Source organism: Ylistrum balloti, unplaced genomic scaffold (assembly GCF_031769215.1).
Source record: "Ylistrum balloti isolate Yb309-2 unplaced genomic scaffold, AGI_CSIRO_Ybal_v1 Utg370612, whole genome shotgun sequence".
NCBI lineage: Eukaryota > Metazoa > Mollusca > Bivalvia > Pectinida > Pectinidae > Ylistrum > Ylistrum balloti.
In genome coordinates, this window is record NW_026782376.1 from 113,490 (window position 1) to 257,668 (window position 144,179).

The 144,179-nt window shown below is 36.0% G+C and overlaps 5 protein-coding genes across 5 annotated transcripts; 3 read left to right on the forward strand and 2 right to left on the reverse strand.

Moving 5' to 3' along the window:
• Window positions 1-25,370: 25,370 nt before the first annotated feature.
• On the forward strand, window positions 25,371-98,100 carry LOC132557018 (uncharacterized). The gene is made up of 6 exons (XM_060221481.1): window positions 25,371-25,835; window positions 33,069-33,244; window positions 92,425-92,642; window positions 93,599-93,739; window positions 97,187-97,444; window positions 97,780-98,100. Exons 1-6 carry the CDS (start codon window positions 25,371-25,373, stop codon window positions 97,926-97,928), a joined length of 1,407 nt encoding a protein of 468 aa, XP_060077464.1. The 3' UTR covers window positions 97,929-98,100.
• Window positions 98,101-101,378: 3,278 nt separating this feature from the next.
• LOC132556983 (coiled-coil domain-containing protein 25-like) lies at window positions 101,379-114,910 on the reverse strand. Its single transcript, XM_060221448.1, has 9 exons — window positions 114,842-114,910; window positions 111,044-111,091; window positions 110,782-110,821; window positions 108,365-108,416; window positions 106,488-106,563; window positions 106,072-106,175; window positions 105,572-105,774; window positions 104,645-104,690; window positions 101,379-104,227 (listed from the first exon to the last, which is right to left on the reverse strand). The coding sequence occupies exons 1-9, from the start codon at window positions 114,864-114,866 to the stop codon at window positions 104,195-104,197; spliced, it is 627 nt and encodes a 208-aa protein (XP_060077431.1). The 5' UTR covers window positions 114,867-114,910; the 3' UTR covers window positions 101,379-104,194.
• Window positions 114,911-118,845: 3,935 nt separating this feature from the next.
• LOC132556945 (proteoglycan 4-like) lies at window positions 118,846-126,259 on the reverse strand. Its single transcript, XM_060221410.1, has 7 exons — window positions 124,996-126,259; window positions 124,474-124,620; window positions 122,039-122,137; window positions 121,281-121,346; window positions 120,349-120,393; window positions 119,773-119,825; window positions 118,846-119,256 (listed from the first exon to the last, which is right to left on the reverse strand). Exons 1-7 carry the CDS (start codon window positions 126,257-126,259, stop codon window positions 118,846-118,848), a joined length of 2,085 nt encoding a protein of 694 aa, XP_060077393.1.
• A 3,080-nt stretch (window positions 126,260-129,339) lies between these two features.
• LOC132556946 (uncharacterized) lies at window positions 129,340-130,623 on the forward strand. Its single transcript, XM_060221411.1, has one exon. It carries the CDS (start codon window positions 129,354-129,356, stop codon window positions 130,500-130,502), a length of 1,149 nt encoding a protein of 382 aa, XP_060077394.1. The 5' UTR covers window positions 129,340-129,353; the 3' UTR covers window positions 130,503-130,623.
• Window positions 130,624-134,438: 3,815 nt separating this feature from the next.
• On the forward strand, window positions 134,439-135,631 carry LOC132557013 (uncharacterized). The gene has a single exon (XM_060221478.1). The coding sequence runs from the start codon at window positions 134,453-134,455 to the stop codon at window positions 135,599-135,601; it is 1,149 nt and encodes a 382-aa protein (XP_060077461.1). The 5' UTR covers window positions 134,439-134,452; the 3' UTR covers window positions 135,602-135,631.
• The last annotated feature ends 8,548 nt before the right edge of the window (window positions 135,632-144,179 follow it).

Consider the following 144,179-nt stretch of genomic DNA (forward strand, 5'->3'; position numbering starts at 1 on the left):
ATGAGGTTAGGGGGTTGGTGGGGGAGACGAGGTGTGCATCATGTGGGAAAGGTGTTTGTTTTATGAGGTTTGAGGGTTGGGGGGGAGACAGGGTGTGTTTCATGTGGGAAAGGTGTGTTTGTTTTATTAGGTTGGAGGGATTGGGGGGTTAGGGGGAGGGGAGAGACGAGGTGTGTTTCATGTGGGAAAGGTGTGTTTGTTTTATGAGGTTGGAGGATTGGGGGTTGGGAGGAGACGAGGTGTGTATCATGTGGGGAAGGTGTTTGTTTTATTAGGTTGGAGGGATGGGGGGAGGGGAGAGACAAGGTGTGTATCATGTGGGAAAGGTGTGTTTGTTTTATTAGGTTGGAGGGTTGGGAGTTGGTTGGAGAGGAGGGTTGCATCGATCTGAAAGATTTGATATGAGCAGTAGGGAGAGCATATATTAGGGTTGAGTGTAATAAATGGTGTAGGATTTGATAGGTGAGTACAGAAAATTTGATCTCTTGAGAAAATTTTTGTTGGTTCGAGTTAATGGTTTAATAGAATGTGTATGCACAGTATTGATTAATGGAATAAAATGTTTTGCTGAGCTTATTTATTAATTAGATTCTGAAGTAAAGTTGTTTTTGTTAAGAGTTATTATCGCAATAAAATGGAAAAGTTATCATGACTAAGTAAAATCTAGTGCATAAAAAAAACGAGATGATGATAGTCACAGGTAAAACTTAGATGAAAAGTAATTCATCTAAACAATGATGCATGTGAGCTAATGTATTTAAAGCCATTAAATACCTAGACTTGGAATAATAACACTGTTATTTGGGATCATTGAAGTGATGCCTGTTTCTCTAGGACAGGGGTTATGTTTGTAACATAAGGGAAACTGATGTTTATCTCAGGTTACTACAGATGTATACAGATATTGTATTATAGATATTTTAATGTGTGGGGTGGGGTATACAAAAAAGCAATATTCCTGGTAATGTATGTTGGTGATTATGTTACACACCCAGGCCTGAACATTTCTCCTGTTGTTTTTCACACTTTTACTGAAAGGAAACTAATTGCCATGTAGAATTCTGTTTTACTTCATGGCTTTCCTTGTGATCACATTGATAAAAATAAAACACTACATTTGTTTTGTAAAAGAATCTTGCTTTCAATTCCAAGCAATGACTGTAGCAAAATAGTGTAAAGGTTGCAAGTTTTGATAGTTGACATTTTCATGTGTTAACCAAATAAGGAAATTAGGGAACATGTCACTAATTTCTTGAAATATTTCATTTTTGAAGATATTTTTCCCTCAGTTCCATTCATTCTATCCTGGATAATTGCAAAACAGAACTCCCGTTGAATAAGATGATGTTAACAGGAACAACGTGAAGTTCAGTTATTTGAAATAGATTGTATCTAGGTGACTGATGTATCATATAAATAGCTTTTCTTTTCCATAAGTTAATCAACCAAGTCAAAAGTGGTCAGTATTCCTGTACATACTGTTGAATATAGACTCTAACTTTGTGCTGTTAGTGACCCTGGTTCAATAAGTATTACCTGGTTACTGTTGGGGTGCTTGTTAGGAATGTATTTTTCCCTGCTCACTTGACTTTGTTACACATAAATGTAAACATTGACCCACACAATAGTTCTCTGAACTTGATGACTTCCATTGGCCAGACTACTTTATAGTTTAGAGTGCCCATAGAAAGCCCTAAAGTCATGGTTTGAATTCTGATGCTGGTTCAATGTTTCATTCATTGCGAAGCAGCATTGACTGGATCTACCATTACAGTAGGTCTGAAGACAAAACTGATATAATTTAGCAGATTCACTAGTAAGGTCTTTTTCCAAATCTGCTTACCAGGTACAATACAGAAATATCGTTGTGTTATTCTAACATCATGTAACTTGACCTTCTGACATATCCTTGAGGTAGGTCTAGTGATCTTTTTAAACTGGACCTTCAAACTGCAAAACAAGACTGGTTTGTGTCATAAACTCTTATCCTACTTGATGAAGTTGTAAATGGTCATGACCTGAAAATTACTGAATCAGATTATAATTGTTCTTTAAAATGCTGACTTTTTAAATATTTTTAGTAGCTATTGCGAATTCTGTATAATATGATAACATTTTAGTCTACCATTTCAGAACGGCTAAATGTCATGAGTTGTGCAACTACCTCAATTGAAATTTGACCTTTTTCATCACTCCTAATTGAAAGTCCTGACCTTTGCCATCACCCTTATTACAATCATGATTAGTGTCACTACCTGATTGAAAGTCATGACCATTGTCCTTGTTTAAAAGACATGACCTTTATCACTATTCATGATTGAAAGCAATAGCCTTTGCCACATCCCTTGGTTGAACGTCAAATATCCTTTATCGTTAACCCTGATTGAAAGTCCTGGCATTTGCCACTAACCGTTGTTTTACAGTCATGACATGATTAAAACTGATTGAAAGTCACATTGTTTAAGACTTACTCAGATGGAATGTAAAAGGATTTAAAACTATCCATATGTTGGATCCTGTTCACCATTTCAACTCAAATGCTGTTTATTCAAGATTCTCTTGTTACTTAGATGTGATAAAGTTGATCCTTTCTTTCGAAAACTTAATACAAAATATAAATACCACTGGTAAGTATGCAATCTCTTAAAGTCCATAATCTTAATGTCCAAATTTCTGTTTCAGACTGTTTGGTGACCTCTGAAGGTCAGCAGGTCAAGAGTGCATCCATGCAGAGCAAAGACACAGTGGAGGAGAAGATGTGTAACATCAACCAGTAAGTCTTTTAACTTTTAACCTTTCAGTTCTTATTGTCATAAAATATTTTCAGAATCAGCAAATCATGGAGGAGGACTTAATGATGGTTTGAGATGAAACAACTGTTAGTGATGCTTCAAGATGAACACAACAGTGCAACTACAGTATCATGGTTCTGCTATTACATAACACTGTGGTTTCAAAGATATTGTGTTTATTTCAGTTTCTCATGACTTTCTAATTTTGATTTTTTTTTTTCCAGAAACTTTTTCTTAGCTTCAATGAAAACATGTCTGAAACACATTTTGCTTTGCAGTGTCCTTGTTTTCAAACATGAACTGCTTTGAATAAACTGATGTCACCAGGGTCATAAAATTATCAGTGACATCTGAAAAAAGATTGTTCACATTAAATAAGTGTTGAGTCTCCAGATGGTAACATGTTCTATGTCACATTGTCATTATAATCCCAAAAGAAATGTCCTTTCATTGACGTTTAACTGACCTAAGATAACTCTAAACTCCAAAACTTTCAAAATTTCATTCAGATATATGCATGAAATGTTAATGATCGGGCTCATTTATCTGTTTTTTTTTTCAGGAAGTTTTTCATATTTTGAATATTGAGAACATGTACAGAATTTATAGAGCTTTTCTGAGAAAATGTTATATAATTCTGAAGAGTGAAGATTAGGAAAGTCTGTGTAGCTTTGGATAAATATGTACGTATAAATTTTGTGTTAACTCAGTACTGGTCAATAGTAATACTGAGGTAAGTGTGATTTTGTCCTCAGGTTATTGTCTGTACAAATTTAAACATAAGAATATGGATATTTTAGATTTTAATCTGAGTCTGTAATGGATTTACAAGCTTTTTGTACCATCTAGGGGACCAGTCTGGTCATTGGTCCTAAATTGTTTTGGTAAACAGGATGAAATGCTAATGAAGCCAATGATGTGGTCACTGGACCTTTAGTTGATTGTCAATACATGTCCCATACATGTAATAAATAGGAAGAGATTGAATGTCAATACGTATGTAATAAACAGACAGCGACTAGGTGGTGTCTTTATGGTAGTAAATAGATGATGTCTGAAATAGTGTATGTTCAGTTTGTACTAATGGATAAACAACATTTTATCATTGTGCATCAGTTCTTCTTACATAATTTGTTGCTCATATTTAAAGTAACTGAGAAGATTATCATGTGTTATATAGAAACTTACTCAAGTATACTTGTAACTGTCACTATTTACATGGAGATCTGTTGAGACCAGTTTCTTTTCAGGTAGTAATGTTTAAATAATCAATTCAGCATAGAAAATGTTAAATTTTACAGGTCCAAGAAACCATTAAGGCTCGCTAAGCAATAAATAATGATAAAAACCTGAGGTTTATAACTCTGTTCAGATATTGGAGGTATTATAAGAAGATTAACGTTTCGCAATGAAGTTTCTCATCAATGAGGGATTTGGGTCAGCCGATCAACATTTGTCCAATACTTGCTGTGGTACCAACAATCTTTTTTTGGTATCTGGTACATATCTATGTGTTAATGGAGACCATAGAGTTTACATGTGACAGGATGGTTAGATTATACTTGAATTGCAAGCACTTTGAAGCAGTTTGAACCTCATAGTATTCAATTCTTCTGGGTTAGGGGTACTAAAGAAGTCGTCAATCATATCCTTTATGTGGGACAAACCAGGCAACTGATTGTAAAGTTTACATTTTGTTTTGAATTTTATGTTTCTTTCGTGTTTGGATTACACTACTGGGTGTTTCAGATAAATCCTGAATGATCAGTAAATAAAGTGCCAATGTAGGCTGATAGTTTGAGGGGAGTTGCTGAAGGCACCTATTGCTCATTATCAGTAGTGTTAAGTTTGTACACCTATGTGGTGTTGACACTTATGGGACATGTGAAGTGGTCCCTGCCTGTAGGTGTGGGCGCAATGGGTGCTGACTTCAATAGTCTCTGTGTAAATACACTATAGATCTGGTCTCTTGTTGAAATTCATAACAAAAAAATTTTTTTTAATAAATTCTTTCCCAATGGAAAGTATTCTCCCCACTTACCTCAAGTGGTCAGATAATATTTGTGTTCAGAATGTTTTATCAGGGAATTGTCTTCTAATGTAACATGATATGTTCCAATGTTTTTTGTGAGGAACAGTTGACAGTGACGCTGGATATATATGTTGTACTGTCTATTGACAATTGGATTAAATATGCTGATTGATAATAACAAGTATCATATGTGTGGTGGCTAGTCTGTATTTTCCTTGAGTCTTCCGTTATTGAGTATATAGTGATTATTATTTGGGAAGTTATGATGGACGACTCTTTGTTCATATGAAAGATGAAGATACAAGGCCAGATCTGTTATTCTGTGGCAACCATGGTTTACTTTTTGCCAAGATCCTTGAAACAATGAAGGGGATTACTAGTCAATACTAGCTCCACTTATAGCACTTTACTATAACCACTGACAAAACAAATGTTTTCTTGTAATTACATGCCAATTAGTTTTTGTATTTTAAAGTTTGTTCTGGGTAGTTACAACACTTAACTATTTAATCTGTTATAATTTGTAGCTTAGGGTAGAACACTAGAGAATATCAGGTTACCTGTGAGCTGGATTTTAGTCAGCTGCATATCCACTTAAAAATGACAGAAAAGGCTATCAAGTGACAGGAATGACTGGAAACATATTTATTGTGATTCCAAGTGTTAAAGGCTTTATTGATTCATAAATCCGTTCTTTTATTCCTGGAAACTATATATCGACTGCTGCATGAAATACTGGAAGTAATGAGTTTATTGCGGACAGCAGCAGATACAGACTGCCTACTAAATATGTTTAGTAGTTAATACTGATGGATTCTGTAGTGAGGATTATTCATGAAATAGATTTTTTCATTTATTGTAATTCAGATTATTAAAATTCCAAGACAACTGTAGTGGTATGTACAATTGCTAATGTTTTTTATGATTTTCTGCCATGGTGAATTGTAATACATACAGGTGTTCGGTTAATTTGTGATTGAAGGTTCCATTGATAGACCTGTATCTTCAAGCTTGAAGTACCCTATCAAGTTTTGAATGACTAAGCATTCTCAGCATTCTGTGTAGAAATGCAGCAGGAATGCAACAAATATATAAACCACGTATATTTGAAGAAGCTGATCATGTAATCTCTATTTACATGATGGGGAGTATCTACGATGCATGAGATGCTTATCCTTTCAGAATACCCAGACCTAAAAATCGGTGTAGTTTTTCGAAAGTTTCCATGTTAATCTTTCCTTTTTTCATACTTTTCCCTTGTTCAGTCGATTAATGAAATATGATTTTGTTTACGTTGGCATTCTTTAGTTGTGTTTGTTCATATAACACATCAGACAATGAAAAAGAAATGATATTCTACAATGATAAATTAAAACTTTTTAATGTGAAGAATTTTCTTCAGTAGGTTTTGATAAGCACCATGTTGTATCTATTTTTCACAATTTAGTTTTACAGTGCAACTGATTTCCATGATTTATTTTTCCCTCAGAGATAGTAAGATTAAGGTTGATACTAATTTATTCGCATTCATTGCAAGTGAATCACTTCCAATATGTACTTAAAATCTATACAGTGATTCAATATCAATCCATAAGTCTTCAAAGATTTGAGGCTGTTTGATGTAACTTCATTTTGTATTCAGATGATACTGCAAAACATTTAGATAAAGACTAGAGTTATTCTTGTAATCTTGTTAAATATTTTATACTTGGTTAAAATATCAATTTTCATAATGATTAAAAAAATTAAATAATTTGGATTACAGCAGAATTTTCTGAAATCCCAAGCCACAAACCCCTTCAGAAAACTAGAGGTTAAAATATGTTGTATCTTGTCTCCACTACTAAGAACTTTAGTGAATGTTTGTGGATTGGTCTGGTCAGTGAAGTAGAATTTCACTAATTGTTACTGTACCACAAACACCCTTTTGTGCCATGGCCTTTGAGTGCTACACAAAAGAGTCAATTATGTTTGTAAACTTATAGTCATTGATCAGTCAATAGATTAAACTTGATTTCAATGTAAGTGTGCTGAACTGTAGTCAAGTTGTACTAAATTCTATTTTGGTGTAAAGCATTTCTTTCCCAAACAGATTTACCCAATTACATTAATGCTTGTAATGGTCAACTTGATGTCTTTCTGACAGAGCATGAGTTAGCGATATTTATTTTCACTCTTTATTCAGGTCACATTAATCATGTTAATTGTTAAATCATGACATTATGTTGCGATAGGACTAATAGAACAGTTACTGAAAATTGTACACACATTTAAAATTCTATTATCTACTTTTCTATTTCTTTAGTTATTGAAGAATTATTAAAGTGATCTATAACTTTTAAATATTGTAACTTAACAATAGGAACTTTTGTCTCTACATAATATCATGACACACATAATTTCTGTCACTTAAAGGATAACCAGCAACCACTAAAGCACTATATCACAGGAATTAATGAGAATTTTCCTTTAACATCTTAACAGATATTATAATGTATTTTGATGTTAATGTTTTGCTCTGTCATTACATGTATGAAACTATTATGACTAGATAGAGTTCATGTTGTTCCTAGAGCACAACATAATCACAGAAGTTCAAAACATCAAATATTCAGCCCTTGCCTGGGCAGTGTACTGTTTCATTAATAAAGAATTCATATAAATTGGTTTGGCTATGTACATAGTTGTATTAAAAATCATTAAATGAAGCACCTGTTTTTCAGTATCACATTAACACTGTGTTCAATTTATAGCAAGCTGATGTAATGAGATATACAACAATAGTTCACGACATTGAAGTTCTCCAAAGGGTCGCTACATTGAAGCATTTAACACACAGAAGCCAGTTGGAGTTTCTGTATGACAAATGGTGTTACATGATACGGAAGACCCCAAGTATATGCTTTGTATTGCCAAACTGTTGTATCAGGTCCTCTGTGTACTCATGTTTGATTTAAGACATGAATGATATTTTAAAATCATTTAAATAACAGTGTAAAGAATTCACGAAGGTCAGGTGCTAAAGAATTTTAAATGTTTATACTTAAAAGATGAATATGTGAGTTGAACATATCAAAGCTGAAGTAGGTAAAACCATAACTAAGGTAAAAATAACAAGGCCATTGTAGTTAATATTTGATAACTGTTGCCTGTCCATAACTTTGTAGTAATTTTGTAGATGCTTGCACTTTAGGGAGTCAAGTTTGAGCTTCAGATCACCTCTGGAAACAAGGAAATATTTTTTTGTTGTTAATTGTCTGATGGCATTGTATTTCCCTAAAAGAGATTTTCTCCACCAGTAAAAACATTATGGCTTTAATATGAAGGTATAAAAGGTTTATGTTTTTAGTTTACAATGTGCATTATGTTAACCAAATTTATTATTTTTATCATGGAGGCCATAAGATAAGAGAGAAAATGTGGTCCAACACTTCCAATGCTCAATTGTATGTTGTTCAGTGAGGTAGCATGCAGTTACTACAAAATGTTCCGCTACAAAATGCCACTGGGTGTTAGGGAGTACCAGGATGATAAACACAGCAAAATGGAGAAATATATTCAGTATGCTGCAGTGATTGGAGTGATATTAGGTGGTTTACAATTTTAACTTACAGTTTCTTTCTTAACCATTACATTTTGATATTTAACTGATGATGAAAAATGCAATGGATTTGATTCAATGATTATTATAAAAGTTTGGTAACACTTTCAAACAGCTCTGTGTTTTTCAAGTGAAGAGAATCGTAGAAAAAATTGAGCTGGCCTAATCAAACAGGTCACACCTGCAGTACCACTGTTACACCTGTACAACCTTTTGTGGGCAGCACGTAATGACATTTTTAAAGTGATCATGTTCTCTTAAATTAAAACACACGAGAGACTACTTTATGTATCCAGTGACTGTTTGTTAGATTTTAAGAAGTCAGTCACCAACTCATAAAGACACCTCCCTCATTACTTAGAAACTGTAGCAGCTCATTGGGTTTAATAATAATCATTAAACTGTAATTCATTTATGTTGGTGACATGGAAGGGACACTTGAGACTTTTAACTCGTTAGTTGTTCCTTGCATTTTGAAAATAAATCTGTCGTCTTTATTAAAGGATTGGTTAGTTGATTTGATCAGAGATTCTTAAAGTATTTTTATAGTATGAGCTGAAAAGAAAAGATGCCTGTCAGTGTAAACAGGACACTTTGGCAGATGCCCTGGGCAGTGTTTTCATTGTTACTTGAATGAGAATATTGATGCTAAAGAACAGGAAAGTAAGGTGAGCATGTCAGTTGACTCCAAGTAATGAGATATGTATGTTTAATATTGGTAATTGGCATATATGAGATATAAGGACCCCTAGAAATTGTTATATATGAACATCAATATTTTAACCTGGATTATTTTCTGTTTTAAGGATAACATATAGCAGTTGTAACATTGCAACTCATGTATCTATAACAACAAAGATTGCAAATGTTTAACAAATAATGTCTAATATTTCCCTAGTCTGATGTCCTGCTGGAGTTGGTAACTAGTGGTAAGTCTGTAGGAGTTATGACTTAGTATCTAGTGGTAAGTCTTTAGGAGTTATGACTTGGTATCTGGTGGTATGTCTGTAGGAGTTATGACTTGGTATCTGGTGGTAAGTCTGTAGGAATTAAGACTTGGTAGCTAGTGGTAAGTCTGTAGGAGTTATGACTTGGTATCTGGTGGTAAGTCTGTAGGAGTTATGACTAAGTATCTAGTGGTAAGTCTTTAGGAGTTATGACTTGGTAACTAGTGGTAAGTCTGTAGGAGTTATGACTTGGTATCTGGTGGTAAGTCTGTAGGAGTTATGACTTGGTATCTAGTGGTAAGTCTGTAGGAGTTATGACTTAGTATCTAGTGGTAAGTCTGTAGGAGTTATGACTTGGTATCTGGTGGTAAGTCTGTAGGAGTTATGACTTAGTATCTAGTGGTAAGTCTTGGTATCTGGTGGTAAGTCTGTAGGAATTAAGACTTGGTATCTGGTGGTAAGTCTGTAGGAGTTATGACTTGGTATCTGGTGGTAAGTCTGTAGGAGTTATGACTTAGTATCTAGTGGTATCTAGTGGTAAGTCTGTAGGAGTTATGACTTAGTATCTAGTGGTAAGTCTGTAGGAGTTATGACTAAGTATCTGGTGGTAAGTCTGTAGGAATTAAGACTTGGTATCTGGTGGTAAGTCTGTAGGAGTTATGACTTGGTATCTGGTGGTAAGTCTGTAGGAGTTATGACTAAGTATCTAGTGGTAAGTCTGTAGGAGTTATGATTTGGTATCTAGTGGTAAGTCTGAAGGAGTTATGACTTGGTATCTGGTGGTAAGTCTGTAGGAGTTATGACTTGGTATCTGGTGGTAAGTGTGTAGGAGTTATGACTTAGTATCTAGTGGTAAGTCTGTAGGAGTTATGACTTGGTATCAAGTGGTAAGTCTGTAGGAGTTATGAGTTGGTATCTGGTGGTAAGTCTGTAGGAGTTATGACTTGGTATCTGGTGGTAAGACTGTAGGAGTTATGACTTAGTATCTAGTGGTAAGTCTGTAGGAGTTATGACTTAATGACTTAGTTTCTAGTTGTAAGTGTGTAGGAGTTATGGACCTTTGGTTTGTGACAGAACTGCTCACTTAGAAGCCTATTGAAGGGAATAGCTGCTAACAGAGATATACTTCCTTTGATAATAATGTTTCCATACTCTGTGTAGGTACTGTTAGTACTGTATATTCTGTGTGATAAATAAGTTATTGTTTACTTATCAATTCTATAATCATAACTTACTAACACATGCTTTTTCACATTAACAAAAATTTAGTAATACAATGTAGATGCATTGGGCAAAAAGAATGAAAATCCCGAAAGTTTGCCAAACTTTTAATTGTCCAAGGTAGATGTTCAAGTGATGAAAAATGGGATATGTCATCAGCTTTTCAGAAATATGTTGAATGTCCTGTCTATTTGAAGGAAACTAATGTATTAAAGAAGATAATGGTAATTGTGTTCCTGTTGTCATCATTAAAATGATAACCCTGGAGACTTAGAAGTTAAGATTGTGTCTGAAAGGCTTCAGTTTGATGTGTTTTTCTTAATCTTCATGATTGTTATCTCTGTCTTCCACCTTTAAACAAATTATATTTCCAATATTTTTCCAAATGTACAAAAACCCTACCAAAGTTCTGAATGGTGATAACAATATCTGTCTATTCTACAAAAGGTATTAATACTGGTTAAAGTCTTAATTAGGTTCTTCAGTCCTAGAAATCCTTTGAAAAAAAATTACATATAAAATAATAAAACTGCTGTGATCATGAGGTTGCATTTGAATGGTGTGAAAATAAAGACTTGATCAACCCTTGAGACACATTAATGATGTCCAATCTACAAACATTGATAATAAAGTCTGAATTTTCATTCATTTAAAGTTTAAAACACTGACTTTGAGAACTGAGGATCAATTTCATAAATGAGAAAAATTTACAAATTTAACTTAAAAAAGCCTGTTTTTTAATGAGACCCAGGAATGTTGTTTACCAGAATTTATTAAAAGTTGTTTCCCTTTGACTGAGTCATGAATTCTGTTTGGGGCAGCACAAAAAGTGTCTGAAACCTGTATATTAAGATAATTCAAACCTGTTGGAACCTACTGTTGTTTTTGTGGAATTGCAGTTAAATTGTGTAACATTGGAAACTTTAACAAAATAAAATGCAATACATGTCAAAGCAGGAGAGAATGAAAAAAAAACTTTTATGAAATTGTTTTGGAATATAAGGCCAGCTTGTGGTATTTACTCTATGGTATAGTAATATATATATGTTGTAGCTGTAGAATGAAGAATACTTTAGGTTCAGGGTTAGAAAGGTGTATCTGTAACCAGCATTTATATGTGTTTATGTCCAGAGTTGCCAAAATGTATAATTTTTTTCCACATCAGCAACAACAACAAAAACTACAAACTATATTGTAACACAGGTGACCAGAAATAAATTAAGGGAGGCAACTCATGTTTACTTACTGATTAAAAAGAATTGTGAGCTGCTGAATAGATATAGCTGTTAAACAATAGGATTGTTATATTTGAACTAGAAATGCCAGCCTATATCTGATACATAAAATGTATATAAGTAGAGTATTATATGTGGTTACATGACTTTTCTTATGACAAGGTGGGGGAGATGAGATCTGTTGGTCTTGGATCACTTAAGGGGAAAATTCAAGGTATTTTAATCTTAAAACATGGTAGCTGTGTACCTTAAGTCAGTGTTGTAGGATAATTTTTTTGGCATGCATTTTAAAATCTTCTGTTGGTCAAAGTTCTAAAACAAGAATCTTGCTTTTGGTGCAGGAAAAAATATTTCCCATCAATGTATGGCCAAATTTGCTATTTGAATTATCGGATTTGGGATATGGTCAAGGCAGTCTTCATTAAAATTAAGGATGTTGGGCAGAAATGTAAGACATTGGGTCAGAATACTGAAAGCTTTAATCATCTTTAGATTTAGTTAAGAAGTCTGACTAATGGTCCAGTAAATGCTGAATAAGCAAAGATTGTTTCAGAGACATTATTCTGGTGTATCACATAGTATCTGGTGTGTGTCTTTTGTGCTTTTTATGATGTCTTACTTGATTGTGACGCCACTTCATGATAAAGTGAACACAAGTGGTACAAGATATGAGTGAGTTAAGGTCCAGTCTGGATTATAGTGAAATACACCATCAACTTAAACTGTATGTCATTAAAGTCTTATTCTACAAAATATTCTATATAAATCACATGTTGCCATGCACTTTATAAAATCATAACTTTTTGTATGAACTTTTGGTATTTGAAAAGATAACTAGCTATGAAAGAGAAAGAACTACAGAATTCAAACATAGGATATGTACACTGCAGTGGTGTGTTTGCTCTTTGTAGTAAATATAGACTTCTAGGTGTTAAAGTTATAGCATCAAAAGGATTGAAAATAATCATGTTTTCTTTTTATCAAATATTCATAAAGTCATAGAAATGTTAATGGTGCTTGGTTACATCCATTCTGGTCATGTTCCTACACATATGTCTTATTTCCACCAATTAAAAAGATTTATGTGTTTTCTGATAAAACATGTTTACAAAATTATAATCTGGCAACACATCAACAATTTCAGAATGACCAAAGGTCAAAATTTATCATTGCATGAAATGAAAGCAAGTAAAGAGAAATCACTGTTGTGAGACTTAATGTCTTGTGTATTGAAATACCGTTTATATAAACATGTTTATTAGATATGAAAGACTTGTTGAGAGCTTTAATTTGTCAACATTTACTTCCATTCTAAGATAGGGAATTATTCTCAAATTGTATGCCTTTCATAATTGTACATCAAACATGGACCATGGTTTGGAGTAGAAAAGTTCTTCATGTTAGAAAACTTAAAGCACCTGCTCTAATTACAGGTAGACCTCTACTTGTCATTACTACATCAATATCATAAATACTGGACAAATAAGTTCCATACTTAAAGGAGGTGTGTCACTGGTTCCTTCCAATATTGACTATTCTGATATAGAAAGGCTGAGAGTGTTGAACGTAAACTGTAGATGAAATTTAAGCGGATTTATTGTTAGAATTTAAGAACTGAAAGTTTTATTGTGTTAACAAATCAAATGATGTTGTTGACATTTGTTACAGCTGTTCATTGTACATGTCTTCACCATAAAATACTGTCTGCATGTTTTATTTACATAATTACACCACAGCTTCTTTAAAGAAGTCATATACGCTCATAAATTTTGCAATATAACATTATGTGTTATACTCCCTATTTATGATGTGTCATGCTTTATTGTAGAATAAATGTTACATATTTGTTTTCCTTGACATGTCTTATGTTGAGGAGTCTACTATTACAAAGGTGTTTATCTCTTTATATCAATGTTGTAAAAATGAAATAGTACAATGAAAGTTTTATAATTTGCTTCAAAATTTGTATTTAATGTTAATTAAAGAATAAATTTACAAATCCAATACCTTTTCCTGTGAAGTTTCAGTATACACTTAAATCTATGGATAAGACATAATTGTATTTATCCAGCTATTGCTATTTCATTGTCCTGCAATAAGCCCACTTTCATCAGTAATTTGTCAGTCCCTGGGCATGTTGTAGGGTAGATATGGTAAAAGAGCTAATCAATAGGGCCCACTGTTTAATAACAGGGATAAATTTGATTGAGCTGATATAAGATAATACAGTGTTGAAGTATGAGGTCATATATACATGATTATATTTAATCAACAGACAGAAAATTATTAGTTTGTTATATATGAGTGTCTTACTCTGATACATCATGGACAATGGAGTTATGATATAGTTGATAGTTTCATTATGTATCTATAGACCACACAGGGGTGAGACAAAACCCCCAAAAAGCAGGAAACAAATGTCGAGTGTGAGACAAAATATTCACGGGTTCATAGCTCTATGAATTAAATTCATAGGACATTGCACAGAAAAGGTAACTTTTATTTGATTACATAATAGCAATACTCAAAGTTCTCTGTCACATTATAAATAAGTTTAAACTCTTATGTTTAGATGAATATTCTTATAAATATATAAAATAACCGAACACATTCTGTGTCCAAATCTAATTGATGAGTATGTAAGGCAGATTTCACATTTGTCATATGTCTATTTCTTCATGAGACATTCACTTAAATGATCGGCATCAAGTCAAGGACAGGTCACATGTGAGGATCAAAGTAGATCTAGAGGTGGTATTCTTCTCTTTTACAGTTTTCTCTCTGATTTTTAATGTGTTAAGACATGTTCTTTTTCATTACTGTTTTGACTTTCTCCTGTTTCTAATCTCCAGTCATACCCCTGTGCAGCAGAAACATGAGACATGAATTGTTTTATATAGGGCATCTCAGTTGGCTGAAGTTTGAAGATTTGAATTCTGGTGTGACTGTACAATTTTGCCTTTTGTATTATTTGATGTACAGCTGAATATACTTACAGAAAGTGTCAAAATAGTCTTTTGGCCTATACGGTCAATGATTTCTTTGAAAAGCAGATAAAAGAGTAACTGGATTGAGTCCATCAGCAGAAAGAAGAAACAGTCACAAAGTTGATAGATATTGGCTCTACAAATGAAGGTTTGGGAAATCTAAAGTAAACCCTTGGATCTGAATGTATGTGTCCAACACATGGAGGTTATTTTTTACCATGTTAGGTTGTGATGAGCATTATCACAAAACACAGACATTTTCATAATCAGTTATTTACCTGAAAATATTTTACTGTATAAGATCAAGAACAGCAGGACCAAAGAAAAAGCTGAGAAATATTGGCAAATACTTCTGTGTTGAATTTTGAGACAGTGAAATGTCCCAGGTAACACATATTTGTCACTTTCTGGGGAGATACTGAACAACTAGAAATTAAAATATTGCAGGGTCAAGGGTTTTGTATGTAAGTTTGCTATTAGAGCAGGGAAGAAGACAAGTGTGGTATAGAACTCTGGGTTTATTGATAGGATGGGAATGTTCATAGGTCTTTGTATTGAAGGACTGGGAATGTTCCGAGACCTCAATTCAACAGAAGAATTCCCTGATGGGAAATGTGTGATATGTGCAATAACTAAGGTGTAGGTATTGCTATGATAAATAGCTATGTTGTAACAACTAAACTGACATTCAGCAGAATGTCTGACAAAGTCCAAAGGCTTTCATGCATGTTTACCTCCAATGTTTGCCTCCCAGTGCTGAGATATGGCTTTTTACCTGTCCGGTATTGTTTGTATGATATTCATGATTTAGTGTAGAAGACGTAACAACAAGGGCTTGAGAACTGCCGTTATTAATGTACAGATAAGTGGGATAAGTTATTCTGGGAGAAGACAGCATGTATGTACAGTTGTTAGAGATGACAAACAGACATTTTGAAGATTTGTATGGGGCGACACACATAGGTCAAAACTTGGGGTCAAGATAACAATCAATAGCACCATGTCATAAATAAATTGTGTGTTTTGCCTAAAATGTTAGATGACAGGGTTTTCTACTTAGATTGTTGGACTTAGGCAAGACAAGCAAAAACTAACAGAGCTAATAAGAGAAAATCCCAAGGAAAGAGTTGGTTATCAGCGAGGCAAAGGACAATCAGACTCCCTGAGTAGTGGCGTGGCCAGCCCTGTGTGTCAAGACTTATGTTTGGCTGGACATGGTCATTGATGTAAGTGCTGTAGAAAAGTTTACTCTTATATACAAATATATATATATAAATATACACCTACAAAACAAATCCTGATGCTGATCTGCTGATGACACCATGACTTTATTTAAGAGACACTGCTCATAACATATCATACGTAGAACAAATACAGTAAGGTTTGATACAAAAAGACCGCCTTTTGAGATTTACAGAGTATTAATTGTTTTTACTTACACATACACTAATTTCTATTTTCAGATATGGTTTATAGTACACTTTCTAAAATAAACAGGGTTATACTGAAAAATGATAGTAGCTAGAAAAAGTTTGGTATCGGAACACTTCAGAATGAATATACAGGTGAAATAGTGCAATGATCTATAGCAAGTAGGGTCCTGTCTGTGTGATTAGAGCAGCTGTACTTTCCTATGGCCTACCCTCTTGATCTAAATGGAGACTTATAGGGCTCTTTAATTGGTAAATCACAAAGGGGTTAGATTTGAAAGATTTAAACTTTTATTATGAGAATAATCTATGTTGGTCATTGATAGAAATTCTATATCCCGGTAGAGAAATGGGGATTCAAAACTTTTAAAATTTGTGATTATTGTCAACAGAGGCCATTGTAGTGTAGTCTTGTTGTGTTACAATCTCTAAAGCCATGTTAGGGTTGTAAGTCAACAGAGGCCATTTTAGTGTAGTCTTGTTGTGTTACAATCTCTAAAGCCATGTTAGGGTTGTAAGTCAACAGAGGCCATTTTAGTGTAGTCTTGTTGTGTTACAATCTCTAAAGCCATGTTAGGGTTGTAAGTCAACAGAGGCCATTTTAGTGTAGTCTTGTTGTGTTACAATCTCTAAAGCCATGTTAGGGTTGTAAGTCAACAGAGGCCATTTTAGTGTAGTCTTGTTGTGTTACAATCTCTAAAGCCATGTTAGGGTTGTAAGTCAACAGAGGCCATTTTAGTGTAGTCTTGTTGTGTTACAATCTCTAAAGCCATGTTAGGATTGTAAGTCAACAGAGGCCATTTTAGTGTAGTCTTGTTGTGTTACAATCTCTAAAGCCATGTTAGGATTGTAAGTCAACAGAGGCCATTTTAGTGTAGTCTTGTTGTGTTACAATCTCTAAAGCCATGTTAGGATTGTAAGTCAACAGAGGCCATTTTAGTGTAGTCTTGTTGTGTTACAATCTCTAAAGCCATGTTAGGATTGTAAGTCAACAGAGGCCATTTTAGTGTAGTCTTGTTGTGTTACAATCTCTAAAGCCATGTTAGGGTTGTAAGTCAACAGAGGCCATTTTAGTGTAGTCTTGTTGTGTTACAATCTCTAAAGCCATGTTAGGGTTGTAAGTCAACAGAGAAATTTTTTTCCACAAGGATTTGACCCCTCAGAAACTCTGCTTTATCAAACCCTCAACTACACTACAGGTATAGTTGCAAAATCCTGTTGTTTGAATTTTATGTAATTTGTCCTTTAGATAGAGAAACCAATCTTAAGGTAGCTTTCCATTTGATTGATAACTTTGTGAAGGTTGTTAAAGTTTGTTTTTATTTCAATGTACTATGTTACAATCAGACAACCCTATACTTGGCTGTAGTATATATCTTAATGCTTGTATAAAACCAATAGAAAATATAAATGTAAATAAAATGAGTATTGATTTCACTTAATGTTGTTAAATGAGGTCTGTGTCCAAGGTTTTCTGTTAGAGTTTGTTGGTCTGTTTACTGTTAATTAAACTATTGAGTGGAAGGTATAGAATACTACAGGATTTTCTTACTACCTAGAACCTTTAATCTGAAAACCAAACTTGGTTGACTCTAAATCAGCATTTCTACACCTGGATACACTTCCATTACCAGTTATTGGAACCCAGTAGGCTTCAGTTCAATATAAAATACAAGTATTGAGTTTTCAATCTATCAAAATAAATAGCTGAAAAGGACCTCTTACATGTTAAAAAGTACTACAATGGACTCCCTTGGTTTGGATTTTTTATGCCTGTCCATTCCATCTCCTGATACCCAATCTCCAATAGACCCCTCACCTTTCACAGTTAACTCAGTGTGTTTAAAATTCAATTGACTGGATGAATAATACCCGACTTCTAACTTTATAGAGTGAAGGGAATTAAATCTAGAAGTAAAGCTATCTGTAACCTATTGGCTACCTATCAGAAGGTATAGCTAACTACTTATATAAGTTATTGATTCATCAAAGGGTTTGTGTCACCTGTGTGTAGGTGGAGAGTACTATACCTCGTATCACCTGTATTCAGTTAGGAATGGTCTGGTCAGCCCTCATGATAGAGAAGGTAAGATATTTGTGCTTGTAATGACTACAATCATCAAACTTAAGAGTATGGGTTCACCTGTAATTATATTGTATATGTCATTTAAAAAAAAAAACCAAAGGTATTAGGAACCAGGTTAGTGAGACAATAATTGTAAAAGGGAAAATGTCCCAGAATACAAGTCATGAAATTAAGGACATGTAGGAGAGCACTGGTCAAAAGACTAGTATTTGGGGAACTAGGAGTTCAGTATCAATAAATAGGCTTTATACATGGTGCATGATCAGTTTATAGGGATTGGCATGAATCGAACCAGTAACAGAACAAAAAGGAGACTGAAGGTAGAGGATATCACTGGTGAAAGAGAACATGACCAGTAGCTGAAAAAGGGCCAATAGTATGAAACTCTCACTTGATTCATTGGTAGGGAACAAAATAGGGGCCAGTGATAGCAGATGTTGAAGGGCCAGTAGTATGGAACTGTCTAATGATATGATAAGAAAGGGCCAGTAGTATGGAACTGTCTAATGATAGGATAAGAAAGGGCCAGTAGTATGGAACTGCCTAATGATAGGATAAGAAAGGGCCAGTAGTATGGAACTGTCTAATGATAGGATAAGAAAGGGCCAGTGCTGAGGGATAACATTAGTTGCGAGAACAGGGTCAGTAGCTGGTGATCAGGAAAGGGCCAGTAGTATGGAACTGTCTAGTGATATGATAAGAAAGGGCCAGTGCTGTTGATAGCATTAGTTGTGAGAACAGGGTCAGTAGCTGGTGATCAGGAAAGGGCCAGTAGTATGGAACTGTCTAGTGATATGATGAGAAAGGGCCAGTAGTATGGAACTGTCTAGTGATAGGATAAGAAAGGGCCAGTAGTATGGAACTGTCTAGTGATATGATAAGAAAGGGCCAGTGCTGTTGATAGTATTAGTTGTGAGAACAGGGTCAGTTGCTGGTGATCAGGAAAGGGCCAGTAGTATGGAACTGTCTAATGATATGATAAGAAAGGGCCAGTAGTATGGAACTGTCTAGTGATATGATAAGAAAGGGCCAGTGCTGAGGGATAACATTAGTTGTGAGGACAGGGTCATTGGCTGGTGATCAGGAAAGGGCCATTAGTATGAAACTCACCAGTGGTAGATAGCATGGCTGTTAAAAGTGGGAGAGGGGTTTATAGTAGGATTTTAATAAGTAATGTAGAAGATGACATCATGAAAATGTGTAGACCATAATGTTACTAGATTAGTGCTAGATATGATTATGTTACCGAGTTTGACTGATTTTATTTACATACATAACTATTCATTGTAGTATTCTGTAGATTTATCTGTCTGATCTGTTGTCGTTGTAGTTCATTTGGAGTTTTGGTTACACCTTTTCTTGTATCAGTTTGATAGGAAACAAATGTTAGATACCCACCTTTTGGTACATGCTTGGAAAATAATGACAGAAAATTTGCAATTTCTAAAACAATTAGAGGACATTAGAATTTCTTCTGGTCAATTGATATTCTGTAGGCACTGGACAGGTCCTAAACAAATATGTCTGTTTGTATAGAAATATAAAATAACATCAATAATAGGCCGGACATGTAGTGCATTGGTTAAGAATCAATAAGTATATGGACCATTAATGGGGATGTTTGTTGTATCGTTGGGTATATTTACCTGTGTACCCTTTAAATAGTTACTTCCTTTGTCCTTGGGGAGGGACATTGATTTTGTTGGGTGACTCAGGATGTTTAGCGGAGGAGTCTGCATCGATATATCTATAAAACTCTGATTTTTTAGTTTTTCACATTGTAAATTCCAACGTGCAACATTATAATAGAAAACTTCCTATTGTCACATTAATTATAACTGACATTTCACGGGAAATGTCAATTAAACAGAAACCATTATTAGTGTGTGTGAGTGTGTGATCAGTTTCTGACAATTTTAAAAGAGCATGGGAAGTGCATGGTATGTTTCCACAGGCTTGGCCACAGATCAACAGTTTGTTTTGCTGGCTTCTAGGTAGGACTATAACATCAACTACCCTTAATTTCTAGTGTCATTAAACACAAAGATTGTGTGAAAATTACTTACTTAAAATAGCAGATAAATCTGTTGTAAGGGGATTTAAATTTGAGTTAACATGTCAAGGAATGATTTGAAGTTATTAAATATTTTCTATTTTTAGAAAAACATTAAACTGATTTGTGAAAACATTTTTTCACAATTGAATGTCTTTTCCAGTGCTAATTCAGGTAACTGATTACCATAAATTACCACTCCATTTTCAACAAGAATTATAGTTTGTCAGTCAAATATGTTTTTGATTAAATCTCAGGTCCGAAATTTTGATATATCAAATCTTTTGTGTACGTTTTTGTAAATATTTTCTACTTTATTGAAGGAATACGATGCAGGCATGACATAATGGAGGAGGCTTGAGCGTAATCCCTTGTTGATTAATGGGGATGTTGGGTGAGTGGTGTTCCACTTTGCCACTATGCTGTATAGGTACCAATGTAAGATTGGATTAATAAATATCCTACAAAGACAGCTGACGTAATGTACTGCAGCACAAACATATTGATAAGAGGAAAAGTGTTTCTCTAAAAGGAATTGTGTGAACTCAGGGTGAACTACTGGATAGATTTCCAAACAGAATACCAAGTGATTGAAGTCTCATTTTTGTGGTCCTAGATCATGTGGGAGGCATATGTTTGAGGTTTGTTTAGAGTATATGTACTGAAGCAAAGTGCAAATGAGCTACTGTTGAGGATACACATAGGGTCAAAGTGACCAGATTGTCACCTTGGCCAGTGGTACTGAGAAGGTGAGGTGTCTCTAAGGTATAGTGGATAAGTTTTAACACAAGGTCAGAATGAGTGTGCCCCTACACACTGCCAGCTTAATGGGACCTCCAGCTATGGATTCCCCTCCCAACTCTGCTCCGTCAGAGGAAAGTGTGTACCAAGGCAAAGATGGGATGCTTCTCAAACTGCCTACCAGCAGCAACCTCCTCAGTCGTCTTTATGCCAACAATGGTGTTCGCATTAGGATGCATGTCGGACGAAAGAATAAGCCGCCAAAAATACCTACAGTACGAGACCTGATAGATCAGTTCTCTAAAAAGCATGAACGACTTCTTCTCCAAGAGATTGAAGAGAAAAAGGTCAGGTAAGGTGACAAATTGTTATTTCAGATGATGGAAGGAATACTCAATTGAGAAGTAGATAGATGTTGAGAGTAAAAGGATTGAGGGAAAACAGTATTAATTAAGCGGCTAGCAACTGTTCTGCCAACAGTGACTTTTCAAATCTTAGCAATGCATCTCAATACGATATATGATTCTTTGTGAAAGGAATTTGGATACTGATATGGTTTGAGTACATGCATCTGTTTATAAGTCTAACCTAGTAGACTGATCTAAGAATCAATTTAATGCTATGGTTTGGTAGAAATCATAATTATTGAACCTAAGACCGTTTTTTACTTGTACCAAAGTCTATCTACAGAACATTACCTCCCTATAGAGGCTAGGACATTTTGTGTAAGGTTTAGCAGTACATTCACTGAGTGAACCAGAATTACAGCAAGATATTTGATTACATAACAGCACGATGCAAAGTGTTTTCATTGAAAGGAATGTGCTAAGGTCTTTGTGTCAGACAATTAAAAAAAATAGCTGTCAATATTTACTGAAACAGGAGATCCTACACAATTAAGTCTGTCTGGTGACAAGGAGTGACTTTATGAACCAAACGATTGTAGGACAGCAATATCACCTGATTATCTGTGTAACTGATACTAATCAAATTATGTCAGCAATGTACATAATACATGTACCTGGTAACTGTTGATATGTCTGCAAATCTTACGATAAATTGAGAAAAAAATTCATGTTAAAAATGATAATGAACTACCTCTCTGTACTGTTTGTGATTTGTTTATTTACTCCATGGTTGCTGAACAGTTGATTATTAAATAGCACATGTTTATGGTATTGTTATGGTATTTTTTTGTCCTTCAGTAAGTCATGGGGCTAACACTCAACACCCAAAGCCCATGGGTTGGCCAATGCTTAAGGGTGGGCTTATTACAGAATAGTGATATGACATTGGTTTCCATCCACTAGATAATGAGTTCAGATTGCTTGTTATGGACATAAAGGTTTTATTGGTGATATACAGATAAAAACGTCTTCATGAGAAATAGCTCAGGTTTTAAAGTGAACAATTTCAATGCTTATAAAACAGATACTGGAACTGGAATGAATTTAAATACAAAATCCATCTATATGCTGCAGAACTGTCACTCTCTTTTAAACCGTTTTTTCGTATCTCGAAGTGGGAGAGAGATCATGATAGTCTTCAAAATCTTGAAATAATGCCTTATTTGAATTTTAAGCTGTACTGTGCAATGCAGTAATATAAGTAATTAAGCAAAATAAAAACTTAACAATTTTTAGGGACAATGATCAGGAATTTACCTAAGATTAGCGAGGATTTAAAAAACGTATAGAATGCAGATTTTTTGACTCCATGCACTTCATGTTGTTGTATGGTATGTGTATAATTTGAAACTGGGGCAATATACCTGGACAAAACCATTAATTCCTTGCTTGAAAGCTTTCATGATAGTATTTTTACTTTTATGGAGAAAGATTGAAAGGCATGATATATAGCTCTAACATTTCTTTAAAATAACAACTTAGAAGTGAAAGTCTAAACAGCAATCTTGGAAGATTTCCAGTTTTTGCCTGATGACTTAAATTCTGAGATATTAATTTTCACACCCGATGGGTAACAATTTTTTTACTTTTGATATGCGTCTATTTGTACAACTGGTAAATATGGCAGTTTTTTTGACAGGTAAATATTGGAAACTCGCTTGATGTCTTCATACCTTTAATTTATCTATTAATTTTATAAGAGATGATAAATAATGTGGGTCTTTCATGTCTTATTTTTCAATCTTTAATCACTGTGACAGTTTTCTAGTAATGGTTGGACCTGACAGATGAAATGCCAGGCCTGTAAATGTATATCTCACCAGGGTGTTTCGTAGATTTACAGGAGCTTAGACATCAATCACCTAACAATCCTATGCTATACTGAAATGCATATTAAATCCTATTTCTGTATGGTTATTGACAGTTCTTCCCTAGTTTCACAATTAGTCAAGTAGGATTTCATGTAGAATCCAGACCACTGTACAACCTTACAACATTTAGCAATTTAATTTCAATGATTTAAAAAGAATGATGAGTGTAATTTACTCTAGGTGTTAGGAATCTATATACCTGGAGGAAAGCATTACAATTTCTGACATATCTTGTGTAATCTTAAATTTGCTGTTAAATTGTGCTCTATATGTTGCAGTATGAGCAGTCTTAATGCACATCAGCGGAAGCAAAAGTCTTACTAGTGCCATACATTAAGACGCCTGTGCTCTGTGTCTTTCGTTTTTCTGTTCATCAATACATGTTTTCAGTACTTTGCTGCAAATATTGCAGTAGATTTCTTTGAATACAAAGTCCAGATTGAGTGTAGTTTAAGTATTAGGATGTTTAGCATGACAAAAAGTCCTATTTGACCTCAGATAATACTGTAGGATCCACCCATAGTATCTCTAGGTCATATACCAATTGACTTCACCCATTATAAAGGTTTTGAACAAACCTCAACTGCATAAGAAATGACAGAGTTTTCGTAATACTCTAACAACAGAAGGAAATATAGTGAGTGTGAATATTGCAGATAATATATCCCAATATAGGATGAAATATACATAACAAAAGGTTTTAAAAGTTAGTGAAACCTTCGAAAGCAAATATTGAAAAGTTTATGAAAAGTTTAAATTTACATTTGTAATGGAAACAAAGTTGTGATTCTTTTGAACATTTAGTAAAAATTTGCACATGTATTGTAGAAAATATGCCTTTCCATGTCAGTCTTGATGATGTATACTGATTGATCACTATATAAAGATAATACAATAAGATTATTAATGAAAATCTGGAGAACACTATTTATCAAAACAACACTGGGAAAAGTGAACTTATTATTATGAATATTTCACCTGAAATTACAGATTTTAGAGGCTGAGATAGAAGAACATAGAGAGATTCTGACACTAAGTCATTTTGCTTGATTTACCTGACTTGTACTTAGAATTTCAGGAAAAGTGTATTTTTCCTGTTTTTGTGCCAGTATTATCACATACACAATTCTAGTTGTAACATAAAATACTTGTACATGTGTTTGTCTGAACCACAGGATGATATGACTTTGGTTCCGTGTGAAGTTTTACAAGTCTATGTGAATGGCCTAGTGGGAGTGTAACCCACGTTGATCTGTACTGTGTATATAAAAATCCAATTAAGCCTGATTAGTTTCATAGTATGGTTTAATTAAGTATGTGAGATTGTAGGTTTTAATACAGCGTTGACTTGACATGTCGTTGACTTTACCTTTGTAACAGAAACATTAGCGTCTGACATGAGTTTTGATGAATTGTTCAAAACACAATACAATACAAATGTCTGCATGTAAAGGGGACATCCTGTGGTGGACATTCCGAAACATAAGCTGTGGCTGTTTGTCTTCTGCATTAATGTTCGCTTTATGGGTATATAGTTACAAGGTAAAAGGATTTAATCCTAATCTTCTTGATATACAGTCATCAACAATGTAAATATGATCCAATATGAAGAGAATATCTATGGCTGTCACATGAAGGCATTGAAGTGACAAAATTGGCACCATATCTGGGAGATGTTTATCACTGTGCACTTAGGTTCGTGGCTGGCAGTTCACCACAATCATTCTGTGATATTGCCATGTAAAGAAAACCTGGGAAATATCTGGTTTATCATTAGGATGGTTATTACCTACCTGCAGATTGAAACAGTGATGAAATACACTAATTAATTCTGGTGTAGAACAAATATGCTTTAGCCTTTTAACATGAGTACAAAAGGAATTGGAGCTGTGGAGTTGCCTCTGAGGTATCTGGAATGGCACCTAGTTCAGAAGTTGCTGTAAAGTAGATATAATATTTGTTTCATTATGGTGAAGGTTTCAAGAGCAGATGCAAGAGTCAAGAATGGAGGCCATAGTAATTCAGGAGATTTGAAGCTACCTCGACTGGTCCTCCGAGAGACCAAAGTCAAGCGCCGTCTGCTCCATCCTGTGCCAGATTCAGTAAAATTGGCCCAGCTCCGTCAGTACCTGCGCCAGACACCTGCGCAGCCTGCAGAGGGAGCTGGGCCAGATGCTGTGGCAGACATTACCTCTAGGGTGAGGCTGCTACACCTCCCCGATATTGTACCAGTTGACACATTCCATATTGAAAAGATGTCAACAGCCTTTGCTGTGTGTGAGGCTAACAATGTGATTGTGAGAGCAGAGGAGCAAGCCACTGCAAAGAATGGGTTGGGATTCCACAAACCAGATCTTCTCTGTACTTGCAATATGTGTGAGTCATTCAATATGAAGGCACCTAAACTTCTCTACCGCAAACAACTAGAAAAGGTAATTATGGTCCAAACTATTACTAAATAAGTTAAAACTTCTTGTCTTTATCATGCTGACTACAATACGATATGTGTTCTACGATGTAAGAGAGTCTAAGTATCCTGTACTTACTGGAATCAATTCAGAGCTGGAAAGTTTTCTTTCACAAATTGTTACCTTTGTTAAAAGTAAAGCCCTAAATTAAGGTTAGAATTAGGGGAGGTTTCAGTGTTTATGATTTTTTTTTAAGTAAATGTTAATGAGAGAATTTAATATTTTGACAAAGATCATGGGTTGATAGTGCATCACACCTTATAGTGGCAGTGTTATATATGAAGCATTGACATGAAGTACCAGGGTAGGTTACAGAAACTAAATTCTTTATTGGCAAATAAGAAAAGCTTTTTAATGTTCTTTTACAATTAGTTCATATTTTGATCATGTTTAACTTGAAACAGAAATTAGGATGACAAAATATATCCATTTCACAGTGAAACAGTGGAACAGTGGAACCATAAGGGGGATAACTCTTGCTGTACACAAATTCAATTAAATGTACCTAATAACATTTTAGATTTTAACCTGTACTGAGATTGGTAATCCCTAAAAAAATGTTTATCTTTATAAATAGTCTTACATTTGATTACAAGGTCAGATACAAAATTGTTTTAATATTCTGTAGCTACTGGCACAACTCCCATTGGAGACAATCACTTTGATCTATAGAAGAATTCTAACTGTTGAATGAAACTATCATAATGTTTGTCTTTCTGTATAGTGCTATAGTATCCTACAAAAGATAGTCCTTATCCAATAGGTTCATATATATTTATGCATGTGAAATGTGGCCTATCAACAGAAAAATGGCTTATATCTGGTGATCTTAGGAGCTGTTCTAAAGAGTCTGGTGGGACTGTTAGGTCTATACTGCCACATTGGTAATCAGGATATCATTTAAATAGTTCAATAATAACAGGTCCTCACACTCGGACAAATGTGTTCATCGATATGGTAAACAAGACAATAGCCTATCTGTTACTCGTACGTGGGCCACATATTGTTATACACAAGTCAACGTACATACAAGAACACCAATTTTCTGTTGGATCTTTTTGACTGCTCGAGTTGACAGCACACATGATACCATCTCTTTTGTCTCACCTAACTAAAAATACTCGGTTTCTAAACATGCTTTACTAGCTTGTTTGACACCATTTGGATAGGACATGGTGACCAACATGTATTGCCAACGTAAGTAACTATTTTACCAGAATCTGTTTGAAATCTGTGTTATCACTGCAGGTACTATGTTGATAAATTGTGATAGAGTAGTAATTAAGCATTGACATAGAATATCAATTTGGGTGTATCACATTGCAATTTTGTAAACATAGGTGTCAAGAGTCTAGACTGTTTCAAGATAGGTTCTGTTCAAATTGTCGCCACACACTATACACTGTCAGCCAGTCATGTTGCCACATTAAACTTATTAGAGCTGGAATTCAAAGCTGTGAAAAGATTGAAATATTAATTTGGCTAGAGGTAATGCTGCACTGTTGGGCAGCTAACCATAAATGGGTGTTAGTGTGTTATGAAATGTGTGGCTCCAACAGCAGTGCAGGCATTTGTTTCCATGCACTGTAGGGGTATCCTTGTGGTGGGGCCATGGACAGCCCCCAGCAGGAGGACCTCCTCCACAAGGTTGGTACAGGATCCAGGGAGGTCAGACAATAGGGATAGTCCTGTAGTTTGTATTGCAGCAGTTTTGCACATAGAGAGCTATGTATACGGCTACATATAACCATATTCATATAGGGATTAGTACAGAAATATAAACCTGTTATCGTACAGGTTGAAATGAATGCAGGATTAGTTTTAATGTTGTAGGTCTCATTTAGAATGTGAATTAAACCAAGGTAGGATACAAGTAACATATTTCATTTTCTTCATGGTAGTTAGCAGTTTTTGATGTGGATCCTTTGTAAATTGATGTTTGATCAGTATGTAAGGTTTAAACTTTCCTTTGCTGATTTTGTATGGGTTTCTGTATGATTAAGTTCTAGATTGTTATCACCTGACATATTCTAGATGTATTGACCTGTCTGAAAAATCTCTTTAGCTGTCCAGTCTGTTACTTTCCAACTGTCTGCGAATCACACTGGGATATGTGGTTATAAGCTATTGTCTCTGTACACTTTGTGGACATTTAGTAGATGCTCCGAATCAGGTCTACACATCACAACATGACAGACATTGGTATGTATCAGAATTGTACCCTTTTCAAAGCATTCAGAGATAGAAGATAGGATACTGGGTAGGTCTAAACTTCATACATTTTAAAGCTGTTGGTATTTACTGTATTTGAAGTCCATGAATAATGATATACATGTTTAATCATGATAAGGTAATTTAGACGACAAAGTTTGCACCAGGTGTTCAAATAATCCTTTTGAGCCTGTTATCTTAAATCAATGCAAAATAGAACTTTAATTCAGTAAATAACCTGTTTCGAGAATTATCAGTTTTTGATACATTTAATCTTGACAAATTTATTGAAAAAATGACTTTTTGAAAAACAATCAGATATAGACAATAAGCATAAATAGAATTTATGAGTCCCTAGGTTTGTTGGTTACATTTAGAAAATAGCGCTACTTATAGTATGGTTATGAGGTAAGGATCAGCATCTAGGTTCAATTTAGTGCAGGTTGAATTCTGTGTCCATTTCATTTAGAAGTATGTTTATCATGTTATCAAAAGCCTTTACTTGTTAAGCTGTACAGATTTCCCCCCCCCCCCCCCCTTTATTATATATATAGAACTTCTGCATGATACTGCACTGTATGTAATATTTTGCCAATATAGTATGACAAAGTATCAACCTATAATTTTAACCAAAACAAAAAGCAGACACATCTAAAATCATTTTATTTAAAAAAAATGTAACTGTTAAAACCACAACTTCCCCTGATTCTAACAACAATTTGGGAAGAAATCATTGTAGATTTTGACCCTTGAATTTTTTTTGATTTCTTTGCTTGTGCAACGTAAGACCACAGACTGGCATTGATCTATGTTAGAGTAACTATAGTCACAATATACACTTAATAGTAATTATAATGTGTTCATTAGAATTCTGACTTATTTTAAGTATCAATATTATAGCCATGCAAATTTATACTTTGTTCAAAATGATTCCCTTATCATGTTCAGGGGTTTTAGATCAGCATTCACACTTGAATAAGACTTAATTATGGATGATCATTTTTGAGTTGAATGGACATACTTTGATATAGGTTTTAAATTTTTCTTCAATTCTCAATCCGGTTTTAATGTCAAATGTCAACAAAAATGCTTATATATTTATATACAATACTGTAAACCTTTTGTATGGTTACATGTTGAAGATGGGATGTGCAGTTGTTGCCCATAGTAATCACACATGTCTCTTCGTCCGTTAGTGTTGTACGCCTTTGTGTTTATAACAAACAGCTTCTGTAGAAGATATCCAAGGAATCTTTCAATAGATTTCATTCATACCAATAGTATTGGAACCTCAGGTTCTACACCTGATCACAATCTATTGGTCGTGGTTTTGTGTCCAACATAACATTTAATCCCTTTATAGTCTCTTAACAGTTTCCCGATGAAAAAGTTGTTTGCACATTCCGGAATATCTTATATACGCTTCATAAAGTCTTATGGCCTTATTTAGAAGGCTTGGTCACAAAAATACTCAAGTTTAAAGCTGTCATCTGAAATATTGTTTCTGCAATCTTATTTTCTACAATATGATTATAAAAATCCCCTTTTCTTACATTAATTTTACAGCCGTCTATATACCATTGCCTGGCCATAGTACTGTCATGAAAATCTTAATTTCCCACAGTATAGTAACAGCAATCTCTTTGTGCATAGTACTGTCATGGCAATCTTAATTTCCCACAGTTTTGTTACAGCAATTTCTGTTGTTCACTATATCGTTACAACAATCTCTGTTGTCCTCTCTATTGTTACAGAAATCTCTGTTGTCTACTTTATTGTTACAGCAATCTCTGTTGTTACAGCAACCTCTGGTGCCCACAATGTTGTTACAGCAATCTCTGTTGTCCACAATTGTTACAACAATCTCTATTGTTACAGCAACCTCTGGTGCCCACAATACTGTTACAGAAATCTCTGTTGTCTACTTTATTGTTACAGCAATCTCTGTTGTTACAGCAACCTCTGGTGCCCACAATACTGTTATAGAAATCTCTGTTGTCCACTATTGTTACAACAATCTCTGTTGTTACAGCAACCTCTGGTGCCCACAATACTGTTATAGCAATCTCTGTTGTCTGCTTTATTGTTATAGCAATCTCTGTTGTTACAGCAACCTCCCACAGTACTGTTACAGCAATCTCTGTTGTCTACTTTATTGTTACAGCAATCTCTGTTGTTACAGCAACCTCTGGTGCCCACAATACTATTACAGAAATCTCTGTTGTCCACTATTGTTACAACAATCTCTGTTGTTACAGCAACCTCTGGTGCCCACAATACTGTTATAGCAATCTCTGTTGTCTGCTTTATTGTTATAGCAATCTCTGTTGTTACAGCAACCTCCCACAGTACTGTTACAGCAATCTCTGTTGTCTACTTTATTGTTACAGCAATCTCTGTTGTTACAGCAACCTCTGGTGCCCACAATACTATTACAGAAATCTCTGTTGTCAACTATTGTTACAACAATCTCTGTTGTCCACTATTGTTACAACAATCTCTGTTGTTCATTCTATAGTTACAGCAATCTCTGTTGTCCACTATCGTTACAGCAATCTCTATTGTCCACTATTGTTACAACAATCTCTGTTGTTCACTCTATTGTTACAGCAATCTCTGTTGTCTACTTTATTGCTACAGCAATCTCTGTTGTTACAGCAATCTCTGTTGTCTACTTTATTGCTACAGCAATCTCTGTTGTTACAGCAACCTCTGGTGCCCACAATACTGTTACAGAAATCTCTGTTGTCTACTTTATTGTTACAGCAATCTCTGTTGTTACAGCAACCTATGGTGCCCACAATACTGTTACAGAAATCTCTGTTGTCTACTTTATTGTTACAGCAATCTCTGTTGTCCACTGTATTGTTACAGCAATCTCTGCTGTCCACTCTGTTGTTACAGCATTCTCTATTTTCCACTGTTTTGTTACAGCAATCTGTTGTTACAGCAACCTCTGGTGCCCACAATACTGTTACAGAAATCTCTGTTGTCTACTTTATTGTTACAGCAATCTCTGTTGTTACAGCAACCTATGGTGCCCACAATACTGTTACAGAAATCTCTGTTGTCTACTTTATTGTTACAGCAATCTCTGTTGTCCACTGTATTGTTACAGCAATCTCTGCTGTCCACTCTGTTGTTACAGCATTCTCTATTTTCCACTGTTTTGTTACAGCAATCTGTTGTTACAGCAACCTCTGGTGCCCACAATACTGTTACAGAAATCTCTGTTGTCTACTTTATTGTTACAGCAATCTCTGTTGTTACAGCAACCTCTGGTGCCCAAAATACTGTTACAGAAATCTTTGTTGTCTACTTTATTGTTATAGCAATCTCTGTTGTTACAGCAACCTCTGGTGCCCACAATACTGTTACAGAAATCTTTGTTGTCTACTTTATTGTTACAGCAATCTCTTTTTCCACATTATATCAGTCTCTGTTTTTTCACAGTATACAATGTAGTTACATCATATTATAGTTGAGCAAAGTCTTTCCTGTAGTATTGTTACAGCTACCGTTAATTTCTACTCCACCACACAAGAAGAAATCATACAGTCTTACTAAGTGTATGATAGAAAATGTTATGTAATATACTTAGATATTTGATATTTGTGAACAGCTACACAATACTTACAGCTATAGTACTTAAATGTCCACACCTGTTTAAGGGGGTGACTTAAGGTTGACAAGGGAGTCCATGGTTCTGCTTCTTTAGTGCCACAGGTTGTCTGATGGTTAGTCCTGTTTATGATCGCTCCATATTGAAAGGCCTATATATATTCAGTTATAAGATTACTTGCATTCATTGTAAAGTAGTTTCTTATCACAGGTTAAGTAATTTTAGTATTCTCCTGAAGGGGCAACTAATGTATTTTTAATCCCAATCCTTTATTAATCTGGTAAACCTGGCCTGGAACTGACTTTGCTCGGTAAATGTCAGTGGTCACTCTCTGACATTGGTTGGTCAGTAGTATGCCAGTGGTCAGTCTTTCTTAATGTGCTCTGCAAATGTCAAGTGGAGGAGTTGATATGTATTGATCCTGCACTACTACTTAATGGGAGGTTGTCCTTATTCCAGGAGGGACCAGTTACATATTGTTGGTTCTGTTGGTCAGTGTTTATGTTGGGACTAAAATCACCTGTGTTTAGCCAGTGAGACATTATGATCAGTATGCTAAATATCCGGACCGCTACTACCAGTGTTTGAGAACAGGTGTATGGAGGAGGTAGAAGGAATCATGGCGTGTGTTCCCTGTCATTCAATTTGCCACTAGATTATCTTATTAGATCAATGTTATAGATCTAGGATAAAAGTCTCCAGTATATACTCTAGGTGGCAGTGCTTACGGAGTATAGAATACATGACATTGATCAAGTCTGAGCTTATTTGTTGAATCAATGAACACTTTATCTAGTTCAGTATATAATCTACTGGTCACTTGACACTTTGTGGACACTTTCTTTTGTGACAGTGATTCTGTTTAGGATATTAAAGTCTCTTTATGACCATCAGAATGAGTGAGAGGCTATGAACTGTTCCTAAGTATCTGTTAAGCATAGCCAGATATAAGGTGTCAGGTGTCATACTGGGCTGTCATACACAACTATAAGACTGGTGGGTCAGGATACACTTTTATTTTGAATAGGTATAACACCTTAAGGAACCACACAATTGGTTTGCATTTAATAAGAAACCTTGAAAACAATATGTGATTATTTTGGCCATAAACATAAAGAAGTGTGGCAAGTGGCAAGTGCGACATGTTTTGATGGCATTAGGAATTTCTTTTCAACCATGGTAGGATTCTTAACTGCTGTCATCGGAGTAAAAGCCTTTTTGAAAGAATGTTAGGATTCTGATGGACTGTTTCAACCTTGTCTGGATTCTGAAAGGTTATCTTATGAAAGTTGAAATTCTACAGTATTAAATAGTTAGGAAAACTGTATCTTGTTAGATTGTGACGATGTGTGCTGACTTTACAGAATGCTATGGGGGTGACCCCCCGGCTGCTGACACAGCTACAGCTCAATCAGCAGATGAACATGTTGCGCGCCATGCAGGACCTGTCACCAATTCAAATGTACTCCAGTAGAATGATTCGCTTCAAACTGATGCAGAACCACCGCCGGCAGACCATGCCAATGCGACTGGCACAAAGGTTAGTTGAAATGGGGCCAAATGGAGGGTCAGGTTAATATAGAATATTATGTCTTTCACAAGAAATAAAAACATCATTGTTCCAACATCTCTCACTTTGTTTGGATTATCCAGCAACACAAGGACATTCCAGTTGATTCAAAATTTGGATTGCAACATACAACCAATTCCAAGTTTGCTACTAACACCTGACTCATTCAGAAAGCTGGACTAAGGCTTTTTTGCTAAAATTGATTTTCTCTTTTGTTAAAAATATTGATCTTTGTAGCTTTAAAATCCATTATTAAACATGTATTCTGATATATAAAGAACGTTTGGTCATAGTTACTCAATATTTGCAATAAATATTGAACATTTTTAATTGATTTCATCATAGAACATTCAGTACTGCCTTTAGTAAAAACAGGTAGTCATTGTAAAATTGATTTGATAATGGATTGGTACTTGTTTATCAGAAAGATTTTTTTTGAGCAGTTTTTTCTGAATGTTGGTGAAAAACAACTAGTGCCAACAACATAGGATCTATAGTATTGCCATATGAATAAAGTCAAAAGTAAACGAACCTGAATCAAAATGAAGCAAATATTGTATTTATACTTACGACTGTCACTTGTGCTATATGTTATATTGTATTTATACTTACAACTGTCACTTGTGCTATATGTTATATTGTATTTATACTTACGACTGTCACTTGTGCTATATGTTATATTGTATTTATACTTACGACTGTCACTTGTGCTATATGTTATATTGTATTTATACTTACGACTGTCACTTGTGCTATATGTTATATTGTATTTATACTTACGACTGTCACTTGTGCTATATGTTATATTGTATTTATACTTACGACTGTCACTTGTGCTATATGTTATTACAAGTCAAAAGTGCATCTGTTGTGTTGGTTCCTAGCTACTTCTTGTTTATTTACTGCATTGTAAATGGTATTTGTGACATAGGACATTATCAGATTTTGACATCATTGGATTTTGTAGTACCATTTTTTCCCAATTTATAACCTCAGAGATTGACAAGCTTGTGAGTGCCAGATCAAACGATCAGATTTAAATGTGACAAGTATTTGTTGTATTTATCTCATCTTTATCATAACACACCTGGTGGAGATAAAGAATTGAGAATCAGTTATGAAAAAGAAGCTGTTTTCAAACCAAGCCAACAAACTTATATTTTAAAACAGTTCTGCTAACAATTTGGTCAGTATTGATACACTATTGAAGAAAACACTCTAAAAGGACCTCTAATAATTCTTCAGTCAGAAAGAAATATGTTAAATCTTGCACATGCACACTTACTTTCTATTTTCGTTTTATTAGTTTTACACACACAGTATGCTGGAAAATTTGTTTGTAGTCTTTTCTTTTTATTAAGAATAATGAAACTTGTTAAACATTTTTCATTTTACAATATTTGATTAACTCATCATAATTAAACGAATGTATATCTTTTGTTTTTGTTTTTTTCTGTTTGGTTTATGTTCTATCTAACGTAAATTGAAAACTTGAGTAAGATGTGCTTTGGTGTTTTTATTTTTCATTTTCCATATCTAACTTTTGGTGATTATCATGGAATTGAATGATCAAGGAGACAAAAATATGAATCATAAATTTATCAGTATTATGGTATACAGGTAGAGGAGAATTTCATATTTTAAAGGGACAAAATGTGAAATGTTTTAAGTCATTATATTGACTGAGTAACTGTGAAAAACCTGTCAGTAGTGACATATTGTCATTAAGGCTTAGTCTGAATTGGTTCTGTGAGAAAATTGTGTCTGTCAGTGCCTTCATGTGAAATAACTAGTGTTTTCACTTTCCTTTTGTCACATTGTATTGGGAATATAACAGTGTTGGAACAGTAGTACTTTCTAGTAAATGAAAAGCAATTTTAATTGTCGAGCAGCAATCAGTCATAAAGCAAGTTTATTGCTTGTCAATGTATGATTGTTGTATACAACCTGGGTAGTCGTCAGATAGACAGATATATCACACAAGTACAGGGTGTGTCAGGTCACCGTCAGTAATGGAAACATAATAGGTACAATCAATAGTAAACAGCATGGAATGGAAGATAACTCTAGAATCCTGGCAAACTTTGACAAGAATATTTCTTAATAATTACATTAAGTACATTTCGTAAAGTTAGTTTATTGTTGTTTTATATCCTACCAACAGCCAGGGTCATTTAAGAATGTGCCAGGTTTGGGTTGTGGAGGGAAGCTGGAGTTTCCGGAGAAAAATTACTGACCTTTGGCTAGTACCTGGTGACTGCCCCAGGTAGGCCTCTAACCCGCGACCTAGAGTTGGAGGCCTAGTATAAAGACAGTCAGGTGCTTTAACCACTACGCCACTGTAGCCCCCATAAAGGTTCATTAAGTAGTAGAATGGACTGATACTTGCCAATTGTACATACTGAACTGCAAAGTTTGGTAAAGAAAAAACATTCATTTTGAAGTGAATGTGAAAGATACCTGGCAGTTGTGGAAAACCTGCCCCTGCTGTTGTATGTCAAAAATGTCTGTTTACAGCATTCTCAGAAGTTTTTCTTTCAGTATGTCTTGGCTGATGACTCTTTCTTTTTCAATTTTTATTTGGATGGTACTGGCCTCCATTGCCTTTGTATTTTTTTTGTAACCTGACATCATGCCTTGTTCTTTCCCTGGTCTTAAGAAGTACTGACAAACAGTTAACCATGCAGTGAAACTCGCAGGGGTAAAGCTTTGCTCTCTCAATATCTCAGTATGGACAAACAGACAAGGCTATTGAAATAGCCAGGTGTTATATAACCATTACAAAGTTGCCAGCCATTGAATTAAAGAATTTTTTTGTTGTCAAAGAAATTGTACACACGTATTTGATATTATATCCCCTACAATGAAGATGTGTGGAGATGGGGGGGGGGTGTTTGTTGTTTGTACTGTAATCACCCTGGATGTCACAACTCCTCCTTTACTTATGGGCAGATTTCAATCGAATATGAAACTGCAACTGCAAAAGAACTTTAAAGGCCATGTGTAGCTGTGCATGCATGTTTTCTTTTTACAGAAATTTTGGTTTCCTTGATAAACTGGTCACTATACACTGTCTTTTCTGTAAAGCTCATCAGTCCTTAGATAAATTTTCATGAAATTAGGTCACAATGTGTAGCTTATAAAACTTGGATGAAAGGTGTATTTAATTTAACACATCAGGGCCAGGTTGTTCAAATGCTGGCTAGAGATAACCAGTGGTTAGGGAAAATTTTCAGAAGTGAATGAAACAAAATTGGAAAGTTCACAGCTGTAGGTTTGTTATGACAGGTCAAATTTATTGATGTATTTTGAGTCTTGATTTTGCATTTGACACTCTTGTTTGTTCAATGGCAGCAATTTGAATCTTGCACTAAGTAGTGATTAATTCTAACTTACTTTTGAGCAACAGGGCCAGATGTTTTCAGAACTATTACTATGGAAACAAAATGGAGGCTTCTACTTGGTTGAAATAGAAAAATTGTTTGATTATGCTTAAAATTGATGTGTTAGGACTTTAAAGAATGTTATTTTCAATGGGACTATTTTCCAAAACATTTGATATCATTAAATTGCCAAAGTACCAAATAAGATCTACGATTACATGGATCTTGACTACACCTTAACTGAACTAGGAAACTAATTTCATTGAAAGTATACAGAAATATTTTGGCCATAGGTAGATGTGCCCTTAGAACAATTTTATTCTAATTTCATTGAAATGTGCAGCTATTTAAAGCCTTCAATTTTAGACATCAGATATCTTCAAAGTTGTAACTATGGACACAGATATACATTGATACTATATGCCATGGTATCTAAAAGTAGACCAGTATGATGTGACAAAAATGTTTTCCAAACCGCCATGGTTACCAAAAGTAGACTTGTATGATGTGACAAAAATGTATTCCTAACTGCTGCTTCTAACCTTGTAAGTTGTGAACCGAATTCATTGAAACTACTGGCCAATAATAGGAACCATGCAATTTTTTTACCCTTGAATCGATGGATTTCATGAAAAAATTACATATGGATGATTGGAAAATAGGTTTTGTATAAACGCTTTTTGTCTGCGGAGGGAAAGGGTTGTTTCTTATCCTCAGGATGACCATTGTAGTTTTTATCATTAACAAATTTTAGAGAAAAAAAAAAAATTTTGAGTGAAGACGTTGTAACAGATTTTACCACCAAAGATATCACATAGTGATGACACTATCGCCAACATTTGCTTTTTAATGGTCGCTAGACACTGGTTTCTGGACAAGAAAATTTTACAGAACTCTGCTAAGCTTTGGAAGTTCTTTTGTGATGGCAGAATCAGTTGGTCTTCAGTATTTCCTGGAGTTTAATTCAGGATAATATACACAAAAATTGTGAAACATCCTGAAAAGAGTAGTGATTGGATTTCTGTAAACCAACTTATTTTTGTGCAATTGGTTTTTGTGAACTTTGCAGGAGATCAAAATTCACAAAAAATAACTGCCAACAGAATGGTTTCAATCACAGATACAGTGGACATGTAAACTTAAGCCTATTCAACTGACAAATTACTGGCGTGTCATGAATCTCATGAAATAGTAATAATTTCATATATGAAAGACAACGACAATAACAACGAAAATTTTATTTTACTTACTTTGAAATAAAGCATGAAGCAAATAAATATTTTACAAGTCAGTCACAAAAGTACCTGTACAGCATGTCACCACATGTAGACCATTACCAGAAGTCACATATGTATCATCTCATAGATACATGTAGCTAGACTTATAATTATAATTACTGGTATGATTTACTTGTTCAGTAAAACTGAGTGATGCTATCCATTCCTTAGACATCTGAGACTGACTATGGTTTTGTCCAAGCACTTAGCATGAGTGTATTTTATATTGAGATTTTGAGGTCACATATTCTGTCTCTTACTGATAACTATTCTGCATGAGGTTTGAGTACTGCTGAATGAATTGTGATTTCACTTCATCATTTATTTGTGTATCACCACTTAAATCCAGAGGTTGTAGCTCACCAGTTTCTTTTTCCAAATTAAAGAAATTCGTAGGTGACATGTAATGATGATTGTGCTGTTAGGTACTCAGTCACACTAATCCACAAAAAATACACTTACTATTTTCAGAAAGTCCTTGTCAACACTTTAGTGGCTTTATTCCTTGAGGGATTTGTATCAACTATTAAGATTTTTTTTATCTTGTTTTATGTCAGTCAAGGTTGAACTGCATGTATGGTTGAACCGGGTGGTGATTTGTGTCATTGACAATTTTTTTTGTGGTAAAGACCTATTACATATAAGGTATTTCGTCGACAAGTTTGACGTACAGCAGATACAAATGTCTCTTTTATGGAGTACATTCTGAGCTGTCTGTACCATTCTCACCTGAATGGAAGCAAATTTAATCTTGTGTTCCATTTTTCAGTCTAATTCTATAAATATATTTACAAGTTCTATTTGTTTATGTTAGATTCTATTTTAGATGAATTACACAATATAACTGAGTTTCTGTGAATATTTCTTTTTTTTTTTACTTTGTAACACAACTCAACACATATACATAATTCATTTCTGTATAATGAAACCAAATGACTCATCTAAATTGCATTTTTCTCTTTATGTAGGAAAATCATTATTGCATCATTATATTGATTGAGTATCAAACAACAAGAATGATTGTAAAAGTCTCCTTCTTCAAAGCTAGATGATAAGTGATACCTCAAATAATGAGTGTTGGTTTGTAGGAGTTACTTCCCTTTGGATTGAAAGTTATAAGTAGCTCATTTCTACAGACTCAGAATTAGTTCTTATTTAATATTTAACAATTTATTTGGAGACATTAGAATAATTTTACCAGAGTTTTATAATATTTTTTAATGATTAGGATGATTTGTGTGTTAAGTTTTGATGCTTATACATCCAAAAGTAAAGTATCTGCCTATCTATATAAATATATAGCAGTCAACCCCACATGATGAGCTACACATCAGTGGTGGTCATTTCTAATCATAGTCTTACATCAGAGGTAGTCAAATGTACACTATAGGTAGTCAGTACTGATAGACTTACACTAGAGGTAGTCAGTACTGATAGATGTACACTAGAGGTAGTCAGTACTGATAGATGTACACTAGAGGTAGTCAGTACTGATAGACTTACACTAGAGGTAGTCAGTACTGATAGATGTACACTAGAGGTAGTCAGTACTGATAGACTTACACTAGAGGTAGTCAGTACTGATAGACTTACACTAGAGGTAGTCAGTACTGATAGACGTACACTAGAGGTAGTCAGTACTGATAGATGTACACTAGAGGTAGTCAGTACTGATAGACTTACACTAGAGGTAGTCAGTACTGATAGACTTACACTAGAGGTAGTCAGTACTGATAGACTTACACTAGAGGTAGTCAGTACTGATAGACTTACACTAGAGGTAGTCAGTACTGATAGACTTACATTAGAGGTAGTCAGTACTGATAGATGTACACTAGAGGTAGTCAGTACTGAGGTAGTCAGTACTGATAGATGTACACTAGAGGTAGTCAGTACTAGAGGTAGTCAGTACTGATAGACTTACATTAGAGGTAGTCAGTACTGATAGACTTACATTAGAGGTAGTCAGTACTGATAGACTTACATTAGAGGTAGTCAGTACTGATAGACTTACACTAGAGGTAGTCATTTCTGATAGACTTATGATGTACACTAGAGGTAGTCAGTACTGATAGATGTACACTAGAGGTAGCCAGTACAGATAGACTTACACTAGAGGTAGTCAGTACTGATAGATGTACACTAGAGGTAGTCAGTACTGATAGATGTACACTAGAGGTAGCCAGTACAGATAGACTTACACTAGAGGTAGTCAGTACTGATAGATGTACACTAGAGGTAGTCAGTACTGATAGACTTACACTAGAGGTAGTCAGTACTGATAGATGTACACTAGAGGTAGTCAGTACTGATAGACTTACACTAGAGGTAGTCAGTACTGATAGACTTACATTAGAGGTAGTCAGTACTGATAGACTTACATTAGAGGTAGTCAGTACTGATAGTATATATTAGGTAGTCAGTACTATAGATACATCAGTACATAGATATATATATACATTAGAGGTAAATATATATACACTTATGATCATCACTACCGATAGACTCAAATAAGAGGTAGTCAGTACTGATAGATGTACACTAGAGGTAGTCAGTACAGATAGACTTACACTAGAGGTAGTCAGTACTGATAGATGTACACTAGAGGTAGTCAGTACTGATAGATGTACACTAGAGGTAGTCAGTACTGATAGACTTACACTAGAGGTAGTCAGTACTGATAGATGTACACTAGAGGTAGTCAGTACTGATAGACTTACACTAGAGGTAGTCAGTACTGATAGACTTACATTAGAGGTAGTCAGTACTGATAGACTTACATTAGAGGTAGTCAGTACAAATATATATATACACTTATGATCATCACTACCGATAGACTCAAATAAGAGGTAGTCAGTACTGATAGACTTACATTAGAGGTAGTCAGTACAGATAGACTTATGATGTACACTAGAGGTAGACAGTACTGATAGATGTACACTAGAGGTAGTCAGTACAGATAGACTTACACTAGCGGTAGTCAGTACTGATAGATGTACACTAGAGGTAGTCAGTACTGATAGATGTACACTAGAGGTAGTCAGTACTGATAGACTTACACTAGAGGTAGTCAGTACTGATAGACTTACACTAGAGGTAGTCAGTACAGACTTACACTAGAGGTAGTCAGTACTTATAGATGTACACTTGAGGTAGTCAGTACTGATAGACTTACACTAGAGGTAGTCAGTACTGATAGACGTACACTAGAGGTAGTCAGTACTGATAGATGTACACTAGAGGTAGTCAGAACTGAACTGATAGATGTACGCTAGAGGTAGTCAGTACTGATAGACTTACACTAGAGGTAGTCAGTACTGATAGACTTACACTAGAGGTAGTCAGTACTGATAGATGTACACTAGAGGTAGTCAGTACTGATAGACTTACACTAGAGGTAGTCAGTACTGATAGTACACTAGAGGTAGTCATTTACTCAGATACAAATATATAGATAGACTTACACTAGAGGTAGTCAGTACTGATAGATGTACACTAGAGGTAGTCAGTACTGATAGACTTACACTAGAGGTAGTCAGTAGCAATATATATATACACTTATGATCATCACTCAAATAAGAGGTAGTCAGTACTGATAGACTTACACTAGAGGTAGTCAGTACTGATAGACTTACATTAGAGGTAGTCAGTACTGATAGACTTACACTAGAGGTAGTCAGTACAGACTTACACTAGAGGTAGTCAGTACTGATAGACTGATAGATGTACACTAGAGGTAGTCAGACTGATACACTAGAGGTAGTCAGTACTGATAGATGTACACTAGAGGTAGTCAGTACTGATAGATGTACACTAGAGGTAGTCAGTACTGATAGACTTACACTAGAGGTAGTCAGTACTGATAGACTTACACTAGAGGTAGTCAGTACTGATAGACTTACACTAGAGGTAGTCAGTACTGATAGACTTACACTAGAGGTAGTCAGTACTGATAGACTTACACTAGAGGTAGTCAGTACTGATAGACTTACACTAGAGGTAGTCAGTACTGATAGACTTACACTAGAGGTAGTCAGTACTGATAGATGTACACTAGAGGTAGTCAGTACTGATAGACTTACACTAGAGGTAGTCAGTACTGATAGACTTACACTAGAGGTAGTCAGTACTGATAGACTTACACTAGAGGTAGTCAGTACTGATAGACTTACACTAGAGGTAGTCAGTACTGATAGTACACTAGAGGTAGTCAGTACTGATACACTAGAGGTAGTCAGTACTGATAGACTTACACTAGAGGTAGTCAGTACTGATAGACTTACATTAGAGGTAGTCAGTACTGATAGACTTACACTAGAGGTAGTCATTTCTGATAGACTTATGATGTACACTAGAGGTAGTCAGTACTGATAGACTTACACTAGAGGTAGTCAGTACTGATAGATGTACACTAGAGGTAGTCAGTACTGATAGACTTACACTAGAGGTAGTCAGTACTGATAGACTTACACTAGAGGTAGTCAGTACTGATAGACTTATGATGTACACTAGAGGTAGTCAGTACTGATAGATGTACACTAGAGGTAGTCAGTACTGATAGACTTACACTAGAGGTAGTCAGTACTGATAGATGTACACTAGAGGTAGTCAGTACTGATAGATGTACACTAGAGGTAGTCAGTACTGATAGATGTACACTAGAGGTAGTCAGTACTGATAGACTTACACTAGAGGTAGTCAGTACTGATAGATGTACACTAGAGGTAGTCAGTACTGATAGATGTACACTAGAGGTAGTCAGTACTGATAGACTTACACTAGAGGTAGTACACTAGAGGTAGTCAGTACTGATAGATAGTACTAGAGGTAGTCAGTACTGATAGACTTACACTAGAGGTAGTCAGTACAGATAGACTTACACTAGAGGTAGTCAGTACTGATAGACTTCACTAGAGGTAGTCAGTACTGATAGACTTACACTAGAGGTAGTCAGTACTGATAGACGTACACTAGAGGTAGTCAGTACTGATAGACGTACACTAGAGGTAGTCAGTACTGATAGATGTACACTAGAGGTAGTCAGTACTGATAGATGTACACTAGAGGTAGTCAGTACTGATAGACTTACACTAGAGGTAGTCAGTACTGATAGATGTACACTAGAGGTAGTCAGTACTGATAGACTTACACTAGAGGTAGTCAGTACTGATAGACTTACACTAGAGGTAGTCAGTACTGATAGATGTACACTAGAGGTAGTCAGTACTGATAGACTTACACTAGAGGTAGTCAGTACTGATAGATGTACACTAGAGGTAGTCAGTACAGATAGATGTACACTAGAGGTAGTCAGTACTGATAGATGTACACTAGAGGTAGTCAGTATTGATAGACTTCACTAGAGGTAGTCAGTACTGATAGACTTACACTAGAGGTAGTCAGTACTGATAGACTTACACTAGAGGTAGTCAGTACCAATATATATATACACTTATGATCATCACTACTGAGGTTTCATGCACTGCTTGTAATACAACTATATGACAGAGATTAAGGTGTTTAATGGTAAAACACTAATAGACTAACATTAGAGCTGGTATTTGCATTACTTATAAACTGAGATACTATTTATATATATAAGCAGAGTATATAGAGTGATTGGTTCATTAGTGTAGGGATCAATCTCTTGTTAAATGATTGGGTGCGAAATGTTTCAACAATTGATCATCATAGTCAGCTTTTAATTACAACATATCATGGTGACATTAAATGTTAAACATTATTAGAATACAGCGACCATCTGTCAGTGTTAGGGTCGATAGGAACACTCACCATCCAGATAGTAAGGGTTAGATATCAGGTATATAGGGAGACAGTGCCAACACTTGCTCTCTAAGGTTTGGTGAAGTGAAATATACGAATTCAAGGGCAACATTTGCTCTCTTTGGTTGGTTGGATGGAGTCAGTGACTACACCTGTCCTCTTTGGAATTGGGCTGGGTGAGACATAGGGGTATGTAGGGAGTCAGTGACTACACCTGTCCTCTTTGGAATTGGGCTGGGTGAGACATAGGGGTATGTAAGGAGTCTGTGAATACACCTGTCCTCTTTGGAATTGGGCTGGGTGAGACATAGGGGTATGTAGGGAGTCAGTGACTACACCTGTCCTCTTTGGAATTGGGCTGGGTGAGACATAGGGGTATGTAGGGAGTCAGTGACTACACCTGTCCTCTTTGGAATTGGGCTGGGTGAGACATAGGGGTATGTAAGGAGTCTGTGAATACACCTGTCCTCTTTGGAATTGGGCTGGGTGAGACATAGGGGTATGTAGGGAGTCAGTGACTACACCTGTCCTCTTTGGAATTTGGCTGGGTGAGACATAGGGGTATGTAGGGAGTCAGTGACTACACCTGTCCTCTTTGGAATTTGGCTGGGTGAGACATAGGGGTATGTAAGGAGTCTGTGAATACACCTGTCCTCTTTGGAATTGGGCTGGGTGAGACATAGGGGTATGTAGGGAGTCAGTGACTACACCTGTCCTCTTTGGAATTGGGCTGGGTGAGACATAGGGGTATGTAGGGAGTCAGTGACTACACCTGTCCTCTTTGGAATTGGGCTGGGTGACACATAGGGGTATGTAAGGAGTCTGTGAATACACCTGTCCTCTTTGGAATTGGGCTGGGTGAGACATAGGGGTATGTAGGGAGTCAGTGACTACCTGTTTCTTTGGTTTGGATGGGTGATATGTAGAGGTATATAGGGGAGTCAGTGACAACACTTACCCTCTTTGGTTGGGATGGGTGATATGTAGGGGTATGTAGGGGAGTCAGTGACAACACTTACCCTCTTTGGTTGGGATGAGTGATATGTAGAGGCATGTAGGGTAGTCAGTGACAACACTTTCCCTCTTTGGTTGGGATGGGTGATATGTAGAGCTATATAGGGGAGTCAGTGACAACACTTACCCTCTTTGGTTGGGATGAGTGATATGTAGAGGCATGTAGGAGAGTCAGTGACAACACTTTCCCTCTTTGGTTGGGATGGGTGATATGTAGAGGCATTCAGGGGAGTCAGTGACAGCACTTATCTTCTTTGGTTGGGATGGGTGATATGTAAAGGTATATAGGAGAGTCAGTGACAACACTTACCCTCTTTGGTTGGGATGGGTGATATGTAGAGGCATGTAGGGGAGTCAGTGCCAACACTTACCCTCTTTGGTTGGATGGGTGATATGTAGAGGCATGTAGGGGAGTCAGTGCCAACACTTACCCTCTTTGGTTGGATGGGTGATATGTAAAGGTATATAGGGGAGTCAGTGACAACACTTACACTCTTTGGTTGGGATGGGTGATATGTAGAGGTATGTAATGGAGTCAGTGACAACACTTACCCTCTTTGGTTGGGATGGGTGATATGTAGAGGCATGTAGGGGAGTCAGTGACAACACTTACACTCTTTGGTTGGATGGGTGATATGTAGAGGTATGTAATGGAGTCAGTGACAACACTTACCCTCTTTGGTTGGATGGGTGATATGTAGAGGCATGTAGGGGAGTCAGTGACAACACTTACCCTCTTTGGTTGGATGGGTGATATGTAGAGGTATGTAATGGAGTCAGTGACAACACTTACCCTCTTTGGTTGGATGGGGCTATATGAAGGGACATGTTAGGGAATCAATGTCAACACTTGCCATTTTGGTTGGGTAGGAAGATATGTATGGGAATATAGGGGAGTTTGAGGCAATGCTTACCCACTTTTTTTGAGTTGGTCAATTTGTAGGGGTAGTAAGGGAGGCAATGACATCACTTGCTCCTTTGGATGAGTGGGGTAAGATGTCAGGTTGCGAAGGGAGGCAATGGCAACAGTTGTGACTTGCCTTATTTGGTTGAAGTATAGTGTGACTTTTTTAGTTGGATGTGAGTTAGATTTAGTTGTGTAGTAGTAGAGACATCATTGATTATGAAAAGGTCAGCACAGTACTCCAATGTACAGTTCGTACTCACCTCACTAGATTTTGTATTAAGTATCCATTAAGTATTGATTATAATAATGGTCAACTCAACTGGAAAGTTCAGTCAGGTAAATGAAAAACATGTAATGCCTGACTGAAAGTATTAAAATATGTTTTACATACATAAATACAGAGCTGTCTCATTAAGCGATATGGTATTCTGTTTGTATTGTTAGCAATCCTTTCATTTATGCTGGGCAGAGCAACCGTTTGAATGAGATTATTTTTCTTTTAGAAAATGTTTGAATAAAATACTATGTACAGAGATAGGTACTTGTAGAAGGAGTTTTATGAGTTTAAACCGTTGTAGAGAATTTGAAGTGAAAATTCAGTTGTTTGTGTTGTCCTTTTGGAGTGAATTGTTCTGATGAATGTGAAGTTGTTGCTAGGTGAGAAACTAAGTCCTCTTGATTGTTGCCTGGTATAGATATTAGTCCTTGTCCTTAAGTCCTCCTGGCAGTGTCATTGTAGATAATCAAGATTATCTCTGTTTTCTTTACCATTCTATAGTTTGCTAATGAAGGATTAAATGGGTTGTGAACCATGTCTCCTGTTCCAGCTAGCAGTGACATAATCACTCTGCCTAAGGGTGGTCAGAATAATGACCTGAAACACATTTACTAAATTGATTTCACTAAAGTCTTTCAGAAGTAAAAATGAAGAGTACACATTTTATTGTCGCTTGCATTGACTGATACACATAACATATGATTTAGTGTTAGAAAGTTTTGGTGGTGCAGTAATTATCTTTACACTGATAATCAATAAAGCCAGCTGGGATATTGTACCTAGTCTAATTACAGTGTACTTTTCTCTCTAATACCAGCCACTTGTATCTTAGATAGACTTGTGCCTTTTGTTAGTCTGGAAATGTGTGTAGATCTTCAAAGGAAAAGTCATAAAAAGTTGCAAAGTCCTAAACACAACAGCTAGATTCAATACAAAGCATGCTGGCTTATATTCCAACCATTTTCTTTTTGGACCCATGGAGGACACGCTGTATGTGGTGGATTTTGACAGTGGATTGTCACTGGGTCTAAATTATCTATAGCTAAACTTTTCCTCTAGGATTACTAATTTTGGATAATTAGGAATTGGAACACATTATCAGTCTGTGCAGTTAATGACTGTGTGACTAGAACTGGTGACAGTTTTATCTGTGGAGGTGGGCGTGTAGCAATCCCTCTCCTCCATTGATTATTGACTTTAATGAATTTACCAATAATCCGATATTCATTCATCATTTCTAATCAATGAGACCTTATTATTTAGTAAGTCCATAATTGGAATCAGTGGAAATTGAATTTCCTTTGAAATTCACAGGGAGAGATGGCCCCCTGGTAGCTTCCGTCTTTAGCTGAGGAACTATAAAAGTACACTGAACCTGATACAGGTGGAAACAGTTAACAGTGAAATTATGATCTCCATATGAAATGGTCTACCACTTGACCCACACCATACAGGTGCATAAGTTTAAGTATAGATAGAGGTGTATGTCAGGGCAGGTTACAGACATGAGTGTGTCCCTGTATCTACAGGTATCGTTTATTGAACAGAGAATCTGAATACAGACCTGTCACATGGAAGCTTTGCCTAAAAGGACCTTATCAATACCTGTCTTTTGTCAGTGTACATAATTAACTGGGATTTTAAAACAGTTCGAATAGGTATCAGAATATTTCAGGGAGCTAAAAGTTCTGCACCACTGCTATGTAATGTGATACTGGCAGTGTGTAATGGTGAAACTGAGACCTGCCTGTTAGAGGACCCAACATTACAACACACTTTCGGGGATTATTTACGTCAAGCAACTTAGTTCATTATGTCCATTCTGCTGAATATGTTCCTGTTGACTTGTGCCTGAAGTAAAACTGGAATGTGACAGATCTCCTCAGTAGTGAGACAATAATACACTACAGGCAGCCCTTCATAGTGTGGTGTTCACCGTGTAGCATTTCAATGCCACTGGGAATATGCTTTACTTATTTAGGAGGATTATTACAAACATGGATAGTATAAAGTTAACTTGTTCAAATATTTACTTTGAATTCTTGGGAAGATCAAATGCTGTGACCTACTGAGTTGATTGTTGAACTGGCAATACAGTATAAGTATTTGGGTAGAGTGACGAGCTATTGATGACAGGACAGATGACAGTGCTGATGATACAACATGAGAAATTTGGTTAGGATCATCATGTAACATTTACAAAAATTATCGTAAAGAATAGACTGTCCCACCAGGAAATATTAGGAGGGTTATCAAAGCATGGTCTTCTTGGTTTTGTACTATCACTCCTACAGTAAGTGAATGATCCATCAAATGTGTTGATAAGGTTTTGAATGATCATAGCCTGTAACGGGTATCCAATGACAGTCTGTCAATACTTCCATGGTGTCGAATCACACAGCCAGTAGGTACTAACCATACTGTTTATTTATTTACCAATTATCAAACAATGGGATTAAGTGCTATAACTGGCTGCGGCCACAGACCTGGTTATTGCTGGATGTGATTGAATATGTGTTTGTCATGATTGGTCTGCGAGGCTATTGGTGACACAGGAATAAGCATCAAAGGAAATATTAATAAGTTGCAGGGAGACAACAGAGGTATAGGTTGTAGATATGACTAATGCTGTGCTGCAGTCATTGATGCAAAAAAATTACAGCTGATTGAGGACAAGAGGTACAAAGAGTGTCTTGCCCTAGACTATTGGTACATGTTGACTGGTCTTCGTCTGGACTTTCAGTATTTAGGTGCTAGTCTAGCCTGTTAAACTCTGTACTCAAGTGCGAGTCTTAGTTAATCTAGACTCAAGAGCTATTCTAGCTTGTTAATCTGGATTATCAAGACCAAAGTGCTGTTTGAGACTGTTAATCTTGACTTTCAGCGCTAGTCGAGTCCAACCTATTTATCTGGATTTTCAATTCTGAAATGCTAGTCTAGCCTATTAATCTGGATTTTCAATTCTAAAATGCTAGTCTAGCCTATTTATCTGGATTTTCAATTCTGAAATGCTAGTCTAGCCTATTTATCTGGATTTTCAATTCTAAAATGCTAGTCTAGCCAATTTATCTGGATTTTCAGTACTTAAACGCTAGTTTAGACAGTTGAGCTTGATTTTCATTACAAGAGTGCTTGTGTAGCCTGTTAATCTGAACTCATCTGAACTTTTGGTTCCTCTGAAATTCTGACTATACTGTCAGCACTCCATAGTGCTAATACTATCAGGCCATCTGAAAGGGAAAGAACATCTTGAACACTTTATTGAGATAATCCACCACACTCCTGGATGTCCAAAGTGGAACTTAGCCCTTGTCCTGTAGGGAAAGTGAACATGTCCTTTCCGGATTATGTTGCCAGATTTCGAAGGAAAATGGTTGAAATTAGATCCAAGTTTCGAGAGTCTGCAAGATCAGGACTGTATGCTGATTATTGGGTACCACCTTACCGTGGACATCTCAAGTAAGTACAAACCTAACAGTGGCAATATGATAGGGAGAGCTGTGTAGGGGAGTCCCAGATCAGCTCACTGTTACTCAAATTTTATATTAGTGTTTACAGAGTCAACAGACCCTTCTGTCATATATTGCATGTGTTTTTATTTTAGCAAACATCCATTACTTTTTATGTTTTTCAGTCCCTTTATCTTTGTTAACCTGGGGAAATATATTTCTTCATTGCTATATTAAAGTGATTTTTGTATAATAGACTACTCCATTAAGCGAGTGTGAATGAAGTAAACACAGACTGCTTTTATTAAGTATATCTATACAATATGTCAAACAGTGGCTCCTATTCTCATACACCAGGATTTTGCTGGTTTTCTTTTGAGTATAGTTTGGTTAAGTATTTCACCTGTGATTGTCACATGAAATCTGAGATTGGCTCTTACAATTTTGTCTCTGTTTACTTAGTGGATGTATCTAACATTAGTTAGGAAAAGGTTGAGCATTTGTCTTTGTTTTGTAAGAAAAGTGAGTCAGGTGACTAGGTTATCACACAACAATAATGGTGTTAAGAAACATCTAGAGTGTCAGAACAAGAAAGTGACTGGTGCATCCATGGTGATGACCTTAGTATCTGAAGGAAAATGTAGGACATTGATATATCCCAAGTATCAAAATTTGGTGTTCTAAACTGTAATGTCAAACGTTTCAAACAACAGTATAATTCAATTTTAAACACTATGCTGTAGTCTCCAAACATGTACATTAATTTTGTAAATGTAGATAGATGTAAAAATTGTCATGTGCTAGAGTAGACCTACTGGTAGATGATTATGCTTAGATTTCCTGTCATAAGGTTTTAGCAAACCACCAGAATGTATTGTATTTAACATATTATTTTGTATCACTCATGCATTTTTAATCCTTTTGAATATGGAATAGTCATAAATATTTGAGAACAATTTTTTTTTAAATTTTGGATTTGATTTCAACTGTAACATTGTAGCCATTATGTGTGTGCTGATCTTCTATAGGAGGTTTATGTTCACAGTCTATCATTATTGTCTCTGGTGTATAGCCCCCCCAGGCCTGTTATCACTTGTGTATTTGTCTGTTGTGTTAGTGGTTTTACATCTGTTTCACTACCAAAAGACCTACTGATCCATTAAAAACTGAAACAAGGTAAACTTGGGCTTGAACTTAATCATTGAGTTGTTCTGGCTGTCAGACCCTGGTTCCTCAAAAGTTAGAGTAAATCAGCAGTTAGTGAAACATTTCAATTGTTGCCACAGAAAATACAAGAACATTCAAGGCCAAAGAATGCTCAAAATATATCCGTCTGACCTGTCTCAACAAATCTTCAGCTGACAAATGATTAAGAAAGATCTCAATTTTGTTAAATTCATGTTTGAAAATGTTCATTAACTACTTGTTATCTCTGACCAGCCATTGAACAACCTGGACCAGGACAGCATAAAATGACAGAGACCAGAACTTCTGCACTAAGCAACAAAACATTTCAAATGGCAAATTCAGTGATTGATGACAAAGTTAAACAACATTAGAGAGTAATTTTGAAACCATTCTTTAAAATATATTAAAGATTGTATATAATGGTGATGAAACACTTTCACTGTTATTTCTTTTAGTTATCTCTGTAATTGGCTAAAAGTGGATGTTGATACGCAGGCAGGTTATATCATTTAGTAATAGAATAGAGTGACAAGACAAGTGCCTTGTTCTTGCAAACACTTAAGATAAACTGTGATGTCTGTTATCAAGTATCATAGATAACTGTATTCTTACAGACTCTGTAGGCTGAGAGTTAATTTCTACCTTGTGTTTATTCTGTTGTTCCTTTAGGGTCAGAATGAATTCATTCCCTGCCTTCTTTTTTATTTAATCTTTTTCATCCTGTTCTTTTTGGCTGAGAATGAATCCATACCTTTGTGTTCATACTGTTGTTCCTGTAGGCTGAGAATGAATCCATACCTTGTGTTCATGTTGTTGTTGCTGTAGGCTGAGAATGAATCCATACATTTATGTTCATACTGTTGTTCCTGTAGGCTGAGAATGAATCCATACCTTGTGTTCATTCTGTTGTTCCTGTAGGCTGAGAATGAATCCATATCTGGTGTTTATTCTGTTGTTCCTGTAGGCTGAGAATGAATCCATATCTGGTGTTCATTTTGTCGTTTCTGTGGGGTGAGAGTGAATCCATATCTGGTGTTCATTTTGTTGTTCCTTTTGGCTGAGGATAAATCCATGCCTGGTGTTCATTCTGTTGTTCCTTTTGGCTGAGGATAAATCCATACCTGGTGTTCATTCTGTCGTTTCTGTGGGGTGAGAGTGAATCCATACCTTTGTGTTAATTCTGTTGTTCCTTTTAGGCTTAGAATGAATCCCTTATGTGTGTTTATGTTTTGTTCCTGTAGGCTGATAATGACAGATCTTTTCTTTCCTCCATTCTGTGGTTCCTGTAGAACCTGTATTGATGGAATTAAAAACTGCTTGCTGAGACTTCTCTGCAATGAATATCCTGCTAACTATTTATGACCTTTATCATGACCTATGAGGGTTGGGGAAAGTTCAAGTACAGATATCTGTTTGTCATTTTCGGTAGAGATTTACAGGATGAATAACCATGATCAGTTATATGATGTTTTGACATTGATCTGATACTTATAATAGAGCTTCGGTCCTAGTCCTGACTTACAACCAACACTGACTATAATAGAGCTTCGGTCCTAGTCCTGACTTACAACCAACACTGACTATAATAGAGCTTCGGTCCTAGTCCTGACTTACAACCAACACTGACTATAATAGAGCTTCGGTCCTAGTCCTGACTTACAACCAACACTGACTATAATAGAGCTTCGGTCCTAGTCCTGACTTACAACCAACACTGACTATAATAGAGCTTCGGTCCTAGTCCTGACTTACAACCAACACTGACTATAATAGAGCTTCGGTCCTAGTCCTGACTTACAACCAACACTGACTATAATAGAGCTCGGTCCTAGTCCTGACTTACAACCAACACTGACTATAATAGAGCTTCGGTCCTAGTCCTGACTTACAACCAACACTGATTATAATAGAGCTTCGGTCCTAGTCCTGACTTACAACCAACACTGATTATAATAGAGCTTCGGTCCTAGTCCTGACTTACAACCAACACTGATTATAATAGAGCTTCGGTCCTAGTCCTGACTTACAACCAACACTGATTATAATAGAGCTTCGGTCCTAGTCCTGACTTACAACCAACACTGATCTCTGATTTAGGAGTTGACTCTGCTTCACTTGTCAGTAAAATACCTGATTATATGGACTTGTGATGTATCTGGTTTTGTTTCATAGGTGACACCTGATGTCACTTTTCACATTGAAAAGGATCATTACCTTTATTATTGAACAATCAGTAGAATATCTTTATGTATTTAGTGAAATTTACTGTTAAGATGCAGATCTGAATTAAAAATTGTAGTTCTTTTTGTACTAAACACTAAAGGCAGAATAAATTTCACAATTTTATCATGTTTTGTAAGGGAATCAATCCAGGTAATACTGAATACATAAGATTTCCCCAGTGAAAAACCAGAATGGAGCATCAAGAACTGCCCTGCTAACTGATTGGTGATTAAATTGGCACCATTTGTTTTTAAGTTATGAGATTGTATGCCATTCTTGGACAATCTTTGGTTACATAGCTGAAGTATTGGGATACATAAATGCCAGTGTATTGTTAGAAATGTAAACTAACACATATGCTGCTTTCAGATATTAGATTATTGTAATGTCTAACCATTATTGTATTCATAATGAATCATCATTGTGTAGTTTTCTAATGAAATGAAATTTGATGCTTATGCTAACGTTGAGGGTGCAAGAAAATTGCAAAAGTTGTCAGCTATCTTTGATGTTTGGCTTTTATATTTTGGTCCACTTGTAGCACCTGCAGGTTTTGTTTTCAAGCATGTAGCACATGTTGTTTTCTATCTGAGCTCCTTCACTTGTAAAGATAGAAGATTGTATTCGGTGAACAAGAGTGTTTATACAAGCACCTGGTAACTTTTCAGATATATCATTCATTCTGCTATTGATATTTTCATTATCAGAAACAGAACAATATCAGAACAAAAGAACAAAGAGAAAAGGAAATCATGAAAGATGTTTTTTGTTTTATAAAACAGAATGTGGTTGACATGTAGGGACGAGGGGGTTACCTGTACACTTGGTGCATTTTTTCACTGACTGATTTGCTGTCAGGGTGGTGTCGTCAGTGACTTTAGCTAAATCTATTGTCGATCAACTTTTGGCATGTTGTCATGAAGGTCCCCAATGTTAACCATACTGAAAATAAAAGTTCATTACAGTAGGTCAACATTTGTTCAAATTCTTTCATTTCTCCTGTTTGGTACGGAGTGGTAGACTCTGTAAAATAAACATTGATTTGTACATTCTAAAATGTCAGACATAATTAAGGGCGAGGTATTTAAAATCTCATTTGGGTTCATTGTGTGAGGGTATAGGATTAGATGTGAACTGATAATAAAAGTGAGTGTTGTATGTCTGACAATGTCTCAAATAAATACACATACTTCTGTTAATTTGAAATCAAAGTAGAGATTGTTCTTCATGGTGCTATAGATTATCAGGAAAGCTAGGTAGTTAGTCCAGGTAACATCAGAACTATTTAAACCTTTATACTATTGTCATCATTCTTAGCCATTGTGTGTCAGTATGATATCTTATAGCTGAAATCTAAAGGAATTGTTAATAAGATATATATATATAAATACACTCTATCTAATACCTCTATAATATAGAAAAAAAAACTGGTACTTAAAAAACTTTATTATCGGCTACCATATATCACGCAATATAATTTTCTGCGATCCAGTATGTTATAGCAAACATTTTAAATATATGTCTCAGTATTATTGATAAGTGTAAAATAAAATATGACATGGGATTTGTTTTCTAATGCACATATGTTTTTTAATGCTTTTATATGAATAAAGGATAGATAAGGAGGTACAAAGAGTATGAATAATATTCAGACATTTAAACTTCAAGTGTTTTGTAAGTTTTGAGATAGATTGTGTTTACCAGTGTATTTTTGTTTTCCATAATTTAATGCAAATTATGGTGAAGTTTATGATATTACAGATATGATTCATTTGTTCCTGTATACCTCCAATTTCCTTGCTTGTATGACTTGTATGATTTTTATGACTGAAGTTTTTTAGATAATGCTTTTAAACATTCCATCAAAGTTTGTATTTGATACTTTGATTAATTACAAATGAATTAAGGAATGGATTATTTATCATTTCACTTATTGACAGTAGGTATATATTCTGTTATGATAAGTCTAGAAGTGCTGGTGTCAATACAGTGAGGGCAATTCACTGATTGGACATAGAGGTAAAGATTTAGGACTTTGAAAAAGAATTTTACTTTAGGCTTGTATATAAAATGACTGTAGATTCTAAAGGAAGTTTTAAAGCTTAGAGTTACTTCCCTTTGCAAGGTATTATCTTTTGCTTTGATGTTATATGTGTTTACAATGTTGGTAAAATGTATTACTGCTGTTTTTCCTTACATAAATGCATCTGATACTTCATTTTTATCACAATGTGCACTTGAATTATCCAGAATAGTATCACAATGTAAGTTCTACACCTTATCATATGAAAGTGATCATCAGTCAAGGTTAAAGTGATCATCAGTCAAGGTTAAAGGGTCATAGGTCAGACATTATGCATTGGAGTTGAAGTGTCATGTCTTACAGACAATTTTTAGTTCCTGTGGTGTAAAACTTGATAGGCATGGAGGTCAGTCCTTCTGGCTGAATGTAGTGAATGGACTTATAAGAATAGACCCTGTTATGTGAACAAGTCTGTTTCTTTTAATTTACATTAATCTGAAACATTTTAAAGCAATCTAAAAAAAAATGGATAACATGATTGACAGACATTGATGAGTTTCAGGTAAAACTGTACATTGAGGTCACAATTACTGATATTTATCTCTTGTGACATGACTCCAGTAGAGTACCTAATTAGGTCTTCTATCCCTGCTCCACCCACAAGCTACAATTCATACAAACATCGATGGCTTTGTGCTTCACGGACATCATTTTTTCAAAAGGTTCCATTTGTTTGATATGCTTTAGATGGAATGGAACACTTTGACTAATGAAGAGATGAAAGTCAATTTTCCTGTCGCACTTCAGTATGAAAGAATGTATCCTGATTAAAAGGCTGGCTTACAAATATAATCCCAGTACTAGTGTAATCAATATACCTCTTCCATCACATGTATAATGTAGACTTTGTGTTGTTTTATGACAAGGAGATTACTTGAGTTATATTCTTTGGATGTTGGGAATGAAGTGAGGTGTGTGATTCTGAAGCAGCACCTGACTTTAATTACACCTGTAATCGATACATATGCTTGTCGCTGGCGTCTATGTAGATACAGGAAATAAATCATAATTATTATGCAACATCCATGACCTATTGGGATGCTGAATTACTGCATTGGGAATAAAAAGTTGGCAGACATCAGTCAGCTAGCTGGAGGTCTCTAACAAAATAATAAAACAAAACACCTTCCAGAACAATTTTTTATGATTAATGGCTGTAACTTGAAATGGGAACGTAACATAAAACATAAAAAAGTACTGCAGGACACTAGTCATCCAGAGAGACAGAAACATTTCTATTGGACCAGGTCAACTAGATAAAGTATGATATCCTAGGAGACTGGCCTACATGGATGTATTAGAAAGATGGCTGAGTTGTGCAGTGCAATATGATAGCATAAAAAGCCCAAGGAGACTAAGGGCAATATGATAGAATAAAATACCCCAGGACTCTGGACTTGGTGGAGATTACTGGAGAGAGAGGGTTAGTGGTCCAGGACAGTATGATAAAATACCCCAGGACCCTGGCCTTGGTGGAGGTTATTGGCAGGAAAGGGCTAGTGGTCCAGGGGGATATGATAAGATACCCCAGGACTCTGGCCTTAGTACAGGTTATTGGAGAGAGTGGGTTAGTGGTCCAGGGGGATATGATAAGATACCCCAGGACTCTGGCCGTGGTACAGGTTATTGGAGAGAGTGGGTTTGTGGTCCAGGGGGATATGATAAGATACCCCAGGACTCTGGCCTTAGTACAGGTTATTGGAGAGAGTGGGTTAGTGGTCCAGGGGGATATGATAAGATACCCCAGGACTCTGGCCGTGGTACAGGTTATTGGAGAGAGTGGGCTAGTGGTCCAGGGGGATATGATAAGATACCCCAGGACTCTGGCCGTGGTACAGGTTATTGGAGAGAGTGGGTTTGTGGTCCAGGGGGATATGATAAGATACCCCAGGACTCTGGCCTTAGTACAGGTTATTGGAGAGAGTGGGTTAGTGGTCCAGGGGGATATGATAAGATACCCCAGGACTCTGGCCGTGGTACAGGTTATTGGAGAGAGTGGGTTTGTGGTCCAGGGGGATATGATAAGATACCCCAGGACTCTGGCCTTAGTACAGGTTATTGGAGAGAGTGGGTTAGTGGTCCAGGGGGATATGATAAGATACCCCAGGACTCTGGCCGTGGTACAGGTTATTGGAGAGAGTGGGTTTGTGGTCCAGGGGGATATGATAAGATACCCCAGGACTCTGGCCTTAGTACAGGTTATTGGAGAGAGTGGGTTAGTGGTCCAGGGGGATATGATAAAATACCCCAGGACTCTGGCCTTGGTACAGGTTATTGGAGAGAGACGGTTAGTAGTGCAGGACAGTATGATAAAATACCCCAGGACTCTGGCCTTGGTAAAGGTTATTGGAGAGAGTGGGTTAGTGGTCCAGGGGGATATGATAAAATACCCCAGGACCCTGGACTTGGTAGAAATTACTTGAGAGAGAGGGTTAGTGGTCCAGGACAATATGATAAAATACCCCAGGACCCTGGACTTGGTAGAAATTACTTGAGAGAGAGGGTTAGTAGTGCAGGACAGTATGATAAAATACCCCAGGACTCTGGCCTTGGTAAAGGTTATTGGAGAGAGTGGGTTAGTGGTCCAGGGGGATATGATTAAATACCCCAGGACTCTGGCCTTGGTACAGGTTATCGGAGAGAGTGGGTTTGTGGTCCAGGGGGATATGATAAAATACCCCAGGACTCTGGCCTTGGTACAGGTTATCGGAGAGAGTGGGTTTGTGGTCCAGGGGGATATGATAAAATACCCCAGGACTCTGGCCGTGGTACAGGTTATCGGAGAGAGTGGGTTAGTGGTCCAGGGGGATATGATAAAATACCCCAGGACTCTGGCCTTGGTACAGGTTATTGGAGAGAGACGGTTAGTAGTCCAGGACAGTATGATAAAATACCCCAGGACTCTGGCCTTGGTACAGGTTATCGGAGAGAGTGGGTTAGTGGTTCAGGGGGATATGATAAAATACCCCAGGACTCTGGCCGTGGTACAGGTTATCGGAGAGAGTGGGTTAGTGGTCCAGGGGGATATGATAAAATACCCCAGGACTCTGGCCGTGGTACAGGTTATCGGAGAGAGTGGGTTAGTGGTCCAGGGGGATATGATTAAGTATAATACCCTATAATACCCTAGGAGACCTGGACTATCTCTCTGAGATAGTGTTTTCTAAGTCATATAGCCTAGATTTGATCAGATTATTGACTGCCCATTATTTATAAGTGGCCTCACAATATAATGGTTCCCATATTACTTAACACATACATTCTGATGCATTTTGTTTGGGAAATCATGCGATCAAATTAATCATTCTCTAACATACCAATCAATAATTTACACAGCTACAATACAGAAAAGCATGGCAACAACACACTGCCATTCTTAGGGGCTGTTACACCAGAGAATGGTCAGCAAGATTAGGCCTATCATCTATGCATATAAATGGTAAGCCAGTTAGCTCACTATACTAATTTTTCACTTCAAGTTGCTGCTTGATAATATGTGTTTTGCACAATTCACTATTTATCTATAAAGTTCTGCTGATGATTAAGCTTTAGAAGCTCTGAGATTGGAGTTGTTTATAAAAGTTTTTTATTCTCTACAATAAAGGAATTGTTTAGAAGTTTACTTCAGCATGAGAAGTCTGAAATAATTAGTAGCATCAGACACTTGATCCAATTTTATACTGTTAGAACCTTGGTTTTGAGCAGTTCAAGGGAATTTCACAAACTTCTGTTTTGATGGATTATGTAGACATTAAATTAGGAACCTGATCCATGTACTTTTAGACGGTTTATGTAGTTGTTAGGATATTGACTGCTGCTTTGAGGTTGACAGAGTAACAGTTTAGAAGTCTGTTTCTGTAGGATGAAACTTGATAATGTAAATTGATATTGTTAGTAGTTATACTGGAAATGGAAATTTTTTCTTCTTGGTTAAAGAACTGGAGGGTTCACTGCCAGTGTAAATACCTGGTGTTTTATCCTGTTATTGTTTTAAACTACATTTTAGGCCACCATCATCAGATGGTGGGCTATTCAAATCATTCTGCATCCATGGTTCGTCTGTCCGTAAACAATTTTGTTGACTGTAAACAATATTTGTTATCTCTATTTCTTGAGAGGTACTGGATGAATCTCTCTCAAATTGAATATATAGGTTCCCCTTGGCCCCTAGTTGTGCCCATTTGATTTTGGGACTGATCAAAAAAACAAAATGGCTGACAGGCAGCCATCTTGGATTTTGCCAAGTAAAAATTGTTATTGCTATTTCTTAAGAAGTACTGAATGGATATCTCTCAAATTTCATATGTATGTTTCATTCGGTCTCTCCTTGTGCTTGTTTGATTTTGGGACTGATCAGAAGAAACAAAATGGTTTCCAGGCGGCCATTTTGGATTTGACAGGTAAAGGAATGTTCAAATGTCTTATCATTAAGAGCAAGAACAGAGAAGAGAAAAGAAGGGAAAAGATCTAACTTTCACTGAACATCTCTTGTTATTTGATTTCAAACACATACTGAAATATGAACCACTGTAGTTCTCTGATTACATCTTAAGATGTGATTTGTATGTAAGGATTTTGAAGAAAAGGACTTCATATAATTAGTATTATTGGTAATTATGCATGATACCTCACTACTATGAGGCTACCCTTACCCTGGCCAACAAAAATAATTACTCAACTAATAAAGATTGACACTTGGTGGTGTTCATTTTGAAGCAAGCTTGACTCTGAAGGAATTTTTAGAACTTGTTTTATGATTATTGTAAAATACCTGTTCATAGTTATATTTACAAAGTATGATTTTGATTCATCTCACTTTTGCTCTTGATCATGTGGCGTCAATGAGATATAATATATTTGGACTATAGTTGTAAATGAATGTTGTTAAAATACTTTTTACTTGACATTTAATCATATAAACTGACAGAAATGACAGAAAATAAATTAGATGTTTATTTCTACCTATCACGGAGAAGTATCCAAATGTATTTTTATGATGGTTGATCACACTTGTACCGTCCTCAGAATGTCTTACTTAAGACCTTAAATGACCTAGATATTCAAGTATTTTTATGAAAACAGTTGATTGACAGGTGAAGAGTCAGTGTTTTATTAAACCAAGATCTCTTAGTGCCCTTCCTGAGGGATTAGCCTTATCAATTTGTCCCCTATACAGCTGGTCACCACATTTACGAGACATATTCCCATGCAAATATTCATCAGCTATAGTCATACAACTCTACAGATACATGATTAAACATATATTGATTGAACACAAAAGGTATTTTATATTATATCTAAATAATGAATCAGGTATTTACATCTTGTTAGGTTTACTGAAAGTTGCGAAAAGCATTGTGGATTTGTATAGACAGTACTCCAGCTGTGTCTTTAGTCTGAACTCTAATCCTTTAAGAGTTGTCTCCCCTAAGTTGATATATGGTATGCTAAACAACGAAGTGTTCTGTGTTATAGATTTATTGTGTACACCAAACTCTGACATTGTGTCTAAGCACTCTTATGGTGAATGGTTGTAATAAAGGTGTTTATCTATATGAATAGAGGAGGCATGTATAATCCTACAATAATATCCTGAAACAAAATAGCTATATAACCCCAGAATGATGGAGAATTGAAGTAGCAAGTAATCTACAGTTCAAATATTGGTACTTCAGTAGGGCTTTGGTGAGGAACTAAAGTGTTAGTGACAATTACAGCATTATATAGCTATAGACATTCTATAATACCCTTTGTTGTTTATTTTCTATTTTCCACCAAGGAATTAATTTTAACATATTTTGTACTTGGAAGTACTATTATTGTTGTGGATAAAAGATATAACATTTTTGTTCTACTGGCTAAAGTTTTACACTTGTAATGTCTTTTGTTTTTTCTACATACCTTATTACTTGTAATTTAGAAGACATTTTAGTGTAGTCTAGATTTCAGAGGTTGGAAATTTAATTGATAAGATGAAAAGTTTTGATAAAAGTGATTAATTTTCTAAGACAGTTAATTCATGTGATGGAAAACCCTGATTGAGTCTTACTCATGTGCTTACTCTGCAATATGCAGTCAGGATAGAGTACAGAAATATTTCATCACGTGATAGAAACAACAAATATTCAAGTTCAGTGATTTTAAATGTATAATTCCAGTTTTCATAGAAATAGTTCATGTGATGATGATATTTCATCATGAAATTTAAAACTTTAATGGGATAAAGTTGCTTATGAGCTTAAATGGCTGTAGGGTTAATTTACTACCAAATATGGCTGTAGGGTTAATTTACTACCAAATATTGTCTGTAAACTTCACCAGTTCTATCTAAAAGTACGGTAATCAGATGTGATGTCTTTTGGTGCTATATTAGAAAAAGTATATGGTGGCTGCATACCTTTAAAGAATTCTTCTTAGATAGAGATTGAAGACACGTTTCTTTTCGTCTAGGAATACTGAGGAAGGTGTACATTCATGTGATAGAATAAATATATCATTAATATTTATCAGCTGGTACTTGTTTTATATAAAAGAAAGTGAGATCCAGGTAACTCTCTACAGATCATGTGTATTTTGTCGTACATTGTAATCATGACTTTATGTCATGATTATACTGCTCATATATACAGGTTGTATGGAAATTCTTTGATTACATATTCAGTATTCAATTCAATGTTCAAAGAAATGATGGTAAACAAATGTCTATAATACTGCTTTCAAAAATCATCTCTACATAACAATACCTGTCTATAATGGTCACTGGTATCAGTTACCAATGTAAGACAGTCCATAGCCTTTGGACCTCTATAGAAAGACCAGTTTTATCTTCTCCCTTGGGTGATCTCTATAGACAGATCAGATGACAACATATTAAATGTTAAAGTTTGTATCAACACATATCGGGAATAAGCTTGCATTAAATTTCTATTATTTCATTACCCAAAACATTACCACTAGTGTGTTTAATTATCTCCCTTTGTTTTTGCTGGGTGTATGGTCCTAGGGAACTTAGCTACTACGTCCATGGGGGGTTGGAGGTGGTGGACCAAATTGTAAGGTCAGCTGCTTTGTTAGGTCCTGTCATGCATGCTAGTTATTCCATTGTAGGCGTCTTGGGAAGATCCAGTCTATATTGTGTACAAGGAGATACCAGTGCCAAGTTACTATAGTCCATCAAAACTATGGTAGGACATGCTTTATGAATGTCTTGAATTTTCCCACAGTTTTCTGTGTCAATATCATATTGCGAACTCTTTTGTGAACAAGACACTAATGTCATCACAACTGAGCTATCACAGATTAGAGCAGAACCTTCCCACCCGACCTACTTAGCGACTTACAGTATTTTTGTAACAGACAAATGTAAAGCTTGTCTATTGTTGACAGTTTTCTTCTTGCTGATACAAGTTTCGTAGCTACAGATGAGTAGTGAAGCTTTATTCATTACTCTCCACTAGTAAACAAACTGTGGTTGTCATGATGTAAATGTGAATGGAAATGTTATGTTCACTGCTGGAATTAAGAGGGCTAGATTAAACAGAGTTGTGGAGATGTCATGGCTCGGTGATAAGCTATCCCAACAGGTGTCTAGCCATTGTACCTGTGTTGTACCTGATGGCCGCTTGGTTGGCACGTATCAGTGGCGGATGTGTTTATACCTTGGTCTTAACTGTACTCTATAGTATTGGTGAACAAACATCTCTTGTTCTTCCTAACAATATAGTGACCAGCCTCCTCTGCCAGCTCAATACACCAAGGAGATGACAACAATGCTGTGTACATTGTCCCGGATAATGTGACACCCTACTTTTGAACCTCTTCTGTCAACTAACTCTGTAACGAAGAGATCAATATAAGAGTTTAACATTGAGTCTACAAAAGAATTAATGATTTCTTTTGAAAGCCATGATCCCCTGGTGCCTATGGTGTACTCACCATTAGGAAGGGGACGTATAGTGGATTACACTATTAAACCTCTATACACTTGACTGCACATTGCATTTAAAGAAAGACCTGTGATCCCATTTTACCTATACTGTCTACACATTGTGTTTCAATGGAGTGCTGCAGTATTAGTGGTAAATATATATATTTACATTGGTATGGGTTCTCAATTGGTTGGTTGAGCTGAAACTTGCTGCTACTTTGTGTATAGGATAGAGATCTGAATGTACAAATTATAATTGAAATCAAAAAGGTTTACTGAATTTGTCAAAGCTATTTGGAACTGTGATCAGGAAAGGACTAATGCTAGCTGTATATATGGTAGGTGTATGTACCATTTGGTGAGGTACCATTTGTCGTCTGCTGTTGTAAGTGATCAAAGTTTACAGCTCTGGTGGAGACTGATTGAAAATGTTTAATTACACAGCTTTGTGTGGGTATTGATTTGCCCAGATATGTTTTAACAATGATCTACGTGAAATTGTGGACCTGCAGGTACAAAAACTACACTCAAACAAGAACATAGTGGTACAGTTAGGAAACTTACACCAGTACAGCAGGACCTTGGTGTTCAGATGTTGTAGTTCACTATGAAGATGAAAAAGTCAGTGAGTGATACTTAGAGTACCTGGTAAGAAGGGATACCTGTAAACATAAGACTGATCTCGTCACCTAAGGAGATTTGATGGAGCTGGGTACAGTTAAGACTGATACTTTTGCTGAGGAGATTTAATGGCATTCATGACACAATGAAGGCCAGACACTCTACTGTGTACAGGGACATGAGGCCTCCACCACAGGATTGTGTACGTCTTCGACTCATCAATGTTTCCAACATTTCCATGCAGAGTACCAATGGCAATACTCCAAGGTAGGTTACAACTTCTTCAAGACCTCATCTAATGGGAATCCTTTTTGCTATGGAGCTGATGTCATTATACATCGTAAACACACTGACAATCCAATATTAAACAACAACTCTAATGATTAAACATATTTTATAACATTATAAACATCAGTACTTCTATACCTAATGCCAATTACCAATAACCTCAATATCTATACAGGATACCAATAACCTCAGTATCTATACAGGATACCGATAACCTCAATATCTCTATGCAGGATACCAATAACCTCAATATCTATACAGGATACCAATAACCTCAATATCACTATACAGGATACCAATAACCTCAATATCTCTATACAGGATACCAATAACCTCAGTATCTCTATATTGGATACCATACCCTCAGTATCTATATAGGATACCAATAACCTCAGTATCTATATAGGATACCAATACCCTCAATATCTCTATACAGGATACCAATAACCTCAATATCACTATACAGGATACCAATACCCTCAGTATCTATATACAGGGTACCAATAACCTCAATATCTCTATACAGGATACCAATAACCTCAATATCACTATACAGGATACCAATAACCTCAGTATCTCTATATTGGATACCATACCCTCAGTATCTATATAGGATACCAATAACCTCAGTATCTATACAGGATACCAATAACCTCAATATCTCTATACAGGATACCAATACCCTCAGTATCTATATACAGGGTACCAATAACCTCACTATCTCTATACAGGATACCAATAACCTCAATATCTCCATACAGGATACCAATAACCTCAGTATCTCTATACAGGATACCAATAACCTTAGTATCTTTATACAGGATACCAATAACCTCAATATCTCTATACAGGATACCAATAACCTCAATATCTCCATACAGGATACCAATAACCTCAGTATCTCTATACAGGATACCAATACCCTCAATATCTCTATATTGGATACCAATAACCTCAGTATCTCTATACAGGATACCAATAACCACAATATCTATATACAGGATACCAATAACCTCAGTATCTCTATACAGGATACCAATACCCTCAATATCTCTATATTGGATACCAATAACCTCAGTATCTCTATACAAGATACCAATAACCTCAGTATCTCTATACAGGATACCAATAACCTCAGTATCTATACAATGATACCAATAACCTCAATATCACTATACAGGATACCAATACCCTCAATATCTATACAGGATACCAATAACCTCAATATCTCTATACAGGATACCAATAACCTCAGTATCTCTATATTGGATACCATACCCTCAGTATCTATATAGGATACCAATAACCTCAGTATCTATACAGGATACCAATAACCTCAATATCTCTATACAGGATACCAATAACCTCAATATCTCTATATAGGATACCAATAACCTCTGTATCTCTATGCAGGATACCAATACCCTCAGTATCTCTATACAGGATACCAATACTCTCAGTATCTCTATACAGGATACCAATAACCTCAGTATCTATACAGGATACCAATAACCTCAATATCTCTATATAGGATATTGTAAACCTCAGTATCTCCATACAGGGAACTAAGTGTAAACCTCAATATCTTCATACTTGATAGACAACCTCAGTATCATCATACAGGATGATATTGACCTCTGTATCCCAGTATTGGATACCAGTTTCCTCAGTATCTGCATACAGGATATTGTTGGTCTCAATAACTCTTTGTAAGAAACCTTAATGTATTATACAGAGCAGAGACACAAGGCCTGTGATCTGAGGAAAGACCCAGTTGGTTACCAGACACAAATTGTAATGCAGACATAGTCAGAATACACTTTCAGATAGATCCTTCTGTCTTAGATGCTAGGGGCAAACATACAGGATTGGAAACTACATAATCTCCCTTTTTCTGAAAATGTAGGTCCAAAAGAATCATAATATACTGATATTTGGTAATATGGTATTTTGTGTAAGGCTGAAAGAATCTCTATGATCTTCAGGATGAGTCAAAAGGTTGCAGCAACATGGAAATGTATCAGAAACAATATTGGTTGTTCTGTTTGCTTATTGTTATTCATTAAAATGGCTCTAGATCTGGTGTCACTAGACTCTGTCTTCAGCAAATACTGATTTTAATCTGTTGATATTCTAAAGATGATGCATGATGGATGATCATAGTTAGAGAAGTTGTTTTATTATTGAAGTACATATATCTATTTAAGTAGATGATTTTAGCATGTTTTTGAAGCAACATTTCTTGAGGAAGGGTTTTGGGTTACACATTTATACTGATAATTTTTTGTGACGTAAGATATGTAAACATTGCACCATTGTGTACACTATGACACACTGTTTACTGATTGCAGATAATAGTTCATTAGCTCATAGACCCATTGTGAGCAATTGTTGTAAAATAGATAAGTTTACATTTATCCATTTATTTGATGATCTGATATTTACTAAACAAACTTGTTTTGATTTCTTTTAAAAATTTGAAAATTCTTCAAAGTCATATTATGATCTTGTCTATCACTGTAAGGTACAAGGTCAAAGTGTTGGTGTGTGAAAAAACCTCATACACACATAGAAAAAAGCTTGCAAAGGCAATGGCATTGTCTCTTTTGTATTGTTGTAAATTTATAAATCTCTACTGTGATCCCAATACAGTGATGATATGTTGATAATGGTATTGTCAGATACCAAGCCTAGAAGACTGAGGCTGGTGAAAGGTACATCAGTGTTGTAACTGTTGTCAATGCACTTGATTTCTCTGGTGATAATTATGCACAGTGACTGCACAAAATCTAAAGCAGCATTGTCTGACAATTGCTTTTCTGAGCTCGACTTAATTAAATACCTTACATAAACTAAACAGTGCTGGGTCATTTTGCATATCAAGGATCATGGTTGTCCTAAAGGCGTGCTGGTTGGAGGTATTATCAGGTGATGGGTCATTGTATTTATTGTGCTGGCAAAGGCTATTTAAGGCCCAGTCAGTATTACTGATATTTGATACCATAGATTTGTACTCTGTGATAGGGTCACATGTTCTAATATTGGAGGAGGTTAAATGCTACGACTGCTAAAGTCTTGTTTGTTTAAATATCAGATATTTAACAAGTTTAACCATCTTGCATGTAACAATATGAGAGAAATGGCATATGTGTCAGAACTGTCTATAAAGAATATGTATTTTTGCAGGGGTTAAGTATAATATGTACTAATTTTGATATAGAAAGGACAGTGTTTAGGCTTCTTCTAAATTGTGAGGTTTATTATGAGTCACTAAATCATTTAGAATAATAAGAATGTGTTGGGGTTACCTAGAGAGAATAAAAACATAAACTGATTGACATTTATAACACAAACATCAAATAGGATCACCAGATTAAAAACCTTAATCTGTTTATCGACAAAAAGGTTCCAGAGTTTTTGTAGACCTTGTATATTGAAATCAAACCACAATTCAGTTTGGTAAAAAAAATGTATTTATATTTAAATCTAATTACATTAGATTTTAATGCTTCACAATGCTGATAAGTTTATATAAGCTTGACATGATATGCACATAGGATACCTTTATATATGTGTAGGTGTGCATATTATGGAAACATATAGATGTTCTGGCCTGCCATGGCAGGTAGTCACAGATCAGTTTAATATTATGGGAAGACTGAAAGAAGATGTAGATGTATGACAATGGGCAGTTTGGCATTACATACATGGTAAGCATGCATACAAAGCCATGTTAGTTATTGGAGGCTGGTATCGCTGAGCTATACCAGACTAGATACTTTGATTACCAGGACGTAAAATGAGGTCTGGATATATTATTGATAGATGAAATTTGAATATTGGTAAGTTGGGAATAGTCATACTTCATTACAATGATGGATATGATATTTCATAAAATATTGATAAGCTTGACTTTATATGTGGTCACACAATTGGAGATTCCCTACAGTTTCAGAAATATAGAAAAGGTTGTGATTCTCTCCGGTACCATTACAGAAGACAAAAGTAAAAAAAAACAGAACACAGGTTTATTGTGGATGTCAAGAACAGGTGTTCACCAATCAGGTGTTCACCAATCAGGTGTTCACCAATCAGGTGTTCTGGTTGATATTGTTCCTCCTGTCTACAAATCAAGCTAACTTTAGTGGAACAAAACCCACCAAACTTCTTTAGCGGTCAAGGTCAATTAATCTGATATTGATCAATGTATATAGATATATGGATATCATTACTGCCCTGTTCTGATCAACCACTATACACCTATCTGTAATCTCATACATATGGGAAGTTCTTGTTTGGACCATTTGATCTGTTTAGTTATCCACAGACTTTCAATACTTTGGGTATCAGGTATGTGTATATGTATCACACTGGAGCTGGCACTAGGAATGGAGATAATATATATATATTCTGTACACCTGGGACTGTACTAATATTGTTTTTGTGAAAAATTAATTATTTCTCTATGCTGATATTGTCTCATTAACATTTAGCCATTTTTATGGAGTAATATTTGTGTTAGCGATCATTTTAAAATAGTTAGCTGACAAAGCTTTTAGTCTGAAACATTAAATTGTACACTCAACATGCTTGTAAATTCTACTGCAAGCTTTCCTTTCTGATTAATGTTTTGTGGTATGTAAGATGTATTTTAGTATGTATTTTAGTAGTGATTTGATCTCTAGGTATAGGTATTGATTTGCTATCACCACTAGTGTAACTAATCATGCCTCCCGCAGTGGAATTGCAGATTCATATTTAATGCCAGTGCCTGTTTTGAAGGTGAGAAGTGGAAAGTTTTTATAGAAACCTCTTATCTTTATAAAATTGGCAAGGTGTCGATTGATTGAGTGCACAAAACACTGATAACCTTATCTGACATGCTGCTTTATTGGGAAAGAGAAAACCAATAAGTATATAGCCACGAAACAATAGTTGATCAAAACAGATTAAAGGTGTATTCTGAAGGCAGTAGAAAAAACAGTGATGGATGACATGTACTTACAGAGATAAGATTGATGGTTGGTTGTCTATTCTGGAGAGGTTGTGAGTTTTGTTATATAATTTATATAGTATGATTAGCTGGGACCCAATCCCATATGAGTGTGTATTGCCTGCCAAGGGACGCAACTGTCAAACTAAATCAAGCACAAGATTGTATGTGTAAGTGGAATTCTTTGTTTTTTCTTTTCACTTTATCCATATTTTGCCAGTATTGACTTTTTGATTGTATATTTCCTTTTCTCAGAGAAAATTTTAAAAAATGTATTCAACAGATATTTCAATTATACTTTTGCTGACTAATGACTCCTTGTTATTCCAGAGATCTGTACATACATGTACCTGTGATTGAGAATTCTTTTCATTAAAACTTCTCTTGAAGTAAATAAAAATTAAGAAAAATTATCCCGTATCAATATTATGAATATGTTTTTTCATGTTTGCTTTAGATTTCTGAGATGATTTGTAGACTGTGAATGTTACATCACAGGAGTGTTAAGATGAATTAGAAAACATCTTCTAGACTTTGAAGGTGGTATACATATACATATGACCAAAAACTTCTATTTGTATAGTTAAAAAATCATATGTTAATGATTGAATTTGGAAAGCTAGATTTTTCTCCTGATTAAAAGGCTGAGAGCTTTTAATGGGTTTTACTAAGAGGTTTGAAAAGCATATTGCTGAAATATAAGGAAAATCCTTGAGCTAACAAGCTCAGAAGTTGTAGATTTAAAATCCAGGAAAGATTTCACATATAACAGGTTCATCATACCACCATGATCTGCCAAAAGTTACGATTCTGATTTTTTTTGTCTGTGTGGGCCAGCAGTGTTGTGTTTTGGCATTGAATGAGCCGTGCTGATGAGTGGAATCGTCCACATGAGCTCCACTACACACAGACAGGGGTCATGTTCTCATGGGCCAGGTGGACAATACATGTAAGCTAATATCTTCTGAGCAATTACCAATCTATGAATTAAAGCCAGGCCCTTGTATTTTAGAGCACAGATTGGTGTGGAATACTTTAATATGGTGTTTTGTGTTGAGATTGGCTGTTTTTCTACTGGACATAGACAAGTACCATGACAGTCACCTGGCATGGCAATATTGACTTGTGGTCCTTTGTTGGGTCACCCAGTTTCACATGTTGACCATTAAGACCATGCTACACACCAGTTTGGTAAGGATAACTATTTGTGATACATGGGGAGTTTAAACCAACTAATCTGTGCCTTGTCGGAACACTATCCAATACCTGTTTTGAATCCTTTTATTTATTGCACTGTTGCTGTTGACAGCTGGACTTTTGTGACAAACGCACATGTTGATGGATGTAGTTGATAAAAAAAAGGGATTATAATGCAAGGATTGTGTATGCTGACGTAACAGATTCTAGGCTTTACCATGTGGGGGATGCATGTGTTGAATAGATTAACCACATGTTACCATGTTCTAAGTCAGAGTAATTTATAAATCATTGGCACATGGGGAGTCCAGACCATTGAACAATTTCTTTTATATGGCTTCAGACCATATATATAGCAGCAACACAGATGAAGTAAATGGAAGGAAGCATATCACTTGTTTTTGAGAAACAAAAGATTTCCAGAGTTTGATTTTGGAGAGTGCATGTTTCCTTCATTCTACAATGGAGGCAAGTGTTCAGTCTTGCTGCCAAACACGAGCCATGACTAACGCCTCTGTATAGATTGTATCTGGATGTGGTCTTAGCTCCCCATTTACATAATTAAATACTGCGGTTGTTAATGTGGTTCGTATTTCAAGATAACATTGATACGCCTAAGTAAACTATGGGTTATCAAACAAACCAAGAAATGGATTAAAAGCAATCTGTTGAACAGGCTATGCAGGTTGTAGCAAGGCCAGTGATTGTTCACTTTTTGTTCGACCCCATGCCGTGATCAGGAACAGTGAAACTGACTCTTTGACTGCTGTTGTAGATTCTTTTAAATACACTCCTTATATGGAGGAAATGACGTTGAATTGTGGGCCTTGAATCTAACACTTGACCATGGATATAAAACCTGCTGATTGGAAGACCTAGGGACTTACTTTGTTATACATAAATGTAACATTGATTTGTATTGAATGCTAAAATGAAATTAGCTTATATAAGTAAACAGCAGCAGCAGGGCCTTAATTATTCATGGATTAAGTGTTGACATAAGTGTCTTTATTGAAACACTCCACTCACACCCATCAACCCTTGCATATTTGCTCTCCTTTGTAGCAAATATACAACCCATTTGTCACTTGGAGAATGCCTGAAGAAACATTTGTGAGATGTGGATTCTTAATGTTTCAATGCAGGTGACTTCTCACATCAAGGTTTTGGAAATCAATATATACTGTCTGTTGCAAATTTGGGTTAATGATCTGTAATAGATTTGGCATGTGTGGCTGAGGGTAATGGAACAGAGGATGACGGGGGAGCTGGCAAGGCCTTACAAACCCCTCACCACACATCAAGACGCCTCACCTCTGTCTTCACGCTTTCCTCGCATACAGGTGAGACATGTGAAGGCCATGCTACCTTATGATAGCCTCAAACTCCGTTTCAGACGCACACCTATACGAGATGTGGTGTCCAATGTACTGGAATATCGTTTGCGAAGAATTGGGTTGTAAGTATGCTACTATGTTGAGACATTGGTTTACATTGCTTGTCTCTTTCAACAGGAAACACTCAAATTAATGTTTTCATATTATCGAAATTTTGCATCAGAGTCTATGTTGTCATTACTACAAACTAATGGTGTATTGAGTATAATGCTTTAGGTTTGAGTTATATTTTACACAGAGTTTTGAGATATATTTTACACAGAGTTTATACTTTTACCAAGGTTTAAATTTGCCCTTGCTTGAAAGTGTTAATTTTTGTCCAGTTGAATTCTCCCTAAAATAATAAAAAAACATTTTATTTCAGCTTTATTTTTCAAATTTCACTCACCTTTGACAATTCACCTAAGGGCAAAAGGTGAAAAGATGAAAGTTAGACTGCAGGCTATTTCCTTGTGTGGAGTATTTCAAATTTTAGTGGAAATTTTGTTATTTTAAACTATTTTCATTAAAGTCTCCTTAGAAAATGATATTTCATGAATATTTCATTCATTTTCTACACGTTGCTAATGTCAATAAAAAAATAAAAACATGAATTAAAGAATATAGTACTTTCAGTCTTAGTGTACATGGGATTATAGTACATTGTTAAAAGTTGGTAAATTCCTTACCATCTCACACATGAATGGTCGTGTAGTCATCAAAATCTCCTGCTGGTTGTGTTAGAAGAACTTGATTGTTCTATACCTCATGGATTTTTTATTACCATATTATCAGTCAATAAAACATATCGTCCATAAATTCCGTAGAGTGATAAGGTATTGATTTTATTACTCTACCAACATAATGACTCAAAAAGTACTTACGTGTATCTTTTTAATTTGAGACTGGGAGTTGAAGTAGAGTAAATTATTCAGTTTGACAGACAACTTATGGTCCAGTAAATAACCTTTGTTAATCAACAACCTGTAAAAACAGCCAGTAAATCATTTCTTTGTTTGAATTGGTAACTTTTCATTGGGTTTGTAAATTATCTTAAAGCCTGGAAATTTAAGAAGCATGATAGAAGACTGACAATGAGAACACAGTATGCTGGTTGGTTAAGTTCTGTTTGGAGTTGTCAAATGTGTTTTGTATATGCTTTTTACCATACTCTGTTTATTCATTGTAGCAATGGATTTCAATTTCTTGTCTGTGGATTTTTAAACTTTTTGAATAGCATTGTCAGACCAGATGAGATATTAGGTAACAGTTATATAAGCAAATAGTAGACTGTTGGTGCAGAGTGCAACTATTGTTAATTGTTAGTGTGTCAGGGGCTGAAGTGGTGCCCGAGAACTGGAGTGGTGCTTCATTGTGATGAGATCTCTCTAGCATTTAAATGTATCAGTTGGTAATAGTTACTGACAAACTACATTGAGATTTTTATACAAAACAATTCAATGTAACAACAACTAAATGCACAGAAGACATGTTAATGTCATCTGTAAACAAAACATCATAGAAATTGTCATGACATCAGTAAACAAACAGCGCCACTGACAAGATGGCGACATCTACAGATGCATATCACAGACTGCATCATGACATAAATAAATTATAAATATTAAAAACAAGGTCATGACCATTGTAGACAAAATCACAACAGGCAAGGTTATGACCTCACTAGACAAAACATACTTAAGACAAGGTTATGTCACGATCAAAAAACATCACTGACAAGGTCATGACAGCTGAAGACGAAGTCATGATTTCTGCAGGCAAAATTACTGACACAATTATGATTTCTGTCAACAAATTAAAACACCACCCACAAGGTCAGGATGATTGTCGATAAATGTGATGGGTTAGGTGTTTACTTTTGTAAACAAAAACACCTTAAATTATATCATGATCATTGACAAGGTCACTAGATTCTGTTAGACAAAATAGACAATGTCACAACCTAAGCAATCAAAAAATATGTCACTGAGAAGCTAATGATCTGTATACATAGATGGAAACTTCCCTGGCCTCAGTTAACAAAAAAAGCATCACTCACAGGATGGTGACAATGGAAGTAAAAATACATATCAGATATAGTCATATGACTCTGTACACAAAACTTTACTATCAAAGTCATGAACATTGTTGACAAATACCATCACTGACAGGGTTGTGACATTATAAACGAAAAAGAAGAAAAAAAATTAACAAGGTTTTTGACCTCAGTAGTCAATTAATATGGCAGATAATATCAGCATGACATACTTGTAAAAACTTATTTACTAGAACATGTTATTCTGTTATGTTAGTACAACTGATAAACATATCTACTGATTGTCATTGAATGTTTACTTGACTAAATAAAAAATTGTAACCATAACATGAAGCAACCAAAAGGGGATGTTTGTCATGTGTGTGAAATTCAGTTTCTGGCATGATATTCTGCTGTGCTAGAAACATTGTTTAAAAATGGATAAAGGTGTACAACAGCCAAGGGAAACAACTCTTGTATATATGTGGACATAAATGCTTTCATTTTATGAAAATGTTATTCCAGTATTATGGTTAAATAAGTTCTAAGTAATTGGGCAAATTTTTTTGAAAGGATATCATTAATTTTGTCCAATTTGGACTGGGTGACTTGTAGAAGTGTTTTATTGTATAATTTGTAAGGTATTCTTTGTATGATATACAGTAACAGCTTAGGTGTATATAGTGGAAAGTAAGCATAAGATCTTTAGAGATAAACATTCAGATAAACACTACAATCTACCTGTGGTGCCAAGTCAGTATCTGAAGCCTGTATAGGAGACCAAAGTACTGTACTAATCACTACAATCAACCATAGGTAAGGCAAGATTAAATCTAATTGGATTACATTTCATTGATTGAGAAATAAGAATTAATTTTCCCAGTGAAATAATACTACTTACAGAATGTACTTGCCTTATTTTCACTTGCAGTTGATACCAAATACATTTTTTTTTAAAATTTTATTCTTTTTGAATTCACCAATCTGCCTTAGCTTTTGTCCAAATTTTACTGAGATGAAATCTTTGCAAAACAACCTATTGTTATGGGTTAATGCTACATCTTATGGACTCATGCTGGGAATGAATTGACTGGGGGAAATGAAAACGTACTTGGTGGTGTATTTAATGGATGAAGCATAGATTGTTAACACAAAAGCACAACAAAAACTGAGGTGCAATCTAGACTACAAAGATCATAACTTATTTATGATTTCTCTGTCAAAAGGTGCTGCTTACAAACACTGGGATCAAAGCTTTACTCAAAGAAAGGTTGCTACCTTAACACCTAGCTAGTACAACCATAAACCTACTAATTTGTAAGTTTTACAACATTATAGGTAACACTGCCAATAGGATAGGGTTGTGACATCAAATCGTATAGTAAAAGTAAACACAATACAAAATTTATTGGAGAAAATATTGACTTGGATGCTGTTTGTTTAACAATATTCGTATGGGGTTATTTGCTTAATGTTGGGTAGACAAACCCCAGATACTTGCATACTTAAAGCCCAAAGGCATCAAAGACATATATACATGGCAGAAACACTCCTAGATTACAAGCTTGAACACAAACCCTGCAATATTAGCACCAAGAATAGGATTTTCCACCATAAATCAGACAGTATTTTATTTGCTTGCTCACTCAATGAGGGATAATATCAAACTTCACTTAGAAACAAACGATTGGATATTTGTGTAGATTTAACCAGCACTGTGAGAAAGATGAACCCATTGTATATGGTGTAACACCATTGACGAATGACATAGGATAGAAGTTCCATGGAAGTGTTCAACTTTTAAATTAATGTTGCCTGAGGATTGCATTTACAGTGGTCATTGATTTCAAGAGTTCAATAGAAAAGACAATCAGTGTTGATAGTACTAATTGATCATGTGACAGCATTAATGGTGTACATCAGTGTTTGGGAAACATACAACCACTACTGGAGCTTGAGTAGGCTCTGCCATAACAAGGTTTGTAGAGTTTGGTGATATATCGGTGTTGTCTCTGCAGCTTTCAGTAGTGAGCCTGGAGACTTTTGCCACAGACTTAAGATGTTTAGTCCATTGCTCTTTCACCTAGTGTCACGATCCAACCATGGAGTACAGGAGAGGCCCTTCACATCCAACAATGTGTGACAGTGTTTTACATTCATAACATGTGCGTGTGTAATTGGCATTGCATTGATCCTAATCACCTTACTGGTAGGTCACTAGACCAGTGATTATAGTGGTCGCTAAGCCAGATAAAAGTTTCTATAGACTGCACATTATAGGACTGCTGCGAGTACCATATCACTGGTACTGCTTGTCTTATTACATTAAACTTTGTGGCAGCTGTGAGAACTTTATCCCTGTTTTACTTGATATTTATGATTTGTGTCAATAATTGAGGAGTCAATATTGACTAGCGAGTTAGATTGTCTACACAGACACCAAGATCATTGAGGCTGTATTTCAGTTTAAAACAAGATGAATGATTGAGAGAAATTTCCTGGGAAAGTTCCAAATCTGCATGTTGAGAGGCAGAAATTGAAGGACTCAAATTCTAACTTCAAGATATGAATATGTATCATCAAAAATACTGGAAGGACATCAGTTAAGCTTTTAAATCTCTGTCTTTGTATGGATATATATTACTGGAAAGACATGTAGTATCATCTGATATAGGAAAACTGTACACAGAGTAAAAGTCTGCCATTGACAAGTCTTCATTAGCTTGGCAAACATTCTGTAATGTGGGTAGAGTGTGTGCATAGATGTTCTGAAGACTTGTTCTGTAGATGTTGTGAGCTGGCGTAGAGTATCTGTCTGATCCATAGGCAATGAATAACTAGTAATAACGGGATAAGCTACATCATATAACAGGTGCAAAGTCATGTCAACACTCGACCATCGATTTCAGATCTCAAGTAATGTTTGGTGTTTAAAAAGCTTTAAACCAGGAGGTATTTGTTAAGGGGGAAGAATTATTAGCTATCAGTTGCTGTTATAATGGTGTCTCTAACAAGCCAGAAAGAGCTGATATTCTTCTTGAAAATTTAGAACTGTTGAGTTTGTCATTCTCAAACCATTGGATCTGACCACTGATAGGTCGTGACCACAGTCTGTGTGCTGATTAGATCCCTTAAAAGTTGGAGTTTCAGCAGTCATCTATCTAAATCATATTTGTGTTCTGGGACAAGAACACAATTTCATGTGTACTTTACTTGAATTTGAAGCTGTCAGGAGCGAAAACACATCAGTGAAATTAGTTTTGCTTTTAGAGGTAATCACACTACTTGGAAAACTCCAATTCAATACCTGTAAGGACCTGATTTGACATTTGAACCATTCTATAGTATCAAGTACACATTGTTCAACCAGTTCTCGGTTTTTGTGTATATTTGATGAATCAATACAATGAAATTGTGGCACGATTCTACAGCTAACACAATGTTCATTTATGGATGTGTATATTTTTCAATTCTGGATATTTAAGGCTGCTTATACTGTGGCGACCACTCAGGAATTGTTACAAAGGAATGTTTGCTATAGACAGCTGGCAATAAGTAAATTTACTGATATGATTATAATTTGATTGTCGCCAAACACTTGGAAATGGAATGACATTTGTCATGGTATATCAAAGCTTGTGAAAGATTAATGAGTGCTTGCCAGGACTGATATCTTACAGGAAGTCAGAATGGAGAAAGTAGAGGTGACGGGTGGTACATGATTGATGCTGGAGGGTGTTGAGGTGTCCCCTGATTTCTGCACCATCTTGTTAAGAGGTTGGGGTCACTGATAGGGGTACTATGGAGAAAGCTGATATGCACTGGAAGTGTTACCAGGAGGACTTGGTACTGCATGGCCAGTTAGAGCGATATGATTTACTGAAGAATAGCTCTGTCATTGGCACCCCACGGGTCAGTACCATTGGTAGACATCCTGACCAATGTGGCTGTGACTTACCCAATACCAAGTACTGCATGCTGAACGTACAGCCAGTGTTTACCCCCCCGGCTGGACCCCATCGCCAGGGTAGCGGTCGAAAGAAATATGTGTGGGTGCCCATGAGTATCTGTAGTGTTTTGTGAGTATCAAACTGAATCATTTTAAAGTTTCTTTGTGAAATCCAGCACCATGGTGATTATTTATACTAAGTTTCAGGGTGTGAGTTGATGGAAAATATTCCAGATTTCATTCATTGGTACTTAAAATCAGCATTTATACCTATAGTTTTTATCATCACATAGCTCCTTCAGTTGGTTATCATAATAAATTGATTTATTATCTGGCTCAACTGATATCCTCTTCATAATGTACCAAGAATGATCAATAAGCATCAGATTTGTCATAAAGACAAGTTTATATATGATCTTCACCTTTATTACTGATAGTGAACTTTAAAGGTGTTGTATTTGTCATAAAGGTAAGTTTCCTATTTCATTTATTGTAGAGCAACTTAACAAGTGTCATATTTGTGATGGAGGCAGTCTTCTTGAAGATATTTACAGTTTCTTTTATTGCAGAGTGCTTTACAAGTGTTGATTTGTCTTAAAGACAAAGTTACGTAAAATATTCGCTGTTCATTATAGCTCCCCTGTGAATAAAGAGAGAAATATTGTTTGAAGATATCTTGATAAAACTTGCAGTATACTTGCATCATCTAAAACCTATGAATGGTGCACTGTCATTAGGTTTTTATGACCTTAAGCTTCAGGTCAAAGATGAAATAAGTGTAAACCTTACCAATAATTTCTTGTCTTGTATGGACAACTTTGAATCATAAAAAGATATATTGTATCTTTATGGAAGTTGTTGTAAACATCTATCACCCACTGATGAAGTCCAGTACTTTGTGATTAGGTCTTTGTGCTGTTGACCCAAAGGTCAAATTAGTGCACATCTTTCCAGCGATTTTTTGTTACTGTATACCTTTATCTCTACTGACAAAGTACTTTGTCATCGGATCATTGCAACCTTGACCTCAAGGTCAAAGGTAAAATCAGTGATTTCTGAGATTTCATTCTTTCACACCTAGTCACTTTCAAAAGTAGCAAATATATTTGCTAATAAAGGGAGACACACTATGTGTCTTTTCATGAAAACAAATCTGGTTGATTACGAATCACGTAACTATTTGTCCTATTTGTCGAAAAATCAAGGCTTTTGAAGATATTCAAATTTACTGCTCTGCATTCCACCATTTTTGTCATAAAAGCAATGACATGAGACATTCATTCTTTCATTATTGAAGCTCTGAGGTTATGTTGTAATGCTACAGGAGGTAACTTATGGAGATTACTTAGTAATTTTGCTATGTATTGTGATGCTTATAGAAAGTGACTTGTGATGATCAATCAGTATGATTGATAAGCCTGGTTACAATCAATACTTGTTCCTACTTGAGTCTGAGTAGGTAGGGCTATTTGAAGATAACAACACCATATTGACAATTCTTCCTTGTACAGATCTTCAGATAGAATCTAAACCTCCAACAATCTCCTATTAATACAGGTATTGATCAAAGCTTTAGGACTATGCATGATAAAAGACGTTTCAGGATAATTTCACTTTTGTGTAAACTTTGCTCTGATTTGGTGGTTATAGATACAGTCTCTTTGGATACAGGCATTATGGATACAGACTTTATAGATACAACTATATAATGAATACTTTATGGGTACAGACTTTATAGATACAACTATATAATGAATACTTTATGGATACAGACTTTATATATACAACTATATATGAATACTTTATGGGTACAGACTTTATAGATACAACTATATAATGAATACTTTATGGGTACAGACTTTATAGATACAACTATATAATGAATACTTTATGGATACAGACTTTATATATACAACTATATATGAATACTTTATGGATACAGACTTTATATATACAACTATATAATGAATACTTTATGGATACAGACTTTATATATACAACTATATAATGAATACTTTATGGATACAGACTTTATAGATACAACTATATAATAAATACTTTATGGGTACAGACTTTATATATACAACTATATATGAATACTTTATGGGTACAGACTTTATATATACAACTATATAATGAATACTTTATGGGTACAGACTTTATATATACAACTATATATGAATACTTTATGGATACAGACTTTATATATACAACTATATAATGAATACTTTATGGATACAGACTTTATAGATACAACTATATAATGAATACTTTATGGATACAGACTTTATAGATACAACTATATAATGAATACTTTATGGATACAGACTTTATATATACAACTATATATGAATACTTTATGGATACAGACTTTATATATACAACTATATATGAATACTTTATGGGTACAGACTTTATATATACAACTATATAATGAATACTTTATGGATACAGACTTTATATATACAACTATATAATGAATACTTTATGGGTACAGACTTTATATATACAACTATATATGAATACTTTATGGATACAGACTTTATATATACAACTATATAATGAATACTTTATGGATACAGACTTTATATATACAACTATATAATGAATACTTTATGGATACAGACTTTATATATACAACTATATATGAATACTTTATGGATACAGACTTTATAGATACAACTATATAATGAATACTTTATGGGTACAGACTTTATAGATACAACTATATATGAATACTTTATGGGTACAGACTTTATAGATACAACTATATAATGAATACTTTATAGACTTTATAGATACAGACTCTTTGGATACAGGCATTATGGATACAGGCATTATGAAGTGTAGAGTACATGTACAGATTAACAAGCACTTCCACTTTTTCCATATAATTTAAAAGTTAAATTTCATGAAACCCTTTTATCTGTGCAAATCTCTTATGTAAATTTAGAAAGTGACTGTAGTTACTGAAGGATAAAAACTAGCTTGCAGTGACCTACTTCATGTGTGATGTCATGTTGTCCTTATGACAGCACATTGTGCCTATTTTTGTGACTGTTTGCTTCTCCAGCTGCAAGAAACAAACATCCAAAATAATTGAAGATGGACGAGCAGCTTTCTGTTGAAAATTTAAGTTTGAAAGTGAAAAAGAGAAATATCCAGAATTTGAGATATTTGAAACATTAAGACATTTGCTGTGTGTCTCCCCTATTCCTGGTGACCACTAAGTGAGACCTGAAATGCCATTAAGTCTATAAATAAGTTAAACCAGGTATTGGTGTAAAAATGTTTTAATGCAAATGTGTTTCCTCAAGTATGATGAAATTGTTCAGTTAGTTGTATCATAACAAAACTCTTTAACTAAAAAGGTTAAGTACATGTTTTTAGATGTAAATACATTTGAGAAAGCAATTAACAATGAAAGAACACAGAATTACCTCCCTTTAAGGTTTCTAATAATTATGATAAATGTTTTGGCTTGGCCGTATTTTCAACCCAACTCTTTGGTTATTATAACTTGAGTTATTCCCCTTTAAGTTTAATGACCAGTGTATGTAAATAACCAATTAATATATTTGTACAAGTAGACAAAGTCCAGTATATAGTCTGATCATGCCATTGGTCCTAGGTCCCTCAATCATGTTTTCTTCTTAGATAGTTATTTTGCATCCCAATCAGTTGTGTTTTGGACCATGAAATATGACACATATATATTAATGGAGTCACTGTTCTATGTGTGCACACTCATGGTAGAGAGGGTCTGGAGTGTTGGGTGACTTTTACTTGATTTGTTGTCTTGATTTATAATTGGCCAGCTATTTTATTATGCACTGACAGGGACTGTAAATAATCACCAGATTATCCTTTAGATAATTAGGGGGCCAGTATTGATTTACCTTTCATGGCTATATACAAAAGTTGAAAAATCAGTTGGGAACATATTTTGATAGCTACCCAGGGCCACCTGATCGATAAACCTTGACAATAGGCCTCTCATACAAAATATACCTGTCAGTGGGCCAACGGCTGTGTGATCAACACCACCCAACTTTCTGTATCGGTCTTAACCTGCCTGATTGTTACACTTAGCTGTTAACGTATAGAATCAGTAATATATGAATGGTGTGCATTCAAGCTACCCAGCGTTTGCTCATTTATATAGCAGTGTTGCATTTGGACATGAAGTCCACGTGACATGTAGGGATTAGCATTGTTTACATATCAGTGAAGTGGAGATGACTTTAAAAACCTTAAACCTCCTGTAAGGTGCCATTGTATACAACAGTGGTGTGGAGATCGGACAATATGATACCTGTATAGTTCATTGTCTCCAATAGCCATTCTGCAGGGTGTATTTGTTTTTATTTGAGTCTAACAGGAATTCGGTCAGGAGTTGTTTATCTCAAAGTTTGACGCGCGGGGATACATTGTGATTAGGAACCAGAGCTCGGTGGTATGGATCCTTACTAGTCTGTGTTGTACCCAGACAAGAACATTCTGACTTAACATTAACACACAACACTTTCTGCCATCATTGATTGGCCAATCACCAGGAGTGAATCTTCAGCATATCAATCTTCTATTGTAGAGCTTACATATCAGGCAATGCTGTGTTAGTGGTGTTGATATACTGTGGGCCATCATTTAGCGTCAGTTAAAAAAGTCATCATGTTTGCAATGTCTGAAAGTTGTGGCCTGTTGCTGTAATCCTCCTGTAAATAGGATGGAGTATATCAGGTAGCTGCCACAATGCTGTATAAGGACTCACAGACATGTGGATATTTCCTGGTATGACACTGATGCTATATTAACTGTGACAAGATTGTGTTTGTATGGCTGAAGGTGTTGACACAATGATCCAAAACAGAATCTCAGATTGTCAGCCCTGTCTCTACATGTAACTCCTGCTGGTTTTGTTGGTTTTAATACACCTGGATATCATGTGTCATGTAAGAGCAGCCATGAATAACAGATTGAAACCAATTGTCATATAAAGCCAGATAATTGAATCTGTATTTAAAGCCTGTCTTTATTAGCATGGGTAAGGCTGAATTCGTCGGGTTGGTCCTGTAAGCTGTCCTAGGGCTGTAGTAAACCATAACCAGCTGATACTGCATTGTGAAGGATATGGTTGACACATGTGTAAGGAACTAATACCAAGGATATTTTCACCTACTTGAATTTTTCTAATTACAGCCTTGACTGTTTGGGATATAAATAAACATTGATATGATTAAGTTTTTGATGGATATAGAGTAACCCGTTTTCTGGATGATAATGTAGAGCTGGAATATTTGTATTGACAGTTTCTGATCGTAGGATGCACTTTGTTGTCCAGGGTAGATGACTAGACACCTGATGCTAAACAGAAAGCATTGTTATAGGTGATGTTGTGAGGCTGTATACACACATCTACAGTGCTTGCATAACAGTATACAGGAGATCACGGTACAATGACTGTTGCTGCCTCTGACACCAGGAAAACATCCATGGTGAACCTACGCAACAACTCCAAACTACGGAACATCTATGGACCTAAGTGTCCCATCACACTTCTGTCAGAAGATGTGTACCAGCCCAGGCCTAAGTCAGGCAAACAGGGTTCAGACAGTGTTGTTGAGGAACCCCCTCCCCTTCGACCTTTCTCAGGGAAAATCACCACCTCAGAGAGTAGCCCTAGGTAATTTGCATTATTTAGTAAGATGTTGGTAAATTGTATCAGATCATCATATTAACCTGATATATTTTTCTTCTTTAACCTTACTGCTTGGTGAAGTATGGTGTTGGACTAGTCTTGATTTAATGTAGATCATTATTAGATTATGTATGTGGTACCAGCCTGCATGCTTGTAACATTCCATCAGGCAAAAATGTGACCAGAAATATGAAAACCTGGCTGGAATTTATAGATATTGAAATGTTTATGTGCCTTTAAACAATTACTGTTAAATAATTGTTTTGGTTGCATCAAAATAGTCAATATTAAATGTCAACTTGCCAAAATACACAATCAATGCCGGCTCATGTGGGTGTTGACAAACGAGCCAGCATGTAGTGTAGATTGTATATATATACCTGTGTCTGCTTTGTGAAAAGGGTGGTTTGTTGTCGCTGGTCACCTAGTAACCAGGGCATATATATAGACAGAAGGGAGGTAACTCTGACTTACTTAAGGTTAGGTATTTAGAGACGACAGACATTAGATATAACTGTTGTTTGATAATGAGGTAATGGTGAGAAGTAGTGGAATATATTGTGAACAGCTGTGATTAAATAATTATTAGGCAGGGTTCACATATCAGCAATAAAAGCTGGTAACTTGAGGATTATAATGCTGTACCACGCATGCTTTTTCATAGCATGCATGTTAATATTTTAGTATTACTGCTGGGGTCTTGTTCAGTGGTGTCCGTGTATAATTAGACATATGACTGATGATAGGTGGTAACAAAGGTTTGGAGTTCTCATTGGTGTGGCTATGATATGTTGTTTTTTTTGTGTATAGACTGGCTGTTATAGATAATTGGTGGTAGTTATTTTAGTGTAATCAGAATAAAGTTGTCCTCTATAATGCTTCCTTAGTTGGATGTTAAAATCATCTGATATTTCTATATTGTTTACATATTAGGGATTCATTGTACCCTGGTTCTCTTCTCATCCATCCACCTATATTTACATTTGCAATGGTGGTTTTTGAAGATCCTGTTACATAAATTTGTTGGTGTTAGAATGACTTGTTGTATCAAGGTGACAGTAGGGTTGGAGATGTTTAAATCAACTGCTATGTTAACTTTGTATGTTTCATGTAAGTCCTTTTCTTTGTTTATTACAACATTTGTCAAGCCCTGTAATGTTGTAATGATCACTATTTAATTAACTATGTCACTGCAACATTTGTCAAGCCCTGTAATGTTGTAATGATCACTATTTAATTAACTATGTCACTACAACATTTGTCAAGCCTTGTAATGTTGTAATGGTCACTATTTAATTAACTATGTCACTGCAACATTTGTCAAGCCCTGTAATGTTGTAATGATCACTATTTAATTAACTATGTCACTACAACATTTGTCAAGCCTTGTAATGTTGTAATGATCACTATTTAATTAACTATGTCACTACAACATTTGTCAAGCCTTGTAATGTTGTAATGATCACTATTTAATTAACTATGTCACTACAACATTTGTCAAGCCTTGTAATGTTGTAATGATCACTATTTAATTAACTATGTCACAAGAGTGGTCACCTGCAATTTCTGCAGGAACATGGCTTCATATGTTTTTTCTGGAATTTTTCAGTCACCTAACTGGATTTATCTTGAGATGTGCAAAATTAAAACCCAGATCAAAACCAGTATAATCCAGCTATAGCTTGTATAGAACCAACTAGGCAGTATAAGATATTGCTTTATGTTTAGCTCCATTTCTATTGAAGTAAAAGTAGTAGCAGAGATTTTTTTTCAACTAATATGTTTAGGTATATTCAGAATCAGATGTATTGTCCATTTTTCTCAGTTCAAATATCAAAATACCTTCTATGAGTTACCATGAAAAGGAGCCCTCCATCTAAAACGAGTACATATTTTGACTTTGAAGATTTTTGTAACAGATACTTTGGTTATAAATCAAGCTTTCTTATTGTTTTAATAAAGTGAACTGTTCTGCTTAGTTGAAATATGAGGAAGAAATTTTCAATTTAATTGTTTATAAGAGACAAAAGTTATGAATTTCCTTATGTGGTTTAGGTATAGCTTTAAAAAAATGCAAAACATGTGGAAGGTGTAAGTTTATTTATGTACCTGAATATAGCATAAATGCATTAACAATTAATCTGGATCAAAAAGATTAATAGCAGCAATAGAGTTTGTAACCACTGACTTAACATCAGCGCTCTTCATTCATCCAGTCTTGGGCTAATGTTCAACCATGTGTGTAAATCTCTGGCCCAGAAATATCTGCCCAACATCAAACCAAATACTCTTTGTCCTCTCAACATTTAATTCAAGTAAATGTATTAATAGTGTCATTTAAATCCAATATAGATTTGTGCTGGAGGAAGGCATGCATTGTTAATGTTTATTGAATAACAGCGTTCAGATTATTGGTACCAAAATAGTGTTAGCCACCACGGGTGCCTAATGTCTGTATTGGGAACATCGATCGACATATAAGCCTCAAATCCTATCCAATGATCAGCCTGATCCAGGGGATTGGCAGGTCAGAGGTCATTCTGTATTCCTCACCCATTGCTAGTTCAGTGTAGATTTGCAACAATAACTATGCGAAAAGTTTCTTTTGTTTCTTGTAATTTGATCAAGAAATGTTGAATTCTAGCAGCGCCTACTGTGTTAAAGTGTAAACAGCCATCGTGTATTGGGCATGGATGCTGTCACAGTAAGGTACAAGTATTGATCATCAAGTGGTAGGTTGGTCGTTAAAGGACTGTCTACACCCCAGGGTAGCCAGCAATGAGAGCGTCTCAGATGGCAAATTCATTGGTATTTAATATGTGGTTACCTGTACCAACACTTAAATATAGATAACTTGATGTGGTGCTGATTGCAGGAATATCACCCTTTACCCATGAAGTGGAGTAGTCGGTCTCTTGGCACCTTTGTCAATATAGAGACATTGGGTGTGAGTTAAGATTCGGCTGATAGAGAAGGTGCTTGTGTGAAGAACACTTATGATTTGGACACCTGAGGCACTACTGTCCTCACAGCAGATTCATTTTAAATGTCCCATACACTGGAGGTCGGTAGTCAGTGATAGTGGAGAAGAGGTCGAGTGATGTATTGCGACAGTGACAGCTTTGTAGTCTACGCCCCTCTCGGCATTTCTCTGCTTTAGCAGATGCTTTATATGGAATCAATGCAGATTCCTCAGAGTAGTCCACAACGTACGCTTAAAAAACCTGCATTTATCTATCCAGAATGTCCTTGGATGTTCCCTGTTCGAGTACGTTCACTGCCAATGATTCCGTAAGTATTTCTACATCAAATCAGTTGGTCAGGAAAATAAGTGGACTATTGGAGATATTGTTTTGATTGTTAGACTTGGGAAAGGATATATATTTTGGGTTGTAATACACTCTTTAGCACTACTGTATAAATTCTAGTTGAACGATATCTAGAATTTTCATTATGTTGCCCTGGAAGTGTTATTAGAGTCTTTATCAGTAAAGTCAATATTTGAAGTACTATTTAATGGATTTGGCGTGAGTTTAACTAGTATATAGACTAGTAGGTGAGTAAGTAGACTGAACATAAACATTCTTCTTTTGTTTAGGAGGATATGAATTAATATGGTGGCATGCTAGCTGCTCATGGCTAGCATGGATAACATTTCTGGTAAAAATTGTTATTGGATATGTATTGAAAAAAACTGACATCTGCTTTCTTATTAAATTGGTGTATGTATTAGATAGGATCGAAGTTAAATTTCCTGTATAACACCACTACCATGACTTGTACATTGGAGACATTCCTCGGACTGTTTGTCTGTACTACTGTTGAATCTGTGGACTTTTAAAATGCTTGGAGACAAAGATGAGTGAGGATATGTACTCAGTGGTTTAATAAAAGCCAAATCCCCTAGTGGAATTAGGTACCACTTGCCTGTGTTTTCAGATCTATTACTCAAATTTGGGAATATAGCCAAGTTATTAAATATACCTGAACAACTTAATCTTAAACATCAATGGTGTTCATCAAGCTTACATGCTGTGGATATCAGTACATCAGGTTGAAATTTAAATAAATAAGAATATTTATGCCGGGACTGAGGTACATCCAATCCTTTAATAGAACTTTAACCCAAAATTGCTAAAACATTTCTCCCAGAAATGTTTGATATCAAAATTATTTGATGAAATCTAAACCATTAATTGGCAGAAAGCACAGCTAGTGAAAATATTGTTATATTCTGCAGTATGTGTAAAATATATTGGTAGAGAAGTGGATGTGAAAACACATTAACATACATTTTAAAAGCATTATCTTTAGGGTCATATTATATAAATAAGGAGTCAGAGGGCAAAATTTGTTCAAATGAATGACTTAGACATCTTTACCCAGTCACATAGGTCAGATGTATTAAATTCTTCACAAACAACCCCTTGATAACCTAGAGAACCTGAGTTTTAATTTTTCACCTGAAAAATATACCATAAAGAAAGGTTATAATGTTTTAAAGGATCAATGTAAACTCTTACACACAACTTAATTGCTAAGCTAACTGAGAGCTTTCCATGACCACTGTCCATCTTGGTTGAAGCTAGGTGATGGTGTTATGTCACCTGGAATCTATCATATAAAGGGGGCAGCTGGTTTTCCCTCCATCCCTGTTATGGTTGTTGAGGTGGAGCCTGATGTGAACGGCCTCCTTTTTCACCCACATCACTTGTCCTGCTCTCTGTTAATAGTGAAGACTCCTGACTAGTCTAACTTACGATTGGTCTCCTGAACGTGCTTGGCTACACAGGTGTTGGATGTTGAAGTGTCATTGTGATGTTCTTTGATAGGGGTGTCTCAGATTCTCAAATGTAGGAAGCAGGTTAGATGGTACATGGAATTTTGTACATCACTCCACTCTTGTCCCCATTCTTTGAAAAACCAAAAGTTTGCATATGCTGTTGCCAGGACTAAAATGAATGCTGGCACCCAAAGAATACTTGGGATGATGTTTGTTTGTGGGGTTTATCATTCCATGAACAGCCAGGGTTTTGAGACAGGGTCTTCTTCTATTACCTAGTGGCTATCTCACTGAAAAACATGTGACGGAAGGCCCATCACATGCCATCCAGAGCAATGAGGGTGTCATGCCCAAGGACAGCACAGTCAGATTCTCAGCTCTCCTGAGAAGTGTCCAACCATGTACCCTTAATCTTTACCAGATGCTACACAGGCCAACCCTCTAACTGACTGAGCTATACTTATAGAACTTTCACTAGAATGATATCTTCAAATGATGTCATTTCTTTCTAAGCTGCAAATAAAGGTGAGAAATTCAGCCATATTGAGCCTCCTGCTTTAGTAAGATAATGTTATACTTTGATACTTACAATAACTTACAATACGGTTACAGAATTACCGTAAAAACCCATGTAATGTCCGCACTTTTTTTCACCGAAAATCAATCCAAAAAAGGGGGTGCGGACATTACAGAGATATAGAGGAAATGACACTTTTTCCTTCCGACAATTCATATCATATCTCCTTGAATTGTGTTCTTAAAAGCCAAGCATACCTTATATTATCGTTCTATGGTTTTTTCTATGATGTTTCCTCAACCAAACATGATTATTTATGATTATTTATTATAGTTTCCATGGTTAATTCCTTCCAATTTCTCGTTACAGGTTCGTATTGTGTCGTCCTTCGTAATAGGAAGCCATTTTGTTTGACTTTGTCACATGAATAAAGTTAGAGTTATTCCCCTTTCCCCATTTTGATTATGGATCGTTTATCAGAAAGTCTTAATACATAGCAGGCCGGTTTAATAGCGTTTCTCGAAACCCCAGAAGTCGTCGTCGTCACTGTGGAAGAACTCCTCGGCGTTGAAGTTGTCTTCCTCTGTCTGGTCGTTGTAATAAATGGCGTTCTCGTCGTCTGATGGTGTGTCAGTAGGGTCAGTGGCGCCGTGGGTCATGGGCGGGTCATGTTACTGTATAGTTATCGTTAATTGGCTAATCACACGCTGTCACTCACTCACACTCGAGGTGAGGAGACGACCCAAGCTGTTTATAACACTACTGGGCTAACCCTTATCAAAACACCAATTATCGAAATGAGGACTTGTCATACTGGTAAGCTTACTGTACCATCATGGAGAATAACTGTTGTTATAAACAATTAAGTGAATTCTTGAATGGTACCTGTAAGTTATACACAATGCGACATGCTCTCGGCCATTACGACATTAGCGTACGTGAAATGAAATCGGCAGCTTCAATTTGCATTTTTTACCCGCGGACATTACATGGAAGGTGGGTTTTTTCCCCAGATTTTTGTGTTAAAAAAGGGGTGCGGACATTACACAGATGCGGACATTACGTGGGTTTTTACGGTAATTTTATCATAAAATAAAAACAGAAAATGACTGATAACGCTTACATTTCATAGCATTATCCTGGTATTGTAGCCTGATTATACATGATATAACTTTCAGAGGCTGTCATTTGTATATAACAGCATTAGCTATATAGAAGGCTGACAGTAGGTGACAACACTTGTATATAACAGCATTAGCTATATAGAAGGCTGACAGTAGGTGACAACACTTGTATATAACAGCATTAGCTATATAGAAGGCTGACAGTAGGTGACAACACTTGTATATAACAGCATTAGCTATATAGAAGGCTGACAGTAGGTGACAACACTTGTATATAACAGCATTAGCTATATAGAAGGCTGACAGTAGGTGACAACACTTGTATATAACAGCATTAGCTATATAGAAGGCTGACAGTAGGTGACAACACTTGTATATAACAGCATTAGCTATATAGAAGGCTGAGAGTAGGTGACAACACTTGTATATAACAGCATTAGCTATATAGAAGGCTGAGAGTAGGTGACAACACTTGTATATAACAGCATTAGCTATATAGAAGGCTGAGAGTAGGTGACAACACTTGTATATAACAGCATTAGCTATATAGAAGGCTGAGAGTAGGTGACAACACTTGTATGTAGCAGCATTAACCGTATCGAAGGCTGACAGTAGGTGACAACACTTGTATGTAGCAGCATTAGCTGTATGGAAGGCTGACAATAGTGACAACACTTGTATGTAGCAGCATTAGCTATATAGAAGGCTGAGAGTAGGTGACAACACTTGTATATAACAGCATTAGCTATATAGAAGGCTGACAGTAGGTGACAACACTTGTATGTAGCAGCATTAACTGTATGGAAGGCTGACAATAGGTGACAACACTTGTATGTAGCAGCATTAGCTGTATGGAAGGCTGACAATAGTGACAACACTTGTATGTAGCAGCATTAGCTATATAGAAGGCTGAGAGTAGGTGACAACACTTGTATGTAGCAGCATTAACTGTATGGAAGGCTGAGAGTACATGACAACAATTGTATGTAGTAGCATTAGCTGTATTGAAGTCTGATAGTTGGTGACAACACTTGTATGTAGCAGCATTAGCTGTTTTGAAGGCTTACTATACCTGAAAATGTCTTGCATTTTATAGCTTTAATTAACTGTATTGATTACTGGAAATCGTTGACCAGTAAACAGTCTGTAGTTTACAACATATACTGTATTGAAGGCAGACAATGACAAGGAACTCTGGATATTTTGTTGTATTGAGCCTGTTGTAGGAGAAATCCTGCTAGCTATAAGGTTTATTGATTTCAACTCTTTCTCAATGTTATTCATATTCTGTTACCTTTGACAAGTTGTCATTTGAATTATTTATTGTTTGATATTCAAACTATTTAAATTAAATATTAGTTCAAGTACACACAGTAATGAGTACAAGGCAAGGGTTTGTATTACATGTACATGTATCGAGAATATTAATTGCCTAAACTTAAGGTAGCCTTATTTGAATAGGAAGTTATTATATATAACTATTGCTGGTCGACAGATGACTTAGTATGATTGTATTATCAATGTGTAAATCTGTCTTTGTTAGCCTGTCTACACCATGGCGGTTTTAATAAGTGTTTTGTGACGAGATCTTACCATGAAGGATTACAAGGGCTTTGTTCAACCCTGGCTCATATTGGAAGCACCTTAAGAACTGGTATATTGTTGTATTTAAGACTGACAATATAAAACTGGTCGTGTATGCAAACAGTGTTAATTGTTATGTACGTGCTATATCCAGTCCAGACACGGGACAAAAATATATTAAACAATATTATGTTACCAATGAGGGAAAGTAGAGTTGGTGGGAAGAATAATATGAAGCTGGTCTTATGAGGTAAGTTGTTGAAGGGGTGGTGCTGTAGTGTTTCTAGGTAACCAGTACAGGCACAGAACACAGGTTTATAGACTGTAAACATTCACAGGTATACATGTGGCATGTATAGCATGCTGTGGAATGAAGACTCCATATAACACACAGGTGCTGTTGCTAATGACTCACTCTAGCAACATAAGTTATATTGCATTTATACATGTAAGGCAGCTGTTCTGTCATAATTTGACTGTCATAATTTTAGGGAAAACACCTCCTCTGTAAATAATTACCTTATGAAACTTGTAATCTGCAGGATTATGATCAGCCCAATTTTCAGCAGTTCTCAGAATATTCCACCTTGTAATCGATGTAAGAGATCTACCACAGACAATTAAAAGGCAGGAGAGATGATTAAGTAAATCTCTTCAAAATCTAATCAAATGTTTAAAACATACCCATTTTAAGTGTAAATTGTAACATTTGATAGAAATGTTTTTTTATGAAATATTTTTGTACATCTGTAATTATTATATTAAGAGATTGGCTATATATGAATTTGTTGTATAAAGAGACAGCAGCACTAGACAAGATAGAGAAAAGGCTGTCTTTTATACTGGTACATGCATACTTATTTGTGTACAGACTAGCTATAGTACTATGATACAGTGATTACTCTGGTCTCTCACAAACTTACTTTATGTTTTGAAGGCGTTGAAGAATATCTACTCATGTTTCTTTTTTTAAGGCTGTTTTGATAAACAGCAAGCAACCCACTTGCTACATAATGTGAAACCATAAACAGTACCAAGGAGAGAAATTTTGAATTTTTTGCCCTCCAGTTAGTTTCTTGAGCAGGCAGAAAACCAGTTATATATACATGTAAGGCATAGTCACTTTTGTATTGCAGTAGAAAACAGACTAATATATGCTAATTCTATGTATATATTCTTGAATGTTGATTACATACAACACCGTTACAGAAGTCAGATTACCACAAATGCTAACTGTAACTACCTTTATTGAAGTAAAAGGTTTGGTCATTTTGTAATCCTGTGTTAGAAGAGTAAGAAATTAATTTGCCTTTGCATTAATCTGTTATTTGTTTGACTTTAGGTAGGTAAGTTAAGTCTGGATTAAGGAACTTAGCACATACACTGTAGAGAAAAATTCTGTAGTCTTTTGTGACACAAGCTATAGAAAGTTCGAGAAAAAGCTCATTAGTTTGAAAATTTGTGTCTTTGCAGTTCCTCAAGCACACCCACTGTTCCATACTCAACAGCCGACATTCTATATGGAAATGAAGTGCGGCAGTCTCCACAAGTAGATGATATTCGACAAAACAGTTTTACTGACTATAATCCAAAGGATCGAGAGCGGCTAAGTTCTCGTGACCTAAGTGATCAAAGTGGAAGGAGACCAGGGAGCAAAGGAGGCTCTCGAAAGTCTCTGTCCATAGAGAAAGGTAAGGGTCACAGTTCATAGAGAAAGGTAAGGGTCACAGTTCATAGAGAAAAGTAAGGGCCACAGTTCATAGAGAAAAGTAAGGGTCACAGTTCATAGAGAAGGTAAGGGTCACAGGTCATAGTGAAAGGTAAGTGTCACAGGTCTTAAGGGTCACAGGTCATAGTGAAAGGTAATGAACACAGTTCCTATGATAAAAATCCATAGAAAAAGAAATCAAGAGTTTGGCTTTAGAGGCATAAGATCAAAGAAGAAGAATACTTTCCTTAAAAAAATTGTGATGCATTTTAAGTAAAGAGTGGTGAGGTATTTGTCGAGAAACTGAAGGATAAATTGTAAAATGTCATGTAAGGTCACAATCAACCTTAGCAGAAAATTTGTTAGCTGACAAAAACTGAGACAGTATTGCAGAGAAAATTATCGGGTTATATATGGAGATGAAAATGGCGGTGACAGTATTATAGGCTAAAGTAGAATAGGGAAATGACAAAGGTTGTGACCATATTGCAGGCAAAAGTTGTACAGTAAAACCCGCTTAATATCATGTTCCATTTGTCAAGCTTGCAAGGCATAAAAAGTTGGCCAGTTGGACAGTGAAGATGTTTACATATTGCATACAGCTGTGACATAAGGCTCTTCAGCCATAAAGCTATAGCTCATGTCCTCACTTAATTGTGATTACCAGTAGTATTTTTAGTGATAGTCGTCAAAATTAAGTGATGTTAAGTAAAAAATAAATGGTAATAGATGATGGATTACATAGAATATAAAGGGGAGGGGGTTGGGAACTGTGTTTCAAGAAAACGTGATAATAACCAAAAGTTTATATTAACAGACGTAACATTAAGTGGGTTCCACTGTATTGGAAAATGACGAATGCTGTAACAGAATTGCAGACCAAAGTAGTTCTGTTCATGCAATAAGTGACAATTTTGCATGTTTACCTGGTGTTTGCAGTGTCATTTGGAAAGGAGAGTGAGGACAATCTACGCCCTATACTTCCTTCTACCAAGCAGACCAACCAGTATCGCCCTAATGGTCTGCGTTCCTCACTACTCAAAGGAGAGCCTCTGTTCAGCTCCAGAAGTCATACCTCAGGTAGGTATAAATGTACTGTAGAGGAAGGGAGAACTCATATGTTTGTAGTTCTTATAGCACTGGGAAACCTTTTGTTTTGGGAAATTATTACTGGTATAGTATCTCATCTGGGCATATTTGTTTAGAGTTGTTTAAACTCTCTTTATTAATTTGTTAAAATAAAAGAGGATTGAAACTTTATGGAAAATGATTATGCAGAACAAATTGCAAATAATGGTATTCAATAATGCAAAATCTGTTACTTTTGTTATTGAAGTACTCATTTGAACAACAGTAAAATCTTCATATATCCAGATAGGGCTGCATTGAACTATGTCATAAAAGCTTGTAAAGTTAGTTCAAATATATCTGTACCTCCAGTCACTGCTCAGTCTAATGTTCAGTGGCCTTTTAGTAACCTGGGACACAACATGGCTAATGTTTTCAGCCTTTTTAACCTCATGATCAGATTGCATAACATCTTGCAAAAATAAATGCCATCATTCTGAACCTCTTTAGCATTTTCATATGAAATATGCTGTAGTTTGACACTTCAAAAATATCTCTGGATTTGGTTAAAATTCTGTCATTTGTTTGGATATTCAAAGCAGTGCATGGGCACAAAAATCTTCAATAAAATATCACTTTTTGGGTGATGAACCAACATTCTTTTCAACAACAGATTCACAAGCCATACAGGTTTATGTAATTTGTAATACATGATTAAGTATCAAAACTTATGGGCTGACACATTGTCTTTACTGATTGGCACTGGATGTTTATGATCCAGATGATATTGGGATAAATGATGATAACTATTTTCTGATGATAGGCTGCCATCTTATGATCTGAATCTGATCAAATTTCCATTTATTAACAATGTAATTTCATTCTTCGGGTCATAAAGTAGGGATCATAAATGTAATGAGTTGAGCATATCTAACCTTGTCTGTAAGTTTTTTTTAAACATGATTCATCATATACTACATTATAAAGAACAACATTCATTAAATAAAGTTGCTCATATGTCATTTCAATTGATCATAGTATTTGATAGTATACTCTGATTTCAGTTTTCAGCGTAACAGGTTTGTCTTTATTGACTATCAAAATAATTAACCGTATTTACCTGAGTGATTGAACTATCTATCTAGAAGCTCAAGCTGAGTCGATAATAATCTGCTTGTCATTAACAACAATGGTTAATTAGAATATCATATTATGATTAGCACACGTCTGATCACATTGTACATTTAAACCACCGGAACCAAAACAGGATCAGGACTGTTCCACACAATACACCAGTGTAATTGAAACCAAATCAAACAAATGGATAGCAAGCCTCTCTTGAACTATATGTAAAGTTTATGACAAATGTTTGTCTGAACCATCTGGTAGTGTCAAGTACTGTGTTCAATGTCCACCCCCTGCTGTAGACGGTACTATGCTACCAAATATTCACAGACGCCATATTGCTAAAATGGCGATACAAGTTAAGTTTGCTTTTATGAATTCGAAGCGGCTTCGGCTGCCAAAGATTGAAGGAAAGTTTGTGCGCCACATGGTCAGTAAGAACTGTAAGTAGGTTCATCTTGTTTTTCCTTAACTTAAACTGGTACTCTTCTTTTTATTTTTTGTATAAATGAAATATGTGTATATGTGAAATTTACAGAGTTAAGAAAATGTAATCACTATAGTAAATCCATATAATTACATATATATATATATGTATAAAACAGTAAAATAAAAAACAAACAAAAACTAGAACAATAGCATTACAGATCATTTTGCATAATAAATCTAAGCTGCTGTTGCCTTTTTCTGGCAAGAAAAACATGCTATTTATATTTCACTAAAGTAAAACTACAAAATCCTGGGCATTTCAAGGGCTATATTGGTATACAGCTTAAAAACTAATGCAGTAGAAAGTTTTTATATGTTGGAAGAGGTTCTAGACGTGAGTGTGTAACAAGGTTTGAAATCATCATATAACATATTTCATAACCAACAAATCCTCAAAGAGATGTCTTAGAAGTATTTAGAATACTTTTGAAATCCAATAGCATGCTTTCAAAGATATAATACAATGTATAGGTAAATTCATTTTTGTTTGATTATTCTGATAGAATCTGTGCATGGTTTAATCGGGCTGCTTTGTTTAGATTTCCAGATTTTACGATATGGTTAAGGTGTGTGGTTTAACATTAGCAGGTTAGAGATGTGTGGTTAAATATGAGCAGGTTATAGATATATGGTTTGACATTAGCAGGTTAGAGATATATGGTTTAATATGAGCAGGTTAGAGATATATGGTTAAATATTAGCAGATTAGAGATGTGTGGTTAAATATTAGCAGGTTAGAGATATATTGTTTAACATTAGCAGGTTAGAGATGTATGGTTTAATATTAGCAGGTTAGAGATATATTGTTTAACATTAGCAGATTAGAGATGTGTGGTTAAATATGAGCAGGTTAGAGATGTATGGTTTAATATTAGCAGGTTAGAGATGTATGGTTTAATATGAGCAGGTTAGAGATATATGGTTAAATATTAGCAGATTAGAGATGTGTGGTTAAATATGAGCAGGTTATAGATATATGGTTTGACATTAGCAGGTTAGAGATGTATGGTTTAATATTAGCAGATTAGAGATGTGTGGTTAAATATGAGCAGGTTAGAGATGTATAGTGTAATATTAGCAGGTTAGAGATGTATGGTTTAATATTAGCAGGTTAGATATATCTGGATTAATATTAACTTATTAAATGATATATAGTTTAATATTAACAGGTTAAGAGAGTTTAATGATATATTATCAATAGTAGCAATCCAGAGATATTTGCTTTCATATGAGCAGGTTAGAGGTATATTGTTTAACTCAGCAGGTTAGAGATGTATGATGAAATATTAACTGGTAGGTGATACTCAGCTGTACTATCATTATCAGGCTTGAACATGAAGATAGAAAGTAATAACCCAGTGGAGGTTGTAAAAGCATACTGTTTATCACACAAACAGAACATAATTTTGTGTTTGATTAGATTAATGCTTTACGTCAATGGTGTTGGGATCATTAAGTCTTGGTTTTTTATTCATGTCCATACTTACCTACCAGAGCAGGGTCATCTCAAACATTAAGAGCTGTACATTATTAATGACTCGTTGTTATTAATTGTCATTTCTCCCCTGGTACATCTTCCTATTATCAGTTGATATAGGCACTAGGTAAACATTGTCAATGTATATACCTAGTGATACATGACACTTGTTCCACTTCAAGCTTAATTTTATAAATGTATCAAGTGAATTAGTGTATTCAGCAAGACACACAACACAGCTTCAGCAACATGTCAGGGACCCTCAGTGGTAGGTGGCCATAAACTGCGATTCTCATGTTATTAGTCAAGTGTAGAGAATACCTTCTGCTTTATTGAGAATTTAAAATAAGATGCATTTTACATTTCAGGGAAGGATGCTGACGAACTTATAGCAATGGGCACCATTTGGAGTCCTGGTACTCAACAGACACAGCAGCCACCTCAGAAAATCTTCTCAGGGCCCTCCCAATCAGCCAATGGTCCAGGCAAGACTGTCACCGTGGGAACAGGTTCTAATAGTTCCACTACCTTGTCTCAGACAAGAAAGTATGGCTCCAATGTCAAACCCATCATGGTACAGAATGCTCCAGCCTCAGGCATGAAGAACAATATCAAGGACGGTAAGCGTAAGTGTGCAGTGCTTTGTTTTTATTTTTGCTAACATAATTGACAGTTTACCTGATGTTTGTACTCATAAAGATCATGGTACAATGGCTAACACACATTCCATATCAAAACCGTTCTTGTAACTTTCAAATAAAAATTGAATATGCTATATACATATCGTACTATTTATTGTGCTCCAGACTTTTAAAATTTTTGTAAGTCATAGTCTTTAAATTGTTAACATTTAACGTGTTAATGATCAAAAACAGATTTTTTTCCCCCAAAATAATGTGGATTTAAGCACATGTAAATTTATATATTAAATTTCTTGTAAATATGTTATCTATGTTTACAGTGGAACCTAAATACACAGACCCCCTTGTTGGTGCTCCCGCATCCTTTCAGCAAAGACTGATGGAATTAAGTGCCCTTGAGGCAGAGACAGTAAGATATGAAAGGAGTAAAAAAGTGAAAAAGAAGGTGAAGCAGGACCGTGATTCTTGATTCAGACTACTACCATTAATGAGCCAAAGTTAATTATTGATCATCACGAAGCATGTTGTCTGTGATATGTTGCCCAGGAATTAAGGCATTATAATTGTGATATTGGATGGTAGTGACCAGTGTACAGGAAGACTGGCCAGACTGCTGATTAAAAAAGAGCATACAGTAAATAAAGGACGGCACAGGACTTAAGAAAGCCTATGTCAGTACTAAAGTGTCCGAGTACAAAGTGTACAGAGGGCTCGTCTTCCACAGCATTCACTGGACAGTCCGTGAATGGGGACAATCCCCACCTAAGAGGGCACCTGTCTCCCTTCCCCTCAGGACCTCTAGGAGGATAATTACTATACAGCTAGTCCTGTGTAACTAGGTCAATTTGGTCCTGTATTAGAAATGTTTATTGATTGTGCACAATATTTTATTCAACATATTATCTTACAGTTCATTTAATACTGTTTTGTTCAAATCCATTTATTTACTTTTTTTTGTTGAAATTGTTAAGTTCATGGAAATGTGTGAATCCATGAATCTACCCATGTTATTAACATATATGTATGTATTAACCTTACAATATCTATGAAATAGCTAACTTCTATAAAACTAATAGTTGCTACTTACATGTAATAAAAGGGTTTTCCTAACAACTGATACTGATTGCTTAGACTTTCAAGCAAATGAAATATATTTTAGGCTCAAAATCTTCCGAATACTAGATCAAATGGTTTATAAACAATTATAACCAATTTTTGGGCTGTATAGTTGTGATGTATGATAGATTCTGGTCATCTGTGAGAGTGAGTATGGACAATTGTTATAACTTTAGCTATGATTGTGTGACTTTTCCTGGTAGACTGAAAGCACTATTATAGAGTACCAGTAGTAGTAAGCGCAATCTATTCTACAATCAGTTGATGGTTGTCATAGAAACCTCTCTCCTGCCTATTTATATTTGTATGTTAGAAATCCACATTTTAGTATTTATTTATTTCAAATCACATCTAATGTTTTTTTTTTATTTTCCGATCAGTTAAATGAAAAACAATGGTAGCTTCATCCATACTTGGACATTCCAGTGGTATAAAAATGGTTGTGTGAGATATTGAGGTGAAATATCCATACTATTGTCAACGCAGCATAAATATCGTTTAGTTGTAATGGTGAGTCTTTAGTTAATTATCAAGTACATGAAACTGTTATTGACTTAAGGAAGTTCATCATGACAGACGGACTAGAAGGTTCTATTTATGTTTATGTTGAGGAATATTTTTAGTAATTGCTTGTGGAAAGGAAGAATTCCATTATTTACATACGAGAAGTTCCTGCTTTAAAAAGTTGATAACATCCATACAGTTCTTTAGATTATTACAAGAAAAAAACCAAATGGATGTATAAAATTGGTGATTACTGTGTAAGCAGTATACTACACACAGTCAGATTAATCTCTATCTTCTGACTTTATAGGCATTACAGGTTAACAAATACTCTGTACAGGGCATTTCAACAGTGACCTTCAGTGTTTTCTATATATACAGAGGATACAAAGGTATAGTCACAAATTTGTTGGTCACAGATGACATAGGCTAGATACCCTCCAGCATACATAACCACAGCATTTACAAGTCAGGTCAACAGTGACAATATCTCCCATTAGAAAAGTATATATTTACTTCCTTTGTATGAGCATTGGGAGCATTTATAAATAAACTGTCCAACTTCAGTAGAAAACTGTCCAGTTTTATTAGTGTCAACCTCTGTCAATGTAAACAGTACAACAACCTCCGTCCACTTTTCTGTCCTCCTTGTTTGTTTTTAGTTTTCATGTAATAACTGCACAACAGAAAGACAAAAGCAACCAACTGCTGATAACTAAATGTACCTGTCTACGGTACCACTTGTAGCTCTGTAAATGAAGAGAAATAACAGACCATGTAAGCAAGTTCCTTGTCAGATACAAAAGTTATCATCTTCACTGTACAATTCAGTTACAGGTCCTACCAGAGTGACAGACACTGACATAACTTAAGGTCAGTGGTACATGTATACACCAACATAGATGAAGACAAATTTAGGGAAAGGGGTGGTTTAAACATTGCCTAATTCCCGTTAAACCTTTTTGATTTAATAAAAATATTTTGAAATGAAATAAAAGACAGATTTGAATAGGTAAGGCTGTTAAAACATTCTGTATCCCAAACTCTTTTTTCAGTTTGTTTTAAACATACTTTTTTCCCCCAACAAATTTTCCTTTTGTCTTGACACCATATTTAATCTTGAAGCTTATTCAAAGTTACAATAACTCTTGACATTGTGAGGTTCAACTCAAGTGCAATTCAACAACAATGATGATCATTGAAACTGACCACTCTAGTCTTCTATACTGTAAGTATACTGGATGTTGAAACAAATATTTTTTCACGGAGTGAAAATGTTGATTTAGTGCTGAAATTTGATCTTATTAACAAACATTTGTCAGCACTTCTAGAAAGTATGTTTACAGTATACAAGTTTTTCAGTCTCTCCCAGAGTGCATTGTGGTACCCTACATAACACCTCTGTAAACAGCTCACACCATTTCAAGATTCTTATAAAACTTACTAATGTCAAATAAGAAATTTTTTCATTTTTTTTTCGTTATGTTATTTGTATTAGTACTTTGAATATAAACATTTGTGCATCTGGAAATGATTACATTGGTTTTTATAGTTATAAATGTTATGGCTTACATTGCAAAAGAATAATGGTGTGTAAACAGACACCAGCTGTCGTGTTTACATTTAGTAATTTTGCTGTTTGACTACTGACCAGTTCTTGTAACACATGTTCATATATTGTGATATCAGTGATAATTGATTTGGCTTCATTATTGGCACATTTCCTCCCTAAATGCCACAATATTTTTGACAAACCTCAAACTTTAACCCTGACCACAAGGTCAATTATTGGTAGTCCATGAGCTGTTAACAGAGGTGTATTGTGACTGTTAAGGAACAACAACTCTGGTAGAGATTGCAAGTTTTTGTATAGATGATGTATCATTTGTAAAGTTTTATGTTGATCAAGTTTTATGTTGATGGTCTTGCATCCTTGACTGTCAATGATTAACAATAGCATTTCATCCTTAAAATGTTATTTAAAGAATAGTGAAATATTTAATTAAATTTTTACATACACTTGAATATGGTGTTGACTTTTCATTTAAAATCTTTAGATAAAAAATGTTATTTAAAGAATAGTAAAATATTAAATTTTTATATACACTTGAATATGGTGTGGACTTTTCATTTTAAATCTTCAGATACAACCTATCTAAATCCACTATTTTAAGCTGTACAGTGGAAATCAGTATTATATCATTCCAACGTCAGACGTTTGTTATGTCATTCTATCTTGATTGAAGAGTGGAATCTGAGCCAAGAAAGCAATACTCTATAAAAAAAGGAAATACAAATCTTCATTGCACACATAATTTATTTTACTATACACAAGTAACAGCCATGTACAAGCGTTGTTACAGACATTTGTCAATACTTCGTAATAAATTGTAGAAAATTGGTCCTGACACAAATTTCACAGACAAATTTCTCAAACCATTCATCTTGTTTCAAAAAAAAAAAAAAAAAAAAAATCATTCTTTCTCATCTATACATTTTAAGTAGCTGGTTATATTGCTTTGAAATCCAATAAAAAAAACTTCAGATTTAAACATTAACAGACTTTAAAAATTTGTTTTTTAAATATTGGATCGAGACTGGAATAAGAAATCTATTTTTACTTTCTCCATTAGTTTTAGAGATAAAAAATTACTATTGCTTAATAGTTGGATTGCTGAGTACCTGGACGAGAATCAAGCCAGGGTCACAAGCTTGATAATCCATGGCTTCAACTGAGTCAAAAAAGCAGCTGATTGATGGAGACCATATTTGACTCAACTGCTACTCTGGGATTTAATTGGAAGCCAATATGAAAGAAGAGGGAACAGCACATTCCTGTTGGGCACTATGACCCTGATAGGAGTCAAATCCTGGTCTCAGGCATGAGAGAGCCAAGAATGTATGTTAACATCACATACAAACCACACTGACCAGATCTTTTTACAACACATTGGGTTATATCATCACATTTTAACAATGGCAAGAAAGCCATGATTAAGTGGGACATAAGATATGGATCATCTGCCAGACCACAAAAGTTTTCTAGTGGTATAAATATATGTTATGTATTAGTTTCCTCTAGAGAACCTTGTACCCTATCATCCTGGCAAACAAGTTATCAATTATCTTCAGCATTCTCAAGTTAACCTTCCATTTTCATTTTGCATAAAAGAAATGGCAGAAATGACTAAATATGTAGATGGTGAAAAAAAAATCCACTTCCATTCAAACAGTATTTCAATTTTTTGCCAATCACCTTGAAAAGCCTTAATTTCTAGTCAGCTCAAGATACACAAGTGACATTTCATGTATATAATCTACAAACATCTAAGATATACAAAGTAGTTTGGATTTGATGCCTAGGGCTGAAAATGAATATAGCAGAAAATATGATGTCTTATAAAGAGTCATTTTTTTCAGATTACATTCAAATGTAAAGGGAGATAATTATCAAATGTTAGTATAATCATTGCATGTCAATTGTGATCAAACGGATTATTTCGAGGAATTAAAGGAAGTGAAATAACATATTAAACATATCAAAACCATTTATTGTTTTTCTTGATTCCTAGGCTTCTGCTCATAATAAATTACTATAAGGGTTAATACAGTTAAATAACAAATGTTAGAGATGGTCAAGAACAAACAAAAATACTGATAACTCCAAAAGAAAAAGTTTCAATGGGCAATGAAATAATATATTAGTGTTGTCCACTATAGTCAGTTCATCACCCTGAAGAAGTTAGTGATAGTTAAAGTTTGTATACAATTTTTGACCTGTTTTCAGGTAAATACTAGGATGTCTTAACCATCAAAGGTGATATTACCCAAGTCATTCATCTGACAAAAGCTTTTTTTTTTTTTTTTTGATATGATGTAATTGGCCATTTGGACAGTTATATTCACCTAATTATAATAAAAAATGTCTCACTTACCAAGAATTTGCTTAAAAAATGAAATGTATTGGAAATTGGCATCATTCAATCATTATGTAAAATGATATTGGTTTTTCCTAGAACAAGAAAATATTAAGGTACTGATGATGGATAGTGAAAAATTACCATTGACCATTGCTTCAGTTAAGGTTAAACAATTCAATAAATAGTTTTATCTGATCATCTTCATACCAACAATCTGTAACAATTCATGCCAGGTTCATAGCCATAAAAATTATGCTTTATAAGTAAAATGATGAAACAAAGAGTTTGTAGCAGTTTTCAGCACTAAAAAGTAGCAAAGAATGTTATTAAAAAACAAAAAGAAACTAGTTAATATGTTGTCCAAGACCAAATAATGGTTAAGTAATATAAAGAAAATCAATAATAGGTTTCCCTGTTTCATTGTTTAATTGTAGAATAACATTTTTTCAAGGGTTCTCATCTTTCAGCATACAGCTTTAGCTGCATGTAAAAAAGATAAATTTATGTAATGCTTTTAAATAGAAAACTTCTAAAAGTGAAATGTTTTGAGTCTTGTCTGTACATTATGTTTTACAACTTAAATAACTAGCCAGTGCTAGAGACACATCATCATGGTTCACATCCCTAAAAAACACCACTTCCTGTCCAAAGCGCAGTCAGTGTGCTCCCAACAGACACAAATTCCAGTCCACATCACAGATAATGTTCTCTCCAAAAACACCACTTCCTGTCATTACCGCAGCTGCTTTCAAGTAACCCAGATCAAATTCAAGTACATTATAGTATGTTTGTATGACTCAATACATGATAAATAATATTTCAGACAGTTGGTTTCCTTGATTTGTAAGTGCCCTATGTTCTGTGGCCAGCCTCAGTGTGTTCTGGAGCCTTGGTATCAAAACATGCAAGTTTTTCTGTCCATTAACTGAGTTACAAGAAAGCAACCAAACAGCACAGCTGATGTAACTCCCTGAAATACCACTTTCTCTTTTGTCTTCAGCATGGCTAAAGTTCTTGTATCATTTTCCAAATACCACTTCCATGTCTTCATTACAGGAAACAAATGGTTTTGAAAAAGATTGATGCTTAAGCAGCAAGAATGAAGAGATTCCGGAGCAATTAACAGAAAAGGATATGAGGAGATGCATTCATTTGTGGACTTTGAAAGACTTGGGAATCTGGTGGTTGGACAGGATCACATGAAGTCATCTGAGTCATTACCATCGTCCTGCAGAAGACCAATCATAAATACATAATTATGACACTATCATTCTACATTAACACCAATCCCCCTACCATAATGGTTACATTTTATAGAGTTTCAAACAGACCATCATACTTAGGAAAGAAAATGGCTGCAAACCTCATTTTAACAACTGAGTATGTTCATTGTCATGAAACTTTGACACTGACAAAATCAGAAAGTATTATTCCTTTGGTAATGGCATTGATATCTCACATCAAACACTTTAAAAGTAATATTACTGTAGCTCTATTAATAATCAATCATTCTTTATTCACCAGTCATTCATGCCACTCATTTCACAAAGAAGACCCAAGATCAAAGTGAGATTTTATGGATGGTGGTAAATAGCTGGTGTGAATATAAAAAACTTTTTCCAGGGAGAGTTCCTGACAGACTTACCTGATTTGATGTCATGTTTTCTGTCTTCATCAGAGAATCATATGATCTGTAACCAACAAAAAACCCATAACAATCACAAACAATACTGATCCACCATTCTACCTGGACTTCAGCACAATAAACAAGATGGCCTATTGTGTGGAGTGTGATATGTATGATGTTTGATGGAAATCCATCTGGAAATGAATCTACCTGAACAATGACATGGTGATAACATGATCTAATCTCTAGCATAAAACAAGCATGCTAACCCCATTCTAAAATAATTCTTGATATATGTATCATTCTCTATAAAATTATACAGTAAAGGTAGGAAACAATACCATGTGATATGATTTCATTTATTCTGGATTGGAGAAAAAGTGAATTGCAATATGCCACAAACATTATCATTATTGTATTCCCCCTTTCACAATGACACAAGCATGTCATTATAATAGATTTCTCTAATGGCAATGTCAAGCATCCGCCTCGAGTGAGAAGATGGCTGCTCTATTTGAGCTCGCATCAGAAATCATGAAATACATGTGTACATGTATATAGAGGTTTACATCAAGAAAATTATTCAAATGAAAAATAATTCATGTAACCATTATATCGAAATATAAGATAAAAGCTTGCTTTGCAATTATTGTGCAGACAGATGTGTTGGACAGATGGATAAAACAAGATTTGAACAACACATCATTCGATGATTTATAGGGACGAACATATGCCATAACTTTCTTTGTATTTCACAGCTAAAATGTAAATTTAAACCAGACTTGGTAACATGCCTCAGAGTATAAATTCTTTAAACAAAAGTGTAAAAAAAATTTTAAAATGTACCCATTGTTTGGTTAACAGTTAATACATATTTTGGTTGATAAAATTTACCTTTATATACTTTATTTCAATAAAGAAAAAAAGAAAAACGAAAATTTGAACCTTAGTTCAGATTCCTTTCTTCTTCTTTCCTCTTCTTCCTTTTCCTTTCTTTTCTGCTCCTGCATATTAACCTTAGCAGCCTCCCGCTCCTCTCTATCTCGCTGTTCTCGCTCTGCTCGCAGGTCAGGGAATCTCTCTTCCTTTGTTTTATTCAGACGGTTCACAATCTCATTTATTCGTTTCTCTACTCGGACCTTTCTCACCTAAATAATTAAAGGGAGATAATGCTGTAGTAAAATATTTTTTTTATACTCTACATCTCATCAGTGTGGATTCTGCACATTCACTGTCTTAACAATCAATCAATTGTAACTTTCTTCATATATTTTTTGTTGACTAGTGGCAATTCTAATTTCCATTAAAAAATATACTAATATCTTTTCAAAAAAGCTTTGTGATGTTTGATAAATTATTTCTTACATTTTCTCATTGTATCATTTTATCATAATCAGTGAGAAAAATTACAAGTAAAAACATATGTAATTGAGGAAGCAACAAACCTCTTTATCCTTGAAGAACCCCACTTGTCCGACATCCATGGCACCAGTTTTCTTCAGGTTGGCCCACATTGTGTATACTACATCAACATTGTTCATCTTGTTACCTGAACCAATCACAATCCACATCATCAGTATGCTAAGATAACAGATATTTCTTGAGATTTTTATTCACTGTAGAAATGACAGTTGGGTATTTCATTTCATGCTATCATCATTGAAATTAATATAGAATAATTGATATCCCACTTATACAATGTATCATCAACTTTACAGTAGAGCACTCCCCCTTACACTGTCACAACACTCTTGTTATAACATTACATTTGTGCAGTCTTTCCTTTAAGTCTGATTAACGAACATGTCAATCGAGGTTTTGAGTTTATTTTGTGTGAGACAGATAGTTCCAAACAATTTACCTGAGATACTGTTGGCCTTTACCAGTTGAGCACAGTCATCTATAACAGTTTGTGGTACATCATCCAATGTGTCTCCCTGAAAATAGACTTTGAAAATTTACCACCTTCCAATGTGTCTCCCTAAAAATGATAAGAACAAAATACTTTCATCAAATGTGTTTCCCTATTAACAGACATTAAGCAATATACTATCATCCAGTGTGTCTCCCTAAAAATCAGACATCTACCATTGTACCATTATTGGACTGTCTCCCTAAAAATCAGACATCTACCATTGTACCATTATTGGACTGTCTCCCTAAAAATCAGACATCTACCATTGTACCATTATTGGACTGTCTCCCTAAAAATCAGACATCTACCATTGTACCATTATTGGACTGTCTCCCTAAAAGTCAGACATCTACCATTGTACCATTATTCGACTGTCTCCCTAACTAAACTAAACACACAGCCTATAACTGTATTTAAGTAAAATCTAACAGTTTCAAATTATGTTAAATATACATGATTTAGGTGAAGAAAGGTTTCTGTTTTAACAGATTTCTGAGACTCATTAAGGAGACTTGACCCTACTTTATACACAATGTAATGTTTCCACATATGTGGCAATGTAACTTCCTATTTGTGTACCAGGCATTTGGCAGTGGGGTGTAAATTTTGTGTTGCGTGAAAGAGAACTCTTCAGTATATAAAGAATGAAAAAGTATGTCATGACATCAAAGATAGTGGGGAGAGATGAGAGGAGATGGTTTATGCATTTTCAAAGTGATTGATACGAAAGCATAATTCCAGTAGCTGGCACGACCATTCATATTCCAAGCGTCTGACGTCATTTTTGGTAAAAGATACTGATGAATGGTAAGACTAACAATCCAGTAGTGACTGTGTAGTGACGAGAATGAGAAGGGATTGGAAAACAGTACCCTTACTGGATTCTCAGAATGGAATGAGGGACGTTGAGTCATGGAATTATCTTTGTAGGCAGAGGCAACATATGATTTAAAATATGAATTAAAGAAAGAATAGAAATGAAGTTATAATGGTTTATATCATTAGAGAGGACAACACCTGAACGCAACTTTTTACTTGGTTGTATGTATGAAAACAAGTGGTGGTTCAGGCTCACTTGGCACTAGTTAAATACAAATAATTTATGAATGCCCAATAAATACATATGTACATATATCATAATTCATCAAACTTTATAAAATGTCAAAAAGTGTATCTATTATGACTGTTTATATGCATAATGTATGTGTTGTGTTATATTACCAGCTACTCAAAAAAAAGTCCTTGATAAATGCAAGGGAGACAACCTTCCCCTAGAAACACTTCTGTATGTAAATTTACAAATTTATGAAAAAAAGAATTTCTGTGATATTTTTTACCTGTGTTTTACAACTATGTACTATTGGAGTATGTTAAGTATAAGTAGGAAGACATAGATTTCATTTTCAGTTTATTGTTTTGTATGATTTTCAAGAACCTTACAAGGAAAAATGACAAAAAAAAAAAAAAAAAATAAAATTTGGAGATATATAAGTTTTATTGTATTTTTCACCAAAAAATTAACGACTCAGTAGAATACTTAGATTTTCAGAAAATTACATTCCCATTGTAGCATAATCATTTTGTAAAATTTCTTTTAAAAATCTAGTGGTTAATTCTGAGAGGGTTGAGCCTCTAACTTTAACCTTATGTGATTAGATTAAGAAAAAAAACAAGAAATAACAAAACTTGACATGTACTTTCATCAATACCTAAAACTTGATTATCCTATGTGTAATACTGTATTCATATTAAGGAAAACGACAACAAGTTCTCAAGCATGGTACCAGTACAATACTGTGTATTCCTGATGTGTTGATACTTACAGGATGAAGTCTGAGGTACACATGAGCTGAGGACACCTTGTCTACATGGAACCTGTAATATATATTTATATATATAACTGATGATATGGTTTCTTAAAGGACTATTGTACTTTTTAACATTTTGTCCACCACTCATCATTGTTTAAAATTTTAAAAAGTCTGAAATATTCTTTACAGAAGCTTGAAAAACACTTACAAACATATGTTGCAACAATTTTAATTCAACAGAAGTCATATAAATAAATGTTGTAGTTTTCAGTACTGATTTGATATACCTTATATTTAATTGTTAATCCTAGATCTTACCAAACTAGTCGTAAACTTCTAATGTATATCTTCAAAATGAGCTGGACTTTTCATACAACACATAACATACATTCTAATTCATTTGAGATGTAACAGGACATTTGAGTGATCTATGAAAATAATTTGCAGCAGTGCATCCCAATACTGTTATGTAGAATGTGGGAACAGCAGGTTGCTGACAATCCAACAACTAAAGGAGGTAGGCCAATGGTTGTCAGAGGAGAGGGTTGAACAATGGTGGTCTGGGGAGGGAGTATGACAGTGGTTGTCAGTGGAGGGGGTAGAACAGTGGTGGTCTGGGGAGGGAGTATGACAGTGGTTGTCATGGTTGTCAGTAGAGGTGGTAGAACAGTGGTGGTCTAGGGAAGGCTATGACAGTGGTTGTCAGTGGAGGGGGCAGAACAGTGGTGGTCTGGGGAGGGAGTATGGCAGTGGTTGTCAGTGGAGGGGGTAGAAAAGTGGTGGTCTGGGGAGGGAGTATGACAGTGGTTGTCATGGTTGTCAGTAGAGGTGGTAGAACAGTGGTGGTCTAGGGAAGGCTATGACAGTGGTTGTCAGTGGAGGGGGCAGAACAGTGGTGGTCTGGGGAGGGAGTATGACAGTGGTTGTCATGGTTGTCAGTAGAGGTGGTAGAACAGTGGTGGTCTAGGGAAGGCTATGACAGTGGTTGTCAGTGGAGGGGGCAGAACAGTGGTGGTCTGGGGAGGGAGTATGGCAGTGGTTGTCATGGATATGGGTAGAACAATGTTGGACTTGGGAGTGTGACAGTGGTTGTCAGTGGAGGGGGTAGAACAGTGGTGGCCAAGGACAGGATATGACAGTGGTTTTTAGTTGAGGGGGTAGGCCAGTGTTGGTCTGGGCAGGGAGTATGACAGTGGTTGTCAGTGGAGGGGGTAGGCCAGTGGTGGCCAGGGGAAGGCTATGGCAGTGGTTGTCAGTAGAGGGGGCAGAACAGTGGTGGTCTGAGGAGGGAGTATGACAGTGGTTGTCCGTGAAGGGGTTAGAACAATTGTGGTCTGGGGAGCAAGTATGACAGTGGTTGTCAGTAGAGGGGGTAGAACAGTGGTGGTCTGAGGAGGGAGTATGACAGTGGTTGTCCGTAAAGGGGTTAGAACAATGGTGGTCTGGGGAGCAAGTATGACAGTGGTTGTCAGTAGAAGGGGCAGAACAGTGGTGGTCTGGGGAGCAAGTATGACAGTGCTTGTCAGTAGAGGGGGCAGAACAGTGGTGGTCTGAGGTGGGAGTATGACAGTGGTTGCCCGTGAAGGGGTTAGAACAATGGTGGTCTGGGGAGCAAGTATGACAGTGGTTGTCAGTAGAGGGGGTAGAACAGTGGTGGCCAGGGGAAGGATATGACAGTGTTTGTCAGTGGAGGGGGTAGACCAGTGGTGGTCTTGGAAGCAAGTATGACAGTGGTTGTCAGTAGAGGGGGTAGGCCAGTGGTGGCCAGGGGAAGGCTATAGCAGTGGTTGTCAGTAGAGGGGGCAGAACTGTGGTGGTCTGGGGAGGGATTATGACAGTGGTTGTCCGTGAAGGGGTTAGAACAATGGTGGTCTGGGGAGCAAGTATAACAGTGGTTGTCAGTAGAGGGGGTAGAACAGTGGTGGCCAGGGGAAGGATATGACAGTGGTTGTCAGTAGAGAGGGTAGAACAGTGGTGGCCAGTGGAAGGATATGACAGTGGTTGTCAGGGAAGGTGATAAGAGAGTGGTTGGCAGGAGAGGAGGTAAGACAGTCGAGGCCTGGGGTGGGGAGGAGCGGGGGAAGTATAGCAATAGTTGTTTGGATAAGGAGCATGGTAGTTAGGGGAGGAGGTAGGGCAGTGGTGTCCTTGCTTAGGTTAAATGCGAATGTTTAGCATACACCTTCGATAAATCTCATTTACCACATGTCCTCTTCAAAAACACCATTTACCACTTATTTTCTGGGGAACTATACTTACCACTAATTGGAACTACATGTAGACTTACCACGTATCCTCTTGAGAAACACCATTTACCACTTATTTTCTGGAGAACTACACTTACCGCACATCCTCTCTGGAAATACCTTTACCACATATCCTCTTGGAAAATACTGTTACCATATTTCCTTTTTCTAAACTACACTTACCATACATCTTCTGGAAATCCCCATTTGATGAGATCTTCATCTAAAGATGGTAAAAAAAATGTTCATATTAATATGTACGATATATAAACATAGTTGCATTTCAAAATCACATTGTATAAATGTATATGAAATTTGCCTTTTTAGTTCTTGATTGATTATCATTGTCTACACCAAAGCATTTTGTCATGCCGATCAACAATACAATGTTTACTGGTAAAACTCATGTCAACATACATCAAACAAAAGGATTAGTTAAACTTACTTTCATGTTTGTCTAGTCCCATGTACAGCATGTAACTTGGAGACACAACTGCAAAATTTCAAAGACAACTTTAATTTTTTTCAATGTTTGGTAGGCTTCGAAATGGTTCCAAGTAAGAGGTTTGTTAGACCTACACCTACAAATTTCATTGAGTATATGTATATAAATGTAAAACAGTTAAAAAAGTTTAACACAATGACTAAACACAGTGTTTACTTGGGTTGACTGAAACGTTTATTTCATCGTACAGTGGTTTTCCATAGTTAGTACTTCGCGTTAATATCCATTACAAACGATAGTTCCTAATCAACATACAGCACCAAAACTACACACCTGTGTAAGGCAGACAAAAACTAAACACCTGCCCGTCCATATCAAAGAGTTCCATACAAATGTTCATGGGCCAACTTGGCCAGGACCCGCTCCATCGCGGAGCAGGTCCCATACGGGACTCTGCCCATCTCCACGTCCGACTCCCAACTCTCTCTAGCTACTCGATCCCAGACTCGACTACACTAGTGCTGGCTATTACCTTTGTATAAATAATACCCAAATACTTAATTTAAGCCTAGTCCCAATTGGACAACAATAACCCAGCCCCCGGAGCATCTAATTATGAAGGCACATGCGACTAGGAGTACCTGTTATCAACTTCCCATCTTTGATCTACCTTATACATTGTTTCTTATCTTGTTTACTTACAAATGTGTTCGCAAGCGCGAGGCATACAAGAGAGCATCTATCTGTCCTGATCAATCATACTGGCGATATTCTGCCACGGTGCTTCACCACTTGGGTAAACACCCCGCCCGTTATCAGGCGTGCATCACTATCTATCACTCACGGGATCTTTTCCTCTGTCCAGCATTAACTGACTTTTGACCTGATGTACTTTAAACTAAGATGCTGCTCTCTACGATACACACCATTCCAAAATTACCAATAAACCCATTTTTTTACTCATTTTGTTACATACCTTTCCCACCAAGAATATTAACTAATATTCCAAAACTCGAGAACAAAATGTGGTATGATAGTAATTAGTTATCAATAATGCACCACGAACAGATAATATAATTAGTACTCAACATGTTTTCCTTGTGCAGTATACTTCACAGTGTCCTATTCTAACACAATATACATGCAATAAATATTTCGCCAATCAGTTATAATTTCACATGCTAAGTTAAAACACGGCACTGTTCTAATAGTCACAACTACACAGGTCCACAGCAATTAATCCAACAATTCTCGAATAACGATAATTCAAATCCATGGTAAACAACACTCCAGTTAGTAAAAACGATTAATCCGATATTTGTCTTCTTTGGTTTAACAAGTTTTTTATAATTGATCTTACAATTAATTATAACCGTCACGCTTTCCCTTGTACTTTCCACCCTTGTACTTTCCAATGTCTTATCTAAAATACAATACACATGCCAAAATATTAATATTTCACCAGTAAGAAATAATTTCACGTAATGGTCCACCATAGTTCCCGACAGCAATTAATCCAATAACTCGTGAACGTTTAGCAATCCAACAGTTTACGACCTTTCTTAAGACAACGGCATTTCAGTTATTAACCCAAATGTTCACACAGTAATGGATTAAAAAAGTTCATGACACTAAGCAATCCACAACGGTTCACGAGAGCATCATTTTTTTTCAGTTTCCCATACAGCAATGTAACGGTGCTTGGTTCAAGTTTGGCAAGGCTACACTCCAAATATTAATACAACTCAGTACCAGAATAATCTTTTCGGTGAATTGAGAATTGCCCATCAGTACCCATAACCTTGGATATAGGTCAACTGGGCGCGAATGTATTCTCTAGCAAAACGGGCGTCAATACATCTCCCCCCATTAAACAAGGCATCAGAAAAACTCTCTGTTTCCATCAAGCTGTGGACTAAGTCATAATTTGGAAAATACTGAACGTTTGTAGATGCCCTAATCATTTCCAAGCCATTGTGACGTCGAAATTCTTTATGCCAGTTAGATCTGGCCCGCTTAATTAAATCCTGTGTCAATCTGGTGCTCACGCCATCAACCGCAGAAAAAAGTTCTGGGCCACTATTGTCTGGTTCCTTTTGGTTTGTGTGTCCAAAACTTGATCTACAGTATGGACATTTTTTGTTAGATAGTTTCCTATAACAGTCCTCACATAAGGAGTGGTTACATACATCACATTTTCCAAAGAAAGTATCCAGTTTTGTCTCAAAGCATATGCTGCAATCCTCCATCCACAATTCCTCCCATGAACACATGGTTGTTCTGGCTTTTACGTGTTTACGAAAACAGTCCCACAGGGAGCTCCAACAGTGTCACAGTCATACATGTACAACATCTACAGTTAACTGGTACCTCCCAGTTTTACAAGGAACCTTATCTGTTCCTTACCCCAAATGATGAGGATGGTAACACCCTATCCCGAAGCGATAATCACCCCTCCCGTTTCCAAACGGCATCATCCAAAGTCATCGCCATGACTTTCCAGCTATGACATCCACTATGTCCCGAATCTCCAGGTGGCCCCTGCAGCGCCTGTACTTCTGCAGCCCATAGTATATCTCATTACGCTGTGACAGTTCCTGTTATATATCCCTTTCAAGATGTTGGTAAAGTTCATAAATTCATGGACACACATTATTTTGTTTCCTATGAACACTTTTTCCTGTGTTCTCACAGGTTCGAAATCCTGCTGAACGGCACCAAAAGTAAACACAATGTTACACAATGTTGACCGAAACGTTTATTTCATCGTATAGTGGTTTTCCTCACGTTAATATCCATTACAAAAGATAGTTCCTAATCAACATACAGCATCATGTCGTGGCCCCAAAACCACACACCTGTGTAAGGCAGACAAAAACTAAACATCTGCCCGTCCATATCAAAGAGTTCCATACAAACGTTCATGGGCCAACTTGGCCAGGACCCGCTCCATCGCGGAGCAGGTCCCATACGGGACTCTGCCCGTCTCCACGTCCGACTCCCAACTCTCTCTAGCTACTCGATCCCAGACTCGACTACACTAGTGCTGGCTATTACCTTTGTATAAATAATACCCAAATACTTAATTTAAGCCTAGTCCCAATTGGACAACAATAACCCAGCCCCCGGAGCATTAAATTATGAAGGCACTTGCGACTAGGAGTACCCGTTATCAACTTCCCATCTTTGATCTACCTTATACATTGTTTCTTATCTTGTTTACTTACAAATGTGTTCGCCAGCGCGAGGCATACAAGAGAGCATCTATCTGTCCTGATCAATCATACTGGCGATATTCTGCCACGGTGCTTCACCACTTGGGTACACACCCCGCCCGTTATCAGGCGTGCATCACTATCTATCACTCACGGGATCTTTTCCTCGGTCCAGCATTAACTGACTTTTGACCTGATGTACTTTAAACTAAGATGCTGCTCTCTACGATACACACCATTCCAAAATTACCATTAAACCCATTTTTTTACTCATTTTGTTACAAAAGACACTGTATAAACCAGTTGCATTAATCTATAAAACATACTGTATTCAAACAACCAAACTGTACAACTTCGAAACATTTCACAATGTCGAGTCTGTCACAACTACCCAAGAAAGTTCAAAATACCTACACACCAATAAACAAACAATTACACCAGGCTGATCATATCGCGAATCGACAGCTAGTGTATTTAACTTAGAAATATGCATCTGTAGCGACTATTTGATATGACTTTCACATGCAATACATTAAAACATTACCAATACTACATAAGTCAATATACACTTCAACTTAATTACCTCTACTTGTGAAGAAAAACACCATATTTTACGTTTCGCCACGAAATCCACATGTAGTTGACTTCTGCGGAAGTGGACACTTTGTTTTACTCCATATGCAAAAGAGTACGTAAGGGAGACAATCTCATTACCAAGTCTCTTGCAAGAGAAACAATAATGATATTAAGATTTTCGGCACGTGCCGTTTGAGGGTGCCAGCCATACCAGTATTACTAGTTGAATGTGATAAGTTTTTAGGTTCTGTATATAAAAAAACAGGATGTAAGAAAATGCAAAAAAAAAATGTTTAAAATGCGAAAAAAGGCCGCTTCGCGTGACCCCGGTGAAAAAGGGGCATTCTATAACATTTTTTCTTTATTCATTGAAAAGACGTAAAAATGTTAGGAGAATATTGACTGGCTGACACAATAACAAAAAGAAACAGGAGTTGAAGAATAACAACTATTTTAATCAATCACGAAATAAGGTTGTCAGCATGGATGAAATCCAAAACAGAATTTGGAGTTATGCTTATAACCAAAAGTGATATTACGTTTATGTTCTTTTAATGATAAGGTATATGACTTTCATGTTCTTTTAATAACAAATTATATGATATGTAGATGTATATATTTGTGTGCGCCTACGAATGCACACAAGTCACAAATCACATGTCACTATATATATTTTGGGTGTTTTGTGTTGAATGTAGTATACAGTACTGTTTGTGGGTCAATGGTAACTCTTTGTTGTGAACTGGTTTGTCGTACATAAAAGCATACGTAACTGGTTTGTACGAACAGACGAGGAAGTAAATTGTACACGTCGGCCAGACAGAAAAAACTCTGCGTATAAGTATAAGAGAGGGAAGACATTTATTTCAAAATTGTTTAACCGCTACTCGTTTTCAGAATTTGTTTAGTGTTCAGAAGGTATCGGGGGAAATGAATCATTTTGCACCTTAATCAACATGCAATCGATATAAATACTATGATTATGACGATAGCTCAACATTTTGAATTAACTCACTAATTTTGTGTGAGCAAATATGTATGACTGTAATACTTAAGTACTTTTTTAGTATTATATATTGACGTTATTGCATAATCCACACTGTATTTCGTAGAATGTTATGTCACTCAATTCAATTCAAATCAATTCAATTCAATTCCTTTATTCTAAAAGCCTAACGGCTCGAATCGTGCCCTGTTGATGCAAAAGTTTGAAATTTAATACATTTACATTAGAAAGAAGATATGTACCGTTTGCACCACTAGTTCATGCCTTGTCCAACTTAAAAAGTAAAAGTAACAACATTTTCGCCCAGCTTTGACACGTGCATCGACGACTTCTGGGCCTGTATTACCTAATTTGGTAAGACTTCTGGCCTGTATTACCTAATTTGGAAAGACTACCATGTGACCATGTATTACCTAATTTGGAAAGACTTCTGGCCTGTATTACCTAATATGGAAAGACTTCTGGGCCTGTATTATTACCGTATATTATGATAATTCCATGTGACCTTGTATGACATTATACTATAAGGCTATCAAGTGGTGCTGTATGGTCATACAACCATGTTGCTCAATGTTGATATGATAAAACTTCACAGGGCCATGTGACCTGATATAACGTATTTGGTAAGACTAGTACAAGACTGACACGTGACCTAACATAACGTATTTGGTAAGGCTACTACAATACTGACAGGTGACCTAACATAACGTATTTGGTAAGACTACTACAAAACTGACACGTGACCTAACATAACGTATTTGGTAAGGCTACTACAATACTGACAGGTGACCTAACATAACGTATTTGGAAGGACTACTACAAAACTGACACGTGACCTAACATAACGTATTTGGTAAGACTACTACAATACCGACACGTGACCTACCATAACATATTTTGTCAGACTACTACAAAACTGACACGTGACCTAACCTAACGTATTTGGTAGGACTACTACAATACTGACACGTGACCTAACATAACATATTTGGTAGGACTACTACAATACTGACACGTGACCTAACCTAACGTATTTGGTAAGACTACTACAAAACTGACACGTGACCTAACATAACATATTTGGTAGGACTACTACAATACTGACATGTAACCTAACATAATGTATTTGGTAAGGCTACTACAATACTGACACGTGACCTAACATAACGTATTTGGTAGGACTACTACAAAACTGACACGTGACCTAACATAACGTATTTGGTAGGACTACTACAATACTGACACGTGACCTAACATAACGTATTTGGTAGGACTACTACAAAACTGACATGTGACCTAACATAATGTATTTGGTAGGACTACTACAATACTGACATGTGACCTAACATAACGTATTTGGTAGGACTACTACAAAACTGACATGTGACCTAACATAATGTATTTGGTAGGACTACTACAATACTGACACGTGACCTAACATAACATATTTGGTAGGACTACTACAATACTGACACGTGACCTTGTATTACATTTATATTAAAGAGTATTTTGAAACTCTTTGGGTATACCTTAAAATACCCCCTTTCGCTTAATTTGCACTTGATATGCCTACTCCTAAAGTATAAAGTGTGTATCTATGTTATTCATATTCTGTAATCATTTATATATGTATCGTACGCTTTGTATATATGTTCAACATTCTTCTGTAATCTTCATCTCTGGAGGCAATAAAGAGAATAATAATAATGGTCGTTTATAGTTCAGTTGGAGCATTGGATTACACATACCCTCAGTGAGGATCCGAGATCCTAAAAGCTGAGAAACGGACCGCTCAGTGTTGACGTGGTTGTGTTAGAGGACATTTTATCGTAAATGCTCTGGATAGCGTGCGACGGGTCCGTCTTTTTTTTTGTCGTGTTTTTATCTGCTTTAAGGTACCAACTTTTTTTTTTATGTATTTTTACTTGTTTTAAAGTGCCACCTTGTCTTTTGTTGTAAATTTACTTGTTGAATACTTCAGTCAGGAATTTTCGTTAATGTACTGAAAACAAGTTCTTGCTCGCATTTCTAACGGCTTTACAAAGTACAAATTGTAATAGATTCAAGCTACATATTGCCTACATTTTAGTGACTAGAAAGGTCAATTATGGAGAATTTGTCATCACGTCAGTAGGACCACCTGGTGAATGTCTGTACAGGAAAAAATAGCACCAGTGTTCTGGTATAAGGTGTATTATGTGTATTGTACTGTCAAACAAACGAATAGTTTGTATAATAGCAATTTTATTGCAAAAATAATATTTCATAAAATGTGTTATTTTAAAATAAATGTTATATCACTTGAAATATATTTGATTATGAATCATTAGGATTTGATTAAAAGGTATTATCGTTTCCAATTGATCACCGGTACAATAAACGAGGAGTTGCCTTCCCCATGGAGGGGCAAAATCTTCCTCTAGAGTGATAGGGAACATACAGTCCAGCTGTGTCCAAGATTCTCTGGAAACAATGATATTAAGAATCCTATCACCTTTGTTAACTGCACCCAAGTATACCTGTCTATTTCACAGACAATCAGAACCTCTTCGCTTCTTGTTGCTGAAGTTAGGTACATAATGAAATTATATACATGTATATATAAATTACATATATAAAACAAAATGCTTCCATTCTAAGAATCCTGCCCTAATGATGTTTTTCTCACGATTATAATTTCTAAATCGCGAAGAAAACACTTACTAAATTATCTTAAAAAAAATTGTATCATTATGTGTTACACAGATTAGTTGATTTGAACGAACGATTGTGCAAAAGATTCAAACTCATATGTGCAAATGGCCACCTTTCTGATATAGAGGACATTAATCAAGGGAAAAACATCATACACTTGTTTTAACTTTTTTTTTTGATTTTGAATACTTTGAAGTTGGTCACGAACCAGCGCGACATTAAATGTCTACTATATATAACCCCATGTACAACAAGAAAGCTAAGATGTGACGGCCGAGACAATATATAGATAACAAATTTTTAACAAGGATTCATTCCGTCGGTCGCCACCCGTCTTTGATTCTCTCCAGTTTTTTCAGGTGTAGAGGATTAAGGGAGAATGGCTCCTTCGTAAGATCGGTTGCTGATAAGGTAGACAGGAAGTCTCCATCCAGTTTTTCCTCTTCGCAAAGTTTTGCGAGATCCGGAAGTCCACACTGACGTAAACACTCTACCAGTTTAACGACAGTAAATGACTTGAATTCCGTCGGTTTCTCGGTTTTTTCCGGCAGGGATTGAGAATTTGGTCTGACAGTACCGACCGGTTTTGTTTTTTTCCCTATGGAGGATATGTCCGCAACTTTATCAATCGGCATTGTCGATCGCTCCAAGGGTTCAGTGGCCACTTCGGTAACACTTGTTCTTGGTACCTCATGCTTTTTCTTTCTTCCTCCCGTGAAAAACTGAAAATAAAACAACACACCTTTAATATGTACTGATATCACGCCCTAATATTTCAACCCATTAGAACTATTTACCTATATTTGAATGGTATGACCTATGTATATATTTATTTCATGACACATTACATTTTATTGGCCTACATCTGGATTATAGAATTGATTGGCATGGGTGTCATGACCTAAATATAGTCTGTATATTATCCTCTATATAGAATATACATGACATAAAAAGAGAGTCTATGATATGTGCATTCAAAGACCAAAATATTGTTTGAACTACATTTTGATGGTTTGAACGGCAAATCGATTGAATGACATATCTATTAATGATTTGACCTATATAAATTTGGCATGACCTTCATATCAATAATTTGACCTACTTATTACTTGAATCATCAATATCTGGGTCATCGTCAGTGGTTGTTATTCCATATTGCTTGTGTTACTTTATATAAGAAATGTACAGGAGATACAGTGGGATCTGACAAAAAGCAGCATTACATGTATAATACATACTTTGAAACCCTTTTTCTTTTTGTCTTTATCCTTTTCCTTATCCTTTTTCGTGTCTGGAAATAAATCGACAAATACATTTTAGTTTAATTTTAGATTTCAGAAGTTTTAGTAACCAGACCTAATATAATACGAACTCGTATGGCTGTTATAATGTTACGGTGTCCGGTGTAACGTCAATAGATACGTATGCCTATGACATTAATTAAACATTCTGGATGTAATTCCCACACGCCGTAAACATGGTAACTTTGAGCCACGTGAAATGTCACGTTGCTGACGTCATTTATTGACCACGTAATATGATATTACATTACTTATTCACGTAACATGATTAGAATAATTAAAATCGAACTTTTCTTACATGGAGAGTCTTTCGCCTTTTCTCTGGTAAAATATATGTGATAAATAGCATCACACACCCTTGTCCATGTTATATTGGATTTATTAAACAGGTTTGCTTCAAACCGAAATGAATATCTCTTCAAAAAATCACTATGACATGTACAACCACGATTTACAATCTTCTGCATGTTTTTCCCAGATAATAAATGGCACAGGATGACATTTATAGCTTACTTGGTTCTTCTCTGTCCATTATCAAGTCGTCATATATCCCTTCATCTGTAAAACAAATTAGTGTGTTTATATTTTGTTGCCATTCAAAGCCATTCGTCCATGTTGTTTAAAAAAAATCAGGTTAGTGAATGAAAAAGAAATGGCTGCAAGCCCTTCGAAATCCTAACTAGCTTTGACATTATAGTTAACAATGGCCTTGCAAATGTTGAGATTCTCAACTCACACTATTGATCAACCAATGAAATCTGTCCTATATTAAGTGATATAAAATAGGGTTATAAGGGAGGGAAGAACTCCAGAACCCGAAACTGTGACATGATGGACAAACTGCAATAGGTGGGCCCTACGGGCAAGGTGGATTCCATGGACAAACTGCATTAGGTGGGCCCTACAGGCAAGGTGGATTCCATGGACAAACTGCATTAGGTGGGCCCTACGGGCAGGGTGGACCTCCCGAACAGAGTGAACACCATGGGCAGGTTTGACTTCACGGGCGGGATAAAACCTGGACTTTATTCTTATTGAGCAAGTGAACATGTAGTTATGCGATGCTGTAACGGAGCGCGGCGTATTCATCAGAGGCCATTAAATCCGAGGGTTCAATCTTAGTAGCATGAATGTAATACATTTCCAATACCCGTATATCTCTTCAATGGATGTTATTCACTTGTTCTGCATGTTACATTTGTAGGACCAAACAATCTTGTTTGTAGTTATTAAGTACACTTCGCATCGCGTTCGCCATCACTCATAGGAGGGCGGAGAACTAGGTTAGTTCGGTGAAAACTGGTTCAGGCGCATTGTAAAGGAAGTCTTTTTATTAGATAAAAATTGGACGACAGGCAACGGAGAACAATTGACATAGCACCATCACAGGACTGAACCCTGACCCCAGATGTGATCAAACCAATCGAATGTTAGGTGCAACTTACCTTGTAACTCTGAGTAATGACCTCCAGCAGCGCTTGGTGCTAGGCCCAAGTACTCGTTTTCTTGTCCTATTAATAGAAATTTATTCTTGGTTGATAATCTCATATAATTCATTCACGAGGAAAATGATAAACAAACCACAAGAGAAAAGAAGCTGGAGTAACGGTATGACTAGAACAAATGTTCTCAAATTGCAAATGGCGGAAAGGCAATACAATGAGGTACTGTACTTTATTTCAGTTAACATCACAACAGTTTCAGATTTCAATGATGAACTTGCTCAGTACATCCTTATTCTGTTTAATGCTAGAAGAACATTGAATTGAATTCAGAATACGAGGAGAGATCTTTTTAGAGGGTGTGCTTAAAATGTTTTCTTCAACAGAATGAAAAAATAAATATATCACACAATGCATGTTGGTAAACAAAATCTATTGGTTGGTGAAGAATATAATATGGTTCCGCACAATCTTTGTAGAGGATCTAACGCCTAACTTCTTTTGGTAAAATACGACAAAAGAGAATGAAGAGCACAGAGCGGTGGGACTTCGATAGGCCAGTAGAAAGAGCAGAAAAGTTATAAAAGTTCAAAACTCCAGTGGAGAGAAATATCCAAACTTTAGCCGATAAGGCAAATATCCGGGCTAAAGAGACCCCTAGTCACCAACCAAATGAACAGTAACCATTTTCACATGAAATGTCTATTATGTAAGTCTCAGCATGATTGCAGGTGTATTGTTTCTTAAGTCAGTAAATTTACCTTGTGACGTCACTGGAGACACCGCTTTAGTATTGCTTAGTGGTGTCTCGTAATCCGAGGGGTCTGGTAGCGGCATCTGTGTGGGTTTGTTTGGTTTATCTGTAGAAATATAGGATCATTATGAACATGCATCACATTCACAATAGGAAGGCTCTGCTACTTACAATAGCTGGTTGTTGTGTGAGGTTCTACCTTCTTGTGGTACCAAAAGTCATGTTCTGGCGGTGTGTGATATGAAGGGTTCAACGACGGACATTACAAAGACCCATCACACTGATATACCATAACCTGGACACAGAAACATGACATCAAATCTGGTCACCATATACGGATATCGTTCTCACAGCCCTGAATGAAGGAAACTAAACTCACAGTCCTGAATGACGGACACCGTTCTCACAGCCCTTAACGACGGACGCTGAGCTCACAGCCCTTAACGACGGACACTAAGCTCTCATCCCTTAACGACGGACACTGAGCTCACAGCCCTTTACGACGGACACTAAACTCACGGCCCTTAACGACGGACACTAAGCTCTCATCCCTTAACGACGGACGCTGAGCTCACAGCCCTTTACGACGGACACTAAGCTCTCATCCCTTAACGACGGACACTGAGCTCACAGCCCTTTACGACGGACACTAAACTCACGGCCCTGAAAAAGGCGGACATCGAGCTCGCAGCCCTTAGCGACGGAAACTAAACTCACAGCCCTTAACGACCGACATCGTGCTCACAGCCCTGAACGACGGACACTAAGCTCACAGCCTTGAATGACGGACACCGTGCTCATAGACCTTAACGACGGAAACTAAACTCACAGCCCTGAACGACCGACATCGTGCTCACAGCCCTGAACGACCGACATCGTGCTCACAGCTCTGAACGACCAACATCGTGTTCATAGCCCTTAACGACGGCCAATTAACTCACGACCCTGAATGGCGGACATCGAGCTCGCAGCCCTTAACGACGGACACTAAACTCACAGCCCTGAACGACCGACATCGTGCTCACAGCCCTGAACGATCGACATCGTGCTCACAGCCCTTAACAAACGATTTAGTGCTCACAGCTCTGAACGACCGACATCATGCTGACAACCCTTAACGACTGAGATCAAGCTCACAGCCTTAACGATATCATAAATAATCATAACACTTATTCATACATTACCATACAAACTCACAATCCTTTACCATACATTACCATATCTACTATCAACCCTTAACCATACATACATGTACCATACTTTTCTATATGTATCCACATACGTGACCATATGTGACCATATGTATCCTCATACGTGACCATATGTATCCACATAAATGTACCATACGTATCCACATAAATGTACCATACGTATCCACATAAATGTACTATACGTATCCACTTAAATGTACCATAAATATTCATATATATGCCACACGTTTCCACATGATTTTATTAGAGCATATGGGGTTCCTTTAGATCTGCTACTGTAAATACATAAGATGAATGTTTCATCATAGCTCAATAACATAATCACTCCTCAAAGAAATAAACCAACACGACATGGTTACCTAGACACATTAGAATGACTTTGGGGGACATTGAACACAGTAACCGTGGTATAAATCAGACCATTCACAATAACATTCCAGTCACAATCGGAGATAACATACATCATCATCAAACAGTGCCTGCTTCATTGATCTACGGAGTATGACATGATATTATACATACTGGATACATACAAAATCATCTGTGCGTGATATAAACGAAAAAATTCGAACCTTTCACATGAAATAATTCAGCATCGTAAAGGGGTTTAAATAAAGTAGACAAACATAATTTAGACATATAAGCAATAAAGGTATTTAGATAATATCACCAGTAACTAAAAATAACTTCACCTATAATAAATACTATTTCTGGTGCTCTGGCCATTGATTGGCTGATACGACGACAGACAGCTTATTAATCAAATCTTTGTAAATACAACACAGTTGATTACTGTTCTGTGTGGGTGTAGACAAAATAAAGTGGTCTATTTAAATCACGATTCCCCCGCACAAGGAAATTTCCATGGTTTTAGAAACAAGTCCTGATGAATGTGTTATTGGCCAGTTTCTGAAGGGCGTTTGTGAATTGTTGTTATAGATGATAACCTGCGGTTAACCAACCTTTTTATACAATATTCTTGCGGTTGTGCTGTCCTCTTGATTGAACAGTAAATCAAAACAATTGATCTGTTCCAACTGAACTTACCCGAAATTTACGCGCATAATCTCTGTTTTTGTCTAATCCGGAGTAGGCATGTTATACCAAGTTCGTGACAAGCCCAACACTGAGATCAGTTCAACTTGTCAAAAACAGAAAATGCTTGATCAAATAATAACTGGATTGTATTAATCAGGTCATATTAGGACAATAATCTCCCTTCATTACTCACCTGTTGTCGAGGGCGGTGGTTTGCGGGGCATGTTCCTCTTAGGTAGATCCGGTGGAAGGGGCGGGGAGGGTGAGGGCGTGGAAGGGGCGATAGGAAGAACCTCTTCATCAGTTGGTATGTGGAGAGAAGAAGGGGTATTCGACCTGCCTGAATAAAATAAATATGTTGTTTTTAGACATTAAAACAGTTAACAACAATTTTCAGTGAATAAAGCAATAAAAAGACAATTTTATTTCGTCCAAGTTGTTTATGAACATCATGATGTTAAGAAACTACAGATAATGGCGTTTAAAACGAATCCTCAATTAAACTGTAGTGTCAAATTAAACAACACGTTCCCGAGATATCAAATTTTACTTTATGCAGTAGAATTACATTTGAATGCATACACTGGTAACTTGAGCTACTGTAATTAGTGCAGTTTCATTCCAACGTGTCATTTTTCGTATAACCAAATATCCCGATACCTGTGAATTACAGTAAACATTAATCACCGTCAGCCGTACCGGAGATCATACTTACCAGAACCTGCGCTACTGGCCCTCGGTGACTCTTTACATTTGTTTTTCTTTTTCTCTTTGTCCTTTTTATCTTTGTCCTTTTTGTTTTTATTACCATCTTTATCTTTTGGAGATTTGGGGCTATCGTCCATGGTTGGAGATTTTGTATCCCGAGGAGATAACTGAATCTTTTCCTTTGATGGCGAGGTTGGTGTTTTCGCCCGAGGTGACATTTTTCGTTCCTCCCTGCCCTTGGGTAGGGGTGGTGGGATATCCACAGGGGAGGGAACAGACACTTTTTTGACTGGTGCTGGTTTGACGGTAATCCAACGATTGTCTTTCTGTATGTGTATGTTAACCTTACTTGCCATATCGACATAGAAACTTTCTTGAATGAGTGTCCTGTCCACTGTCTGGGGAAACAGTTTCGCCATCGTCGATTTGTATGATTTGTCGTTTTTGTCTACAGCAGCCTTGACTTTTATATCGTTAACAGCAGCACTGGCTTGAAGTGGAAACAAAGCGAGCGTGGGTTGCACTTTCTTTTTAACACTTCCAGGTCCGCATGTGGGAATCACTGACGGTCTCAGGAGACCCACAATGACTTCATGACTTGTAACACGACTCAATTCCAGAGTATCACCGATGGTTCCACAGCTCTCTCCGTTCAGGTCTGTTTTGGCTACCATCTGAAATTGTGGGTCAAGAAATCGGACGGTTTGTGGAAAGTGTAACCTGTCCACGACTTCCTGTAAAGTATATGTTGTGTCGTCGGCTAACAACCGGAACTTGATTTTATCTTTAGAAGTTAGAAGAATTGTCTTATCATTGAACTTACAGTAGAGATTTGCCACTCCTATCGCCTTGTCCAGCTCGAGTTTGGCCTTAGTCGGTATCGCCAACGTTTTGCCGCTACCGTCCTCAGTAGATGAGAATCCTTCCTCCGCCTGTACATAACGTGGGAAGTCCTCTATAAGATCTTTCAGACTCGTGTATATCTTGTTGCCCGCGTCTTCACGAGCTATCCTCACCTTTCCCTCGTATCCCAGGGGTATAAATATGTTGTTCGTCTTGTCCCCGCTGTCGGGCCTTTTCGACACAAAACAGGCCGCTACCTTTTTGATAGCTATTCCGAAGTCGAGCTTTAACAAATGGCCTTCCGAAAAATCTGCATGTGTGCAGCCATTTACAACCTTTACCATACACGGCAGTCCAAGCTTGTTCACGGACTCTTTGACCGAGAACAGATCTTCTGACCACGTTACTGCCGAATCCAAGTCCGCCATATTGCTAAACCCTATCACTGTTTACCATGGGTATACGGAACAATTCCCCGAGGAATGTGTGTCTGGGTGTACACTTGTTGAAGCTCGTTATTACTGTGGGCCCGTCCCAGTTCTCGACAGAGCTCAGGCCAGAACGGGTTTTAAAACGTGTCCGTTCAAGCATGGCCTATACAAGTAAAATAATCCCCATAATTGTGTTATATATACAGAACACGCTGTCGATTCACAGGTAATCCTGTGCGCAAATATTAGTCAATTAAATCCATGTGACCTTTGTGTGACGGATCAATTCACTGACCATGGGTCAAGCCGAGTGTGCTTTGAGACGTGACAATAATGACAGGAGATGATACATGGACATTATTAACTTTTAAATACGCTTTGTAGTCTTCCATGACATGTCGTCTGCTATCTACTGCTACATTGCGTGTTAATTGTGCAGTGGTTGTGTTATCTCTTTGATAATTATCAAGCTAGCCAACATGCTGCACATTGCATCAGGTTCTCGAGTTGCCAACTTTTTATGGGAAGGTGAAAGATGTTTTATGAAGAAAACGACAAACATATTTCACCTGATAAAGCCCTGTTCATCATATCTACATCATATATGTAATCATGTCTGTATTTTATTCATTATGTCAACTCACTGCTCTCAGGGACTTAAAGTCTATATGTAACGCCGTGCCGTTATAAAACAAAATCAAACCATTTTTTAATGAATGAAGTATTATTGCAATATTTTCATCGTAAATAGTATCCAGGTCAGTTGACCATGAACACCCAACAACGGAAAAAGGAAAACTTTGTAATTGAATCTAGTGGATATGAAGGAAGAAAGAAGTCTCGACATGGCTTCCTATCCTTCAATCAAATAAGCGACACATGAAGGATACAGGATTCGTAACAACTCGTGGGAAGTACTACACCCCTCAGGGTTACGATAAAGACATGAATTTACATGGTAAATGTCTTCACATAAGGCTCTTAATGACGTTTTTAAAAGACGCCCCGATTTCTCGTAGTGAAAAGGGCAACACCGCTGTCCAAGAGGCACGATGTGATAGATGGTTCATAAAATATCTAAATCAATTTGCTTTCTACGTTAACCTCCATAATAGTTAAGTACTTTCTGCTGAAGGAACGTCACTTCATGTAATACCATACCAAGTGTACATCTGTTTAGATATATTGCTGCCCTAAAGTCTTTTTTATTAATACATGATATGTTACCCCTTGAAACATTCCCGTGATTTACACTTCAGAGTCAAACATTCCCGTGATTTACACTTTAGAGTCAAACATTCCCGTGATTTACACTTTAGAGTCAAACATTCCCGTGATTTACACTTTAGAGTCAAACATTCCTGTGATTTACACTTTAGAGTCAAACATTCATGTAATGAATACCTTAACGGCAAACAATCTTGTGGTGAATATCTCAAAGGCAAACATTCTTGTGATGAATACGTTTAAAGAAAAACATTCTTGTGATAAATACGTTAAAGGCAAGCATTTTTGTGATGAATATGTTAAAGGCAAACATTCTTGTGTTATATTGTTATAAATCTATCACGTTTAGTAGTAACAATGATATTTCATTGTTATATTGTTATAAATATATCACGTTTAGTAGTAACAATATTTTATTGTGTTATATTGTTATGAACGTGTAGTAGTAACAATGATATTTTATTGTGTTATATTGTTATAAATATATCACGTTTAGCGGTGACAATGATATTTTATTGTGTTATATTTTAACAGAGATATCAATATTAGTGGTGACTATGCTATTTCATTGTTATATTGTTATAAAAATATCACGTTTAGTGGTGACAATGATATTTCACTGTGTTATATTGTTATAAATATATCAGGTTTTAGCGGTGACAATGCTATTTTATTGTGTTATAATTATTGACCTTTTTTTAAACAATTTCTTTCCTAGTATGATCCATCTCTTTATTTCCTTCGGTAGATAAAAAAGAAAAAAAGGAAGAAAAATGAGTTATAAACTGCTGCAATTCTGATCACAATACATCATAATTCATACCTGAATTTTCAATTAAAATATGTATGCAATAATTGACATTGATAAAAGTTCTCAATTGAATATCATAGAAAGTAGTTAGACATAATTTACAGGTACAGGATTATATTTCTATTAAAACGTGCATTATGTGTACTGAGCAACACATAATTCTGCCTGTTACAGATCTACGGATACAGGAGAGATTCGAGAAGATTCCAGAACACTTAGGTACCCAGTGAAACCGCATATTTAATACCTCAAATATCAACCATGACGATACATTTTAGAATTGTGTGACTCCCATTTCAGATTGTTAAATTGGAATTTCATTTCCTAATTTTCTATTTGTCTATTTACGTGGTTTGGCAAAAACTGAGTTTAATGAATAACTTAGACATAGTACCTTTATTGTACATATTTGGAAATATACAATCGTTATAATTATTTAAGATAGTCTCCTTATTATCAAGCCATATATATACAATTACGTGTAAAAGCTGCAATTTTAATCATGTACACTTACGATATACTATGATAATTTAAATATAGAATTGTTTTAATATATCTAGGCGTTCAATGATTTTGAATGAGAGCGAAGTATCATTTATTATGATTTAATGTCCAGTAAACCTGAACAAATGTAGGGCTATAATGTGTAGGGGATTCCCCTTATTAAGCAGGTCATTTTACACATAGGTGATACATACAAATATACCGTAAGGAACCCTACCAGCATTTACGTTTCACAATCTGGGATGAGATATGATGAAATTAATTATAAAAGATAATTCTAGAATGATCAAGACGCATATATATTACTATGTATTGATTTGACATGGTATATTTCTGTTACGCTTGTGTCTATTTATAGTAACACGTCATATGGTTACTAGTCGTCTCGAGAAGTTTCTCGCGACTTCTACATTACTGATCATTTACTATATAAGGCAACACATAGCCCATCCAGACTCAAACTGTTTATCGAGACTGAAGCGAGTACAGGAAAGATCTACACAAGGTTTACAAACGCCGCACCAACTAACATATTCAACTGACAGCAAAATGTTTACACTGAGAACTGCTCCTCATCACTATCCGGAGTGTTATTGGGATCGACGACCATCAACTTGCAGACAAGCCTTCAATCCCGGGCACCTGTCTCGGCGCTCCTCCTACAAGGACAATCGTCCTTTACCTGAATTGACGGATATCCTACTGCCTCTCTTGTCAGCTTTGACAGGTCATACATCTCACAATAAACGCAGACAACCCGAAAATCCGAGGACCAAGAAATGGGTACAGAAACTGAATCTAAGAGGGTATGAGGCTGATGACGTCACGATTACCACCAAGGAGGGACGAGCCCTAATCAAAGCCCGTCGAGTGGACGGAGATGAGAACTGTTCGGATGTTTACGAGAGCAACAGGGTCATTTCTATACCTGAAGGTGTTGACATCAGTTCCATGAAAAGTCGCTTTACACACGATGGCCTGCTTACTATAGAAGCAAATGTCATGCCTGTGAACGAAAATAAGGCGTTTCGGGAAGTGCCTGTAGAAATTGGAGCGGAAAAACCAAAGTCCGAAGTAACTTTAGAAGGACAGGTTTCCACCACAGGGGAAAAGGATGATTTTGTCAAATCTGAGAAGATGGAAGAGGTCCGTGTAATAGATGGCTCCATCGATGATATCAATGGAGAAACTGGACCAGAAGGAATCGTCGATAACCCCGAGAGCATTGATAGTTTTATTGATGGAGAGGACTTTGAGTTTGTTGAATCAAAGCGGAAAGATAGAGAGTGTGATGAAGTCGTTGATGAATCTAACATCCTGATCCAACATGAGCAGTCTCTAATGAAAAACGAAGAATATTCAGATTTGAGTTCTGATCAGGGACAGGAGACACGTGATGATGATTTAGATGTATGTGAAGAAAGCAGAAAAATAGTAAGAGACGAGAAACAGAAAACGTTTACACTCTCCTTCAACAAAGACCAGTTCGGTGGCGATGGCGTCCAAGTGCTACACAAGGGTAACTCCATAATGGTGAAATCCCAGAAGAAGGAGTGTGAGGATGGAGTATCACGATCTGAGTATTATTCTACACAGTACACATTACCGGACAATGTTGATGTCAGCAAACTCTCGTGTTCAAAGAGATCTGATGGACAGCTTCTTGTCACAGCTCCATATAAGGAGAATGAATTGTGATGTAGTAATAGCAAAAGACACGTTAATTAATGTTAAGAACGAATTTGTATTATTTACAGTGACAATAATGCACGTCAGTGTGTGTCATTAAAAGCAATTTTGAATTTTGAAATAATTATCATATGCCACTTTGAATGAAAACTTTCATTTGACTGATTTCGTTTTAATTCCATTTATATGTTTTTGTTTTCAAAAGTGAATGTATGTTCGAATGTTTTAATATTTCTTGTACAAATCATTGACGTATTTTAAGAGTGATTCAGAAGAAATTACTTTGATTGACGAACCAATATTTGTGATATTTCTGCGACAAAGTAAATAAAAGGTGTAAACGTAAACAGAATTCGTTTTTTATTGTTTCGAAAACTTGGAATATTTGATTGTTATTGTGATAAATATAGGTATGGAAACTACATTAACGCAGAGCTTTACAAAATAGTGTGATCAGAGATAAATACTATTGTGATTAAAGTTAGCTGAAGTCGTGATCTAAAGAAAGACAAAAGACATGAAAGACATGACTTAAAAGTCACAAATGTAAGAATACAGTGCTGGTAAAAAGGTAGTAATGTCTATGCAGCGCTTACATTACTATAATTTGAATTATATAAATGTAGACAGTAAGATATAAAAAGTAGCAAATGGAGATGAGGTGATTGGAACATCCCTACCTTGGCCTGGAGAGGAAGTGATTCGCCAATCCTAACCTTGTCCTGGAGAGGAGGTTATTGGACAAACTTTACTTGTTCCGCAGAGGAGGAGGTTGAACAAACCCATACCTTGGCTACTATAAGAGGTAACTGGACAATCACTACCTTGGCCCTGGGAGGAGGTTATTTGACAACCCCTACCATGGTTCGGAGAGGTGATGATTGAACAATCCCTACCTTGGCCTGTAGTGGTGGTGATTGGACAATCTCTACCTTGTTCCGCAGAGGAGGAGGTTGAACAAACCCATACCTTGGCTACTATCGGTGGTAATTGGACAATCACTAGTTTGGCCCTGGGAGGAGGTTATTTGACAACCCCTACCATGGTCCGGAGAGGTGGTGATTGAACAATCCCTACCTTGGCCTGTAGTGGTGGTGATTGGACAATCTCTACCTTGTTCCGCAGAGGTGGTGATTAGACAATCTCTACCTTGGCCCGGAGAGGACTACCTTCATCTGAAGAGGAGGTGAATGGAGAATCCTTACCTTCACCTGTAGAGGAGGTGATTGGACAATCCCTACCTTGCCCTGTAGAGGAGGCGATCGGACAATCTCTACCTTGGCCCGGAGAGGAGGTGAATGGACAATCCCTACCTTGCCCTGTAGAGGACGTGATTGGACATTCCCTACCTTCGCCTGTAGAGGAAGTGATTGAACAATCTCTACTTTGGCCTGTAGATGAGGTGAATGAAAAATGCTTTCCTAACAAACGATCTGCCAATGGAAAAGCAATTTGATCTCTGAAGGCTGTGAGATAAATTGCTTGGAACGCAGGTGATCGGGCAAGCCTTAGGGTCCAAACATGCCTCGAATTGACAATAGACTTCTTTTTTCAAAAAATAACTATAGAAAATCTCGGACAATCTAACCAAGAAACACCACACTCCAAAATGAGCAATATAAAAAATATTTTAAGATGTTTCGCTTATTTCCAATTTAAGCTTATGAAACCATCCGTTACACAAAATGTAGTTTTGAATTTTTCATCTCACTGAAGAATTCCAGGGGAAGCAGTTGTTATATGGATTGCTTTAGAATTTGACTCTACTGCATCCGTAAATTTAAGGTGGACAAAAGAACAAAAATGACCGGTCAAGAAAACAGAACGAAAACTCAAAATCGAAAACAAAAAGAACAAAATATGAAAAAAATTCATTGAAGAGAATATAACATGTTTCGGGATGGTAAGCGTCTTTGAATAATTTACATCTGTGAATGTAAATAAATAAATAGAAAAAAATCCTCTTAAAACGGCACTGTCAAAATAACTGTGACATTGTTTACATTCTTTTGAAATATTCCAATGCTGAAAGCAAATATATTTATAGTAGTATGTGATAAGTAAATTCCTTTTTAATATTGACTTATAATAACGTTGGCTTTCAAACATCACCGTCTAGTTTTATTATTTGGCTAAAATGTATCTCAGGTTAATATGGTGTGGACAGGTGTTATTCGCTTAAGAGCAGTTTGTATAAATTTTTCTGGAATTGATCTTGACCTCTTTTTATTTTCCCGATTTGACCATAATTTGCCCTTGATCCTCTATTCAGTGATGCTCAACACCATACTCATCCTCCTGTATTACCTCTGTCGTAAGCCGTCTCATCTTTATGGCTCCGGCGAGAGGTAGACGCAATCATTAAATCAGGATGCTTTAGACTTCATGGTCAAAATTTGTGATAAATACGTTACAGGCAAACGTTCTTGTAACGAATACGTTAAAGGCAAGCATTATTGTGATAAATACGTTAAAGTCAAACATTCTTATGATGGATACTTTAAAGGCAAACATTCTTGTGCTATATTGTTATGATTATATCACATTTAGTGGTGACAATGCTATTTTAATGTGTAATATTGTTATAGATATATCAAGATTAGTGGTGACAATGCTATTTTATTGTGTAATATTGTTATAGATATATCAAGATTAGTGGTGACAATGATATTTTATTGTGTTATATTGTTATAAATATATCACGTTTTAGTGGTGACAATGATATTTTATTGTGTTTTTATTATCATCATGATTTTGAAAAAAAATTCTTTCCTTGTATGATCAGTCTCTTTATTTCCTTTGGTAGGGGGAAAATAAAAGAAAGAAAAAATGGGTTATAAACTGCTGCAATTTTGATCACAATACATCATAATTCATACCTGAATTTCAATTAAAATATGTATGCAATAATTGACATTGATAAAAATTCTCAATTAAATAACATATGAAGTAGTTTGACATAATTGATAGGTACAATAGGATGATATTTCTATTAAAACGTGCATTAGGTGTAATGAGCAACACATAATTCTGCCAGTTACAGATCTATTGACACAAGAGAGATTCGAGAAGATTCCAGAACACTTAGGTACCTAGTAAAACCGCATATTTAATACCTCAAATATCAACCATGACGATACATTTTAGAATTGTGGGACTCCCATTTCAGATCGTTACATTGGAATTTCATTTCCTAACTTTCTATTTGTCTATTTAAATTCATATGTTACGTGGTTTGGCAAAGTTTGAGTGTAATGAATAACTTTGACATAGTACTTTTATGATACATATTTGAAAATAAACAACCGTTACAATTATTTAAGATAGTCTTCTTATTATCAAGACATTTATATAAAATATCGTGTTTAAGCTGCATTGTAAATCATATACACATACGATATACTATGATAATCTAGATATAAAATATTTTAATATATCTAGACGTACCAATAAGGTTCAACATCGCAGATATATTCAATGATTTTGAATGAGAGCGAAGTATCAATTAATATGATTCAATGTCCAGTAAACCTGAACAAATGTAGCCCTGCTATAATGTGTAGGGGATTCCCCTTATTAAATAGGTCATTCTACACATACATACAAATATACCGTAAGGAACCCTACCAGCATTTACGTTTCACAATCTGAGATGAGATATGATGAAATTGATTATAAAAGATAATTCTAGAATGATCAAGACGCATATATATTACTATGTATTGATTTGACATGGTATATTTCTGTTACGCTTGTGTCTATTTATAGTAACACGTCATATGGTTACTAGTCGTCTCGAGAAGTTTCTCGCGACTTCTACATTACTGATCATTTACTATATAAGGCAACACATAGCCCATCCAGACTCAAACTGTTTATCGAGACTGAAGCGAGTACAGGAAAGATCTACACAAGGTTTACAAACGCCGCACCAACTAACATATTCAACTGACAGCAAAATGTTTACACTGAGAACTGCTCCTCATCACTATCCGGAGTGTTATTGGGATCGACGACCATCAACTTGCAGACAAGCCTTCAACCCCGGGCACCTGTCTCGGCGCTCCTCCTACAAGGACAATCGTCCCTTACCTGAATTGACGGATATCCTACTGCCTCTCTTGTCAGCTTTGACAGGTCATACATCTCACAATAAACTCAGACAACCCGAAAATCCGAGGACCAAGAAATGGGTACAGAAACTGAATCTAAGAGGGTATGACGCTGATGACGTCACGATTACCACCAAGGAGGGACGAGCCCTAATCAAAGCCCGTCGAGTGGACGGAGATGAGAACTGTTCGGATGTTTACGAGAGCAACAGGGTCATTTCTATACCTGAAGGTGTTGACATTAGTTCCATGAAAAGTCGCTTTACACACGATGGTCTGCTTACTATAGAAGCAAATGTCATGCCTGTGAACGAAAATAAGGCGTTTCGGGAAGTGCCTGTAGAAATTGGAGCGGAAAAACCAAAGTCCGAAGTAACTTTAGAAGGACAGGTTTCCACCACAGGGGAAAAGGATGATTTTGTCAAATCTGAGAAGATGGAAGAGGTCCGTGTAATAGATGGCTCCATCGGTGATATCAATGGAGAAACTGGACCAGAAGGAATCGTCGATAACCCCGAAAGCATTGATAGTTTAATTGATGGAGAGGACTTTGAGATTGTTGAATCAAAGCGGAAAGATAGAGTGTGTGATGAAGTCGCTGATGAATCTAACATCCTGATCCAACATGAGCAGTCTCTAATGAAAAACGAAGAATATTCAGATTTGAGTTCTGATCAGGGACAGGAGACACGTGATGATGATTTAGATGTATGTGAAGAAAGCAGAAAAATAGTAAGAGACGAGAAACAGAAAACGTTTACACTCTCCTTCAACAAAGACCAGTTCGGTGGCGATGGCGTCCAAGTGCTACACAAGGGTAACTCCATAATGGTGAAATCCCAGAAGAAGGAGTGTGAGGATGGAGTATCACGATCTGAGTATTATTCTACACAGTACACATTACCGGACAATGTTGATGTCAGCAAACTCTCGTGTTCAAAGAGATCTGATGGACAGCTTCTTGTCACAGCTCCATATAAGGAGAATGAATTGTGACGTAGTAATAGCGACAGACACGTTAATTAATGTTAAGAATGAATTTGTATTATTTACAGTGACAATAATGCACGTCAGTGTGTGTCATTAAAAGCAATTTTGAATTTTGAAATAATTATCATATGCCACGTTGAATGAAAACTTTCATTTGACTGATTTCGTTTTAATTTTCCATTTATATGTTTTTGTTTTCAAAAGTGAATGTATGTTCGAATGTTTTAATATTTCTTGTACAAATCATTGAAGTATTTTAAGAGTAATTCAGAAGAAATTACTTTGATTGACGAACCAATATTTGTGATATTTCTGCGACAAAGTAAATAAAAGGTGTAAACGTAAACAGAATTCGTTTTTTATCATTTTGAAAACTTTGAATATTTGATTGTTATTGTGATAAATATAGGTATGGAAGCTACATTAACACAGAGCTTTACAAAATAGTGTGATCAGAGATAAATACTATTGTGATTAAAGTTAGCTGAAGTCGTGATCTAAAGAAAGACAAAAGACATGAAAGACATGACTTAAAAGTCACAAATGTAAGAATAAAGTGCTGGTAAAAAGGTAGTAATGTCTATGCAGCGCTTACATTACTATAATTTGAATTATATAAATGTAGACAGTAAGATATAAAAAGTAGCAAATGGAGATGAGGTGATTGGAACATCCCTACCTTGGCCTGGAGAGGAAGTGATTCGCCAATCCTAACCTTGTCCTGGAGAGGAGGTTATTGGACAAACTTTACCTTGTTCTGCAGAGGAGGAGGTTGAACAAACCCATACCTTGGCTACTATAGGAGGTAACTGGACAATCACTACCTTGGCCCTGGGAGGAGGTTATTTGGCAACCCCTACCATGGTCCGGAGAGGTGGTGATTGAACAATCCTACGTTGGCCTGTAGTGCTGGTGATTGGACAATGTCTACCTTGTTCCGCAGAGGAGGAGGTTGAACAAACCCATACCTTGGCTACTATCGGTGGTAATTGGACAATCACTAGTTTGGCCCTGGGAGGAGGTTATTTGACAACCCCTACCATGGTCCGGAGAGGTGGTGATTGAACAATCCCTACCTTGGCCTGTAGTGGTGGTGATTGAACAATTCCTACCTTGTTCCGCAGAGGTGGTGATTAGACAATCTCTACCTTGGCCCGGAGAGGACTACCTTCATCTGAAGAGGAGGTGAATGGAGAATCCTTACCTTCACCTGTAGAGGAGGTGATTGGACAATCCCTACCTTGCCCTGTAGAGGAGGCGATCGGACAATCTCTACCTTGGCCCGGAGAGGAGGTGAATGGACAATTCCTACCTTGCCCTGTAGAGGACGTGATTGGACATTCCCTACCTTCGCCTGTAGAGGAAGTGATTGAACAATCTCTACCTTGGCCTGTAGATGAGGTGAATGAAAAATGCTTTCCTAACAAACGATCTGCCAATGGAAAAGCAATTTGATCTCTGAAGGCTGTGAGATAAATTGCTTGGAACGCAGGTGATCGGGCAAGCCTTAGGGTCCAAACATGCCTCGAATTGACAATAGACTTCTTTTTTCAAAAAATAACTATAGAAAATCTCGGACAATCTAACCAAGAAACACCACACTCCAAAATGAGCAATATAAAAAATATTTTAAGATGTTTCGCTTATTTCCAATTTAAGCTTATGAAACCATCCGTTACACAAAATGTAGTTTTGAATTTTTCATCTCACTGAAGAATTCCAGGGGAAGCAGTTGTTATATGGATTGCTTTAGAATTTGACTCTACTGCATCCGTAAATTTAAGGTGGACAAAAGAACAAAAATGACCGGTCAAGAAAACAGAACGAAAACTCAAAATCGAAAACAAAAAGAACAAAATATGAAAAAAATTCATTGAAGAGAATATAACATGTTTCGGGATGGTAAGCGTCTTTGAATAATTTACATCTGTGAATGTAAATAAATAAATAGAAAAAAATCCTCTTAAAACGGCACTGTCAAAATAACTGTGACATTGTTTACATTCTTTTGAAATATTCCAATGCTGAAAGCAAATATATTTATAGTAGTATGTAATAAGCAAATTCCTTTTTAATATTGACTTATAATAACGTTGGCTTTCAAACATCACCGTCTAGTTTTATTATTTGGCTAAAATGTATCTCAGGTTAATATGGTGTGGACAGGTGTTATTCGCTTAAGAGCAGTTTGTATAAATTTTTCTGGAATTGATCTTGACCTCTTTTTATTTTCCCGATTTGACCATAATTTGCCCTTGATCCTCTATTCAGTGATGCTCAACACCATACTCATCCTCCTGTATTACCTCTGTCGTAAGCCGTCTCATCTTTATGGCTCCGGCGAGAGGTAGACGCAATCATTAAATCAGGATGCTTTAGACTTCATGGTCAAAATTTGTGATAAATACGTTACAGGCAAACGTTCTTGTAACGAATACGTTAAAGGCAAGCATTATTGTGATAAATACGTTAAAGTCAAACATTCTTATGATGGATACTTTAAAGGCAAACATTCTTGTGCTATATTGTTATGATTATATCACATTTAGTGGTGACAATGCTATTTTAATGTGTAATATTGTTATAGATATATCAAGATTAGTGGTGACAATGCTATTTTATTGTGTAATATTGTTATAGGTATATCAAGATTAGTGGTGACAATGATATTTTATTGTGTTATATTGTTATAAATATATCACGTTTTAGTGGTGACAATGATATTTTATTGTGTTTTTATTATCATCATGATTTTGAAAAAAAATTCTTTCCTTGTATGATCAGTCTCTTTATTTCCTTTGGTAGGGGGAAAATAAAAGAAAGAAAAAATGGGTTATAAACTGCTGCAATTTTGATCACAATACATCATAATTCATACCTGAATTTCAATTAAAATATGTATGCAATAATTGACATTGATAAAAATTCTCAATTAAATAACATATGAAGTAGTTTGACATAATTGATAGGTACAATAGGATGATATTTCTATTAAAACGTGCATTAGGTGTAATGAGCAACACATAATTCTGCCAGTTACAGATCTATTGACACAGGAGAGATTCGAGAAGATTCCAGAACATTTACCGCATATTTAATACCTCAAATATCAACCATGACGATACATTTTAGAATTGTGGGACTCCCATTTCAGATCGTTACATTGGAATTTCATTTCCTAACTTTCTATTTGTCTATCTAAATTCATATGTTACGTGGTTTGGCAAAGTTTGAGTGTAATGAATAACTTTGACATAGTACTTTTATGATACATATTTGAAAATAAACAACCGTTACAATTATTTAAGATAGTCTTCTTATTATCAAGACATTTATATAAAATATCGTGTTTAAGCTGCATTGTAAATCATATACACATACGATATACTATGATAATCTAGATATAAAATATTTTAATATATCTAGACGTACCAATAAGGTTCAACATCGCAGATATATTCAATGATTTTGAATGAGAGCGAAGTATCAATTAATATGATTCAATGTCCAGTAAACCTGAACAAATGTAGCCCTGCTATAATGTGTAGGGGATTCCCCTTATTAAATAGGTCATTCTACACATACATACAAATATACCGTAAGGAACCCTACCAGCATTTACGTTTCACAATCTGAGATGAGATATGATGAAATTGATGATAAAAGATAATTCTAGAATGATCAAGACGCATATATATAACTTTGTATTGATTTGACAGGTAGATTTCTGTTACGCTTGTGTCTATTTATAGTAACACGTCATATGGTTACTAGTCGTCTCGAGAAGTTTCTCGCGACTTCTACATTACTGATCATTTACTATATAAGGCAACACATAGCCCATCCAGACTCAAACTGTTTATCGAGACTGAAGCGAGTACAGGAAAGATCTACACAAGGTTTACAAACGCCGCACCAACTAACATATTCAACTGACAGCAAAATGTTTACACTGAGAACTGCTCCTCATCACTATCCGGAGTGTTATTGGGATCGACGACCATCAACTTGCAGACAAGCCTTCAATCCCGGGCACCTGTCTCGGCGCTCCTCCTACAAGGACAATCGTCCCTTACCTGAATTGACGGATATCCTACTGCCTCTCTTGTCAGCTTTGACAGGTCATACATCTCACAATAAACTCAGACAACCCGAAAATCCGAGGACCAAGAAATGGGTACAGAAACTGAATCTAAGAGGGTATGAGGCTGATGACGTCACGATTACCACCAAGGAGGGACGAGCCCTAATCAAAGCCCGTCGAGTGGACGGAGATGAGAACTGTTCGGATGTTTACGAGAGCAACAGGGTCATTTCTATACCTGAAGGTGTTGACATCAGTTCCATGAAAAGTCGCTTTACACACGATGGCCTGCTTACTATAGAAGCAAATGTCATGCCTGTGAACGAAAATAAGGCGTTTCGGGAAGTGCCTGTAGAAATTGGAGCGGAAAAACCAAAGTCCGAAGTAACTTTAGAAGGACAGGTTTCCACCACAGGGGAAAAGGATGATTTTGTCAAATCTGAGAAGATGGAAGAGGTCCGTGTAATAGATGGCTCCATCGATGATATCAATGGAGAAACTGGACCAGAAGGAATCGTCGATAACCCCGAAAGCATTGATAGTTTAATTGATGGAGAGGACTTTGAGATTGTTGAATCAAAGCGGAAAGATAGAGTGTGTGATGAAGTCGCTGATGAATCTAACATCCTGATCCAACATGAGCAGTCTCTAATGAAAAACGAAGAATATTCAGATTTGAGTTCTGATCAGGGACAGGAGACACGTGATGATGATTTAGATGTATGTGAAGAAAGCAGAAAAATAGTAAGAGACGAGAAACAGAAAACGTTTACACTCTCCTTCAACAAAGACCAGTTCGGTGGCGATGGCGTCCAAGTGCTACACAAGGGTAACTCCATAATGGTGAAATCCCAGAAGAAGGAGTGTGAGGATGGAGTATCACGATCTGAGTATTATTCTACACAGTACACATTACCGGACAATGTTGATGTCAGCAAACTCTCGTGTTCAAAGAGATCTGATGGACAGCTTCTTGTCACAGCTCCATATAAGGAGAATGAATTGTGACGTAGTAATAGCGACATACACGTTAATTAATGTTAAGAATGAATTTGTATTATTTACAGTGACAATAATGCACGTCAGTGTGTGTCATTAAAAGCAATTTTGAATTTTGAAATAATTATCATATGCCACTTTGAATGAAAACTTTCATTTGACTGATTTCGTTTTAATTCCATTTATATGTTTTTGTTTTCAAAAGTGAATGTATGTTCGAATGTTTTAATATTTCTTGTACAAATCATTGAAGTATTTTAAGAGTGATTCAGAAGAAATTACTTTGATTGACGAACCAATATTTGTGATATTTCTGCGACAAAGTCAATAAAAGGTGTAAACGTAAACAGAATTCGTTTTTTATCATGTTTGAAAACTTTGAATATTTGATTGTTATTGTGATAAATATAGGTATGGAAACTACATTAACACAGAGCTTTACAAAATAGTGTGATCAGAGATAAATACTATTGTGATTAAAGTTAGCTGAAGTCGTGATCTAAAGAAAGACAAAAGACATGAAAGACATGACTTAAAAGTCACAAATGTAAGAATAAAGTGCTGGTAAAAAGGTAGTAATGTCTATGCAGCGCTTACATTACTATAATTTGAATTATATAAATGTAGACAGTAAGATATAAAAAGTAGCAAATGGAGATGAGGTGATTGGAACATCCCTACCTTGGCCTGGAGAGGAAGTGATTCGCCAATCCTAACCTTGTCCTGGAGAGGAGGTTATTGGACAAACTTTACCTTGTTCTGCAGAGGAGGAGGTTGAACAAACCCATACCTTGGCTACTATAAGAGGTAACTGGACAATCACTACCTTGGCCCTGGGAGGAGGTTATTTGACAACCCCTACCATGGTTCGGAGAGGTGGTGATTGAACAATCCCTACCTTGGCCTGTAGTGGTGGTGATTGGACAATCTCTACCTTGTTCCGCAGAGGAGGAGGTTGAACAAACCCATACCTTGGCTACTATCGGTGGTAATTGGACAATCACTAGTTTGGCCCTGGGAGGAGGTTATTTGACAACCCCTACCATGGTCCGGAGAGGTGGTGATTGAACAATCCCTACCTTGGCCTGTAGTGGTGGTGATTGGACAATCTCTACCTTGTTCCGCAGAGGTGGTGATTAGACAATCTCTACCTTGGCCCGGAGAGGACTACCTTCATCTGAAGAGGAGGTGAATGGAGAATCCTTACCTTCACCTGTAGAGGAGGTGATTGGACAATCCCTACCTTGCCCTGTAGAGGAGGCGATCGGACAATCTCTACCTTGGCCCGGAGAGGAGGTGAATGGACAATCCCTACCTTGCCCTGTAGAGGACGTGATTGGACATTCCCTACCTTCGCCTGTAGAGGAAGTGATTGAACAATCTCTACCTTGGCCTGTAGATGAGGTGAATGAAAAATGCTTTCCTAACAAACGATCTGCCAATGGAAAAGCAATTTGATCTCTGAAGGCTGTGAGATAAATTGCTTGGAACGCAGGTGATCGGGCAAGCCTTAGGGTCCAAACATGCCTCGAATTGACAATAGACTTCTTTTTTCAAAAAATAACTATAGAAAATCTCGGACAATCTAACCAAGAAACACCACACTCCAAAATGAGCAATATAAAAAATATTTTAAGATGTTTCGCTTATTTCCAATTTAAGCTTATGAAACCATCCGTTACACAAAATGTAGTTTTGAATTTTTCATCTCACTGAAGAATTCCAGGGGAAGCAGTTGTTATATGGATTGCTTTAGAATTTGACTGTACTGCATCCGTAAATTTAAGGTGGACAAAAGAACAAAAATGACCGGTCAAGAAAACAGAACGAAAACTCAAAATCGAAAACAAAAAGAACAAAATATGAAAAAAATTCATTGAAGAGAATATAACATGTTTCGGGATGGTAAGCGTCTTTGAATAATTTACATCTGTGAATGTAAATAAATAAATAGAAAAAAATCCTCTTAAAACGGCACTGTCAAAATAACTGTGACATTGTTTACATTCTTTTGAAATATTCCAATGCTGAAAGCAAATATATTTATAGTAGTATGTGATAAGTAAATTCCTTTTTAATATTGACTTATAATAACGTTGGCTTTCAAACATCACCGTCTAGTTTTATTATTTGGCTAAAATGTATCTCAGGTTAATATGGTGTGGACAGGTGTTATTCGCTTAAGAGCAGTTTGTATAAATTTTTCTGGAATTGATCTTGACCTCTTTTTATTTTCCCGATTTGACCATAATTTGCCCTTGATCCTCTATTCAGTGATGCTCAACACCATACTCATCCTCCTGTATTACCTCTGTCGTAAGCCGTCTCATCTTTATGGCTCCGGCGAGAGGTAGACGCAATCATTAAATCAGGATGCTTTAGACTTCATGGTCAAAATTTGTGATAAATACGTTACAGGCAAACGTTCTTGTAACGAATACGTTAAAGGCAAGCATTATTGTGATAAATACGTTAAAGTCAAACATTCTTATGATGGATACTTTAAAGGCAAACATTCTTGTGCTATATTGTTATGATTATATCACATTTAGTGGTGACAATGCTATTTTAATGTGTAATATTGTTATAGATAATATTGTTATAGTGTAATATTGTTATAGATATATCATTAGTGGTGACAATGATATTTTATTGTGTTATATTGTTATAAATATATCACGTTTTAGTGGTGACAATGATATTTTATTGTGTTATTATTATCATCATGATTTTGAAAAAAAATTCTTTCCTTGTATGATCAGTCTCTTTATTTCCTTTGGTAGGGGGAAAATAAAAGAAAGAAAAAATGGGTTATAAACTGCTGCAATTCTGATCACAATACATCATAATTCATACCCGAATTTCAATTAAAATATGTATGCAATAATTGACATTGATAAAAATTCTCAATTAAATAACATATGAAGTAGTTTGACATAATTCATAGGTACAATAGGATGACATTTCTATTAAAACGTGCATTAGGTGTAATGAGCAACACATAATTCTGCCAGTTACAGATCTATTGACACAGGAGAGATTCGAAGAAGATTCCAGAACATTTAATACCTCAAATATCAACCATGACGATACATTTTAGAATTGTGTGACTCCCATTTCAGATCGTTACATTGGAATTTCATTTCCTAACTTTCTATTTGTCTATTTAAATTCATATGTTACGTGGTTTGGCAAAGTTTGAGTGTAATGAATAACTTTGACATAGTACTTTTATGATACATATTTGAAAATAAACAACCGTTACAATTATTTAAGATAGTCTTCTTATTATCAAGACATTTATATAAAATATCGTGTTTAAGCTGCATTGTAAATCATATACACATACGATATACTATGATAATCTAGATATAAAATATTTTAATATATCTAGACGTACCAATAAGGTTCAACATCGCAGATATATTCAATGATTTTGAATGAGAGCGAAGTATCAATTAATATGATTCAATGTCCAGTAAACCTGAACAAATGTAGCCC

Excerpts from the sequence above, each read along its gene's own strand:
- LOC132556945 (XM_060221410.1), bottom strand. The coding sequence starts at position 126,259 with ATGGCGGACTTGGATTCGGCAGTAACGTGGTCAGAAGATCTGTTCTCG. Across the intron at positions 122,138-124,473 it reads ACCACCGCCCTCGACAACAG|ATAAACCAAACAAACCCACA; the intron begins GTGAGTAATGAA and ends ATATTTCTACAG. Across the intron at positions 120,394-121,280 it reads TCATTACTCAGAGTTACAAG|ATGAAGGGATATATGACGAC; the intron begins GTAAGTTGCACC and ends TTTGTTTTACAG.
- LOC132556946 (XM_060221411.1), top strand. The coding sequence starts at position 129,354 with ATGTTTACACTGAGAACTGCTCCTCATCACTATCCGGAGTGTTATTGG.
- LOC132556983 (XM_060221448.1), bottom strand. The coding sequence starts at position 114,866 with ATGGTGTTTTTCTTCACAAGTAGAG. Across the intron at positions 106,176-106,487 it reads AAAGGCCAACAGTATCTCAG|GTAACAAGATGAACAATGTT; the intron begins GTAAATTGTTTG and ends TGATTGGTTCAG. Across the intron at positions 104,691-105,571 it reads AGAAAGGAATCTGAACTAAG|ATCATATGATTCTCTGATGA; the intron begins GTTCAAATTTTC and ends TGTTGGTTACAG.
- LOC132557013 (XM_060221478.1), top strand. The coding sequence starts at position 134,453 with ATGTTTACACTGAGAACTGCTCCTCATCACTATCCGGAGTGTTATTGG.
- LOC132557018 (XM_060221481.1), top strand. The coding sequence starts at position 25,371 with ATGGTGAAGGTTTCAAGAGCAGATGCAAGAGTCAAGAATGGAGGCCAT. Across the intron at positions 93,740-97,186 it reads CTCCAGAAGTCATACCTCAG|GGAAGGATGCTGACGAACTT; the intron begins GTAGGTATAAAT and ends TTTACATTTCAG. Across the intron at positions 97,445-97,779 it reads CAATATCAAGGACGGTAAGC|TGGAACCTAAATACACAGAC; the intron begins GTAAGTGTGCAG and ends CTATGTTTACAG.